At 32.7% G+C, this 125,926-nt stretch overlaps 7 protein-coding genes across 12 annotated transcripts; 5 read left to right on the forward strand and 2 right to left on the reverse strand.

Annotated features, from left to right (window-relative positions):
* The first annotated feature begins 4,545 nt into the window (after positions 1-4,545).
* On the forward strand, positions 4,546-27,334 carry LOC132728842 (ubiquitin carboxyl-terminal hydrolase 14-like). Its single transcript, XM_060714525.1, has 18 exons — positions 4,546-4,674; positions 6,335-6,480; positions 7,074-7,106; positions 9,508-9,612; positions 9,771-9,874; positions 10,834-10,892; positions 11,832-11,962; positions 12,475-12,555; positions 13,278-13,342; positions 16,727-16,809; positions 17,201-17,232; positions 17,578-17,643; positions 18,266-18,358; positions 18,962-19,087; positions 22,204-22,279; positions 23,803-23,910; positions 24,314-24,388; positions 26,454-27,334. Exons 1-18 carry the CDS (start codon positions 4,659-4,661, stop codon positions 26,531-26,533), a joined length of 1,479 nt encoding a protein of 492 aa, XP_060570508.1. The 5' UTR covers positions 4,546-4,658; the 3' UTR covers positions 26,534-27,334.
* A 3,373-nt stretch (positions 27,335-30,707) lies between these two features.
* LOC132728839 (uncharacterized) lies at positions 30,708-33,165 on the forward strand. Its single transcript, XM_060714521.1, has 4 exons — positions 30,708-30,915; positions 31,385-31,601; positions 32,131-32,208; positions 32,372-33,165. The coding sequence occupies exons 2-4, from the start codon at positions 31,405-31,407 to the stop codon at positions 33,078-33,080; spliced, it is 984 nt and encodes a 327-aa protein (XP_060570504.1). The 5' UTR covers positions 30,708-30,915; positions 31,385-31,404; the 3' UTR covers positions 33,081-33,165.
* Positions 33,166-39,582: 6,417 nt separating this feature from the next.
* LOC132728833 (uncharacterized) lies at positions 39,583-56,266 on the forward strand. Of its 3 annotated transcripts, none has more exons than XM_060714511.1 (13): positions 39,583-39,693; positions 44,863-45,002; positions 45,971-46,285; positions 46,931-47,051; positions 48,115-48,302; positions 48,552-48,694; positions 49,029-49,200; positions 50,008-50,108; positions 50,514-50,739; positions 51,137-51,264; positions 51,640-51,808; positions 52,457-52,612; positions 55,334-56,266. In XM_060714511.1, the coding sequence occupies exons 2-13, from the start codon at positions 44,927-44,929 to the stop codon at positions 55,597-55,599; spliced, it is 2,061 nt and encodes a 686-aa protein (XP_060570494.1). In that variant the 5' UTR covers positions 39,583-39,693; positions 44,863-44,926; the 3' UTR covers positions 55,600-56,266. The 3 variants fall into 3 exon arrangements, with proteins under 3 accessions (XP_060570494.1, XP_060570493.1, XP_060570492.1); XM_060714510.1 differs by having other exon boundaries at positions 39,634-39,693; positions 44,911-45,002; positions 51,140-51,264; XM_060714509.1 differs by having other exon boundaries at positions 39,635-39,693; positions 44,911-45,002.
* Positions 56,267-58,952: 2,686 nt separating this feature from the next.
* On the forward strand, positions 58,953-69,120 carry LOC132728835 (GPI mannosyltransferase 3-like). Of its 3 annotated transcripts, none has more exons than XM_060714516.1 (8): positions 58,953-59,003; positions 61,859-62,184; positions 62,384-62,501; positions 63,100-63,335; positions 64,372-64,521; positions 65,165-65,422; positions 65,858-66,466; positions 67,390-69,120. In XM_060714516.1, the coding sequence occupies exons 2-8, from the start codon at positions 61,862-61,864 to the stop codon at positions 67,682-67,684; spliced, it is 1,989 nt and encodes a 662-aa protein (XP_060570499.1). In that variant the 5' UTR covers positions 58,953-59,003; positions 61,859-61,861; the 3' UTR covers positions 67,685-69,120. The 3 variants fall into 3 exon arrangements, with proteins under 3 accessions (XP_060570499.1, XP_060570497.1, XP_060570498.1); XM_060714514.1 differs by having other exon boundaries at positions 58,972-59,261; XM_060714515.1 differs by having other exon boundaries at positions 58,972-59,210.
* Positions 69,121-71,700: 2,580 nt separating this feature from the next.
* Positions 71,701-102,519, reverse strand: LOC132728828 (tyrosine-protein kinase receptor Tie-2-like). Of its 2 annotated transcripts, none has more exons than XM_060714499.1 (17): positions 102,090-102,519; positions 86,671-86,790; positions 85,146-85,283; positions 83,973-84,110; positions 83,284-83,421; positions 81,750-81,884; positions 81,012-81,146; positions 80,690-80,839; positions 80,239-80,423; positions 78,816-79,005; positions 78,108-78,218; positions 77,566-77,750; positions 76,143-76,256; positions 74,914-74,984; positions 73,931-74,068; positions 73,247-73,346; positions 71,701-72,764 (listed from the first exon to the last, which is right to left on the reverse strand). In XM_060714499.1, exons 1-17 carry the CDS (start codon positions 102,184-102,186, stop codon positions 72,711-72,713), a joined length of 2,199 nt encoding a protein of 732 aa, XP_060570482.1. In that variant the 5' UTR covers positions 102,187-102,519; the 3' UTR covers positions 71,701-72,710. The 2 variants fall into 2 exon arrangements, with proteins under 2 accessions (XP_060570482.1, XP_060570483.1); XM_060714500.1 differs by lacking the exon at positions 102,090-102,519 and adding an exon at positions 87,389-87,407.
* On the forward strand, positions 92,988-94,184 carry LOC132728838 (uncharacterized). Its single transcript, XM_060714519.1, has 3 exons — positions 92,988-93,237; positions 93,439-93,893; positions 94,113-94,184. The coding sequence occupies exons 1-3, from the start codon at positions 93,165-93,167 to the stop codon at positions 94,182-94,184; spliced, it is 600 nt and encodes a 199-aa protein (XP_060570502.1). The 5' UTR covers positions 92,988-93,164.
* Positions 102,520-107,489: 4,970 nt separating the features above from the next.
* Positions 107,490-110,833, reverse strand: LOC132728821 (uncharacterized). The gene is made up of 2 exons (XM_060714491.1): positions 110,408-110,833; positions 107,490-110,261 (listed from the first exon to the last, which is right to left on the reverse strand). Exons 1-2 carry the CDS (start codon positions 110,831-110,833, stop codon positions 107,490-107,492), a joined length of 3,198 nt encoding a protein of 1,065 aa, XP_060570474.1.
* Between the last annotated feature and the right edge of the window lie 15,093 nt (positions 110,834-125,926).

The following is a 125,926-nucleotide window of genomic DNA, read 5'->3' on the forward strand; positions in this document are numbered from 1 at the left end:
AAATGTAAACTGACATCCTTGTATCTGGCGCTTAAAAATTCTGGAGAAATCAATAACTATTTATATCTATTGTATAAAGATTAAAATTATTATAAGATAAAAAGTAGGAAAAAAATGGCATGAAAATTATTCTTAAGGTATATTATATTACTGATATAATATAAGACACCTTCACATTTTGTATCTATGGAACACACAATTACAAATAAATCTAAGCAATCTCTTTGAAATCTTTTTTTATTTATTTTATATATTTCATGTCTCTCTCCATACTACAGCTTTACCACAGTGGTTGTTGGCGTCCGCGCCGAAGCGCGGCGCCCTATATGGAATGAAATCAGATTTTGTGAAAGGGCGACAGCAACTTCTCGAGCCTTTTATTATCTCACTAGAATGGGTTATGTCTAGACAACAGTGGGAGAGTTAAAACCAATTGAACATCTTCGCAGAAAAGCTTAAAGGGCATTTACCAAGGGTTTGATGATGTCCTATAAATATGATGTTGCTTTCAGATATTTTTACATCTTCAAGCGAGCTTGACCATCATATACTATAACAAGCCCATAACATCTGATATTTTGGATAAATTGGGCTGTGGTTACACTTGACTATTGCAAAAATCAATTAGTTTCAGGAATAAGTTAATTATCTAATAAGTTCTCTAGCCAATTATTTACCTAGCCTAATTAATTAGGCTGGAACAGTTTAACTCAATTAACAGACTTTTTTCCTATTGCAAAACCAATTGGAAATGGAAAGGGACATTATACCTGTCCTAAATTATCTCATGATGTCTCATAAACAAGTCTAATTTGTTGGTCTTATTTATGATTATATTATATATTATGTATTAAAGTGATATTATGCTCTTTTTTCACTGTCTAGTAGAGATTTATTAACTACAAATTTCAAAGAATTTACTTTTATAATGATGGTGATCTATATATGTAGTTGGTATGACATATGATAAATTTCATAAACTGTAAATTAACAAAAACACTGCCTTTTCCTTTTTATACGGGGAAGTCAAAGACCGGGCCCGCGAAGCGGGTCCGGGCTTTGGCTTGCCCGGCTATAGACTAAACGTGTATATTTAAAAGAAAATCAAATAAAAAAACAATTAAAAAATATATAGAATTCTATACCTATCAATGAAATTTTCAGTGTCAGTTCTAGAAAGACGCCGCCATTTACAATGTAACTCAATGATAAAAGGAGGTGTATTCCGATAACGTAACATATCTCAACTTTTCGGAATAATCGTCGAGTGTTCCGAGTGAAAACGGAAGTGGGTTCATATAATACCGAATGACACCTTTAAAACGGAAAAATGAAAGGATTTTTTTACCGACTTCCCCGTTCATAGGCTTTGCCTAATTTCATATTAAAATATGTACTTTTATCTATAAATTCTGAGAGATTATAATTTACAGATATTTCCTGTGTAATTTACAGATATTTCCTTGCGTCACATGGGTTATTTTTCCCCCTGTAAACTTGTAAAGTCAATTATAAAATCGAAAGCAATTATTGCAAAATGTTAAGTTATTTTGACTTTTACCTGTGCATGCACTCTGTCTCACCACTTTCTTAGTCCAATATATCAGATTTTAACAGGCTTGTTTATGATGGTACTTTGCTTAGAAGTACACAAATCTCAGAGCAATGCCATTTATAAGACTAAGACTAATTCAGTAATTGCATATAGTACAATTACATTTAGTTGGACTACACTTACACTTGGAGGGGTATAATGCCAATAGTGATAACAGAGCTCCAGATAGCGTGCGTATAAGCGTAAAATACGCATAGAAAATCTAAAATACGCATCACTTTCAAAATTCGTGCGTCACAGTTACGCACAGCAAAATGAAAATACGCTCGTATGTCAAAATTTATGCGTGAAAGAATAGAAGTGTAAACATTTGATATGTAGAAAGAAAATGTTTTGAGCATAAAAATACAATATATTTCCATTTTATTGCATTGAAAACTAAACATAATGTTGTCAACAACGCATGTTAAAAACGAAAGTAGCAGGAAATACAGAAGGGAGGTAACTCCCGCAGATCAACCTGTGAAATTATTGATGAACTTTGTGCCAGATAATCATCGTAGGAGTTAAGACAGTATTAAGTTTGTTTAGTCATCTATTGACATGCTTATGCTTCAATATAAACAAAAATATATTTTAATATCTTTTACTTTTGTTGTTGGAACAAAATAACATGTTTTTCACCTGCAGTTTTGTACTCAATATTTTCGTACCCAGTCTACAGTTACGGACAATTTTCTCTCAGACCAATACTTTTTTTTAAGGAAAGATATAAAAAATCTTGTTTATGTTTCTTTAATTCTAATTTCAACTATAATTGTTCAAACTGGAGTACATGATAAGGTACACGCCAACAGAAATAAAGAAAGAAAAATATTGACTCCTAGAAAATAAAATAATTTCTGGGCTTCCACCAGTGGAAGTTTGGGAGTATGTTTTGTATTGTTTCACATTAAATCACAATTTAATTTGTAAAGGTTTTTCTAAAAAAGGAAAATAAACAAACAAACAAAACAATAAGTTTAATTTGTTTATAAAAAATGCAAAATACTTTTTTGACAGATTTTACCCCTTAAGTTTTTCAGAATTTGCATTTTACCCCTCACTCTAAATTTTGAGGGGTAAAAACCCCTTGGCCAAAATAATTATCTGGAGCTCTGTGATAATGAAATGTCAAGCATCGTTCAAAAAGGTCACCGATACATAATACCTTGTTGTGAATCTATATAATACTAGGCACTTAAAATTCTCCTTTGGACTTTTGAATGTTGTACAAAAACACACGTAATCAGGTAATGAAAAGTAGAAATAAAAATCAACAGTACAATAATCGTTTACCTCCAAGCTATCCTAATGAAATTTTTCAGTTTTCTTTTCACACAGTTACTAAAAACTATCGATGACACTGTGGAATATATCAATCACGTATCAAAGAGTTTTTCATCTCATTTTGTCACACCTGATTGTGTACATTCGCGACACTGCTCACCTGGGCGCGTTTGATTGGTACAGTTGGAGAACGAGTTCAGAATTGGGAATCAAAATACATTAACTCTAGTTCGGAATTTACCATGCTCCCCAAAATGATTTGACTACAAGAATATTTGTGTTTTTTTCAAGCACTGTATACTATTGACATTTATACGCATTACAAAGAACAAAGAAACTTTGGTTTACTCAATATATGGGGCCCTACTAGTTTAAAACAGTAAATCGAACAAACCGGCCTTAACTGCTGAACTTTAGTAAAATTAAAAGGACCAAAAATAGTGAACTATTGAAAACATAGTCGTTAATTAATAAACAAACAAATAAAAGAATAAATTTCGAGAAAAATATGCATACAGTTTTCACTTTAAATTAAATATTTTATTTTTGTTGTTGTGACTTTGTTAAACTCTGTCAATCACGGTAAAACGGAAAATTGTCAAAGCCCCGCTTTGCACTTTGAAAATTGGTATGACTAACTTTTTCTTGTAAGTTGAATGTTAGTTCTACACATACCAAAAAGCTTCATGCTATACACACTTATTACATACTATTACAGGGACCTTAAGTTATCTAGCTGAGTTACTTAATGACACCATTTAGAAATTTTCAATGCTAATACTGAATTAATTGTGTTAAAGATTGAATACTGCTTAATTGATTTGATTTGAAAATCACCAAGGAAATTGTAACATTTAGGGGTATATATGTATGTTCAGATATTATTTAGAGATCTTGAGATCAGTTGTGAATTCAGAAGATATTAAAACAATGAAATCAAAGTTAATATCTATATCCATATAGCACAATATCCAACATCCGATTTCCGTTCTTTGGGAATCCGTATCCCAGATTTTATATTTTAAAAAATCAACCTTATGTGATCTATTTTTTTTCTTATAATTTCTCATAAATACATTAAGACAATTAAATTGCAAAGCACCTATCCATCTCTTAATTTAAGCAAGATGAAAATACTTAAATATACTACATGTAGTATAAAACGTAAAATTAATTGAAAACATTCCGTTAAAACTATTGAAATAGAAATTTAATAGATACCTTAAAAAAGACCCAACCAGCAGAAGGATAAAAAAAAATATTTCAGGATCGTTAGGTTGAATTTTGTTTTGGACGAACGTAGTAAATACAAGCTAGGGACTTACACGCCCCTATAATTGAACATATTCATTTAAAATGAAAACAGTGAAATATAAAAATGATTTACATTTAAAAGTGGGATCACTTTGTTTCCAGATTTTGAAAGCTAGCTATTTTATCTCCTTTTCCAGGCACTTTTATTGCTTACTACGAACAGATGCATAATCGGCTTATTTCGACCCTTTCTCCTTTTTTTTCATCGCTATTTATGGATCTCCATTTTCGAGAATTTTATACATAACCATCCCCATTAAATAGATGTAACGAAAACCTAAAAGAGCGACCTTCTAGAAACGGCAAAATTGAAAATGTTGCAGCCTAAGTTTCAATTAAGGTACGGCATGGGACGGATATTATAGAAAGTTGTTGTCACAACGCATGCGCATGTAAACTTCCGTCTAAATTTTAGCCGGCGAATTGAATTTTGTGAATTTTCTTTAAAAATCGTACAGAAATGCCAACTTTTAAAGGTATATTATGAAATAATTATATCCAAGTTACTATTTTATTGAACTGTCAATAGTTACGTTTGAATGATTAATTTCATCCTTTGTTTTACATATCCTTGGATATTTCTGCATGTGATTCACGAACATGACGATGACAAAACATTTTTTGATTGAAACAAGTAAATTTTGTGTTTGTGTAGAGTTCTTAAAGTTAAGATTTTCATTTTATAGATAATTGTCAGCTGATAATTTTGACCAGTTTTTGTAAATGAAGTTGTATACTATCATGACTATATCATATCAGTAAAAGTTAATCTGGGCTCAAGTGAATCTGGCCCCAAAGTTAGTCAATATTAGTGTTGACTGTAATGCTATCATAATCTTTGACTATCAATATCCTCAGATTATCAGTTCTTGATATAATGGAATTCCTGATAGAATAAAGAATCGCAATTTTTTTCACGAGTTTGACATCATTTGACAAGGAAACCTCCCAAGTCATCACTGTGTATTCAACCGCTTCAAAAAAACCCCCCAGTTTTTACATTAATAATGTTCAGTTTGTTTTCTAAATGATTATTAAGCATGTTTAAAAGATTACTCGAGGTTATGTTCCATATGGAGAAAAGGTACCAGGAGGTTACTCACCATTTTTGGAGGTTTAGTACCACTTACATAATTTGAAGTATACGTACCATTGATACATATTTTCATCTAATTTCTATGAAATACATACAAAGTAATATATATGGCTTAAATGATTATTATAAAAAGTAAATAAACAAATTATCACATTAATATTACTAATTACTTTCATTTACTGGCCTGCTAATCATAATCAAAATTGATTGTTAAGCAGTATCATGTAGATGTACTTTAAAAGCAAAATCTACGTCAACATAATACTGCTTCAATAATCATTCAGGATTACACTAAGCAGGTATACATTGTATACATGGAATTTAAGAGACAGCTATGATATACAAGGAAACCCAGGACCAGTCCCTAGCTCTTATTGAACAGACCCCATGGTTCATTTACATGCCCAGTTTATAGCACTGATACATGCAAGGATTATCTAGATTTCTCTAGGTAGGGAACAGACCCCTTGGTTCTTTTACATGCCCAGTGTATATCACTGATACATGCGAGAATTATCTAGATTTCTCTAGGTAGGTGGGAAACACTGAAAGTGTCTCTGAAAAATCCCAAGGATGTTACCCAGGATCAAACCCAGGACCTCAGGGACAGTCAGTGGTCTAACTAACTGAGCTATCACGCCACAACAAAATCATATCAAAGCAATTGTAAATGGCAATAGTTTTACCTGTATCTATGTATGGTTATCACTCAGTCAGAAATGAGAAATCAATCAAATAACAAACATATTACAAACTATGAAATAATGTTATTATTATAATAATTGTAATCTCATTATAAAAATACAATAGATCAATTAATCATTTAATGCACAAATTTAAAGAATAAACAATTTTTCCTGTATCCCTTGTTTTCCCTTTATTAACTATTTCTGTATATTATGTGGTACATGACCTCCAAAAATGGTACATTTATGTAGTCGTACGTTTCCTCCATGGTACATAACCTCCAAATTCTGTTCCAAAGGCCCCTGCTAAAGAACGAGAAAAAAAACAACTAATATATTGATATTCTTTTGCAGTGAATGTAAAGTGGGGTAAGGAGAAGTTCACAGATGTTGAGTTAAACACTGATGAGCCACCAGAGGTGTTCAAGGCGCAGTTGTTTGCTCTGTCAGGTGTTCAACCAGACAGGCAGAAGGTCATGATGAAAGGAGCTGTCTTGAAAGTAGGTCACATTTATGTTCATTGGTCCTTTAAAGCTACTCTTTCACGCTAAACGGGTATAAAAACATCAAGAAATTTGTTTATAGTTATTAAATATGCACTATGCATAGATATAAAATTTGCTCTTTTTATAGACATATAATATGATATATTGATATATTTTGCAGCAATCAATTGCAGGATTGAAAACTTTTCAAGTGCACATAAATTATTGTTCTACCCACAACGAACTGATCAACTTGCAACTTGTTTATAAAAAGCTTGATTTTTTACGTTATCACTATAGCACCTTGATAGTAAATTTAAATATCAGGAAATAAAATACATTGAAACAGAAACTGCTTAAATGGGAGACAACTCTAACATGTTTCATTTTTGTAAAAAAAAAATGGTAATTTTATTTTGTGTAAATTATCTTTCTGAAATTTATAAGACAATTGCCAATAATGATATGTAATATTTTATATAAAATATAATTCATATTTTTTACAGAGATAGATGGATATTTTTGGATATTGTTGTAATGAATTCACAATGAACATATCTTTCTTGTGTTACAATGTGTAATTTTAACTGTAAATGTTTTCCTTACAGGATGATGGGTGGGGAAATATGAAGCTTAAAGATGTAAGTAATAAGGCCACTCTTAAAAAATTATCTGTTTGCTATTGCCGGCCGACCCAGCGAAAATGCCCCGACTCAAAAGTTTTTTTCAGCTTAAAAAAATCAGATTTTTTTTTTATTTCCGCCAAATCAGCCAGGGCATTCGACCTAAAAAAATTCCCTGGAAAACAAAAATAAAATCGGAGGAAAATCACACATTTAATAAGTAAAGTAACGAGTGATCATTCATGGGGGCATTCTGTGCATTCCTATTTAAAGTATTTACATAAATAGCGACCAACCAGGGAAGGATATTTTCCTTACGTCACGCAGTACTGCATGCGCGCGGCAATTAAGTTGAATTAACTAATAATAGAACGTACCCAATTAAAGTGTGGAAACGGGATTAAAAATGTTTGTTCAATTAATGAATATTTGTAAAGCATTTATATGGTCACTAGTTTACCATGTGGTAATTAGTACATGTTCGTTTGTTTATGACTGTCGACACAGATTAAATACTTAGCCCATGCAATAAAACATTTCTTGTAGCAGCGGGGATTCTGTCATGAAATTGACCGAAAAAATATTTTTTTGGAAGCTGTGGTCCTTTCATATGCAGCAGACAAAAGTATTGCACAATATCTTCAAGATCATAAAAATGAAAATAAAATATCAAAATCAAAATCACAGATATACATACGTCTAATTAAACTCCATGTCAAAATGCACTTACGATAAATAATATGTCAATAATTGACACAATAAATATCCAACATTTTTTTTTACTTGAGCAATAATTAAACATGTGTAATCATTCATTGACAAAAAGAAATGACAGTTTTTTTCTGATATATAAAAAAGAGGTGGAAGTCAATTGAGTGTCGGCATTTCTTTGATGATTCGGCAACAACTACAGGTGTGTAAACATCAAAGATTCACAGATTCTTTAGAAGAGCCGACCAGTCATTTGTCAGAGGTCATTTGGTGTGTAAATTTTGTATTTATTATTTAAAAATGGAAAAATTTTATTCCTTTTATTTACGGATGCTACTTTTTGCGCGAGTGTTTTTGTGTCTTTTAACGCTATGGAATTTCAACAATCGGCGATAATTTTCGGTAACTAACTATGAAATATTTTAACATTTTTAAAACAGGGGTGCAAATATCCGCCATTCAGAAATTATAGGAGACAAATCTTGCGTGTGTTATTTTTTACAGACGTGTAATAAATTGAGTAGTGATCACCCGAGAGAATGAAATAATGTCCTGGAGATCCACTATTATTTTTCCAGTTCGTACGGGAATATTTACGCAGGATTAGTTTATCACATCGGTAATTTCACCATGCTTGAATTTATGTCCACATAGTCATTTTTTTAATCATGTTATGATTACTAGTGAACATGTTTTTTTATTGTTTTTGATTGTCTTTTACATGTCAGTTTTGCCGTCGCCGATGATGATAGTGTAGTCCAAACTTCCACAATCTGCTACAACGTACTAAGCGTATTAACTTACGTTCAGTAAAAATCATATATCAAAAAAAAAAAGAAAAAAAAAAGCCTACCTACCGACCCACTCCTTGTAACTCTGGGTCGGCAATAGCAAACATATATATTATTAAGGATGGCCTAATTAGAAGTATATTTGTACATATTTTATATAAATATTAACTACTAAATACATGTATACTTTCAAAATTACACACATAATTGTTTGTAAAACTCTGGAAAATTTGACTTGTGCTTTTTATCATTCTGAATTATGCTATATATATCTTATTTTGATGTGTAATATTTACACAAATGAAAGATAAAAAGTTAATCAGTTTGTTCATAAAGCAGCTCATTAAGTTCAGACAATAAAACAGCAAGAAAACCTTATATCTTAATGTAAACTGATTTTCGTGAATGGGTCCAATTTTGCTTTGATCTTGAATTATTCTCATGCCGAACAGCTTATCCTGTTAGCACCAATATTTGATTTCACAAACTTGCTGTAGAAATAACAACATTTCATTTTAACAGTTATAAAAATTGTGATGGAATAATAATATTATATAGTTTACTTTTATTCTTCATTTACACATTAGCAGATGATCTTTTTTCTCTTGTCTAATATGTTTTCATTAGTAGACACAGTGATCTATATTGCATAATTTACTACTCTGGGAAAAAGTATGGTACAATATATGGAAGAGAAAAATATGAACTATAGTTCCTCATTTTGTGCCAATGTAGTAACTTGTGCAATATAGACCACAGTGTCTACAGACAAATGACAACACAATATTGGATGAGAGGAAAAGATCATATGATAGAAAGTCTGACCAATAAATAATTAAATCACCCCACCTTCACCCCCTGGACTTAGTCATGGAGTTAAATACATGTACTAACATATACCTATTTGATTTATACAGGGTGCAATGTTGTTGATGATGGGAACAGCTGATGAATTACCTCAGGAACCAGTACAGAAAACAGTGTTCATGGAAGATATGACAGACCAACAACTTGCCTCCGCTGTATGTAACTTTATGTTTTTAATGACTTAATAATAATAGTTAACATTTTTTATATATAAATTATAATGATAATGTTGTTATATACTCCTACATGTGATCTCAAACATGGAGTAGGCCTGATGATTCATTTACATGTTATTTCTATGTTCAACTTTCAGTTAGAAGTACCTGCAGGATTAACTAATCTAGGGAACACATGTTATATGAATGCTACTATACAGTGTCTTCGATCAGTACCAGAGCTTAAAGAGTCTTTGAAGAAGTAAGTACTGCTGGTTATTAAACACCACCAATGTATTTCACTTGTATCAGTTTTCTCATGTGATATGTTTCAGTTAGACTGTAGGCAATACCTTGCTACTCTGTGTTGATCATAATGTATTGATACATGGTTCATGAGGTTATAGATTAAAAGCAAGGGATCACAGCAGTTCCCTGCTGAGACTGAATGAGTAATGCTTCCACATACACTATTTACTTTATTTTTCCTTTCCCAGCATCTGTACATAATTCGAGGATTGACCGCCAAACTGTTGTAAGTCCTTCTTTACCTCATATAAGTTACTGCAGTTTTGTGGTCAACCCTCGATATACGAATCAAACCTAACATTGACCGAGTCTTTATTTCTAGTATTCTGTCTGCCTAATGCTTACCTTCGCTCGGGATTTTAAATTTTCTTATCACTATTACTATTAATCTAGTGCATATCCCTGTCGTATAACACTCACAGTCAAAAGATTTACAGTACACAGAGATAGATGGATATTATCATTTGAATATGACTTAAGTTTATGTTTAAAACACATTTTGTTTAGCACGGAGGAAGGTAGTCTAGTACTGGTGTAACTCTCCAGGAAAGATGTTTAGGAAACTACCCGCCTATATGACTGAAATACTGTTGGGAAAAGGCGTAAAATAAAAAAAACAAATAAAACACATTTTAATGACTATTAAATTAATATAGAAAATTTAGAATTTCTTTGTAAGGATGGTTTGTACCAATATTACATCCACGAAAATTATTTTGTAAATTACTAAAAATTACAAACTTTTACAAGAAAATTGATTTGTGGATTACTTTGAAACAAGTTATATATCATCACCTTAGTGCAGTAACAGGTTAACTCCTATTAATTCTTACAGGAGTTAAGCCATTACTGCACTAAGGTGACAATATTGTTGATACTGATAAGTAGAGGATTTATCACTATATATTTCAGGTATACTGGTACATTAACTACAGGTGGAGCAATTGTGCCATCTGATTCTATTACAGCTGGTAAATTTATTATTCATGTTTTTTTTTAATTTTCGGAACAATCTGTGACTTTCTGATGGGGAAAATATAGCGCAATTAATCAGAAAAGGAGAACATCAAATACCAACAATTAAGAATGATATTTACCCACACACATTATAAAATATTCAATTTCAATTCAGTTTAACATGCTTGGCACATAGCAGAGGCTATCTATAGGGACAGCTTTCTGTCTTCTAGCTGATATAAGTCGGCTGCTGTTAAGTAATGGTTCTGGTGAAGAATGTGCACAGGGCAATTTAGCATTTTAAGGGGAAGATATACCTATTTTGGGCTTTGGGAAACAGCCTTTTTTCAACTGTAAATGGAAAAAAATCACTGTAAATATAGCTTTTGTTAAAAGCAACATGGAAACATTATAGCTTAATATTTTCAAATTTGTGGTAAATGACTAAGTTACAAAAATTGCTACAGTTTCACTTGTGTAAATGTCATTTATAAAGATATGAGAGATCTGTCATGTGACCTTAATTGACCTCTATATGTTTAAATGATCATTTGTCAAATTTTCTGAATTGATTTAAATTCAGGTACATGAGATCTTATTTTAATTTAACTGTGAGAAATTTTAGATCATCTATGATTTGATCTGTTCAGGTACAAGAGATACTTAGGAATATAGTCTGAATTGCTCTATACTAAAAATAGATTTTGTTACATATGTTACATAAGTTTTGTATGAATGGTGGAATGGTCAGTTCACATATAAGAGATCTAATGTAACATTTAAGGAATTTATCTTGTTAGGCATGATATGGCATTATATGAAGAAGAAAAAACAGAATGAAACGAGCTTATACATAGTACATCTTTTTACAGACATATGAAATCATATATTTGTCAACATTAGAAACAATAAGAAAACCAAACATGTAATATTGTATGAATTACTGTACACAGGTATGAGAGATCTTGTGTCATCTATGGACAAGTCTGGTCAAGCAATTCCTCCAATTGTGTTCCTACAAGTTCTTCACATGGCTTATCCACAGTTTGCAGAGAAAAGTGAACATGGTGGCTTCCAACAACAGGTAATGAAATGGTCAGACATTTGTACCCCCCCCCCCCCCTTCGATCTACAGGCCAGTGTGGGAGGATAAAGAGCGAAATGAGCTAAATATTTATTTTTAGGCTATCCCTGTACTGCTAGGTTTGGTACGGTGGTTTTGCTTAGGCACCAAATTAGTTAGGGATAAGTCCTGACAGTGCAGGTGCATTTGTAGAAAATTGATCATCTGACTTAAGGAGCTGGGATGAGTCTCTACCGTGGGCTTGGTTATCAACTAAACAAAGTCCCTGCTATTCACTGGGAGCAAGGAGGCTGAGATTACAATTACTGGTGCATAGCTGATAACTAATGTATTTCTGATGAACACATAGAAGTTTTTAATTCTCTGCAACAAGTAAACATGATTTTTTAACTTTTTGAGTTAAACAGATGCAGAAATTTTTTGCACTTGTACTTGAACAGGAAATTGGTATTGATCAAGGCTTTTTATACAACAGAGGATGATGTTCAGATTATCTCATATTTATATTTCAGGATGCTAATGAATGTTGGACAGAGATTGTACGATGTTTACAACAGAAATTACCTGGTGTAGCTACAGATTCCACCAACCAGGTGAGTTATACACATTATAGTTTTACATATTATATACCCTCATGCCTCTCCAAATACCAGCTGTATGTTCATACAAGAGACATCAAATATATCCATATAAGGAAACTATCTCAGCTACCTGATGAAAGGTCAGTGGTTTAAACTGAAGATCTGCTTGTGTGAAACATATGTATGAATAATCAGATTTCTCTTTTTGTTGCTGAAGGGTTGCTTTTATGGGTTGAGGCATCAGAATTGCAGCCACTGTTTATCCCTGTGTGATCTTAAAAAGTGACTAAATGGGTTTGAATTACTGGAGTCTATATGCATCTTTAAGCTCCAGCAGGTGAGAGGTTTTGACCTAAGTTTGTAACACCCGAGGTCGGCCAAATCATCATTCCTGTTTTAACCTCAATTGTGTTGGGGCACTGTAAAACCAAATAAAACAAAACTAATAATCAGATTTACTCCATCTTTGTAATTGGCCTGTGATTTTCTTTACACAATAGGGAATAAAACAAGAAAAAATGTACAATAATAATCACATAACTATTTCATTCCCACTAATTTCTATAAAAAGAAATATATATAGTTATTAATGTAAATCTATAAAATTTGTCAGTAAATATCTATCCTATGATTCTGTTTTATATCTTTTTTTTCGTCATACAAAACTTCTGTGTTGTTTAAATTTCCTGTTTAGAAATATGTTGCTGAAGTGAAATGTTTTATTTTATTATCAGAATGGTTCAGCATCTTCTGCTAGAGGATTTATGGACCAGTATTTTGGTGGTGAATTTGATGTAGTGTATCCTTTAAACAAGATTTATTGTAAAATTGCCGTTCATAATTTCTAAAGTGTATAAAACTATTTGGTTGTCTATAGACCCTTTCATTTAAGCGATAAGTGTCGAGGAAGAGTTACCTCCCCTTACCCATTGTGACATAAATGGTGGATTGTACTATACAAAACTTATTATGCCCCTACTTCAAAGAATATTGCTTTGCATTTGTCGGTCCGTTGGTCCGTCGGTCCGTAGACTAAATGGTTTCCGAGTGATAACTAAAGAACGCTTAGGCCTAGGAACTTCAAACTTGGTATGGTGATTGGTCATGACCAGCAGATGACCCCTATTGATTTTGGGGTCAAGGGGTCAAAGGTCAAGGTCACATTGACCTTGTAGGTAAAAATGGTTTCTGATCAATAACTAAAGAACGCTTAGGCCTAGGAACTTCAAACTTGGTATGGTGATTGGTCATGACCAGCAGATGACCCCTATTGATTTTAAGGTCAAGGGGTCAAAGGTCAAGGTCACATTGACCTTGTAGGTAAAAACTGTTTCCGATCAATAACTAAAGAACGCTTAGGCCTAGGAACTTCAAACTTGGTATGGTGATTGGTCATGACCAGCAGATGACCCCTATTGATTTTGGGGTCAAGGGGTCAAAGGTCAATGGCACATTGACCTTGTAGGTAAAAACGGTTTCCGATCAATAACTAAAGAACGCTTAGGCCTAGGAACTTCAAACTTGGTATGATGATTGTTCATGACCAGTAGATGACTAAACTAAAAATGCTTTTCGTATACACATTTGAAGGTCTTATGTAATATAACAACTTGGCTGTCATTAATGAGGCCTACATGATTCATAAAATTTATGCATATATTATTATGCCCCCATTTCGAAGAAAAGGGGGTATATTGCTTTGCACTTGTCGGTGTCGGTCCGTCGGTCCGTAGACCAAATGGTTTCCGAGTGATAACTAAAGAACCCTTAGGCCTAGGAACTTCAAACTTGGTATGGTGATTGGTCATGACAAGTAGATGACCCCTATTGATTTTGGGGTCAAGGGGTCAAAGGTCAAGGTCACATTGACCTTGTAAGCAAAAACGGTTTCCGATCAATAACTAAAGAACCTTAAGGCCTAGGAACTTCAAACTTGGTATGGTGATTGGTCATGATCAGTAGATGACCCCTATTGATTTTGGGGTCAAGGGGTCAAAGGTCAAGGTCACATTGACCTCTTAGGTAAAAACGGTTTCCGATCAATAACTAAAGAACCCTTAGGCCTAGGAACTTCAAACTTGGTATGGTGATTGGTCATGACCAGCAGATGACCCCTATTGATTTTGGGGTTAAGGGGTCAAAGGGCAAGGTCACATTGACCTTGTAGGTAAAAATGCTTTCCGATCAATAACTTAAGAACCCTTAGGCCTAGGAACTTCAAACTTGGTATGGTGATTGGTCATGACCAGCAGATGACCTATTGATTTTGGGGTCAAGGGGTCAAAGGTCAAGGTCACATTGACCTTGTAGGTAAAAACGGTTTCCGATCAATTAACTAAAAACGCTTAGGCCTAGGAACTTCAAACTTTGTATGATGATTGGTGGTGACCAGCAGATGACCCCTATTGAGTTTTGGGTCAAGGGGTCAAAGGTCAAGGTCACATTGACCTTGTAAGTAAAATGGTTTCTGATCAATAACTTAAGAATGCTTAGGCCTAGGAACTTCAAACTTGGTATGGTGATTTTTCATGACCAGCAGATTACCCCTATTGATTTTGGGATCAAGGGGTCAAAGGTCAAGGTCACATTGACCTTGTGAGTAAAAACGGTTTCTGATCAATAACTAAAGAACGCTTCGGCCTAGGAACTTCAAACTTGGCATGGTGATTGGTCATGACCACCAGATGACCCCTATTGATTTTGGGGTCAAAGGTCAAGGTCACATTGACCTTGTATGTTAAAACGGTTTCGGATCAATAATAAAAGAACCCTTAGGCCTAGGAACCTCAAACTTGGCATGGTGATTAGTCATGACCAGCAAATGACCCCTATTGATTTTGGGGTCAAAGGTCAAGGTCACATTGACCTTGTAGGTAAAAACGGTTTCTGATCAATTAACTAAAAACGCTTAGGCCTAGGAACTTCAAACTTTGTATGATGATTGGTCTTGACCAGCAGATGACCCCTATTGAGTTTTGGGTCAAGGGGTCAAAGGTCAAGGTCATGACCAGTAGATACTTGATAACCCTTATTAATTGTTTGATCACTGGGTCAGAAGTCATGCATAATAACCTTATCACATTAATAATTGGCTGCTGATAGGGGGCATACATGTTTTACAAACATATCTTGTTTGTTAAGATTTGTAATAACTTAAATTGCTGCACACAACCTATGGGGTCACAATAATTATTACCTTGTGACTAGTCATGACCAGTAAATACTAGATAACCCTTATTAATTGTTTGTTCACTGGGTCAGAAGTCATGCATAATAACCTAATTACATGACTAACTGGCTGCCGATAGGGGGAATACATGTTTTACAAACATATCTTGTTCATTATTAAGAATCAAACAAAAAAGGAAACCATGATCAGCTACCCAGCCATATGATCTAGTATTGAAACAAATTGTTAACCATATCCTGGTAAACATTTTTATTGATCTTTTTTATGTAATATTTTATTCAATTTCACAAAATTTTGGCAATTTAAATCTGCCCATCTTACAAAAGTAAGGATAAAGATTGTTAAATCCCTCTGTTAATGTACTTAATCGTATCGGCAAATGTCCGCCGTATCCCCCAATGACGTCATCCAAGGGCAACAACTTGAATCCAGTCTTAAATGAAACGGTCTATAATGGGTAAATTGTTTTTGTGAATTCGAGGTATCAAATCATATCATAGTACTACAGCAAAAGAATAATGCTTTTAAATTTTGTTTTTGCTAATAAAGATTAGAAGAATCGTAACACTAAATCTGCTAAACTATAAGTTGAATAATTTTTTAGAGAGCACTTTAAATTGTTTTCTTGTACAATAAATGTGGACACTTTTTGTTAAAATTTTCTACCGATAATGATCAGAAGAATATGAAAACAAGATTGAACGTTTTTTTTAAATATTAATGGTATGTCACACCAGTGGAAGTGTTAAACATGTAAGCAGCCCTTTAATCGATGGTTAGTTGTATTGAACTCCTCGGGCTTTAGTTATTGTAACATTTGCCACTCTTAATATCTTACATGGATAGACCCTTTCAGTCTGGATAAAACCATTCATTTTTATCCTTTTTGGGGGGGGGGGGGCGATATTACAATATGTACTGACTGAGTAGTGAACAGTGTAGACTACGATGAGAGGGCACCTGTTAGTAGAAATTGACCTTAACATTGTTCAGTATGAAATGTGAAGAAAGTGAAGAGGAGGCTGAAAGTAAAAATACAGAAAAATTCTACCAACTTAGTTGTTTTATAGAAAAAGGTAAGTGATTTATTCAAGGATTTACTGGATGCAGAATCCTGCATCAGTATATTTCTACAAAAAGCCCGATGCACAATTCTCAAACTCTTGCATCCCAGTGGATGCATAAAATATATAATGCTGGCTTCATAAATCTTGCTTACAACATCATAAAAAGTTACAAAAAGCCTTGCAGTTTACAATGGTTTGTTATACATATATAAGGTATATAATATATTATGTTCAATGTACAATAAAATTCTTATAAGTTTCCGGAATAGAATTAGCATATTTATAATAAATATGACCTCTCTGGGACAAATATGGACAGAAATTTGATGTAAAATAAATTCAGATATGAAGTTTGAAAATTGTAAGACAATGTTGACTAAAATTTGTGTTTGTTTTTCAGAGGTGAAATACATGCACACAGGTTTACGATCTGTAAGTTTTAGATTATTGAACTATTTACTTTTACCATAAAGATTCTTCTAAATATTAAAATAAGAAATAAAAAAAAAAGTCTTGATATATAATATAACATGTAACTATGTCTTTTGAATTTGGCTCAAAAGCCACACTTAAAGGACAATGAGTATATAGTAATACACCTATTGTAACCTTGGCCCCCTACCCTTTGGGGGATACAGCTAGGAAAACATCCGAATTCCAGCCCCACCTCCCAAATAAAGAAAAATAATGTAAAATTGGGGCTATATTGTATTTGCCTGTTGTCACTTTTGAGGTAAAGAATTGTTAAATTATTTTTGTTTTGTTATTTTATTACAGAGGCTAGAGGAACATATAACAAAGAATTCTCCATCTTTAGGTAGAGATGCTGTTTACAAGAAAGCTGTAAGTACATTTATCTATTTTAATGATATGTAGCAGTAGTGCCAGTGAAGTTTTTTTATATTCTGCTTATGTTAAAAATTCTACATAGTTGATGTTGTTGTTAATGTTTACATTTAAAAAACACACACAAGATATAAACAGATGTGTCCCAACATTTGTGCTCATCTGAGGTAAACATTGACTCTTATTTTGATAGTAAATATTAAAGTAGCCCTCAGCTTTTCTAAAGGTTAAATATATCATTTTTCAATAAGTTGTTTCATATAATTGTCAAATCAAAAGAATTAAGGTGTTAAATGAAATTTGTCGTCGATAAAATTCATAAACTATAAGGAAACCCCTGACACCTCTAGGTTACTGGTTTGCTCTCTATATGTAAATTAGTAAAGTGGACGATTTGTTTCCCAGTTAAGAAACCAACGTCACTGTCATAAATACCTCTTTGGGCGCTGTTTTGCAGAAGGCTTAACAGTGATGCACTTTTTCTTGGTAATATTACTGAAATACTCAGTTTGAATCAGCACAGAATTGTTTTTCCAACAACAAAAAATAGTTGAAGGCTACTTCAATAAATGATGTGAGTAAATATGACATAATAATGTTAAATTACTTCTTGTTTCAGAATAAAATCCGAAGATTACCTGCGTATTTAACTATACAGTTTGTTCGTTTTTATTTCAAAGAAAAGGAGTCTATAAATGCTAAAATTCTTAAGGTAAGATTTCCTCTTTGACTTTGTAAACCTGGTTTTCCTACTAGATTAGTATATGTTGGCTGGGCTCATGGTGTTAACAGTTTCTTCAATGTGTAGCTCTCTACTTTTGTCAAGATAGTGTATATTAACTTGAATAGAATGATTGTCAATTTATGCCCTGTCATAAAGTGTCCTGTCAACCCACTTAGCTAGGACAGAGAATTTGTTATCTAGGGCTCACTTCCCTGGTTTGATCCTCTAGGCAAGACAAATTTCTCTGTGACAGCTGATGTCAGCGCGATTTAGAGATCATATGGAGTTAAAGTCAAGCTGGTAACTACGGGTTAGTCTTGGAAAGCTAGGGTTTGTTTTTGTTGTTGTTGTAGTTTTCAACATCAAAACCTGGTTTTGTGACAATTTCTTGCAATCTTGAGTTAAACTTATCTAGTTTTATGTAATTCTATTCCTTAGTTTGTGTCACCTAGTCACAAAAATTTTTTTATTTCCATTGTATGAACAGGTTGGACTATGTGACAAGACTAAATTTAGAAATTTATGTGTAATTTTTAGATACATATAATGCAATATATTAACACAATACAACAGTGTTATATCATTTTTTAGGATGTAAAGTTTCCACTAAGTTTGGACGTGTTTGAATTGTGTTCTGAAGAATTACAACAAAAATTGTTACCTGCGAGAGAAAAGTTTAAAGAACAAGAAGATAAAGCTGCTGAGGAGGCCACTAAGGTAACTATGGTGATCTTAAGGCCACACTGGTTTAATTAATTAATTAATTAATTAATCAATCAATTAATTAATCAATCAATCAATCAATTATACAATTAAGTTTGCATGTCAGAAAAGACTTTCTATGGTTTCTCATATTGGATTACTTTTATCTGAATTTGGATGCCTGAGACACAATCCATCTTATATTGAAATATAATATTTATTTTTGAACATGGAAGTGTGACAAACAATCCAGCTAGCTACGTTGAAGGTTGGTGGTTCTACTTAAGTTCCAGCATGTACATAGGTCTTTTTTATGCCACCGCAGCATCTGCGATGCGGTGGCATATAGCGATTCACCTGTGTGTGTGTGCGTGTGTTTGTGTGTGTGTTTGTGTGTGTGTTTGTGTGTGTGTTATATAGATTATATAGTGAACTTAAAAAATCTTCTTGTGAAAAACCACGAGTCCAATTTCAACCAAACTTGGCAGGATTGTTCCTTGGGTGAAGGGCTTCCAAAGTTGTTCAAAGAATTTAATTCCATGCAGAAATCTGGTTGCCATGGCAACCAAAAGGAATTATAAGAATAAATTTAAAAAATCTTTTTGTAAAGACCCAAAAGGCATAGAGCTTAGATATTTTGCATAAGGCATTGTCTGGTAGACCTCTAACAAGATTGTTCAAATTATAGCCCTGGGGTCAAAATTGGCCCCGCCCCGGGGGTCATTGATTTTCACTATTTACATATAGTAAAAACTTAAAATACCTTCTTGTAAAAACCCAAAAGGCCTAGAGCTTAGATATTTTGCATAAGGCATCGTCTGGTAGACCCTTACCAAGATTGTTCAAATTATAGCCCTGGGGTCAAAATCTGCCCGCCCCGGGGGTCATTGGTTTTCCTTTTATGTATATAGTAAAAACTTATAGTAAAAACTTCAAAAAAAATTCTTCTAGCAATTGACAAATGCTAGAGGTTAGATATTTTGCATGAAACATTGTGTAGTAAACCTCTAGCAAGATTGTTCAAATTATAGTCCTAGGGTCAAAATTGCCCCAGCCCTTAGGGTCATTGATTTCAATATATACATATAGTAAAAAATAAATAATTCTTATTGTCTGAAGGTACAAGGCTTAGAGCTTTAATATTTGTTAAATAATATCATCTAAAGGTACTCTACAAAAGTTATTCAAATTTTGCCTCTTGTGTCAAAATTAGCCCCGCCCCCGGTGGCCATAGGTTTTCCTTATATATATATAGTAAAAACTTAAAAAATCATCTTCAGTCTCTAAATTTACAAAGGCTAGAGTTAAGATATTTTGCATGAAACATTGTGTAGTGAACCTCTTGCAAGATTGTTCAAATTATAGCCCTGGGGTCAAAATTGGTTCTGCCCCGGGGGTCATTGATTTTCATTTTGTACATATAGTGAAAAAATAAAAAGTATTTTTGTCTGAAGGTACAAGGCATAGAGCTTTGATGTTTGATATATAATATCATTTATAGGTTCTCTACCAAAGTTGTTCAAAATTTTCCCCTGGTGTCAAAATTGGCCCTGCCCGGGGGCAGTGATTCTCATTATGTACACATAGTAAAAACAGAAAATAAAACAAATGTTTTCTGAATGGGAGAAAGCTATAGCTTAGATTTTTGACTTGAAATGTTGTTTGGTGGACCTGTATCAAAATTGTTTTGAATTAAACCCTTGGGTCAAAATTATGCCTTGCCCAAGGGGACAGTGACCTACTTTCTTGTCCTTTGATGTACAGCAATGACATTTTGACCATGTGCACAGTTTTAGTTGTCAAATTGAACTTTGATATCAGGTGACCTAGATTTTGATGATGTGACCTACTTTCTTGTCCTTTGATGTACAGCTATGAAATTTGAACCATGCGGTGGCATAGCATTTTTCTCAAATGCAATCTTGTTGATATCTTTATCTTTCTGAGGTATTTCTCAACCAAGGACACAGTTATGCGGTTATGGTAATTTTCCTGTAATATATACAACAGTCAATGAAATTCATCTTGGTCAGAATTTTGAAATAAATATAATTGAAAATAATTACAGGTAACTAAGTACAAACATTTTCAAATAATTTTGAATTGCTAAAAAACAGCCCTAAAGGGAAGAGGATTTATGTTTCTATATTTGTATATGGATAAGATATTTCAGATCATTGTATAAACTCTGATGAGCAATACAAAGACAAAATAGCCCCCTTATTAAATTCAACCATCTGACATTAAATGGTCATATATTTGACTAGGATTCAAACATGATTATATATATAGAATTTGTGAAATTAGAATACACTTTAATCCTGGGGGTGGGGGGGGGGGGGTTAATTATTGATTGACATTATTAAAATGTAATATAATGTAATAACTGATGTCAAAATTTTGTCTGAAAAATTTAAATATTAAAGGCCCATTATGCCTCAGAAATGCTATCTTTTTTATTTCTCTTTTTTTTTTTAAAGTTTCAAATTGAATACTAGTACCCATTTACCATATAGATGAACTATCTTTTGCTTTCTTTGCTCTGTTGGCTATTGGTATAATTATAGTAAATTAGTATTTTGTATGGAGGTCAAAATACTATTTTGTTTACATTTTGCAAACTTTATCATTCACCGCTACTTTCTTCAGTTGTAAAACATCTTAATTGCTTTAAATCCCTTATTAAAACATTATTAAACACATGTTTGACATTTTTAAATACACACTCAAAGAAAAAAATTGGATTTCTGAGGCATAATGGGCCTTTAAGTAAAACAGTACTCGGATGCTGAGAATAGAAGTTTTTTATGATTATTAATTTTTCGTTTTTTTTTACCATAAACTGTTCACAGTTAACTTGAATGTAATTCAAAAGAATACTAAAAACATAATGTCATCATTAGTTCAATATATATATATAATTATGATGATTAATAATAAGTCTAGTTAGCAAACCTATGTCATTTACTTTGTTTGTTTTTCTTTAAATTCATTGTTGTTACCATAATACAGGTCAAGTTTTAATTTCTTTAACGTCTTTATTTGATCTTTGATCTCATTATTATTATTGTGATTTACATGTTATTTTACATGACCCTTGATTGGAATAAAAGTTATTCTATTCTATTCAGTTAAAGTCAGCTGGACTTACAAAGGATAAAGATGATAGCAGGAAAACAGTAAAACATCCTTATTCCTTCCCTGATGGTAAGTTTAACCCTTTACCTGCTGAATTTCTTAAATGAACTTTTCCAATTTCCATTTTGGTACAGTCAATTATCAATTTTAGGTATATCAAGGTGAGAATTTGAAGTTGGTCAGCCAACAGTATAGAGTCTGGCAGCATGGTTGTTTAAGGCTTGTCTAGTTTTATTTTATACAATTTATTATGCCCCCGCCATGTAATGGCCGGGGCATATAGTGTTACCCTGTTCCGTCATTCCTCCTTCCGTCATTCCGTCATTCTGTCATTCCGTCATCATCAGTTTCCGTTCATTATCTCAGTAACGGTTGCACACATTCAACTCAAACTTGACATATGGATATGTCATGAGAAAATACAGGTCAAGTTCGAATTTGGTCATGGTTCGATGATTTTTGGCAGAGTAATGCCCCTTTTACTTTGAAAATAATATGAAATTTTCAGTTTCCGTTCATTATCTCCCCAACGGTACAACACATTCAACTCAAATTTGACATATGGATATGTCATGAGAAAATACAGGTCAAGTTCGAATTTGGTCATGGTTCGATGATTTTTGGCAGAGTTATGCCCCTTTTACTTTGAAAATAATATGAAATTTTCAGTTTCTGTTCATTATCTCCCCAACGGTACAACACATTCAACTCAAACTTAACATATGGATACGTCATGATAAAATACAGGTCAAGTTCAAATTTGGTCATGGTTCAATGATTTTTGGCAGAGTTATGTCCCTTTCACTTTGGAAATAATATAGATACATCTGAGGAATAAGCAGTTTAAGTTTGAATTTGGTCGTGGTTCAATGATTTTGGACAAACTTATCTTTCTTGAATGTTGGAAAAATTTTGAACTTTCAGTTTCAGCACTCATACTTTTGTGGAAATGTATGTAGCCATTATTTTGGCTACAAATATGAAATATGATATTTTCAAAAGGTTAAGACTGAATAATTTCAGTGCCTTGAACATTGTATGGAAATGGTTTGTGTTAACATTGAAAAGTTTTAAGGGCTTTGAACTTAAAATGAAAAAAATAATTTGTGCAAACAAATTTGGAACTAAATATTATAACATCTGAAATTTTGGCTGCATGCGGGGGCATCCGTGGCATGATGACACATTTCTAGTGTATTTTTATTTTGTTAAATATATATAATTTTAGTTGAATTGTTTTGGAAGCTATAAGCTTATAAACACACTTTTGAAACCGTTCCTGAAACCAACCAGTATTGAGCAATGAGTGTAATGTTTCTTGCTTAAAGAACCTGACAGGGTTTGAACCAATGGGACTATCCAGTAGCCATCATTAGATTACTAGTTAATTAAAGTATTTATTTTTAACAATCAATATATCCAAATTCAACAAAATCAAAATAGGAGAAGTCATTTTTCACCAGTTAAGCATGGTACCGTATGGACTTAAAAGAATTTTTTTTTCAGTGGAACTAATGTTATGGTTCTAAAATTTGGTTAATTAGTCTGGTGTTAAAATTTATTATTATACTACATTAATGTTATATTTATAGATACTGGCTCAAACAACAGCGGGTACTATGAATTACAAGCTGTATTAACACATAAAGGAAGATCCAGTTCTAGTGGACATTATGTAGCCTGGGTTAGAAGGAAAGGAGGTATGTTAAACTTGTCAAATTATTGGGTTTTTTAACCAGGTTTTCTAAAGGAAAAAACTAGTTATTAGGTTAAGGTGGGTAGGCGGATGGGTGGGCATAAACAATTTCTTCTGTGTCCAACTCCTACATTTCTCAAGAGATTTTGATGACACTTTCACAGATGCTTTGTCATCAAGTGCCCTTGTGCATATTGTCAGGGTTTTGAGATTTGATAACCTTGGTCATGAGTCAAAAATGTTTTTGATAATTCACATATTTCTCAGTTAATTGGATTTTATCATTGTACAGAGATTTGAAGTTCTATATATGGTACATATTTTATATATGATACATGTTTTATATATTATACAAGTTTTCTTTAGTATGCATGTTTTCTATATAATACATGTTTTATATATTACAGATGAATGGCTCATGTTTGATGATGACAATGTTACACCTATAACATCAGAAGATGTCCTTAAACTATCTGGAGGAGGTGAGATCCACTCTCTGATGTTCAATTTTTATGCTCTCCAGAATTTTGCTTAGAGCTTTATAGTCACCAGTAATACTTCAGTCTGTTGTTCATTCAATCATTCTTTTGTTACATATATTTAGTCTATAGTAACACCATCATTTATATACACATACATATCTGGTGTGTTGGTATGTTCAATTTCAGTTTGATTGTGTAGGAAGCTATAAGCTTATAGATGTACCTGGAAATTTAGTGTAACACTTACACTGCCAGCTTGACTACAAAATCAACTTGGGCAAAAAATCCCATTAGCATAGTCTATTCATAAAATATTATGTTTGTAAGATATTGCTTATGAAATAATATCATGAATATTCAAAACAAAAAAAATAAAAAGAAATAGGGTTGAGAGTAAATCAGGGACTCCACTTAGGTTTTTAGCTCGACTATACGAAGTATATGGAGAGCTGTCCTACTCGCCCCGGCGTCGGCGTCCGCGTCCAGATTTTAGATTAAAATAAAGTTTTGGTGCAGTAAAATATTTTTCACTATAACTTTGTCATTTCTTAAGGTATCAACTTCAAACTTCAAATATATGTTCCTTATCATCAACCACATCTTATGTGACAAGGTTCATAACTCTAGCACCAATATTATCAGATTTATCTCCCCTTGAACTTAGAATTTTCCTTAAAAAATACTATTTTTTAATGTTACTTCTTTATTTCTTAAGGGATCAACCTCATACTTCAAATACATTTATGTTATCATCATCCCCATCTTATGTGACAAGGTTCATAACTCTACCACCAATATTTTCAGATTTATCTCCCTTTGAACTTTTCCATAAAAAATATTATTTTTTACTGTTACTTATTTATTTCTAAAGGGATCAACTTTATACTTCAAATATATTTACGTTATCATCATCCACATCTTATGTGACAAGGTTCATAACTCTAGCACCAATATTGCAAGAATTATCTCCCCATAAACTTAGATTTTTTTTACTAGAAAAATGTTATTTTTTATTATAACTTTTTTATTTTTAAAGGTATCTACCTCAAACTTCAAATACTTATTCCTTATCAACAATTACATTTTATATGACAATGTTCATAACTCTTAAAGCAATTTTTACACATTTATCTCTCTTTGAACTTAGGATTTTCTTTAAGAAATATTATAACTTCTTTACTTTTTAAGGTATCTACTTCAAACTTCAAATATATATTTCTTACCATTACACAAATGTTGTGTGACAAGGTCCATAACTCTAGCATGACTATTTCTAGAATTATTCCCCTTGATCTTGGAATTTATTTTAACAAATATTATTTTTTTACTATAACTTAATACATAATTATACATAATTGATTTGTCTTTCATAGTTTTGTCCTCCTTACTGCGTCCAGTATTTTATTAGTCGAGCTTGGCTGTCTCCTGTGACAGCTCTTGTTTGACATGAAATTAATGTTTCATTTTATGTAGTTCTAGACCAATTACTTGTGTGCCAAATTTTAAAATTATTCGCTCTCTCCATTTTCCAGAAAAATTATTTTAATTGTGAAAAATGACCCAAAATTAAATAATGTTGCAAGGCTTTTCACTCAAATACGAAGAAAAGCATAAAAATATGATTTTCAATTTACATGTATTTCCGAGTATATTTCTCAATTATTTTTTTTGCATATTTTTCTGTTTTAATGCCTCAGCAGATCTATGTAAGAAATATCAAATTTGGCTTTTGGATCTCAATGTTGTTCCTTTAATAAAATCATATTCCATTCCTGGTTAAATGTTAATATGAAAACAGGTTTTAAAAGTTTTAACCCTTAACATGCTGAATATTTTAAATGGACTTGTCCCACTTCCATTTTGGGACTGTCCATTATCAATTTTAGGGATACCAATTTGAATATTTAAAGTTTGTCAGCCAACAGTATAGAGCCTGGTCAGACTGCACGGAAATGTAGGCTGGCCTGGCTCTATACTGGTGGCAAAGGCTTAACACTTTCGGTTCCAGCACTTTAAGGGTAAAGAAAGATAACTGATGGTAGTGCTTGATTATTCTACATTACAGGAGACTGGCATTGTGCATATGTTCTACTTTATGGACCAAGAATCTACGAAACGGAAGTTGAAGGAATGGAAACTGCTTAAGAGTACAGTTAACTTTGTGAAATGAACAGATATAAAACAAATTTATAAACCTCACAAAATAGATATAAGTGTTACCATAGAAACTTGGTGATAAAATTTTGGTAAAAATGCTGATCTGCAGTTTCTGTAACAGATATTTTAAAAATCCTTTGATCGTTTTTTTCTTCTTCTTTACAGTTTGGTAAATTATTTATTAAATTATTCATAGTTAATGCAGAAATATAAAAGTTGAGAAAATTTTGTAGTATAACTGCAAACCAACATTTTGCTTATTATGATGATTTCATTGGTGCCAATTATTTGCTGATTTTTGCAAAATGACATGATATCTGGCAGTTATTACCAGTTTACAATGTTAGTGATCTAGTGTAAATGATAAGTGATGCATACAGAATGACTCTATACTGCTTCTAAATGCTTAGATGAAATGTAAGAAAAATATGTTGTGGAAATTCTGTGATTCTTGTGCATTATCTGGTATTAATTTCTTTTACTTTATAGTCTCAAAATGTTAAAATTTTCATTTTACTTGTTAACTCTGGTTTAACTTTAGGAAGGCTGAGACCATTTTAAGCAACTGTTAATTAGACTTTAACGATTGATTGATTGACTGATTGATTGAATGATTTATATAAGTTATGGGCTATGGAAACTTAATTTTTGTGATTGTTTAGTTATGCACCATTTGAAACATTGCAGTATATTTATAAAGTGAGAAATAAACTGATGTATTGTTCTTTTTATACAACACAAGTGTGACAAGATTTTCAAATATAATAAAAAAAACTGTTATGAATTGATGATTGTGTTTTGTTTTAATATGATGGTGTTGTGTTGTGACTTGGGTGCATTTATGAATATTTCCATTGAGTTACATACAGTGTCCCTTGTGGTTGAGGGGTTGCCATTATCGGTTAAAGCATCCGAATTGCAGCCACTGTTTAACCCTGCGTGATTGTGAAGAGGGGACTAAATGGGTTCGAATTATGATATAGAGTCTATGCATCTCTTAACTCCAGCAGCTGATGTGGTTTTGACCCCTGGTATTGCTTTAACATTGTAACACCCAGGTTAGCGAAAATAATCTGTCCTGTCTCTGCGCCATTTGACCTGTGCCTATGAGAGTGTTGAAGCGCTGTAAACCAAACAAACAAGTATGATTGAAAATTAGTACTACATTAGCACCCAATGCTCCGGTGAGGTATTGTGTTTGGCCTTTTCATTTAAATAGCATCTTTGAAACCACTGTGCCTAGTTAGATGAGAGATCACAATATGTAAATTGTCTATTTTCCTTGCAGGACTCTAAAATTGTTCACATGGTTTTAGTCCTTTTGATATTTTGGTCATAACCGCTATAATTAACTGCAAGAGTAAAAACTTTAAAAAATTTCTTATATTTCAGACAGGCATAGAGCTAAGATATTTGTTTTGTTGCATTTTTTAAATAAAAATTTTCAAATTATGACACTATTTATTAAAGGAGTCACTTATTTTAAATAAAGTTAGTTCATGAAATCATCGGGAAGTGTGTGGGTTGTAGGGAGGGGTTTAATTGTGTTTGAAACAAACACTCGAATCCGTTCCAGAAACCTATTAGTACGTAAAGTTCCTTGCTCAAGGAAACAACGGCTTGTTCACAAAGAAAAGATCAGGATCAGGATCAACTGATCCTGATTTTATTTTCATTGTTTTATAAAACTAAAATTGATCGTATTATGCTATAATTAAATGGTACTTATTCGAAATAAAAAAAAATGCTTATTTGCAAAGAAAACAACCTATTTTGGGATAAAATCTACAATTAACAAAACAAATACAAAAAAATCGGATCAAAATGAGGATCAATTTTAGGATCAAGATCAATATTTGGATCAACTGTAAAATGCCCTTATCTGGTAAAAATAACAATAAATCTATTCTAAAATTTCATGAACATGCTATTTCAAGTCCAGTTTTATCAAGTTAATATGGAATATTAAATCTATGATGATAAATGATGGAGCATGTTAGAGTTTTTGAATTTGATCCTGATCTTGATCCTGATCCTTAAATCTTAGTGAACACGGGGCCTGAAGACAGTAGTGCTGAATGATGAATTGTTTGTCATAAAAAGTGCTATGTAATAAACAAAGTAGTATTTTGACGTCCATACCAAATAATAAATCACTATGACTGACCTCATTGTCAAACAAGCATATTTAAGGAGGGATTCAGGGAAATTGGCCAATGAGTAGCTTTTTTTAAAGTGTAATAGGTCTAAGAATTAAGTCTCTGATATCTTACATGCTCTAAAACCATTATTTAAATGGAATAAAACTAACGTTTGCTCTTTCTAAAAAGAAAAAATAATCTGGTATTAAACTGCCATTTTTTTATCAAACTAGGTCATTGCTTTTGTTGTCCGTAAGAATAATACCTATAATAATTGTTACTATATACCAAGTTACAAAAGTTGCTGAAACAAAAAATGGTATTTTGACTGGCATTGCAATGGCTGTAGAAGTGTTAATGTTATAAACCGTTATAAACGTAAGAGATAATGGAACGTTTGAGATTTGCCGGCGGGATGGTGCTAAACAAGCATTCATTAAACTTCATTGAAATAAATTACTGCGGGGTGTCCAAAACATAAACAGTAAATTGCGTATTTTCGATAAAATGTTCAAATGATTATGAATTGATCCGATATGTCTCTTTGTTCCCTACCACCATGTCCGTCGCTTATATACAAGTAAAAATATTAATTCAAGTAAAAATATGGGGTGTTAAGTAATTAGCTTTAGCTAATGGATACTATGATAATACGAGATGTAATTAGAATTATGAAAATGCACCAATAAATAGCAATACAAGTGACTTATAGGACACCCGTGGGGTTGCAATATCTATAATTACTTCGCGCCTCTCCCTTCCCCTTTTCTGTTTTGGTAATGCTAATTCGATGAGCGTTTCCGTTGCAATGATTACAAATAAAGCATTCATGATGTCGCAATAACTCCCACGTGGTCCATTTAGATAGCACTCAATCATCTTTCGAAATAGACCCCCGTCTATTATTCTGAATGATTCTCCCATTTCGTCATATTATTAAAGGGACACCTTCAAATATTCTAGCCAGTCCAGGAAACTGTATCCCTAACAGAGAAAATTAAAATTTCAAATTTACAAATCAAAGGAATATAAATATCTGAAAAAAGTAACCCCCTCGGAAGCATTAAAAACAGCAAATTTACATGAAAATTGCAGATTCGAGTTGACCGAGTCTGTACATGAGGGATAATGAAAAAGTGCGATTTCCCTCACGTCTCGATCCTAGCACCGGCTTGAGCGGTATTCAATTTTCAACAGGCAAAAAATCAATGATCCTGAAGAACCAGAAAAAAGCAAGCTACAGTTCTGTTATTGTAGAATATTTGTTTTTTAGTTTGTAAAAAATCATACCAAAGTCCCTCAACTGGCAAAATTACCTTTTTGATTAATTTCATATCAAAGCGGATCCACATGCGTGTAATCATGTCTAAACTTATTAAAATAGCAGGCAAAAACTTTGCTCGGGAAGTTCCGTAAGGCAGCTGTTAAAGATAACCCGGACTTCACTTCATCGTTGTTGTATTTTTCTGGGAAACTGGAAACTATGATACATTATCTAAAAAATGAATTATACGAGTATATTAATGTCTTGTAAATAATTTCCTACCATCAAAAATAAACATGTTTTTAACTTGAAATTTTTTGTCATCACTTCTTTGTAAATTATTTCAAGTGGTTGTAGTAAACTTGTAAATGTATATACAATAACAAGATCAACTTTATCATATACAATGCTTTTGGCTTATAAAGAATTCGTCATACACAATGACTTTGGCTTATAAAGAATTCGTCATATACAATCACTTTGGCTTATAAAGAATTCGTCATATACAAGGGCTTATTAAGAATTCGTGATATACAAGCTTTGTCCTTTAAAGAATTCGAAAAAGATACAGAGGCTGACCATTGATTTTTTTCACGTCATGGTATTTTAAAAATGACATGAATTTAGCTTTCAATAATGTGTGTTTAAAGAAATTCTGTATATGTAATTCAACATAACACAGTGTACCTTTATCCCATACTGACCTTCATGAAAAAAGTAAATGTCACAAATTAATTAGAAACATTAACTCATTGGTTAGCCCATATGCCGCGGTTAATCACCCAATTCTAATTGACCGAGCCTCAAAACTGACTCTATTGCTGCGTTGGAAATGACACATTTGCATCCAATGTTGGCTATGAAAACTTTACGGAATAAACACATTTACAAATAAAAAGAGATGCATGATGTTTGGAAGATATAAAACTTCACGCAAAATTAAACAGAACTACCTAAAAGCTGAGGTAAGGGTAACTTTTTTATAACTAACAAATATAGATATTGACATAACGATAAAAAAAACTTAACTAGTATTTTGTTGTTGTTGTTGTTTGTTTGTGTTTTTGTGCTGTTAAAAAACTGCATTTTTGTTTAAAAAAACAACAAAAAAAACACTGATTCATTCCTAAATTAATTAAGTAACTAAAAGAATCAATCAAGTTAAAGTATTTGGAATTGTGGAAATTACGCTAAAGTAAAAGAATAATAAAGATATGAAATATGCGGGTTTTTTTTTTATAAATAAATATCATATAAGTAGCCCCTTGTACTTTTGCCCCTAATGAAACAAATACGTTTATATTTTTTTACTATTAAGAAGGGAAGCAGGATTGGAACATTATTATCTGATGTTTATGCTTTTTAGTTAAATGAAATAAAACCATTAAATAAAATAGTAAAAATGTTAAAATGTATTGTTTATATTTATTATAGAGTGTTTTTGTGACGTCACTATGAAGTTTAGTGAGCAAGTTACTATGTTGCTGCTCTGTCTTGTTTCCGGTATTAACACCACGTGGCAGGAAAGAGTGTGTGAAGGGAAATATAAAGGTATCTCGTGCCTTGGGTCTTACCCGTGCATGGAGGCGTTTCTAAGGTGTGACTGTATACCACTTCAATTCGCTGGTCAAAAATTCGAAGAACTTTGCTGGTTAGTAAAACAAAAATCTACTGAGAAATTATTAATAATAATAATAATGATGATGATGATGACCACATGATGATGATATTGATTATGATGATAAACCAATATTTTTAAAGATCCATTTTTACTACACTGTTAACAAGGTTATTTATTTGCATTCAAATATTATTTTCAAATTAATTAAATAAAACTGTTCAGTGTGTGAAAAAATATTACAAGCTGATGAATAAATAGAACTTCCTAATGGTTTGAATCCCTCCATACAAAAACAAACAATAAAAAACAAATAAAAAACAAACAAATAAAAACAAATAAAATAAGATATAGATAAATTGAAGTAAAAAATGAAGAAAAAGAAGAACAAAAATATTTTTTAAGAAAGACAGAAAGACGACTGTCAAATTAACTTTTTATTGTTGATTATCATAAGTTTTTTTATGATTATAACTTTAAACATTATTTAACTACTTATTGTGTACCCTTACAATCATATCTTTAACCATTTTGATATTTTTTATGTTTCCTTTTCTCATAGGACATCTCTGGCATATGAAGTTGGTGCACCAACATGTTGTTTAAATGTGAAGAAAAGACAACATCCTCTGTCTAAAAGGTAATTATTGATTAATAGTATTAAAAAACTACGAGTATTTTACCATTTCGCTTTAAGGATTGTACTTCTTTGTAAAAATATATTAGCTAAATTAATTTACATAAATCCGTTCAATTTGATAAAAACAGATGAAAAATTATGAAATTTTAAATTTCTTTTTCAGAGTGCTGCAAAATTCTAAACACAATTTTGGAGATTTCTTGACGTCCATTAATAGAAATAAGCGAAACTATAGTAACAGATTAAATACAATACATAATAACGACAATACAAAGAAAACAACGCAACATAAGAAAGAAACTATTAAAATAAATGATGATACAACTAAAGAGACTAATTTAGTATCAATGCTTGGTGAGAGGAACACAAGACGCGCGTTCCTGAGATCCATTCATGATATTGTCAATGGGGATTTAAATGATGACATAGTACGGAATGTCCCGCATCAGAAACTTGTTACGGACATTATCGCTGCGTTTGTTCACTCTTGGACAATGCCAAATGAGTTCAAAACTGGAAATAAATACATAAATTCTGGTCATGTATCTGGATTTAATAATTTAGATATGGAGGACACAGTTCTGAAATCAAATGGTGTTGAAAATGACGTTGAAAGTCCAAATTCTATGTTAACAACCGAAAACCCCAAGTATTTCAACGCGGTACCAAAACCATTTACTGGTGACTATCACCTGTATAATCACCGCGAAGAAGATTCTGAAAATAAAATTCCAAGGGTATTACAGCTGCCGTGTTATAAGAATAAAGGTGATACAAAACTGAATTCTTGGTCAAAGCCTAGAATAAAAAGAACACGAGAACATGCAAATTTCATGCAAAGTAAAATATTGGAAGCATTGAATGGTTTCTAAAAGAAATAAATAATGTTGAATTTCATGTAATTTTTCGTGAGTTCTTTCTCCAAAATTTTAACTTTTTAAGAAAAAGTGAGGAAATATAAAGCATTAGCTAGGGCGTGTAAAAAACTAAGCGATACTTGCCCTGCTTGCAAAAAATGTTGCTTACAACAAGTGCAAGGTGTTTGTGTACCAGCTATCAAACAGTACAGCAATACCACGTGACCTTGACGTCTTTTTTGGCATCATTTCCAAGACAAACATTGCTCTATGAGCCTTAAGTATTTTATTTCTGTACCAATTTCTTTGGGGAAAAATATAAGCTTGTCACAGAATATTGGATCTCAATCAGTATATGAGCCGTTGTATCAAACACTTAATTGTATAACCTTAGACGTTGTTTGTATTAGATCGGGCTTTAGTTTCAAGCTACACATGTTTCGTTTTCTTGCATAAGAAGTCAGGTTAATATTAAATATTATTTCCGTAGTTCGGAAGGCAAACTACCAAAAACCAAAACAATAGCCGCCAATCACAGTCAAATCAATTTAAAAAGCCGTATCGATAATTATTTAAGACGATATTCATTAATATCGGTAATAGCAACACCGATAAGAACTAGGATTATGGTCCTTTTTGCACTGATGCGCCCATTTTCCACATTTGCTTGAACAATTGATAGCAAACATATCATTATGTAAAATTTCGCTTACATTTGAAGATTATATACAATTTTTATCAAACATTTGTCAAATGACTGTCTGGATACTTGACTTGTTTGGTATTATGTTTATCATGTTTTAATTTTAATATGTGTTCCTTTTTTAAATCTTAAAATGCAACAAAAACATTCCTGTCAAGGACCTCTCCAGGTCATGGCGCAAAAATACATGCACTTACAGCCATGCAATGGCCACATCGATAAAAAATAATCCCGATCGTTTTTATACAATTGATAGTGTGACAGAAAATATTTGCAAACCATAAAATACGAGGTAAAATTATTTTGTTATCTGCCTCTCATTGGTGACTGATGAAGCTAAATTTGTCAGATATGCAGTTTAATTATCAACAGAAATAAATGAAATAACAAAATAAAGAGTGTTTAGTGTTCTGAAGGGAACGAAGTCCTATCCAGTTCACGAAAGAGGGTTACCTCGGGTATGAAAAATGGATGTAAACAATAATCTTCGTCAATGAGTGTCACTGTGTTCGAGGGGTTAGAGTCGATGACTTCTAATCCATTTACCTCATTGGCGAATAGTTCGATCCACGGAATAATGCTTGTAGTTGCGCGAGAAGGAGTCTATCTGGTAATCTCGATGGTTACAGAGTACCCGCCTATATGACTAATACTGTGAAAGGCTAAAATGAAAACAACAAAACAGTCACTGTTTAAAGCTGAATTATCATACTCACACATTCTACGTTTAGCTGTATGTTGCATACGTTTTGACTCTTACAAGATAGCAATATAACTTTGCTTTTAACTCGTGAGGCTACCTTCATAGCATACAAATGAGCGTCTATGTGCTCATCAACGAGTCTGAACATTTCATTGCTTTACATTATAGGATTTTTTTCTCTCTTTCAAATCCACCTGTATGCTTTGAACTTATAGTATTTTTCACAATCATTACAGGAAACATACTAAAAATAATTTTCTTTACAAATACAGACAGCAAATGTACGACTTTCATAATCATTTATAGCGCAGCGAGTAAAATCATTTGTACTTGCGGTTTTTAATATACATGTACATCGTATAATAAATACAAATGTTTTTTCATAGTTAATATAATTATAGAAAGAGAACGGAAGTTATGTTGCTTTGCATTTGTAACCAATTCTGAAATCTGCTTTAAACTGTAGTCCGAATTATTCGGCTTGGAATTGGTGCCAGAATTGACAATTGAAGAAAAAGTTAAGATTTACGCCATTAATAATAATATTATAAACATATTCAAGTAGGATTTGTCTTCCGTACTCCAGGTTGATATAAACTTGACTTTTTAATCATGGTGACAATGGATAAAAAATCCAAATAGCTTGCAACCGAAATCCGCTCTAATGCAAACAACTACCAAGGTTATATATAAAAGCGGCTCATATACTAAAGGAGATCCAATTTTCTCTGGTAAGCTTATATTTTTCCCCATTCACTGGTGCATATTAAAAAAATGGTACAGAAATGAAATACTTACGGTTATTTTCTTTTTTCTAATCAAGCAATATTAGTCTTGGAAATGATGCCGGAAATGACGTTAAGGTCAAGTGGTATTGCAACCCCTTATGGTCTAATGTACGACAGGTGCAGTGGCTGAACTGTGCTCTGGTAAATTCAAGGTGGATTACTGCCGTGATCCGGAGTGAAAACTACCAATACCACCACCATGACGACAGGGTTGTTTTATTACTTTTTTCAATCGTATTATTGATTGCAATACTTAATTTTTTTAATTGAAGGCTGCTTTTACTTGCGTTTTTATGGTCTTTTCTGTACTGACAAATTCTAATCCAGTCCTCTCTATATTCAGTTTACAGTATTCATAATTTTTGAACATTTTTTCTATATCCATTTGTGTCCGCCTTTAAGTCTCAACGGAAACAAATGAAAATATGTTTCTCTTTATAGTACAATTAAACTTTCACTGAACTATCAATAAATGCTTAAGGAAATTATGCATGTTTTTTCAATAGAAGAAGTTCTTATCAGGTCAACAAGCGCGCAAAAGCGGCTACGTGACTAAAACTACACTCAAGATTTGTTGGTACAAAATCTTGAATCGAACTATCAAATGCAAGGTCGAATATTACTTGCAAAAGAAATAGTGTGGAATTGTGGATATTTCTTACAGGCCTTTTGTCTCCCTTCCTAAAAAAATGTTGTAGAAAAAATAAATGGTTGTAAATGGGATGTATGTTTAAAAAAATCAAATTTTATCCAAAATGCAAGGAATTTGACTTCCTGCAGGTCCTAGGTGGCTGTGTATTGCTGTAGACATATTGTATTATTTCTGTCCTTTAAGGACTATGATTGCTGAAAGTTGAATGTTGCTTTTACTAGCGCTTGGGGCCTGAGGGATGTACGTTGTGTGTGTGTTTTTTTCTTTCATTTATTTTCCTGTTGTGACAAAAACCGTAGTCATTTCTGCTCTACTTTCAAGCTGATGTGCGTTGGAATATCTGGAGAATGTATGATCCCTCGGAAGCATTAAGTCGCATTTTCATAGTCTCTGTGTCATGATTAGTTTCAAATGAAAGTTTGTATATCTAAAGTACATTTAAGTTTTTCTTTTTAATGGTATTGTTTATCATTGAAATAACACAAGGAGGTCAAGTTGGTACGTGTCAACAAGTCAGTACGCGAATATTTTCACAATCACGTATTATTATAAATTAATAGTTCAAAATATAGGATGACAACTTATTCATTTTAATTTTACCACATAACAAAATGGAAAATACAAATGTACTTACTTGTAGATCATATGTTTTTTCTACGGTTGGTTGTAATATTCCTTCATGAACATTGTATCATCAACCTTAGGATACACTGTCCACTCTTTTTTTAATTTTGTCATAAGGCAGCTTTCTGTGATGTGATACGCAGGTTTTTTAACTTCTCTTTCCCTCTCCAACTTTCATTTTATTTAGTCTTCAACCATTTCTTGTTTTGCTTCCAGTATTTTTCTTATTTAATGGTCCACATGTCGTTTGTCATGAATGCCACGAAAGTGCTACATCGGAAGTAACTTGATCATCGCCATTCATGAGGTTAAAATCAACTGAAGTGCAAGAGGTGTTAGCGTTTACCATTGCAGTTTAACTTGGCTAAATATTTTAGCTTTCAGCTGTCTTATGATTTCATACACGAAATTTTCTTACATAAGCCAAGGTAAATCCTACTAGACAAGTAAATGTTGTCTCTGCTTTCATTCTATCATACATGGCCTAATCGTAAATGAGGGTCCAAAAAAAAGGTCGTATGCTAAAAATCTAAGCGTTAGAGCATTCTGTTCGTCAAAAGAGGATTTTAAGTAGTTTCCTTTTTTGTTGAAATAGTACAAAAATACGACAGGGAACGGAAAGATTTTAACAATTTTGATAGGGTATCATGCAAGAAATATCCCTGTAAAGTTTCATGAACTTTGATCTAACGGTATAAGAAGATATGCTGTTGGAAGGAAAATAGACGAACGGAATCATCAGTACATTTGACGTCGGACGATAGCGTTCCTTATAGCTCACACTTAAGCTTCGATCATTACTGAATCTACAGATACATGAGGAATTGCAAAATATGTTTAATTCGTCTTATTCAAAATTAATTGTGTGGTTGATATGCTATGCATATTAAAGAATAGCTGTTAAAAGGTGTTCCTTCTAAAGATTAAAGGTATTGGTTCAAAATTGTAGTGTATTTTGGCAAACAGCCAATGAAGAAATGATAGGAATATGAAAAGAATGGACTCACAGGACAGTAATTATGTGGCTAGAGGGACAATAGGTAACTGTTCTTTCTCTTTGATGTCATTTTATTCCGTAATGCTTTTGTGTGGCTATTTTCTTTTGTGTGGCTAAAAAGAACAATAGAGAGAACAATAGAGTAGCCACATTATTACTCTCCTGTTAGAACGTCCGTTAAGTTAAAGATAACTTGAAGTTTCCATAGAAATACAATCATAAGAAGACCACAAAGAGCAAGGATTACTGGCAAGGACACAGAAAATATCTGCTGTTTTAATTCTTTTCAAAAGTGATACAATTAAAGATATTGAATATTGTAGAAAAACCGAAAAATACATTCTTTTGAGAAACTTTGTCTGTCATATAAAAAACAAGGCACCATACTTTGAAACAACAAGAAATATAGTTTTAGTGAAAATATTGACAATATAAAACTAGGCGGAGCATTATATGCCCGAAAGTACTTTTTCTTTTAGTAAGGATGAAGCATTTGTAAGACATGGGAATTAAATACAGTATTACCTCCTTCAAAAAGCAATCCTCCTTTATAGCTGAAGAACATTCATGTATATATTCAGTTGCTGTTTTCAAAGCACCACCATCAAGTTGTTATCTTGTTAGTAAAAATGCTACAACGGATGGACGAAAAGACGGCAGGGGTATAAAGCTGTTAATCCTATAAAATTTTACAGCTGTAGGTTAATTAATACTTGAGTTATTGAGCGAAAACTGTTTCCAGTTTAAAGGTGATAGTAACCTTGATCTTTGACCTTGTGACCCCAAAATCAATAGGGGTCTTCTACCCAATATGGACAATCATCCTATGAAGTTTGAATACTATGGGCCAAATGGAACTTAAGTTATGCTCCGGAAACCATTTTCAGTATTAAGCTAATAGTGACCTTGACCTTTGACCTTGTGACCCCAAAATCAATAGGGGTCTTCTACCCAATATGGACAATCATCCTATTAAGTTTGAATACTGTGGGTCAAATGAAACTTAAGTTATGCTCCGGAAACCATTTTCAGTATTAAGCTAATAGTGACCTTGACCTTTGACCTTGTGACCCCAAAATCAATAAGGGTCTTCTACCCAATATGGACAATCATCCTATGAAGTTTGAATACTGTGGGTCAAATGGAACTTTAGTTATGCTCCGGAAACCATTTTCAGTATTTAGCTAATAGTGACCTTGACCTTTGACTTTGTGACCCCAAAATCAATAAGGGTTTTCTACCCAATTTGGGCAATCATCCTATGAAGTTTGAATACTGTGGGCCATGCTCCGGAAACCAAATTGCTAACGGACGGACGGACGGACGGACAGACGGACGCCAGGGGGTATAACATAATATGCCCGAAATTCTTTCGGGCATATAAAAAATATGGAGCTCTTAATTCCCCGGAACATATGGTCAAAATTTTTGCGACAATATCTTGCTTTTTTTCAGAATATTTATTTCAAACTTCCAACTTTCTGGTTGCAGTTCATGCACCAGAATATTTATTTCAAACCTCCAACTTTCTGCACCAATACATAGAATATTGGTATATAAAGTCCCATGCAGAAACCCATCAGGTATTGTAAGTGGTTTAGTGGTGGATCGAACCTGCAACTTCTAGAATTCTAGTCCACGTATACGATCTGCTTTGAATACATGATTTCCTATCAATATAATAAAGTACTTTAATATACGTGAAACCATGTACAAAGCATGTACGAGTTACTAGTATGTAATACATATACAAAGTTTTCAAATGTTTTTTTCAAATGTTAGAAAAGATTCACATCAACGGAACCAATTTATACTTGTAACAATAATAAAACAACAACAACAACAAAAAACACAAAAAAGGAAAAGAAAACCAAACAAACAAAATAGCTATGCAATTGTACAATGATAGTGTTAATAAATATTTTTGTAGTGTTAATAAATATTTTGTAACATTTACGTAAAAAATTCACTTAAATGACTAAATGAATAAACAGATTCGAATACTTTTCATTTATGTACGAAATTATTAAGGAATTTAATAAGTTAAAAATGTACTTAATTTTTAAAGTGGTTGATAAACGCAAGCTTAGAATACACTTAACCAGAACAGAGTGTTCGCCGTCCGAATGAGCATCAAGACTTTCAGAGTGACATTTCAAAGGTAATCATTTTTTTTAATTATTGAACGGCAACTATTAAGGTTAGTTAAGGAAGACGGTCTTTAATTGGAAAATTAAGATGTTTTTCTTTATTTTTGTTATCTTTTTAGAAAAGCAAAGAATTAAAATGTAAACTAGGACAGAAATATTTTTGCGTCGTCATCGTCGTTATCATTGTTCAAAATCTTAATTCAACCCATTTCTCAAACAATTCGAAAGGTATCAGCATGAAACTTGGCGTAATTAATAATCATCATAAAATGTAGTTGTAAGATAAGGGGCATAATTTTGAAAGCAATATTATAGTAGTCATATCCCTTTTTAACTTTGAAATTGTGTCAACATTGACTATTAAGTAGACTGATTTCTATGAATTGTATCAACATGAAGTTTTGGAACACTTGTTTATAATTACAAGGTGCAGTAGTAACACAGGGGATATTATTCGGAAATAATTATTTTTGGAGTTATACCCCCTTGTAATATTGTTTTGGTCAAATTTTGCCTATTAAGACGAGCTTTAACACCACAAGCGGTACTCTTGTATTATCTTTGTCATTCATTGATATATTTTTCGTTTATTTTTCCGACTTTTTTCCAATTTTGAAGTTTTTTCTACTTAAATGAATGCTAATAAGTAACGATTAGTATACATTAAGTAAGGAAATCCTGAAAACAAGGGTTTAATGAGAAACAATATCAAACAGGACATTTTCATTTTTATAAACTTCAAGGAAAAAAAAACAAGGATTAAAAGAAAAAAAATCAACAATAGATTTAAACAGCCGATTTTATTTCTATCAAATATCATGAGTTAGTTAATTGTTGATCTATATTTACGAACATTGTGTTAATGTTCCCATCCATTAAACCTTGTTTAGACGGTATTCTTGTATTGTAAACTACGATATATGTTGGTGTGGGGCGTCCGTGGTGGCAGAATGGTTAAGGTCGTCACATAAAACCACTTGACTCTCGCCGCTCCGGGTTCGAATCCCAGCAGGAACTTTAGATTTTCAATTGTTGAAGCTATCCAGCTAGCTTATGGAATGTACGTGGTTTTACTCAGGTACCCGTTCGTGCCGGAAACAATGCATGGACAGGAACCTGATGTCTCTCTCCGCCATATGACCTTAAAACCCAATTGATTCTGCTGACATTCAATAGATAGACATGATCTTTTCGGAATGTCCATAATTTTTATGATGAGAAATATGTTAAGATTCGACGGTATTTTATGTGCGCTGATATTTTAATCTCATTTTGGAATTTTATTGTAAACTATTTTTGTTCTGAACAAGAAGCAATGATGTTTTAGTAACTACGATCTAAATTGTCCATTTTTCCTTTTTACCTCCTCAATTCTTCCAAGACATTTTCTTTTCTAATCACATAATGATATATTGACTTATTATTTTCTATTTTCTGGTTTTCTCTCCAATTTCCAAACGGTTCTCTTATACTTATAGTTAACGCTTAATATGCAGAAGTAAGGAAATTTTACAAACAATGCTAATGCTAACAAATTGATGAAAGGATTTGTTTTATGAAATAAGCAATTCCAAAAAAGAAAAAAAGCGGTTAAAACAGCTGATTTAGTAATATGTGTCTCGTAATACAATACAATACAATACAATATAATATTTCTTTATTTAGTCAAGGTTACATATTAGGTAACAACAGATAATTGACATATAATATAATTATTGAGCATATGTGGGTGTATTAAACAAAATGTGTATTGACAGATTTTAAAGAGTTCAAGTAAAAAAGAAAAGGAATTTTATTGAAGATGCACATAACTTTTGAGCATAAACATTACACAATGGCTATACATTTTCAGGCAAATTTAAATTTTTCCTGACAAAATATACATTTTTAAACTTGTTTCTCTTTAGTCTCATACAAATTGCACAATGGCCTTCATTTAGATGATATTTGGTTTATATAACTGTTCTACAGGCTCATTATTACTCCCAGGGTCATTATTTATATACTTTATTATCAAAATAGAGAAAAACAGAATCCCTAAAGAAAGCCCAACGAGGCAAAATTGAAACGTTGCAGGCTGTTTGATTGAGCCTGATCATGGTAGTTTGCAAGCTTCCGTCCACGCCCCCTAGCACCGGCTTAGTCAGAATTCAACATTATCATGAACTGGTAACTTTTTGAACTTTGGAACATCGTGAGACTTTTAATTTGATAGCTGGCTGCTGTATGATGGACGATGATGATCATATTCTTTAAATGAAAAAAATGTGAATGTTTTTTTTAACTTACTACCATGTACAAATGTATGTACATAGTAGTAAGGCAACAGAAGAAATAAAACAAAAATATTTTCAAAGTTTTAGTATAAGCCACTTTTAACACTGATAGTTGTTGCAATACGTATATTTCGGTCCAGACCTCAACTGCTTTCAATGTCTCCAAAAGGATAAGGAAAAAAATTAAACTCATGACCCTGACACAAATATCTGGATGTGCGATAAGGAAATCTTATCTTAAAACGAAAGCTAATTTGATTATGATATTATGAGTCAAGAACACAGGACACTCTTCTAGTTGCTTTCTATGGGCTGCCTGTTTCAGTTGATTCATAACTGATAAACAAAAATCAAGGATTGTAGATGAACTGAAACAGGCATCTTGGTGGAAAACATCTTGAAAAGTTCTTATCGTTCTGAACTTTAAGCGGAAATAATATTCCATAACCAAAACAGTTTTCAGTGTACATCCAGATAATTGTGTCAAGTGTTTGTTTTTCTTTGTTGTTTTTCTTTTGTTTATTTTGTTTATTTTTTGCTTTCTTTTTCTTTTTGCAATTTTTTGTAAGCGTAAAAGTTTGACATATTTGAGTAGTTAGATAAAAAAAATGATTTGAAAATTGATCAAAGCTTGACGTAAGGCATTTTAGTATGCAGTTACCACATTGATTAACCGGTCATTGTCTAACGAATTATTTATTTATTGTGTGGCGTTTTTTAACCGCCTTCTTTCATTTAGACAATGTGGTGCTTCTATTTATCATTCTTTTTACAATCTTACAATAATGCCACAATATCCTTCAAGATAAACTTTATGTTCCTCATGATTTTGTTTTCTCGTTACCTCCGCAAAAGTTGAACCCTGCCTCTTAGGTCACTACTTTTACGAGGTCTAAAATGAGAACACATTAAAATTTCCTGTCATAACCTTCAACTGTCATAACCTTCAAGGTCAAGAGCTTTGGCACTTATCATTTGTACATAAGAAGGTGGTCTTCAAAGTTAAATATAAATAAATCATGATCCTGGGAACACAAAGTCATGTAGTGAAACAGTGATGGGCATACCTGTAAAACTACAGAGCTAAAGCTTAACAAGTGAGATTACGTTTTTTTTGTCATAATAAACACTAGTTATTTTGTATATAAGTAGTATTAGTTTGAAATACATTCCGGTAAATGTTTAAAACTTCATAAAAAATGAGTGAACATTGCGTTATGCTTAAAAGCTCATTAAACTTCATTTTCTTATTTTCTTTGAATTAATAATTTAATAATCATCTTAAACATTGAGTTAAAAAGGTCATACAATTTAAATCAAATTTGTCATTAAGAGAATAGAAAAAAGTTCAAACATATATATATATTTATCATCGGATCTTTGCATGTTTATATTTGGAAAATACTACTCAAACAAATAAGTGTTTGAACTACACTTGAAATGAGCTGCATTTAAAGTTATTTTTCCCTGTAATTAATAATTACAATTAAAAAATTCCTTTAATTAAAATTGTTTCTCACACAACTTTTGTTTGTATTTGTATATCAAGTGTTTCATTAAGTATTCTTATGAATAAAAAGTCTTGGAATTTGGAGATAAAACCGACAATGGGATGTTTTTCAATGTAAAATATGAATGAAACAGAGCAATAATTAGAAAACAAAATGTCTTGGAAAGAAGTTAAGATGAAATAAAGAAATATGAACAAACTTGATAAAAATTTCCAGACATCTGGTAAAGAAACTAAAAATGCATGAACAAATTGTAAAATCTTTTCTTCTTAAATTTTACGTTGAAAATCAACAGTATCAACTTTTACAATACCGGATTCTTCAACTCTGATTCAACAAATTCAACAATAGGACACTTTACAATACCGGGTTCTTCAACATCTCATTCAACAATAGGACATTTTAAAATCGCAGTTTATACAACATCTTATTCATTAACAGGACATTTTACAATACCAGGTTCTTTAACACTAAGTTTAACAATTTCAATGATGAGATATTGAGCGTTATAGTATAGGGTTAACGCACGTTTTTCCCGTATTATAACGTCTGCAGAGTCCCGAGGAACGGTTGGTGCCCGAGCATTTTCATTCTAAACTCATTTCGGGGTTTTATATGATACGCAAGCATTTAAATATAATATATCGTTCTTTATCAGGTCCTATTATAAATTATATGTTATAAAATAAAGATAAAACTATCCAGTTTTAAATAATTAATATCATTATCATTTGTATAATAGTTTTGAATAGTTAGATTGTTTCCCAACAATATCAGTTTTAAGTGTTAACCATAACATCATGTCAGATTTTGGAAATGTCAGATTTTATCATGTCAGGTTGTTTTTATGTACATGTATTTTATTTCAAATTCGGTTTTTTGCTGTTTTAAATTTGACAAGAACTTGTCCTGTAACTGTAGATATTACATTATTATATTTGGCATTAACCTGTTTCGTAACATCAGGTTGTTCTATGTTTAAACTATCAGCTTTACAATATCACACAATATTATGTTTTTGCGACTTCTTGTTTTATATATAATTATTGACAAAACAAAATTTTCCTATATACCAGTATGAAAATATCATATTTTTGAATTGCAGGATTTGCAATATTATCTTTACAATATAAGAAAGTATAACAATATCTGCTTATACAATATCATGTTTGCAGCACTTACAGGAAATAAACTTTGTGAAAGCCATATTTTAAGATATCTTGTTTTGCAACGTAAGCTGTAACTTTAACATGCTTCATTGTTTTAATATTTTGGATTTTGTGATATCTTGCAGTATAACAATATCATGCTATGTTCTGTTTACAAAATATATTTAGATCGTTCGATATGGAGACCTGTATCTCATTTTAATGTTAAATCTTCTTCTTTTCAGTATATTTTAGAGAAAAGTTCATTTTGATTGTTAAATTCCTTTCTGAAGGTATTCTGTGAGAAAAATGAACAGATTTCTTTTAAATACATTGGTCCAGTTGACAAGTTTTGTTGTTTCCTGTGAGGGTTTCTTCATGGTTCGTAAGTATGCCGTTCTTAATGTTTTTGCCCTCCAATGATCTTCATCTTGAATAAGAACATACTTCCTAGCATAATGTAATTAGGACAATTATATGTACCAAATATTCACATCATACGTTACGATGCATGAAGATATATTCATTTTAAGCTTTGAAATCAAATATAGATTTTGAATGAAGTAAGACGAATAAGTAGTTCCACTACTAAAACTTTTGAAAGGCAAATCCTAAATGATTTATGTTTTTATGAGAGAATTGATATATAGACCTAACCATCATTTTGAATCCATAGACCCTTATTTATAAAAAAAAACATCTAATAAGACTAAAATTGAAAACATCGTTAAAGAAATATAACTGTAAACAAGTTGAAAGTTGAAGTTAGAAAAATACCTTCTAAACTGATTTCTACAATAGTTTGAATTTGGTATTTGGCTTGACTTTCTAATTTACATAAAATATCAATCCTTTACTTTTTTCTATTTATTTAAACAAATGCATACTTTTGTCTTATTCATACCTGGCTTTTTACTTGAGAACAAACATGTTCATACCCGTAAAAATAAAACATGTATTTGGATTCGAAACATGTAGCTTTTTTATCATAAGCAAGCGTCTTATCACTTGTCTTGACCACGGTCTGTCTCAAAATTCTATGTAATAAAAAAAATCTTACAATTGTACTTATATTTAACTTCGAGTTTCTAAGTAGTCGATAATTAATACTTTTATCTTAGAAGAATGTTTGTGTATTTCTTATTTGCTATTTTTTTTATGTTTTATTAGAAATGACTTATTAAAAAATGAGCCAATCACGTTTAATACAAGGAGTGATTAACCAATGCACGATTTTTATACGATGCGATCATTCAAGTATCAAAAACAGGTCATGTCCACCCTACATGTCTCAAAAGTTAAGTAGATTTCAATAACGGCAGGGAACAAACTAAACTATTATATATTTTCTAGCTCGTTCATTCAATGGTGACCTCACTCCTGTAGACCCTGAAATATGTACCACACAGAGCGTCACATTCACATGCACGCTTTTCAACCAGCCGAATCCAAAACACAACATAGGGTTTGCTATAAAGAATAAGGAGACTAAACGCAAATTTATCCGTGTTGGGCAGGACGAGGTCAAGGTCATAGATGAATCAAGGTCAGAATTAACTCTAAACAATCTGACAACAAAAACATTTGTACAATGTATCAACGGGGAGTCACCGAATGATACGGATGAAGCAAGACAAATTGGTCATACATCCACTGTACAGATATACCGTAAGGAATATGTTGTTTTCTCTATTTATTTAATGAATTAATTGACTCTTGACTTATCATCATCATCGACAACGTCATCATCAGCAACAACATCTCCATCAGTTTCATCATCATCGTCGCCGCCATCATCATCATCATCATAATCATCATCATTATCATCAGCATCAGCATCATCATCAACATCATCATCATAATCATAACAATAACAGCAACAACATCTCCATCAGTTTCATCATCATCATCGTTGTCGCCATCATATCATCATCATCATTATCATCATCAACATCATCAACAACAGCAACAGTATATCCATCAGTCTCATCATCAACATCGCCTTCATTATGATTTTCATTCATGTTTTCATTAACATTTTACATTGTTAAAAAGTCACGGTTGACTTTGGTGCAGCAACCTCATTATTACTGTCATTAGTTTCATTCTAGAAATTATCTATTCTTAAGCATACATACTTAAAAATGTCATAATTTTCTTAAGCGAAATGTGAATACTTAGCACTTCAGAATTGCACTTTAAATTGTTATCATCAGTAGAAATATCATTTCAACCTAAACTTATAGAAATGAAAAAGCTACTTTACATTTATTTGTACAAATATTTATTAATAATAAGTTTAATATTTTGTAGCCATGCCAAGCAAAGTGGAACAACTTGATTGTATTGTAGATAATTATTATGATTCGATGAAATGTTCTTGGGACTATGGCACTGCTTATAAGCTCGGTACATTTAATGTTACATTTCAATGGTAAGTTCAGAATATAACATATAACCAACGAGACGAAGAATTCTTTGTACAAAAATATTATTTCATTGTCTATTTCTATATTACTTTTTTCTATTTATATTTTTTATTGAAAATATATTTATTCAAATGAAGAGCCGATCGGTAGTGATTACACTGTTTTGAAGTTTAAATGAGCCGCGTCACGACAAAACCAACATAATGGGTTTGCGACCAGCATGGATCCAGACCAGCCTGCGCATCCGCGCAGTCTGATTAGGATCCTACGCTATCGATTTCTTTACTTGTTATAGTTTGTAAGAGAACAGTATGGATCCTGATCAGACTGCGCGGATGCGCAGGCTGGTCTGGATCCATGCTGGTCGCAAACCCATAATGATGGTTTTGTCGTGGCACGGCTCAAATTGTACTAATTATATGTAACTGCTCGCGATTGAGAGTTTTTCACCTTTGTTTTACCTTTGTTTAAAACATATTTTATTCGTCACATAAAAACATATTTTTTTTACATACATGACATTTACAATCAATACATTAGATTAGATTAGACTGGGAAGCAACCTTATGCTGATTGAAGTCTTTTCTCTTTGATTCCCTTATGTCAACGATTTTCATTTGTTAACTCCTGTTTTGGGTCCTGGTGTTTCACCAGAAGCAAAAGGCAAATAAAAGTATAATTAAATAAAATTAAAAAAACCCCTAAAAATCTCAAAGGAAATCTATACCCCAGGAAAACAATAATTGTTCACCAATATCTGGGTATTTGATATTAAATACTAAATTCCTCTGTCACAGACTTTTCTTCAAACACCAGTTATAATAAACGACATGACAACCTTCCATTTGATAGCAACGAGTAATATTTGATACCTTTATTTGATTCAAATTATCCTTCTTACCCAAAACTAATATACAAATGTACATTTCACTTGAAGAGCATTCAAACGTACTTACACTATCCGAGACCGTGCACGCAAATAACAGATTTTAATTATATTAAGTTCACACAAGTGATATTTCCCTTAAACATCGGTTTTACCAATTTGTATTTTTGTATTATAATAAGGAGAATTCCTATGTTATCTGCCTCATGGATCAACTGTCCAGACCTGAATATTAAACACGGTTTTTGCCGCTGGAAGAGCACTCGTACTGGAGACTTTTCAATGAAAATAATAGATACAAAGATAACACTCAAACAATCATGTGGCATCAGTTATTCTTCAACTTTTACAATAGATACCACTAAAATAGGTTAGTATGCTTTAATTCGATATAGAGAGTCTATAAATAATGGTTTTATAGTATTGTTTTTCTAATTCCGAGAATATAGTTCATACGTAAAAACTCAAATTATGAATATATTGAAAGAAAATGTGATTAGGTATTGCAAAGGTTTAAGGTTAAAATCATCCATTTTCATTACCTGAATTATAATATAATGAATATTTTACAGAGGTTTCATATGACTTTTTATCACATACTTTTATTTTCTCCTAATAGTAAAACCCGACCCCGTGGCGAAGTTAACATCTACAACCATCAACAGTACTTGTGTTATTGTAAAATACCATACAAACAACTCTCAGATGCAATATCCAAAACAACACAAACTGATAATTTCGAACAAATGGGATGAACCAAATGTATTTATTTCTGTTTTGTTTTCTTTGTTGTTTCCTGACCTTAAATAAATTACATAAAACGACAAAATTGAAAATTCGTAGGCTTGGTTTTATCACATCCGTGCCTGCTATAAGTATAGTTAGTATTTTTTATGGAAGTCAAAATATCACTTTGTTTACAGTTTGTTATTTTCCTGGCAAATTTAAACAATTTAAATTAATGTTTCCTCTTTCAAAAGAAGTAAAATTTATTAATTTCTGAGGCATAATATGCCTACATATTTTGAATTTGCCATAAATTGATGAATGGTTCAATCCGATGACGATGTCAGTATCTTTACGTTTTATTGGACAGGAAATAACGTTTAACACAACATACTGGTCAGAAAAAGGGACACACAGACGGACAGTTTGTAATCTACATCCTTATACAACATATACCTTTTCTGTCAGCATACAACCGACTGGAGACGAAGCAGGTTATTTTAGTGACTCTAGAACCACGGAGGCAACAACGTATTCTGATAGTCAGTAAATTTATCATAATTAATTCGTTTTTAATGTTTATTATATGTACATACAATAAGAAATTTAAAGACCGGATTAACTTTGAAATATAAAACTAAAAGGAAAAAATAATCTATTTTTGCCTAATTTGCACATATTAAACATGTAATGCTCTAGAAATGTTTCAAAAAGTATACACAGTGACTTGTTGGTTAGGTTAGTTAATTTTAGCGCACAAACTTCACACTCCACCTTTGCAGTGAATATAGAGAGAAATTAAATTCCTATAGGAAGTCAAACACGACAAAATTGAAAATGCTGCAGACTCGGTTTGATTGAGTATGTTCATGGACGGTAATGGAAAGTTACCTGAAAGTTACCGTCCACGCCCCCTAACACCCACACCCCCTTACACCGGCTTAAATATTGATATAATTGAATCATTTTGACTAGTACACAGTGTAGTATCATAAAGAAAGTTTTTTTTTGAAAAGCCATCCTGTCCGTACAATTTATTTTTATGTTTATTTAGTATGTAAATGACAAGTTTGAAAATGAAATATTGTTTAAGCTAAAACAGTGTAGCATGATTTATAAACCAGTCGGTTGTTATGTCGCACTGTTATGGGGAAGGGTTGGTGCAGGGCGGGGGAAGGGTCTTAATATGCTCATACAAAAGAGGTAGGGGGTGGTTATAACTACAGAACATACATGTATATTTATAAAACGAGTCAAAAAGGTAATACATTATGTTTCATATTTTGCTATTTACTGCTTAACATTTTAATCTAAAATAATCAATGTAAAATATATATTCATAATTTAAGTACCTAGTGCCAGTCCAGCTGTTGCAGAAGGGGGTTACAGCTTCAATGCCATGGAGTGTAAACATTTGAAGTCTAAAAGACGTATATGTATACCACTGAAGGTATTAAACATATTAATGTTCTGTTGGTATAATGTTTTCTTTAAATTTATATTAATTAGTATGAAAGCTAAAATGAAGACACATATATAAAAATAAGTTAGTGTACCTTTTGTCCCTTAGCCAGTTGCAGGACATAAAACAGGTCAGGTTATTTCTCGGGTAAGCTGAAATGTAAAGGAAAATGAAATTTAATATCTTTATTGTAAAATTTATATAGATATTTCAGTAAGGATGTGTAATAAAAGAAGAAAATACCCAATATATTAATGTAATTGCTTACATTTGAAATAATAAAAATGCTACCAGACATAGCAAAATTGAATAAAAAAAGAGAATCTTATCTGACTCGTTAACAATTAGACAGTATTAAAAATTAGAGGAATAAATATATAATGACATTTTCAGCCAATTGAAGAAGAAAATGAGAATGGTCCGATGAATGGTATTGTTTTATTAGTCACGAATACTGACACCGGTGAGCAATTTGATGAGGAGTTCACAGAGAAGTTGACATACGTCTGTCTGTCTGACCTACAATGTAACACAAGCTATAACATCATGTTCAAGGCTAGAAATGTTAATGGGACATCTGAAAAGAATTCTTCATTGTTCATACCCCCAGTGGCACTTGGTATGTACGTTTCTGTTCTTGCGGATAAAACAACAGTTAATTTGTTAAAAAAAAGCTTTTATGAAAAAGTTTAAACTTATTTGGACAATAGTTCCGCTTATTTAACTAATTTGTGTGATAAAATGATAACACGTATGTTTACACAGTATGTTTAGCAATAGTCAGCACAATGGCCAGACCCCCCCCCCCCAACAAAAAAAAAAACAACAACAAAAAATCACCTTTCTTGGTATTGTTATATAATCGTTCATTTCTTTATTCGAAAAATGATGCCAGAATAAGGTTACATGTATAACAGACAATGAGACGAAAATTTGTGAATAATTTGAATGTTTTGGTTTTGCACATGGCAACCCGGGAAAATAATGATGATCACAATGATGTTTCTAATTTTAAGAAGTTCCTCCACTAGAGGTTAAAGTTGAAGCTGGACAAGACACAGATGTGTACATGAGTTGGACACAAACAGAAAATGCAACCGGTTATATGGTATTCTGGTGTAGAAACAGAAACGGGAATTGTGCGGTAATCAGGAAAAATATATCGCTGAACCTTATTTATTTTCTCTTAACACATATTTCTGGACATAAACTATCCAGTTAATGGTGTTGTACAATAATTAGTAAAATCACATTCCTTAGATATAAGTATAACCATCTTTCACCTTCCTTTGAAATATTCAGTTTGATATCTGCCATTTGCATTGACCCTTTCAATTCCTGCAAATAATATCTATTCCATTTAATTGTCCACTATCACAGGTACGTTGAGCTGTTGATGATGCTTGGCCCATTTGCAGATTATTTTTAAAATTTATTTTTGTGTGACAAAACATATTTTCCCAATGCTAGTAAATGATTATGTCGAATCAGTGTTTTTTTTTTAATTTCTTTATATCAGACAAGAAATGGAGTCGATTGGAAATATTTCCCTATGGACACAACAGAAGGCATTATACGGATAAAAGGTGAATACTTTCCACGGGACTTTTTGTATGGTGTAAGTGCTTTAACAGAGACAGGCGGCGGTGGTATAGAGTGGCAAGACTGTGTGTACCTACGGCACGCCGGTAAGATAAATTGAAATGAATTTTAAGTCAAGTCGAGAAAACAGAGATGTTCAAGAAATTTAAAAATAAGGAATTATTAACTTATAGAAATTTTCATTTTACAGAATAATAAAAAGAATGTATACAAAATAGAGAAAAACAGAGTCCCTAAAGAATGCCCAAAAGGGAAAAATTTAATACGTAAAGGCTCTGCTTGATTGAGCCTGTGATGGACGGTACTGGAAAATGTAAGGTTTTGCAATTAATTTCTACAAAGAGGTATTATCAAAAAATAGTGATGATGCCTCATTGAATCCATATTGTAATTTAAGAACTTTAACCTTTAAATATTTGCATTGTAGTTTTCTTATATAAATGCAGTCAGATATTAATGCATGTGACGAAAGAGTATAAAATGATTGAGACGATGATCACCTTTTTCACGGGGCTTACTAACATAGAGAGAAAAACGGAATCCCTAAAGAACGTCCAAAACGGTGCAGGTGCGGTTTGAATGTGATTGAGCCTGTTCGTGGATAGTACTTGGAAGTGCAAGCTACCCTCCGCGCCCTTTAGCACCGGCTTAAACCGAATGCAATATTTAAACATACCAATGACGCCATTATCAAATATCTATATATATTTACAGACATCTATATATATTTACAGACCCGAAGAGGGAACCGAAGAATGTAGTTGTGTCGTTAGGTTCTGAAGACAATACGCTTGTGGTCACGTGGGATAAACTAATGTGTAAATCGGACGAGCCGTACATAGATATGTACAACGTGCGATACACACAACTAAATAACGGCAATGAGAAATGTAAGTGTTTGTGATTTTGCAACCATTTGCTTAAAGTCTTTCTTCCAATAATCAATTAATGTTTTTATGTATGTTGACAGCGAGCTCGACGAGCTGGCCCGAAGGGCCTGCTCGCAAAGCGAGCTTTACGGTAACGCGAGTACCTGCTAAGTGATGGTTTTGAAAACTTTCGTCCAAAGTACCGAATTGGACACATCGCAACCTTTCAAATTTAAAGATAACGATAAAAACTGAGGAATTCTGACTGAAAACGGATGTGTAGACTGGTCACCCGCGCACGTTTATTGGACAGGGAACCAGAATAACGGAAGCTGTGTATAAAAAATGAAAATCGAAGGCGCCATTTTGTTTAAAATCTGATAAATAAAAACAATTTTTTTGTCGAATTTTGTTGTGAAAACTATCTAGAATGAAAGAAAATGGTCTAACTAAGAAAATGAATCCGAACACCAATATCTTTTATTCAGTCGTTAACGCTGTACAGACGTTTAAAGTATTGTTTACGTGACGTCACAATGTAGCGCCAAACAGCACGTGCAAAACAAACAAATCAAGTACGCTATTTTAATGTCGCAAACGTTTTAAGTTTAACATTTATTTCACTTTAAATAATCTTTATTTCGCTTGAAAAATTATAGAGTGAAATAAAATAAACAAAGTTTTATCAACAATTTCAAAGCTCGTTATTCTTTTCACGACAGGGGCGGAGCCATATTTAACACCAATCTCCTACGCAGTGATCTCCCCTTATCAGTACAATTCTGCCAAGGGAGGTAATCAGTGTGAGGAGTTTGATTTAACACAGGGCTGTGACTAAAATAAAGTTTCCTTTTAAAAGGAAAGGCTTGCACAGTTGTGCCTTCATCCCAACATATTTATTTGTTTTTATTTTTGTAAAAACGAATATTTTTGTCAAAACGATTTGAAATCTATTCTCTATTGTATAAAACTAATAAAGAAAATAATCAATTGTAAAAATACTAACGTGAAGATCTATCATACTGAAAGGAAACAAGTGTGCACATTTCATTTAATTAATAAGCATGTTCCCATAAATCATCACGTGGTAAGGTTAATGATATGCATGGGCTATTTTTAGATTACCTCACCAAGTTCAGTAGATCTAAATATAACTCGATCATGCACTGTGTGATTTGGACCACCCTTTGAAGACGGAATACTACTACAGTCAACATCCTCTATTGTGTAAAACTAATACAGACACAAAACAATTATAAAAGAAACTAACTTTTGCGTCTTGAAAAAGAATTGAAACGGAACAATTTCGTTTATAATTTATTACGGTTTAAATCAATAAATCAAGTAAAAATACGAATCCTATTTATATAAACAAACTGGGATTACCGAAGTAACTAAAAAAGCTTAGATTTCCGTAATATTACTTCGTCTGATTCCGCAGTATGACGGAATCGCCCGAATTGTCACGATTGCAATCGGAAGTACATCGGCTATTATCATTAATCCGAAGAGTGACGGAAAAGGCCGAAAAGTTGCGATTGGCACGATTTCAGCTGGTTTCCCGTTCAAACATGCACTTATAAATGTAAGCAGAAAACCACCTAACCGGAACAGGTTTTCCAAATGAAATGGCAAGCCAAAAAGGATTGGAGCACCACACTAAATACCGTATTCCGGTATATACCGGACAAGGCGCTTGAATGATAAAATGCTAAAATCTTGTCTTTTTACCCAACGGAATGAACTTTAACAGGTCTAATTCATCTTTTCACACCGAAATCAAGTACGATAATCCAGGAAAAATGTAAAATTCGGCGAAAAAAACGATATTTGTCTATTTTGTGATCATGATTTCTGCAAGCGTCTAGAGGTACTGCTCCAATCCTGTATTGAGCTAAATCCTTAACACAGTACGTGTGACGTCACACGCACTCGTTACTGCATTTGAAATAAAAATGAGCGATTATTGGGATTATTCATACTATTTCACGTAAAAAGTACATCGAGCTCGCTTTGAGGCTTTGCCTTTTTCATATTAATTTTTGGACACCCGTTACTCATAGACCATGCTTTCCTGTATTTTTGTTTCTTTCCTGTATTTTTGTTGTTTCTTTCCTGTATTTTTGTTTCTTTCCTGTATTTTTGTTTCGGGAAGCACTGGACTTTCTTTTACATTACCCTTAATCTATGAAGAGTTACGATCATTTGTGATGTAAATCGTTATTCCAAAATCAATGAGATTCAGGGATTTTCACACAAAAATACTAAACATATTGGGTTGACGACGTCGTGCGTTGACTAACATGTTCACAGATAGACGGCAGGTCACTTCTGTTGTCATCGTCATTTTTTTCAGGATCAGAAAGCGCACAATCTCTCCTATTTCTATTTTTTACATTATCATATTATTTAAGAAGTTATGGCAGACTTAGACCTATCATGAAGCCTTATATGTGATAGTTAAAATATGTTGAAAATATTTTTGAATAACCTTCGGCAAAAATTATTATTTTATTTGTTCGTTTGGACACATTTTCCTATAGATTTTTAAACTTGTGAATGACATCAATATATTTTTTATGATAATGTTTTTAAATTTCGACAAATATCAATTGTCTTGAAAGAAGACATGCTTATGATTATGGTTTCTGTCATAATGATTTTTAACTTATTTTGTTTTTAACACTGAAGAATAAATGTTTCACATATGATCCATGCAGTTTTATTCTCTGTTATCCACAGCTTTGAATGTCTCGTCTTCAGTAGAGGCAAGGGTGACAATCAGGAACCTACAGTATGATCAGACGTACGTTGTTACAGTGAGAGCGGTCACGGACAGAGGCCATTTTGGACCTGAAAGTCACCCAAAGAGAGGTGTTGTTAAACCGAATAGCAAATGTGCCGGTGTGACAATCAGTACCCTCGAAGATGTTCAACCGTATAGTGCTACAGTAAGTGGGGTCACAGAAAAGGAACACCTTGAGACTAGCAAAAACATTTCTTATTAAAAGAACACGGTGTAAATACTTATTCTATGAATATGTACATGCTTTGATTATTTGTAAAAAATAGTTTGACAGATGCTTAAAAACGCTTATACGTGTAGTTTAAAGTGAGTCAGTACACATGTACTTGTGACACTTTGCAGATGGGTCATTATATGCGTTACGCCTAGTAACATTTTTCAAACATTGTTTAGAGTGAATATGAGCATCCGTTGCTTTTTTCTTATTTTTAAACATTTTCACAACGAAGAAAGTGAATGTTTTATATTTATAATTTAAAATTCCTTTCTGTCTATTGTACTTAAAGTATATAAAAATTCAATAAATTCTTGTACTTGATTTTTTAAATTTGCTTCTTACTTGTGTTGCTTTTTTTGCGCCGTAGCCATTTGCCAACCTGTTTTTTATGTGAAGGTTAAAATTAAGAAGAAGATATCAAAATTATTAAGGACTTGAAAGCACAGCACATCAACTAAACGGGAAAAAATTATGTTTTTTTTTCATGAGTTTTATCTCCGAGATTTATTTTAGTTTCTAAATTATTTTAAGTTTAAAATGGAGGTTAAAATAACAAACACAGGCTTAATATTTCTTTGAGAGAATATATTGAGTGTTCAATAGTTTAATAGACAAGCAATTAGTTTCCAAAAATAAAAAAGTTCTGAAAACACATATGACTGTTAATTTTTTTTATTTATGACCTACATTAGGCTAATGCATTGCCTACACAGAAAATATTATATTACTCTTGAAATTGTGAAACATGAATTCAAAGCACGATGATTTTATATGTTATATTTTTGCAAACGGTAAAGGAATTTCTTAACAACAAACGCTATAAAAGGAACCATTGTCGCTCAAACCTCTCTCATCTTCCCCCTTCCAGCAACGGGTCTACGATTTTCAACTATTTGTTTTGTTTCCATTGTCTTCTTTCCCATTTTTACAATAATAATATGTTTGTCAAATTATTAAGACACGAAACATTTAAAGACCTGATTGAAACTTGCCAGTGACTAAAAGGTTACGATAAAGAAAATTCCTTTAAAAAAGAAAGGCTTTGTAGTTTATGAAATCACCAACCTTTGATGACCTTTATGCAACTTTTAGTAAAACAATATTCTTTTTGGACTATAAGAGTTTTTTTGCATATACATATACTCATATTATGTCGTTCAAATTGTTTTTTTAAGATGTGCGAGTGGGTATTATATTCATTTATATAATCGGAACCATGTATTTACTTATATTTAGTCCAAATATTTAAACGTAAACCGCGGATTTGAAGCTATTTTTTACAATGGTCAAATCCGCTTTTTCCGATAACGTAAAACTGTTAAAAAAAGAGAACGCGAAGACTTTCAATGAGAATGACTAAATGATATTATGATCTATATAAAAACACTATTCTTAAAACTGCGTTAATCAAATCTTTACGTTTAACATGCAGCAGCTATAACAAATAAATGAATGATTCGCCTGTTCAATGTATATTGACCATATTAAAACGTTTCATATTTAAACGGACGCGGTTCTTCAAAACAGACTAATTCTTGTTAGGATTATTATGGAAGGATTCTAATCTGGTACTTGTTATTGACTTGGGTAGATTTACTAGGGCTGGAGTCGGTCTAGTAATTTTCATCATCTAACGATTAAAAGTCAAAGTTACACACAATTAATGTATTTTACAAAACATCAATTAAAATTGTCGAAAAGTGTTTTTTTCCTGTTAAAGTGAACTGTAATGTTCGGACTCTTATTACAGTTGAAATTGAACTGTAATAGTGGTCAGGTTCAATTTGAATCAATGGTCTACTAGGAGACCAAACGATCACAAAATTGCAAGAGGAGTAAATTTGTATAAATGTTGCTATATAAAGATGTTGGACCAAACAACAACAAGTATATACCAGTACAATTTCAATCAATGATTTTCTTATTTAAGAAGTTCCTGACACATTCAAGAAGTATACCAATCAAATATTATTTCTTTTATCAATAACGACTTTATTATGTAATTTAGATTATTTAATTTAGATATTTTATATCCAGTTTGGTTAAGTTAACGATAATCGCTTGATTATGACTAAGTCCAGTTTAGTGTTTAGTGTGGGATACTGACCAAATTAGGTGCAGTACCTAACCTTACTAACAATGGTGTTGCTGGTAGCTTTACCAATCCTGTTATACAAAGTGACATGCATCGTCCGGAAATCGATCCTTGGTCTAACATGTTACTAACAATGCGTGGTGGTGGTTGCGTTGGTATTTTCACTCCGGATCACGGCAGTAAGCCATAATGAATTTACCACAGTTCAGCCACCGCATCGAGCCTGGACATGCTGTCAAACAGTTTACCAGTAATAATTTCCTTCATAGTTAACTGATTGCTTCTGTACTTACCAGAGCAGAGATATGTGACAGTGCGAATGACGGTAGAAAGGAATTCATGATCAATCACAACAAAAGTAACCTGCACCGTCTTGAATCGAACCTGGGCCACCCAATTCACAGTCCAACACCCTGCCTATTCAGGTAACCGTACGGCTTATAAACCGAGTCTTGCAATTTCCACGCTATTTTGCTGTTTATAATGCTTCCAATGGATCACCTTTTTCCAGATATTTATACATCACAACAGCAGGTGTCAAGTGTTGTATGGCATCCGTAAAAAGTTGCCCAGTACTTCACGTCAGTACGTGTTGTTATATTTTTTCTGGTCCTTCGGGATCATTGAGTCAAGCACTTCTAAGTGTTGAGAATTGAGTACCGCTCAAGCCGGTGCTAGGGGGCGTCAGGGATGTAGCACTTTTTCATTATCCCTTATGTACAGACTCAATCAAACAGAGTCAGCAATTGTCATGTAATTTTGCTGTTTTAAATCTTCCAAGGGATCACTTTTTTCCAGATATTTATAACTAACAATGCCAAATCCAGTTTATTTATATCATTCAATAATCACAGCAATAATTTGATTGGTTGACTTAATAATACTGTATATACCATGAAATAAGTGTAACATAAAATCACTTATAACTTTAGAATAATAGATTATCGTAAATACCCATCATATTACGTATAAGTAATAAATGAATAATGTTCATGATATTTCTTTGGTACCTACAGTAATGCCTTTAAATATATAAGTCTCGAACATTTTGCTTTGCGATAAGGATGCAAAAAAATGATATGTGACCACTCTCTAACAAACTGTCAATCTTAAAAAGGTTATACATTTGTGTATATTGAATATCAGTTAGTTACCACTCTCAAACCAAATGAAATGTGTGTGAATTTATTTCATTTTTGGTACTTTTTACTCTTTGTGGTATTAAGAACATCCGAGTAACGTCCCTTTCCTGCATACTCTCCGGTATAACGTTTTCGGATACAGATTGATTCGGGTATGTAGAGTTTACCATTATTGATTTCTGAAAAATAAATCGATTGCTACCTGGTATCAAGCTTCAGCATGAACTAGATTCAACAAGTATTGTTACAGACGGTGAAGCATACGTCATTTTATTGGAAGACTGTAGAAATGAAGAAAGGGAGAAACTGGACCATAGAATTTTACTCTTGACTTGAGTTGATTTGAGCTGTTGAGTGTTGTAAGTTAGCACGCAAGAGATTTTTTAAGACGTCGTCCAAACTATACGTGGGTAATGACATATTCATTTGAATAATACTTTAATTAGTTGGTAAATATCTTTAATAAAACTGTTGAAAATACTGATTATTTCTCATGTGCTTGGATCTTGATTGTTGAGAACTGATGTTGCAGAAATTTTGTTGAATTTTTTTTTTCACTTTAAGCATCTGCATTGTTGAATATATGCATGTGTCAGTGTATTTAAATTTGTATCTGTTATTCATCATTAAACTCTAAACATTTTATTTGAATCATTCACATGGGCTATTAGTCCAACTGACTAGTGTAGTTGATTTCGAGACGTTTCGGCCCCAAGACATATCGGCCCCAAATTGCCCAAGACGTTTCGGCCCCAGACGTTTCGGCCCTTTACCAAATCGGCCCCAGAATAAGTACTGTGTTTCAAACCCGTATATTAAAATTTCATGGTTATAATAATCATAAATGACAATTTTCATGAAGTGGAACGCCAATTTCCAAGTACCTTGAAAGATTTACGAAACGTCTTATATATTTTACGTAAAAGATTAAATCTAAAACCATCAACGATTAGATACATGTTGCAATTAATGTTAACTTCAATGTTTATGTTTAAATGTATCTCATAATAAATAGCTACTTGTAATTATTTCCTTGATATTGAAAAATCTAACACATTTAATTATATCTAATATGAAAAAGGCAAAGCCTCAAAGCGAGCTTGATGTACTTTTTACGTGAAATAGTATTATATGAAATAATCGCTCATTTTTATTTCAAATGCAGTGACGAGTGCGTGTGACGTCACACGTACTGTGTTAAATATGGCTCCGCCCCTGTCGTGAAAGGAATAACGAGTTTTGAAAACGTTTATAAAACTATGTTTATTTTATTTCACTCTATAATTTTTCAAGCGAAATAAAGATTATTTAAAGTGAAATAAATGTAAAACTTAAAACGTTTGCGACATTAAAATAGCGTACTTGATTTGTTTGTTTTGCACGCGCTGTTTGGCGCTACATTGTGACGTCACGTAAACAATACTTTAAACGTCTGTACAGCTTTAACGACTGAATAAAAGATATTGGTGTTCGGATTCATTTTCTTAGTTAGACCATTTTCTTTCATTCTAGATAGTTTTCACAACAAAATTCGACAAAAAAATGTTTTTATTTATCAGATTTCAAACAAAATGGCGCCCTCGATTTTCATTTTTTATACACAGCTTCCGTTATTCTGGTTCCCTGTCCAATTATGGTTCCCATAGACGTGCGCGGGTGACCAGTCTACACATCCGTTTTCAGTCAGAATTCCTCAGTTTTTATCGTTATCTTTAAATTTGAAAGGTTGCGATGTGTCCAATTCGGTACTTTGGACGAAAGTTTTCAAAACCATCACTTAGCAGGTACTCGCGTTACCGTAAAGCTCGCTTTGCGAGCAGGCCCTTCGGGCCAGCTCGGCGAGCTCGCTATAATTCTTTTGTCACTGTCAACATTGTTTGATTAAACTAATTAATAAATATATAGCAGGTACATTTATGACTTGGTTTCAGTCTTTCAATCACTTTTATAACATCTAGCATCTATCATTATCTAATAACAATAAAAATTAAAAATATTATCAGAAGATTATAGCAAACCTTTTTTTTAAATCTTTTGAAGTTTTTCTCTGATATTACTTATATAAAGCTATAAACAGTTAATTAGTTATACCTTGAAAAAAATACGTAGGCCTATAGTTTAATTAAGATAAAAAATAATGTTTTCTAAGGAATAATTGTAATTAACTTTCTTAATCAAGAAGTTTTAGTGGTATGTTTTATAAATTAAGGATTAACCTGCCTTTATTGTTTGTTACACCTTTAAAAACATTAACGTATCTCTAAATAGTTCAAGAAATCAAAAGATAATAAATAATTATTTAAAGAATTAAAGGGTTTCATAATTGTTTAATTAAATAAATTGTTGTTAATTAATTTAATTAATTGTCTGTACTATATAGTAGGGCCGAAACGTCTCGCGGAAAAGGGCCGAAACGTCCAGGGGCCGATTTTTCTACTGGGGCTGATTTGGTTTGGGGCCGAAATGTCCTGTTTCCGTGTAGTCTATAGCTGGGCAAGCCAAAGCCCCGGCTCGCTTCGTGGTCCCTGTATTTTGGTGCCCCCCCACCCCAAGGCTCAGTTCTAGGACCCTTCTTGTTTCTCATCTATGTAAGTTACTTCCCACAAAACATAAATTCCCAGGTACACTTGTTTGCAGACGATACTGCAGTATACATTGTTCTGACATCTGCAAACCAATCAGTCACCCTCGAGAAAATGACGTAAATTGGTTATAAAAGTTGGAGTTGGAGTGGGATATGGAATTCAACCCCTCTAAGTGTCAAGTTATCCATGTCACAAAAAGGAAACATCCTATCCCAACACAATAAGTACTATCTTCGTGGAGTCCAATTAGAATCAGTTACCTCAGCTAAATACCTAGGTGCGGAGGCATCAAAAAACCTTACATGGGATGCCCACATAAGCAGGACAAACCTGAAATAATAATTTGAATAAGTGAATAAAGAAATTTTTAACCATCATATGTTCAGAGAGCTGTGTAATAGTATGTGATTTTGATATTTCAGAGAATGACAAGGGATGCAAAAGGGACAGCCACAATTCGTAGAAGGAGGGCAAGAAACAAAAGTGACTTTGAGAAATTTAAAAACAGTAGACCGTCGTCACCGACTCCATTAGAGGAGATTAATGAGTTCATTGAAGAAGACGAGGGTTATTTGTTTGATGATGAAGTTCTTGGTCCATCTGTGATAAAAAAGATTATGTCGTCGGAGAAAACCCTGCTATTGTCATTGATATCACTACGCTTGGTTAATTCTCTTCTTATACAAACTAGTTTTGTTCCAGATGAATACTGGCAGTCTGTTGAAGTTAGTCATAATATGGTGTTCGGGTAAATGTTTGATCTTTTTCCTCAGCTTTGTTTTATCAGTATGTAAGATTTTTTTTTATGACATAAAATAACTGTAAATGATATTAGATATTGATGCATTATTATGATGTACATTATTATGCTATATTATGTCACTGTAGATAATTTTACTAATACTTAGTACTGTGTTTCTTTAAATATACATTTTTGTGATCTTCAGTTATGGATATTTAACATGGGAATGGAAGCATGGTTTACGAGGTTACCTGTATCCATCAGTATTTGCTGTATTTTATAAACTGCTGGCTTTATTTGGACTTGACAACAGACTTTTGTTGGTAAGTGGATAAATTACTGGAATTGATTTTACCTATATTCTACCTTTATCAGTCAGCTGTATAATGTACACACATTTTGTTTGGGTTTTACTTTAGTTAGATTGTATGTCAATCATGTGATGTTCGATAATAACCAAACCTTGATCCTTAATGTGAACCAGTGTGTGATTTCATGAATAACTGCAAACTTACTATGAACTATTTGAAACAATGCTGGAGGACAAATGGTGTTAGATCAATTGATATCATTATCCGAAACTATATTGGAAAATATCTGAACTGCTTAAATGGATTTTATTTTAGACAGCAAAATAAGTAAGATAAAATCATAGTGTTCTATATCAGTATATGTTACTTAGAAAAAAAGAAAACTGATAGGACCCATTAAACATTGAAATTGACATTGTTGCATACATCACATGTACTTTGCATGGATGATAGTGGTAAATGTAGGTTACTGTCCATGTCTGCTGTTACATATTGAAGCAAATGTCCCATTGCACTTTGCACAAGCTGGAGTAGAATTATTAAAACATTTCTGAACTGTCTTCAATGCAAATCTGTCTTTATTTATTAATGTACATGTATTTAATTACAGATCAAGTTACCAAGGCTGATTCAGGGTGTTATAGCTGCTATAGGCGACCTTTACCTTTATAAATTCTCCTGGTTGCTATGCGACAGAGCTACGGCACAATGGACGCTGCTGTGTCAAACTGTTAACTGGTTTATGCTGTATTGCTCAACTAGAACACTTACAAATAGTACAGAAACTGCACTTATTACTGCCGCACTTTTCTATTTTCCATGGCCTGGAAAACAAAATTACTCTAGGTAAAGCTTTAATCAAAAGTGTCATTTTAAACCAACTTAATCACAGAGCCTAATTGGCATAGTGGTTGAGTTTGGCTTCATTAATTGGCTAGCCTATCACAATGGTGATTTTGGAACCCAAAATGTCTAGTGGTTGATGTTACAGTGAATTACTTTTCCTTAGTCGATCTTAGATTATAAAATCAAACCTCTATAGCTAGATTAAAAGTAAGTAAATGGTGTCTTCATAGAGGGGCAGTTATACTTTTCCTTCACCAGTAGTTGATACCCAATTTCTTGTAAAAAAGTGAGCAGATAATCTGTTAGTTGTTGGTATTTATTACCTAAAAGAAAGCATTTTTGCTTAGGTAAGGTGTTTAACAATGGACAAGCCTTTGCTACCAGTATAGAGCCGGCCAGTCTGCGCGTCCATGCAGTCTGATCAGGCTTGAAATCGTTGGTAGCTGAATGTTTGTATTATAATCCTATTTGATATCCATTTAATTGTGAATGGACTGTTCCAATTTTAAACAAAAGCAAGTCCATTACACAGATTAAGCAGGTTAAGGGTTAATAGAGAGTTTACATGATATATACATGTATATAATTATTATTAGTTATGAGGATTTTTGACAGGTTATATGGCCTTTATAAATGGTTGTTAGTTTTATATTGAAAATAAACTTTTATATATATGGCCATACAACCTGTAAGGAATCTATAGCAAATGTATAATACAGCTAATTACCTTTTTTCAGAGAAAAAATGTGATTTCTTCATAAATTAACAGCAACTGTATATTAAAATATATAAAGTTAATGATTATCCAATGAAAAGCAATGTTACAAACAGTGTTATAATATTCATTATGCTGGAAATGTTATATGATAATTGATTATGATATTATCTTGATAATGTATCTTGAATTCCAACAGTAAGAGTTTGTATCCTATTGTAATAGTTATCTTGTTATTTCCATTTCATTCTGTATAAATAATGACATTTAAGACTATAAGATTTATAATACTTTATTGTTTTTTGTTGTTGCTAATTTCAGTCAGTCAGTGCGGAAATTTTTAAGCCTTGCTGCTTTGTCGATAATTGTACGACCCACGGCAGCTGTCATCTGGGTTTTACTTTGTTCCTGGCATTTACAGAATAACAAACACCAACTGTTTAAAACTGTAAAAAGTTATATATTAGTTGGGTATGTACACTTTCACATGTTTTTATCTTTCTGTCCCAGGTTTTTAAATAATATGACCCGCGTTACGACAAAACCAACATAGTGGGTTTGCGACCAGCATGGATCCAGACCAGCCTGCGCATCCGCGCAGTCTGATCAGGATCCATGCTGTTTGCTTACAAACCCTATTTCAAGTAGAGAAACCAACAGCAAACAGCATGGATCCTGATCAGACTGCGCAGATGTTCATCGTATCTAGTATTTGATTTTTCTTGTTTTGTAAAAATGGAATGTTGCATAAAACCCCAGAGAACATGATGATAAATGCACATAAAGTATATAAGATATTCTGTAAAGATCATGTTTGATAGTGATTTAAATATCAATGCACTTCATATGAAAGTCAAGACAGAAATCGTGATCTAGAAAATACAATTACCTCAATTTTCTTTTTATTTTCCTGTGTTGTATAGCTCTTAATTTTTGAACTTCCCTTTACCTTTCATGACAATCAAGATTTAATTGTCAGTGTTATAATTTATGACCTAACATAAGTGCCATTATGTTACGAACAGCCACTATTGTTTGATAGTAATTGTCCACTTCACTTCCATTAAAACCATACTGTATAAAGGGAGTTAATACAGTTTGATTTATTTTTCAGAGTTTGTTCCCTTGGATTGTCTGCTACTATAGATAGAATATTTTATGGTGAATGGACATGCGTGCAATACAACTTTCTAGTATTTAATGTGTTCAGTGGGGGCGGAGCTTTCTATGGGACACACCCCTGGCACTGGTACTTTACTCAGGGATATCCTGTAATCATGGCAACTCATATATTTCCGTTTGTGGTAGGGGCATGGCGGTCAAAGAATAAAGTCCCTTTATTTGTGATAATCTGGACAGTGATTATATACAGGTATAAAAAGATTTATTTTTATTAACTTTTAAACTTTACAAGAAATTTGATAATCCATTTTGCTTGTATTTTAATGTAAATTGATTATGTTGTCACAGATATGAGGGAGCGCAACCAAAGTAGAACCACCAACATTCCCCAACTTAGCTGGATAGCTGCCATACCTTCCTGAAAGAATCCAGAGTCTTAGGCTAAATACAAACACACTGGTTTGAGGGGCAAGAAGTTTGAAGTCAGCGAACTTAACCACCCGGCCATAGGAGCCTGGAATATGTTCCTGAATCAATAACCAAAATTTCATATTTTGTCAAATTCCAATCACCAAATTTTTTTCAAGCAATATCACCAAATGTTCTTGATGCAATGCTCACTGAGCTTATGTTTACAATGTATTAATAATTTTACAGTTTAATTATTTTTGTATAATATTTTCAGTCTTCTGTCGCACAAGGAGTTCCGATTTTTGATGCCAATTCTGCCGCTCTCATTTCACTACTGTGGTATTTATTTTAATTCTCTCTGTCGAAAACCTAAACTGAAAAAACGGCAGATAAAGCAAGCTCGTGCCTCTTTGAAGAACGAAAATACTCGCGGCTCCCAGGAGAGTTTGCTTAGTATTGGAGACGAGAGTGGGAGTACGGGAACCGAAATTTCGTCGGAACAGAGTTTAGCATCAACTGAGACTAGTGGAATTAGCAGTGAAGCTGATACTGTGAAAGACAAAGATAGTGAAAACAGTGCCAACGATAATAATGATAATGCCGATCCAAAAGTAACTGAAGATGTTAAAAAAAGAGATCTGTCGACCAATGAAATTGTCGCAGAAATGGAAAAAAGGCAACGAGAGACACATAAAAATAATTTATCAAAAGCAAAGATATTTGTTTTGATTTTACTTGTGACTAACATTCCAGCAGCAATGTATTTTAGTTTGATTCATCAGCGAGGGACGATACTTGTAATGAAGTATATACATGATGCTAGTCTAGAGAGAAATGTAGACGTGATGTTTCTGATGCCATGTCATTCCACCCCATATTACAGGTAATGTTACATTATAAATATTCCACCCCATATTACAGGTAATGTTACATTATAAATATCCCACCCCATATTACAGGTAATGTTACATTTTAAATATTCCACCCCATATTACAGGTAATGTTACATTATAAATATTCCACCCCATATTACAGGTAATGTTACATTATAAACATTCCACCCCATATTACAGGTAATGCTACATTATAAATATTCCACCCCATATTACAGGTAATGTTACATTATAAATATTCCACCCCATATTACAGGTAATGTTACATTATAAATATTCCACCCCATATTACAGGTAATGTTACATTATAAATATTCCACCCCATATTACAGGTAATGTTACATTATAAATATTCCACCCCATATTACAGGTAATGTTACATCATAAATATACTCCATGGCTGAGAGGTTATGGGTTGCAATCTTTGAATCAGTTACCCATGACCTGACCACCATTTGATAGAATGTTTATGTTTAAATGATGAACTTTCAGTGGGTTTTTTCTCCATTTTTCCAAGCAAAAGTCTGAGTTTCCCTAGTTAAATAATTTTTGAAATTACGTAAGATGTCAAAAGACAGAACTACAGCAAAATTGAGTATTGTTAATAGCAAAATTTGTGGGTAAAAGGGAATTTCTGGTGCTTGCCTGTTTATACCTTGAACGGAGAGTTTTAGTTAAGAATTATTGAAATTATGTCCCTGACCCAAAAATGACCGACCTTCAAGGTCAAGTAAACGATTGTACAAATTCAGGAAATTTCCCTTCAACAGATTTGTTGAAACAGCATTTGGGTTTCACAAACATATTTTGTGTCCGTCTGTAATAAATGTTTAAGTTTAAAGTGAAAATAAATAACAGATTACTTCTGGACATATCAATAAATCTAACTCTTCTTTATTTTACCTTTTTCCAGTTATATACATCGAAATATCAGCATGAACTTTATAACGTGTGAACCGAACTTGGAACGCAAAGAAAACTACACAGACTCAGGAGAAATCTTTTTCAACGATCCTGTAGGCTGGTTAAAGAAGGAGTACGGCATGACCTCGCGACCTTGGCCCTCTCATCTGGTATACTTCAGTCCCCTGCAGAAACAACTTGGACTATATTTAACGCAGAGTGGATATAAAGATTGTGCCAGTTTTTTCCACACTCATTTTCCCGAAGGTCGTGTAGGAACACATGTTATTGTCAGCTGTAGATAGCAATTAATTGTCAAGCTGGAAAACATTTATAGCATTTAGAAATTTATCTCAAAGGGTTTAAGATGTTGTAAAATCTGAGACAGGGAACCAGTGTTGAACTATAGCAAGTGATGTATTAATAATCAAACATACCTATGATAGACCACAGGTATAAAGCTCAATCTACAAGACTGTATTTCCAGTTCTCTCTTTATAACATTTTATTTTGATATAGTTCAAATTTAGATCTCTGAAAAAAGCTGTTTTTATTGTGGTTGTGTTTTTGTTATATTTTTGATATGTTTAATGAATTCCATCTCTGCTAATGATTTATTTTATTAGCTGTAATTTTTGTGATAAGATCATTATCATTTGATAGTTAAAAGTCAATTATTGCATTATTTTTAGCTCTACTTTTCGAAGAATAGCGAAAGCTATCGTACTCTTCAAGGCATCTGTGTAACACTTTGGTTAAGATTTTACATGCAAGTTGGTGTCACCAAAACTACCGTAGGATGTGAGTTGAAACTTCACATTCTAATCTAAGAGCATAATAAGAAGCCAATATATAAGGCCCATAACTCTAACCTGGATTTTGCCAGAATTATGACCCTTTTTGAACTTAGAAAATTCTACAATATCCAGGGTCTTGCTTTACAATCAAACATTGAGAATAGTTAAGACACTGTCCTACCCATAGCTCATGTTGTTGGAATAGAATCGTGCTTTCATTTTATTTATTAAATAAGGGGAAAAAGTCAATCTGCTGTTAATTCGTTCTTGAAATTTTGCACTTAAGAGGTGGCCAGCTTTAGTAAAAAAAAATGATGATATTTTAACACTTTGGGCATTTTTATTTAACAAATTAAAACCTCAAAATAAAGTTTAAATTTCTGTTTTGCATTTCAAAGAAAATATCCTTACATAAATGGACTCCTATGTTATGACTCTTTTAATTTCTGAATCACAATGCTAATGGGCATTGCCCATTGGGCATTTACATTGCCAGTAAAATGGTCTGTCATTGTATATCTTGATTTTTATTTACAGTCAACAATATTTGACTTAAGATAAAAATGTTTATTGAAACAGTCTTCAATTAGTCCTAAAGTTGGTTTTATGTCATCGGACTGAGGATGCACTGAGAACTTTGTATGAAACACAGCCCTGGAATGGCAGCCATTTCAGCATGAGTAACAGTTTTTGTGAAGGATGGACAAACCACTTTTAAATAGGTGATAACACAGTAACAAAGCTAAAATGTGGTCATCCATTATTTGATATTACCCAATGAATAATATATACTTTACACCCCTTGTATTTTTATAATGCACCGGCCATCACGAATATAACCTTCTGAGTAAAGTTCTAACACTGTCAAGTATTTGTTGTAAATTAAATTTATTTATGTACTGTGATAGTAAATGTTTTAATCATAAATTCATATTTTTATCAAAACTGATAGAAAATTTACGAATTATAAATTTGTTATGATCTATTACCTTCAAGATTGTTGTTAAAATTATGAAAATATAATATTGTGTCATAATTTACAAGCTATGAGGATTTACTATTATGTATTCTTTTAATCAAATTTTATGTTTTGTATTGTTAGTAACCTAGTCATGTTAATTGTTTTAATGCTGTCCAAATGATTGCTGTTGAAGCATATATATTGTCACCTTAGTGCAGTAACAGGTTAACTCCTGTTTAATGTAAAATGATCTAACCTGTTACTGCACTAAGGGGACAATATTATGGTTTCAACATCATTCATTCCATACATCATCTTTCTCATAGCACCTTAATTAATTTGACTTATATGTTAAGGTTAATTGGGTCAAAGCTGCAGGTTAATTTGGTCATACCTTCAGCTTAATTGGGTCAAATCTTAAGGTAAATTGGGTCAAGGTCACTGAAGCTGAAAATAGATTTTTCTACTTTTAATGGTACATGGGTAATTAGGTCATCATCTAGCTAAGTATCTTGGAGAATACATGGTACCAATATTCTTGTTTATTATATCGTATTTCATCATAATTTTCTAGAAACATAGATGAAGTACATTGTATACATGTATGAAGAAGTTCCTATGCACAATATAGTCAGCATTAGCTTTCATATATTTGGTGCATGTATTTTGATTTCTTAGGTTTTAGTTTAAACTTGATAATGTTATTCCTCATCATCTCTTATATATGACAAGGTCCAAGCTCTGGCACCTGTATCTCTGTAATTAACCTTATCACCACACCCCTTATCACCACACCACCACACCCCCACATTAAAATTTCATAATACACAGGTTTTTTTACATTTGTATTATTTTTCATTACTTCCTGGATTCATTCTGACTTAAAATAGTTGGCATTTTCATTACTTATCATAACCCACTTCATGTATAACCTTTGATCTATTCAGAAAAAAAACCTGTAGAATTTTGTATTCTATATACATTGTATTCTTATCATTGAATTTTTTAAATGGTTTCACTCTCAACTCAAAACTGTATATTATATTATTAGATTATTTTCGGATATGTCAAATATATTATTGATCCATTTATAGTTAGGTATCACAGTGTCAAATAAATATTACTTAAGTGGGTAGCAAAAAAACCCCTGGCCCTGTGTTCACAAAGAAAATTTCAAGATCAAGATCAAATGATCCTGATTTTATTTCTTATGTTTACTAAAACTAAAACTGATCGTATTATGCTAGAATTAAATGGTACATATAATTGCTTATTTGCAAAGAAACCAACCTATATTGGGATAAAGTCAACAAATAATGAAACAAATACAAAAATAATTGGATCAAAATGAGGATCAATTTTAGGATCAATCAACTTTAAAATGCCTGTTTCTTGTAAAAATAATGAATTTATTTTAAAATTTCATTAACAGTCTATTTCAGGTCCAGTTTTATCAAGTAAATATTGAATTTTTAATCTATGAGGATAAATAATGGAGAATATTTGAGTTTTTAAATTTGATCTTGATCCTTAAATCTTTGTGAACACGCAGCCTGCTATACAGTATTAAGTATTTTAAAGTTTTTATCTTAATTATTAACTTGAGGTCATTTATAATGGGCCAAAGCTGTAAAGTGGTAGCACAGACATGTTATATTCCTACATATAGCAAGTTATAATTATCAGTGTATAATTATAGGTCAGTTAAGAGTGTATATAGATCAGTATTAGACAAACAACAACAACGATTATACATCAACCATCCATATAACCTTGTTGTTATATAGAATATTGTGAATTTGGTGTTACCTTGTTATCTGTGAACATTTTTGTCAGTTTTCCAGCTTATATCTCAACATACCTTCTTTATTTTTATGAAACTTTATAGAAATTATCAATATCAGGGCCTGGCACATAAGTAACATACAATTCATCTGAGTAAGAGTTATTGCCCTTCACAAAACTTAGTCAATGCATTTATGCTCTTGGGCATTAGAAAAAATAAATAGAATTTTATTTTTCACAATTTTCAGTGTTTAATTGATATTAGTTACTATTAGTATCTATCAAATATTATATGAGCTGAATTTAGATTTGTTTTCAATTATTTAGTGAGTATTGTTAGAATTTTAAAATTGCGTAGAAAAAAAATTCACTAATTATTCCGTCCATATTTATGACTTATGTGTCTTAACGAGTCTTGCACTGTTTTGGTAGCAGAGTTAAATCACTTTCTGTTAATTAAATTTTATTTTTGTTGAGTAGTTTTAAAGCATGATGGCCTTCTTGCTAAATTCACCAATCATAATACAACCACTTTAAACATAAATATAGCTTATTATGTTTATTTTCATCAAAGATGTTTATTGTGTCGTTATTATAGCTTTGCTTATATTCTTATTATGTTTACACTCTCTGTGTAATGTCAACAGTGTAGGAAAAATAATATGCTAAAATTTCTGTGTAATGTTGACAGTGTAAGATATAATATTTTAACATTTATGTCAAACAAGATATTTATTTATTGCACATTTTGGTAATAAAACAATAATAAAACACAATGCTGTTTTCAGTGGTATTTATTTCAAAATAAACTCGCAAAATGAATACAATCTGTATATATAATAACGCTTGAAATTATTTACACTATATATAAATATACTATGCAAGATTTACATGGCAAGACTTTTCTTATGTACAAATAATAACCCTTAACAATCGCTGGAACCAAAAAATGACAACCCTGTACCACAAGTATAGAGCAACCCCAGTCCTCACATCCATGCAGTCTCACTATTTCCTATACTGTTGGTATAAAACTCAATTTACATAATTATCCTGATGGTGAAATCCCTTTATGTTTGAATGAACTGTTCCAAACTCAATCCGGGCATGTTCATTACAAAGGTTCAGCAAGTTTAAGGTTGAAACAAATATATACAGAACAACACAAGACCAGCTTGATATTTTACAAAAGAAACAACTTTAATTTGTCTCCAAATTTTTGTACCCATTCATTCTATAAAAGAATTGCTGTATCTTCACAAATATTGTATGGAAAATTAATTGTGAATAATCAAAATGATGGAAAGCTCTTTCACCATGGTTTTATCATGACAATATGGTTTATCATGACCATATGGTTTATCAAGACAACATGGTTTATCATGACAATTAACATGGTTTATCATGACAACTTGGTTTATCATGACAACATGGTTTTATCATGGCAACATGGTTTTATCATGACAACATGGTTTTATCATGACAACATGGTTTATCATGACAACATGGTTTTATCATGACAACATGGTTTATCATGACAACATGGTTTATCATGACAACATGGTCATTAAATAACTTCATTCATAACTGATGAAAAATCAAATCTTGCCAAAGAATGATGATTAAAATGCGCTGACATTATGTTCAGTTTCTTTTTCCGTTTTGGGAACTGCAGACGACATCACAACATAATCATGATCACGTGATATCAGGTTGTGTAGAAGGGTACACTATGCAGTCTCTATGTAGGATTTTGTTGATATATGTATGCATATGTGTTTACAATCATTATTCCCCTTCCATGTTTGTGTAGCCCATTTCATCGTCAATATTGATGTAAATCTAAAAATGCAAAAAATTAACAACTTATTTTTATGAGGAGCATATCACAAACATATATACAGTCACTAGGCGAAACTACCCAGAGGATAAAATATAACATATATAAAACCTTTTATTAGAAAATTTGCGAAAGAAACAGGAAAAAGTGTTAAAAAATTAAACAAATAAACTCTTCAAAAGGATTTAAAGAATAACAAACTACACAATATAGGATTTAAAGAGAAACAAACTACACAAAAGGATTACAAAAGTAACAAAACTACACAAAAGGATTAGAAAATTAACAAAGTACACAAAATGATTTAAAAAGGTAACAAACTACACAAAAGGATTAAAAAAGTGACAAAGTACACAAAAGGATTTGAAAAGAAACAAACTGCACAAGAAACAAACTACTCAAAAGGATTAAAAAAGTAACAAACTACACAAAAGGATTTAAAACATAACAATGCCAAAGTTAATTTAAGGTGAAATTAAGTTACCTGAGTATCATCTACCAAACATTGTAATCTTGATTGTAGATCACTAAATTCTGGTCGTGCATCTGGTTCTTCTTGCCAACATTGTAACATCATAGTGTATCTGTAATAAATATTGTAAAAGTCATAGTGTATCTGCAATAATAATTGTAACATCATATTGTATCTGTAATAAATATTGTAACATCACAGTGTATCTGTAATAAATGATGTAACATCATAGTGTATCTGTAATAAATAATGTAACATCATAGTGTATCTGTAATAATAATGTAACTTCATAGTGTATCTGTAATATATGATGTAACAAAAATGTGTAACTGTATGCTGTTAATGTGAAACTGTAAACTGTACTAATATAAAAAAAAACAACGTGTGACTGTAAAATATGAAAAAATGTTAATTAATGTACATGTAATTGAAAATTGTAGGATGTAAGTATTAACTGTAGAGAAAAGGCGTTTTGACGTGGCACTTTAAACAGTAGGAAAATGTAGTTTAATGTGAAAGTGTAATTTATTGTGGAAAAAGTGTCTTAACGCAGAATGTAAACTGTAGTAAAATATAACTTGATGTGCAAGTGTGAATTGTAAAAAAGAAAGTTTCAAGCTAATACTTCTAAAATATTTATTTCGCTTATTTAAGCTAGTTCTTTAATATTTGAGAAGTTTTAGGATTTAAACTTACAGTGCCATGTCTGAATGCCGTGGCCGACACAGTCTGTATCCTTGTTTTAGGAGAGCACAGAACTGTTGAGTGTCCATACCATGGTATGGCGTGCCTCCAAATGTTGTTATCTCCCACAATAATACACCAAATGACCAACTGAAGAGAAAACAAAGTTATGTGGAATAAAGAATGTGTCAGAAAGATCTAGAATAGTTAACTTGACAATAAAATTGCATAAAAATGTGTAGTTTCTAGCTGCATAAGAGATTATTTCAGGTTTTGATTTTTACCGGGACATAAATCATCCCCGTTACGCCACCGGGACATTAATGATCTCCGGGACGCCACCGGGACAGTCACCTATTGTGTGGGACAGTCCCGGACGTCCGGGACGTTATGGCATGTATGCGTCTATGCCTATTAGTTATAGGTGAAGTCAAAAGATGGAGAAATATCAAAAAGTGGTAACTATGCCAATAAGTAAAGTGGAAAATGATGTCCAAAATGTTATAAAGATGAAAAATATGCCGTAAAATAAAATATGTCACAAAGGTTTTAGCTACATATTTGTCATAAATTTGTAAACTATTGGTCAGAACATGTTAGATTTAACTAGGAATTCACATAAATTACCTCAAAGGCATGCAGTCATATACTATCAAATATCTCCGAATAAGACCAGAATAATTCCTAAGAGTCATAATAATATTTTATCATTATAGTGCAAGTAATGACCTTTTAAAATGGCACCACCTATTGACAAAGTACATCAAAGACTGGTGTCTTTGTAATACAGGTGTGACAGTACTGCATTAATGACAGTATAGTAATAAAAAAAAATTGATCAAGACACCAATTATGCATTTTATGACAATGGATGTGAATTCAGCAAGAAATACTACTCTGTTCTATTAGTTTATATAATTATGGTAAAAATGATAGGGTTTTAAAATATTCACTTTATTCATAAATGTAAATGATAAAGAATTATTTATACATACACGTCACTTTGAATGGTGTATCTGTTACTGTAAATAGATTCCAGAGCTAACCAACGAACCGGAACTTTTGACTGAAAAAAAGAAACAAGAACGATGATAAGATATTCATATACATGTACCACTTAGCTTCCTTAATTAATAATGATGTGAAGAAGTTAGTTGATAATTTTTTACAAACATCTAACACATTGTCTTCATCAGCATATATATAATAAGACCATTCTATTAGAGGCATATTATGCGACAGAAATGTATAAATATACTTGAAAAGGGATAAACATATGTTTAATAGTAATAATGCTTGAATAATGTTTACATATTTTATGCTAATAACTGGAAAATAAATAGCACTGAATGTGAAGTATATGCTAAATGTAAACAAAATGGCATTTTTACTACCATTCAAAACAGTAAGCCACTGTAACAGCATACAGTAATTGCCAAACAGCAGAGAAAGCAATAGATGGTTCAGTTATATGGCAATTGTGATTTTTCAGAAATTGTAACAGGACATCTTAATTCAAAAGCTTTTGTTAAATGAAAATAATAGCATTTTCTGGCACAATAGGCCTTCAACTTGAAATAATAGTCTTTTCCCGGCACAACGGGCCTTAAACTTGAAATAATAACCTTTTCCGGCACAATGTTCCTTTAACTTGAAATAATAGCCTTTTCCGTCACAATGGACCTTTAACTTAATGTTCATATTTTAAGAACCATTGAGCCATTGACTCATACTTGCAATATCTTTTCGCAAACTTGATATTATTTTCTTTAGTTCCTTTTCCAATTAAAACAGGGTCAATAAGTCATTTTTTCTTCTTCCTGTATTGGTAAACCTATATCTTTTTTATGTGCCTTTTATCATTGAATCAGCCTGTCTCCATATTCATTTCATTTCTATTTAAATTTAAGTGTTATACTTACAATTACACATTTAAAAACAAAATCTATTTTTAATCTTTTGAAGACGCGCAGCTTTGAAGAAAAATAATGTGTACCCATAGTTAGAACAAAGCAATAGACTAAATGAGGAGTTTATAAGTTTCATGACAGTGTATCATGTAAAGATAAGACTGCCTGTCTGATGTCAATGACCTCAACTGTTGTTATAATTAAAGCTATCCTTTATTTTACAATGGCTTATTTCCTTCAACTTATTCTTCAATTTACCACACAACTTATGCGTGATAGAGTTCCCGACCTTTGTGCTCAAGAACTTGACTTACCCTTGATGTTTTAACATAAGTATCATCATTTTTCGAAAGTCCAAAATCGGCTACTTTAGCCACGAAATTGTCATCCAATAAAACATTCCTGGCAGCGAGATCTCGATGAATTATCTAGAATAGTAAAAGATAGGGGGATCAAATGGGGTTAATTGCTGCTCACCCTGATTGTCTAGGTGTTATATGTATGTCAAGCTGTATCAAATTATAGCCATACATTGTTTAGCGATAGACCTTAGATAATTAATATTTCAAAATAGAAACGACAATTTTCACACTATAACTATGAATTAAAACGAACATTCGAATACTCAAAATGCTTTCGAATGCTCGTTTACATCCCTACTTGATAAGACATTTGTTCAGAAATACATTCTGCATTAGTTTAAAAAGAATGTTCAGCAGTCAAAGTTTTTCTAAGGAACTTAATCAAGTCAAGAAATAGCTAGGTAGTTATAATAGTAAGCAATCTTACATATTTCACTCACAGACACTTGGGGTTTGGAGCTCAAAACGCCTTTAAAATCCAAATAAAATGCATATTTGTCAATCCCAGGACATGTACTGATCATATATATCAAAAAAACTTAATATAAGCCGTTTTGAAAAAAAATCATATTTCAACAACTATATTATTATAGATGTTGAAATATGATTTTTTTTCAAAACGGCTTATATTAATTTTTTTTCATATATATGATCAGTACATGTGCTGGGATTGACAAATATGCATTTTATTTGGATTTAAAAGGCGTTTTGAGCTCCAAACCCCAAGTGTATTATTATAGATGTTGAAATATGAAATTTTTTCAAAACGGCTTATATTAAGTTTTTTTGATATATATGATCAGTACATGTGCTGGGATTGACAAATATGCATTTTATTTGGATTTTAAAAGCGTTTTGAGCTCCAAACCCCCAAGTGTCTGTGATTTCACTGTACCGAAACGCGGTTTTGTACGGTGTCCCTTTATTGCCATTGTAAGATGTCCCGATTGGGACACCGTAGTTTTAACATCAGTCACGTGGTGAACTTTGTAACGGCCGAAAACCCGAAAACTAGCACTGTGTTTCGGTGCTATTATATATAGTGAATATGATTTTGTTCAAAGTTTATTTTTGTTGTTTCTTTTAATATCTTAGACTGAATATATATGAGCCGCGTCACGACAAAACCAACATAATGGGTTTGCGACCAGCATGGATCCAGACCAGCCTGCGCATCCGCGCAGTCTGATCATGATCCATGCTGTTCGCTAACCACTCTATTACAAGTAGAGAAACTGATAGCGAACAGCATGGATCCTGATCAGAATGCGCGGATGCGCAGTCTGATCTGGATCCATGCTGGTCGCAAACCCATTATGTTGGTTTTGTCGTGACACGGCTCGTATTTTACTTTAAAATCCAAGAACACACGCACCTGTCGATCAGCTAAATGTGACATTCCGCTTGCGACATCTAAGGCAAACTTCAGCATAGCTGAGTAAGAAAGGGGATCTGAGTTCTGAACGTTCGAGTATAACTTGGGTTTCCTCTTCCGGTGGTTTCTAAGATGAGTTCTTAAATCGCCATGATAACAGTACTCCATAGCAACATACAAAGTTCCTATTACAGAAAAATATTATAATAAATATTTTACACTACTATATAATACATAACGAATTGACTTGTTTCAGTTTAAAAAGCTTCTTATTTTTTAATTACCAATCACACAATTATATTGGAATAGGAAGGCCTTGTTTGCTATGTGGACATAGCAAACAATGCATTCATTGCGTGTATGATTTTTGGTTAGTCTTTTCCCTTCCACGACGAAGAAAGAAACCGACTTATCAGTTTAGCTTGCGGGAATAAAAAACTGAAAATTTGAATTTTAGTCCATGGAAATATTTTGATTGTTCACCATATAGAAGGCTATGTCTTACCAAGCGACATATCTTTAATTAAAATTAAGTGATTTACCTCCAATATTGCACGAGCCCACCAGACAGACTACATTTGGATGAGATCCGACTTTCTTCAAAATGGAGAGTTCATTCATAAAATCTGTCTTGTCTTTTTCGGACGAATTGACTGGAAAATAAATCATGCATGTATAATTATGTTTTTTTTTAGTAAATTGCTATGTTGTTACAGTACGTATGAACTTTAAATATGGTCACGTGATCATCATTGAACTACTTGTATCAAACATGATGGAAGGAAATGATTCATATTTCTGTTTTTTTAAAAGGATGCGGTTTCAGATCATTTGGCAATGTCTTAAAAATATAATCAAATAAATAAAAATAGAAACATAATAATTAAAGTATAATCGCATTTTATTTGGAATATAGATAAAGACAAATGTGCTTTTTTGTTCTATATGGGCAATATACTATAATATACAGACACAGGCCGATTATGTAAAATATTTGATTATGTGATTAGCGCCTGTGGATATAGACAATCAGACTAAATAGTTCTTTTTAAATGTCTAAATAAATATTTAGAAATAACACTCTTGGTAGTACACGTGTGCATAAATTTGACAAAAGTGAACATTTTTAGGTATGTTTGTTGTGGACAATCGCTTAAGTTTCGCAATGTGTTTGCTCCTACGAAAGAACATTTTCTTAACTGTCACTTGTTGATTTATTAATAAATAAACATTTAGTGAAATAAACACACCTTTTAATGATTTAACAGCTACTGGTACATTATGACTCCGCATATTCTTTATGTAACCTTTTCGCACTTGTCCGAACTGACCTTGACCCAGTTTGTCAGAGGTCAAAACGAGGTTAGCTTTTGTGATTTCCCAGGGACCACACTGAACTTGTTCGTATAAATGAGGTTCCGCATCGTCGTTACTTCGCACCTGAATATGGAAAATTTAATTAACTCACTCTTTTCATAAGAAAAGTTCCCTTCTCCCAAAACTGTCAAGAGTGGATAAGTCTGTCGTGCATTTTTGCAAAATTATGACCCCTTGTCTACTCCGTACGTACAGCGCTGAGGAAAGTTGGGCGTGATTAAGTTGAATTTTTATCCATAATAGTACATAGTAAATACAAATTAACATAATTATATATCTTTAGCATACTGATTCTGTAATACTTGAACATGGTTTAGTCGAAAGTTATGCCAGCGTTTCTATTTCACGGAAAGTGTCGGAATATACCGCATTTTCGTGATTATTAGTATTAATTTATTCTTAGGAAAAACTTTAAGTACATATACAGTTAAGCATGCATGTCAGTGAGTGCAGAAATGGCATAAAAACAATCAAAACCAAGATATTTGCTGGTCGCCACAATTCACAAATATTCTGCTTCCGGTTTTGACTCAAAAGTACATGTGTGTGGTTTATTAACTTAATTGGGCAAGCTTGTATATGCAGAACTTTAGAGCGATTTTAGTAACGTAACCATAATTAAAGAAAACATAAGTCATTCTTAGTAATCCTATACATGAGTCATTTATAAAACCAAAATTTGGATGCAAGGGTGGGAAAATTGTTTGTAACTTAAAACAGTTCAAAACCTTTCCGATCAAGCACTTAAGCGAGGATAAAATTACAAGATTGGACGAAAGTTGTAGTTGAAATATGGTTGAAAATAAAGTACTCCATAAATTATCCACTATAATATCTACCAGAAAGTTAATGAATTACTCATTGTTTGTTCAGTAAATTAAAGGCCCATCTTGCCTCAGACATGCTATTTTATTATTTCTCCTTTCTGGCATCTTGTTACAATTTCCAAAAGATACTGATTAGCCATCTCCTGCTTCTTTTGCTCAGTCGGCAATTGGTATAATATTATAGTGTATCAGTATTTTGTATGAAAGTCAAAATATTACATTGTGCTTTGTTTACATGACGCATGTGCTTTACTGCACGTTCAGCGCTTCTTTCTTCAGTCATGTTCTTAAACCATTATTAAAACATTATTCAACACATATGTTTGGCACTTCTTATGGATTAAAAATATGAATTTGTTTGGCATTATGTGCCTTTTAATTAAAGCTTTTTGTAAAGAAATAAAATGACTCTTTTGAGACTATCGTAGTAAGTATGGGGTACAGAAAGAGCCAATACAAAGCAACGTACCGAGGAGAGACGCGTCAGTTGTGACGAAATGTCTCCATGACGCGGTCGTATACACAGGAAGTAGATAACCGTTGCTGACAGAGCTATAAATAGTAACACTATGACAACGGCCAATAGGGAAACTGTTGACGGTTTCTTGATCCCCAATGCATCAGTTTCTGCGACATCCGTGACCCCGACATCATCTAAATGATAACAAATGATTAAAAATAATCATCATATACAGAGCTACTTGAGATACATTCTGGCGTCAACATGCTGAAAAAGTAACATATATTTTTAATAAAACAGTATCTATATTTATACATATTTATTTTATATGAAAGACATGTTGTTCTCATTGCCAACGTTTATCCCCCTGCGACATATTCAAACTTAAACAATAAATATGGAAATGTCGAAAAACACTCTTTATTAAATGAAAGTGCACGTGCTACTTTAGCAAACATACCAATTGGTTTCTTTTGTGTGCAGTATTTTCCGTCCCAGCCTGGCTTACAGCCATTCTCACATATCCCGGTACTGCTATTACACGGTAACTCATCTCTACATTTACCACATGTCATGCCACAACTCGCTCCATGCCGACCGCTCTCACAAGCTGAAATAAGTATGTTTTTAATTTTTAAGTCGGATAATACAATATCTGAGGTAAGTAAATAAGAATTACAATCTAATCTTAATGCATAGCAATTCGCCTTTATACACATTTCTGTTTCTAAAAAGCATTAAAATTCCTGCATTAAGACAATAATTTAACGCGCGAAACTTACGTTGATGGCACGTGATTCCCTTCCATCCTGCTGTACATCCTTTTGTACAGATACCCGTTGCTCTGTCGCACATATTGTGGATACATTTACCGCAGTCAGCGATACAGTCTTCGCCGTATTTACCCGGGCCGCATGCTGGATAAAATAAACCATACATAATGATACACGTATCCATAATAATCGAAGATTGTTGGAAAGGGCCGAAAACACATCATAATCACACCAGGGTAAAATTGTTTGATCATCAGTGCCATTGCCATAGTCGTTACCATTATCACCATAATCAATAATATAAACATCAGCATCTTCATTATCATCATCGAGATCATCATCCTTATCACCATCATCATCATCATCATCATCATCTCATCATCATTATCATTATCATCATCATTGACATCAACATCTTCATCATCGACATCAACATCGAAATCATTCTCACTTTTATTATTATTATCATCATCATCGTCATCATCATTACAGCAAAAATCATGATCACAAAGTATAGATTGAACAGTCGTCATCGTGATCAATTCTGTTCGATCTTTATCTCTTATAGTCTTTATCACCGTTGTTATTTTATTTTTCAAATCTCATCCGAATCAGCATAAATTTCCGGTCTTTCTTTCTCATTGCGCATTGAAGCCCTTTAGAAGGAAAAAGATTTAAAAAAGAAAAAAGAAAAAATACATAAACAATCACGTCAATTTAGAATTCAAAATTACTATCATCGCCTACCGGTTCTACATAGTCGTCCCATCCATCCGGCTTTACATCCAGATTCACATACTCCGGTGACCTGGTCGCAGGTCTCGGACTTACAGTGGCCACAGTGAAAGTCACATTCCTCACCGTACCAACCTTGACTACAAGCTGAAATAGTAGTTGATCGAATGAAAAAGCGAGTAAGTAAGTTAATAAGAATACGAGTGAGTGAGCGTGTGAGTGAGTGAGTAAGCGAGTGAGTGAGTGAGTGAGTGAGTGAGTGAGTTAATAAGAATACGAGTGAGTGAGCGTGTGAGTGAGTGAGTGAGTGAGTGAGCGTGTGAGTGAGTGAGTGAGTGAGTTGGTGAGCGAGCGTGTGAGTGAGTGAAATGTACCAGTGAGTGAGTGAGTGAATGAGTGTGCCAGTCAGTGAGAGAGTATGCCAGTGAGTGAGTGATTGAGCGAGTGAACGCGTAAGTGACTGTGTAAATTGATAAGATAAGTTTGTTGACAAACTGAATAAAGAAATTCATCAAAATCTTGGAGAAAATGCTTTATTTCGTTCCAACGCTATTGTGTTTATAAGCGGTAGAGATTTGAAATATGTTTGCTCTATTTATATTATATTATACATATTTACTCATAATTCATGGGAAACGTTTAACTGGTTTTATTTCACACACACAGATTGATTCATTAGCAAAAACAGTTTCATCGCGAGAATAAAACAAAATCACACCAAAATTAAAAGCTGCAAATAAAGTAACGAAGTTCAACCCGTATCTTAGAGAACTTTCCAAGAATACGTTTTGATTGTAGACAAAAAACATATTTATGGGCGGTTATTCTAATGAAGTTTTAATGTTATACCGTGTTTTCTCCTTAACTTTAAAGTTAACCTAAAAATAAAACATAATCTTTATATCTGCTATGATTTAATGTTATAACATTCACTGTTTGAAATATTTTAATTCATCTGAAACAATGTACGGTATTTTACATAACCATTTACTAAATCATTTTCTACGTTATTGGTAAATTTTCCCAGGTTTTGTAAATGTTTTGATTTCAATACAAATTCTAACCTTAAAGTAAAATTTAATAAATAAATAAAATAAAAAAAAATAATATTTTTTTGCATTCGAAAAACTTTGATTTATTAATTTAAGCATAATAGTATCTTAATAATTTTTGTAATAGAGATGTTTTATAGCACACACACTTTTATAGCTGTCTGTATTCTTCGTATAGAATCAAGATAAAAGAAAAAGTGGGCAATCAGATTTATTATGAAAGCCGTATTCGGGTAACAGAGACAGAAAGTTACATACGGGCAATCAAGAAAGACAATAAAAACATGTTCAATGAAGGGACAGAGTCAAGCCATCCTTATAGAATTTCCTCCAAATTAAGATCTTAAAATATTGCAGTAAATGCAATTTTAAAAAGTTTGAAATTCTGCCCATTTTAATTCTTCATACATTTCAACAATGATAACTCCACGCTTCCAAACTGATATGGTAAATTCCTACATTTTTATAATGCGCAACATCCGGTTAATACTCACCGATATTACATTTATCTCCTGTCCAGCCAGGTGCGCAGCCTCGCGTGCATTCTCCAGTCACGTGATTGCACGGCATATTATTCGCACAATTCCCACATTTCCCTGTACAGTCTAGACCGAATGTCATATTGGTGCAAACTGGTTTTATAAAGGTAAAATGATAACGGTTGTTACAACATTAATTCAAAAATCTGATAAAATTATATCAAATACTTATTCATTCTGAAAATGAGAAGAAAAATGAATTCAAAGGTTATTTCCCAGGATCCATGTAATATAAACATCAAAGCAATTGACTTTGAAATAAATAAATACATAAATCAAAATTTTAAAAAACGTAATATTTGCTTAGAGATGCTAATAATTACTAAATTTATTCATTAATTCTTCAGAATGTTACAGAAACTATTAAACCGTGTTGTTTTTCTGACTTAAACATTTCTCAAACGTATTAAATTGTAATGCATGCTTTCTTTTCATTAAATGTCAGTCGATTTTATTTTCCTTTCAGAATTATAATTTAAGAAACAAATCTACAAAAATAATCAAGATCACTTCCATATTTGTTAAGAAAATGTTTGGTTAAGTTTTTTTTTCATCAATAATTTCAGCACTATAATAAATAAGCATTTTTTCGTCTTTTACAATCGATTTTTTTTCTTTAAATTTTATTTTTAAGAGTTGTCTACCTTGATCACATTTCTCTCCCTTCCAGCCGAGAGCACAGCCATTAATACAAAACCCTGTGACTATATTACACGGCTTATTGTTACGACAATGTTGGCAGCTACTCTCGCACGCGTTTCCATAGAAATAGGGGTCACAACCTGTAAATAGTATCAACATTTCAATAAATCTGATAGAGGCAAAACTAATACCTCACCAACGTTGTGGGTTAGAATCCCGTTGAGGGACTTTTGAAAGTTCAAGAAAGCTATCCGGCTTGCATACGGAACGTTTCAATTAAAATTGTATAGCACATTTTTTCATGCAAAAAAAGCCGATGTGCAGTTAACATTTGTCTTACTAGTTAAACATTGAAAATCAAAACATGATTGTAATATTCAACATGTATGTATGAGAATCTGTAATCAATTACACAATAAAGTTATCAGGAAAAATATAAATAATAAAAGGTTTCTGTTTTTTGGGAAATTATTCGGCACAGAAAAAAAACTCGGTAAAAAGTAACACCTGTAATTATATTGTCAATCTTTCTATTTGTGTTAGATATATTACAGCTTGGTTATATCTTAGCTGAACGGTAACACACATTATGTAGTCTCTGCCAAGATTGTACTTGGTTACGAAACCAATTAACCCGCACTGTACAACACCAATGGAATCAAAGCAAATCATGTTGTCTCAGAATAAATATTTAACTCCAGTCTTTCTGTACAATATAGGGACAAAAATATGTCCGTGTAAGGACAATCTTCGATTAAGAAAATTATAACTTGAAGCTCAAAGTTTAATAAAAGTGCAAAATTCGTGATGATCTTTTGCGTTGCAATTTTTTTTTCGTGCGTAATATTACTCTTTGACGATGTCATCATGAAACAAGCCTCTTTAGGGATGAATTCGATCGAAATAATACATTGGGTAAAAAAAGGATCAAATTTAGGATCAGGATCAATATTTGGATCAACTGTAACATGCCTATGCATGTTATATGCATGTCTTGTTAAATAACAATAAATCTATTTTAAAATTTCAAAATCATGTCTTTTACGTCCAGCTCTCTGAAGTTAATATGAGATATTAATTCAATAAGGATAAACAATGGAGAACATGTTTCTAAATTTGATCCTGATCTTGATCCTTATCCTTAAATCTTAGTGAACACGGGGGCCTGAACTTACCTTGGTCACAAGAAGGTCCTAAAAACCCGGGTACACAGTTACCGGGACACTCGCCAGTGACCGGATCACACACTTCATCATTCTCACAGTGACCGCATGATTTCTGACAGTTCATACCATATTGATAATCCGGGCAACCTGGTTTTTCAAGGGAAAACAATTAAAATTTATCAAAACTTGTTCAAGCAGTTCTCCATAACTTGTAAGACATTTATATAAAACGACACATTAAATGAAAGTGATGGAAAAGAAATATGACAACATATTTATGCATATCTTGTCATTTTTCTCTTCACTTTTCATCTCAGGAAACTTCTGTGTTATAAAAATATATTTTATATTTAATACATCAAAGCTGCAGAGTAATCGGTTGTTTCCCTCCGTTGTCCGGAGAAAAAGTTCTAGTGCCAAAATAAATGCAAATAACCATGTTGTATAAAAGGTTTTAATTAATTTTATCAACAAAACAAGTTCTTATTTCCCTTTACGATAAACTCCCTTTAGATCTAGATTTCAGAAGGGATTCATTTTAATTGAACAACACTTCCATCAAAGAAAATAAGATGGTGGCCTATTCTGGTAGGCATTTCGCTTGTCGTGTTGTAAAAAAGATTGATTTACTCTTACGAGTACATTTGCTTTCCCATTTCCCCCTTTTTAAATGATTGGCGATTACGCGTTTATAAATTACTTAATTACAATTAAGTCACAATGTAAGGCAAAGATAAAATTCAAATCTTAAATGGTATATGTCTTAAATCTGGGTTAAATGTTATTATTCTAAAGTTTGGGCGGACAGAGCTCATCAAGGTTCATGTATCTATGAAATCCGGGCCTGTAGGTTGGACGGGTTTTCTTATGGTCCCCAAACTATAGATCCGAGAAAAAGGTACAAAAACAACAACTTTCAGTGGTTTTCTCAAAATGTGTATCACGTGACTTCTGCGATAATTAAGCTATTCTCTCAACCTCCCACGTTGCTATGTAAACAAAGTATAAGTATACAGATAAGATTGTAATAATTTTGTAATCTCAACTATCGAAAATATTTACTTATATAAAAGTTAAGAAATTTTCCAAACAAATGGTCAGCGCCGTTCAGGTTACACCCAGTATGTGGGAATGTAAACAATGTTTAACTCTGGAAATATTTTTATGAAATAATTACAAATTCTGGATCATTAACGATGTTTCTTAGAAAAGCTATATACCCTTGAAAATGAACCCATTTGTCCATTTCATAACTCTCATCGTTTTATTGACCCATCGAATAAGACTGGATTAGTCTGAGAATATTTCCAGACAAAGTTGACCGAATTTACACGAGGTTTTAACGGATGGGCTGTTCTAGAGCAAACTTCTTAAATATTGTCGGTGGTTTATATAGACGGTTTATTCCTAACGTTGTTCGGCCATCATGAGGACCATGGTTGGGTGTTTTATACGCTAAGATATGTATGTTGCTTGCACATTGCAGATCTTTTTATCTATAACCGTGACCATTAAAATGTATTACGTAACTTACGTTCATCACATTTGGAACCGGTCCATCCAGCAATGCATCCACTTAAGCACGTGCCGTCGTTGACGTCACATTCTGCTCGACAATGAGGACTGCATTTGTGGCAATTGTTCCCACATTCGGCTGTAATACAAAAAATTATAATGATATCCTGTCGATTTTCAAATTATTTGGAAGAAAAGAAATGCGTATATTATATAAAAATATTTATCCATAAAATGATTAAGAAATCAGGGATGGGGAATATCTGTTACATATTGACTGACGTTTGTTTATATTTTTCTTTGATTCCGAAATATTAGTCATAAAATGTAATAACTTATAGGAAATGCCGCCACATCAAAAGGTTGACCATTCCCAAATATTATCGAATAAAACAAACGGCAGGTTTGAAACATTAAAAGAAATAAATGAGAGATTTCTTTGAAGCTGACATTCAATCAGACAAGTAAAAAGACAATTAAGATTCTTATCCAGTCCTCCGCTTGTGAAATAGAAAATAAAAAAGTACGAATGAAGAGGAGTTTTCGCGATGACAGACGCAGACGACACTGTCTAACAGGTGCGCGTGTAATTCTCACGCCCAGTTATTCCACCAGACAAGTAAATTGGAATTTTTCTCCAAAAGTAATATAAAGCGAACGATGTTGATTATCAACAAAGTTCTAGACATATAATTAGCTTATCTAAAAGTTTCGCAAAACAATACAATCCATGTTACCTTATTTCACTGGGAAAAACCTCCGCGTAAAACAACTAAAATGATGAAGTGATACCATGATAGGCCGCGGCAATCAGAGGGAAAACTCACTAACACTGTTATCTATGACGACAGAATATTTTGCACAAAGATAACAATGTTTTCGAAGAAAAAATTCTCTGGTATTTTTCAATACTAAACAGGTATTTTAGCACGATTCCATCTCTTTTGTAGTTTACTTTTTTTCTCTCATTAAAAATTCTATACAGAAAGTTGTTGAAAACATATATCATTACAGAATAGGTAAAAGTTGAAAGATCTGTAAGAGGTTGGTTTAGTAAGAATTATTTTAAAAAAAAACTTTAGCCAGTAATTTCTTTGCTATTTTGCAATTTTCTTTGAATTTTAAAAAGAAAAAAAAATAACGCGGTAAACGTTTTAAAAACAGAAAATTTTACAAACCTATTAAAAAATTCACTTTATTAATTCATTCTAATAAAAAGTCATAAATACCAAAAGGTTTGGAGATAAAACTCGGAGTTTTTACAGTTTTATTAATTTATTAATAAATTAATTATTTAGGAAAAACGTTCATTTTCCGACTCTATTTTATGCAAATATCAAACTAACAACCTTTTTCAAAGAAAAACGAAACAAATTGATTGTACATTTTAAATGGTCGTATTTCAAATATTTTGTATTTAATTTATTTACTTTCTCAAAAATATAATTCTGAAAGCAAATGCACATAAGTAATGTGCAAATCTCTCTGAAATTCAATTTTTGTTCATCATATAAAACGCGGGGAAAAAACAACCACTTAATGTGTTGATAAATTGACTGAGTTTAAATAGGCACCCATTGAATTTAATGGCTGTTTCGAGTTAAACTTACATTATTACACATTGCACAAATAAAACAGTTTTATTATAGATGTAATTAACAGTCTGTAGCGTTCCAGGCAGTAAAGTGCGTATGTTTTCTCAAGAATAATTATTAATTAGAAATTCATTTAAATTTAGAGCAAATATTGTCAAAGTAATTTAACTTGCGCAAAACCTAACGTGTGTATAAAGAGCTACAAGTGCATAATATTCTAAAGTTTCATTTCCCGCCAAAACTATGCGACATCATGGACATTAAAGTTGTTTAACTGCAAAGTTAATATATACAGTCGACTACTACTCAATGGAATGACAAAAAATTGGTATCTTATTTAAATTTTAAACTGGGCATTTTTAAAGCTCTATTATTTGTGTGGTATGTACGTTCATATTTTATCACGTTTTTCACGTCATTGGTATAACAAAACTGTTTATAGTCATTTTAAATTTTTTGTTTTGCGATACGTGTGCATCATGACATATAATATTATATATGTGTGTGCTTACAGATATACAATATGTGTAAGTTTAGACATAAATCAGCATTAACAATAAATCTTTTTTGATGTAAAACAACTGTTAAAGTATGTTCTTCTGCACTAAACCGGTAACTGCGTCCACTGTGTGTAACATTACGCGTCGGAATTTTAATAACACTTGGCACGTACTTAAAACGCTCTTCCCTCAATGTTGACGTGCAGAATTTAACGCTTTGTTTGTCTATTTTGTGCCAATGTCATACTGTCATACATGAGGTCATTACTACATGATTGTTATTCATGAGCATTTAGAACTGAATAAAAAACTGGAAAGTCAAAGAGTGCAAATGCATTAAACCATCAAGCGGTCACCCTGATTTTCTATAGCGATCGTACGTTGCAGAAAGGTACACGTGCACGCACACGCACAAGCTTTTAGCTGCACACACGTTTCCCAGATAAAGACAGATAGAAAACACGCGTCATAGGATGGACTGTTTTATGTTTTTGTCTTCTTGCCTCATTTCATTAAAGAGCAGCATCATATCACTCCGCCATAGGAATATTTATACCGGTAGCAGACCACAGTCTCAGACAATATCAGGTAGAACACCACTAATAAAATACCTTTAACCTTGTTTTAATAATAAAAAAATAATATTTAGAGTTCTTAAATCCGAAATTATTAGCACTTCTATTGCCGCATATTCTATTTTAATAGCTATTGAACAGAACAGTATGTTAAATATTGCCCAAGGAGCCGAGTACCATGTTTTTATTTAGGTAACACCTTGATATTTGACAGATATGAAAAGATATTCAGAAACCCTACCTTGATTCCATACATTATTTACAAGTTTATTTAGGCGTTTTTGAAATATTAATTTGTAATATCTTGGCATTTCGATGTCAAAATATGATGAATTAATTGTTTAGAAAGATAACGCTGATAGGAAAAGAAACTCCGCAATATTTTACTTTTTATCACAATGAACTTGATATGTTAAAGAACATTTAAAACATTTGTAAACTTATATACTAACTATGATATCCATGCTATCTGATTGGTTTAATTAATGGATGATGCTAATGATTAATGCTTTGATTTGTATCTAGTTTATTTCTAGAAAATAAGAAATCAATAACAATTTTGTTTGTATTTGTATGTACTGTAATTATTCATATATCGCTGCAATCGCATCTTCTCGGCCTTTTCAATAAAACTTCGGTTATTACACTTAATTGCCGAGGTGTTCCGATTGGTATCGCTATGATAAATAAATTTATTAAGTTATAACATCTATCACATCATATTTGTGTTTGTCTTTTTCTTCTTACAAAATTGACAAAAATCTCTGCTGGATTCAAGACATATTTATTTTCGTGGTTCAAGTGGAAATAATATAACTTATAACTTTCCATGGATCCAGTTTAATTTTACTTTTATGGACCCAGTCAGACAATTTTTAAATTTATGGATTCAGATTGGTTTAACATTCATGGATCATGTCTGATTTTTTTTGTAGACTGCTACAGGATATCGTCCGTCCGTCCGTTAGAAAACTTTTTTAGTTATGCATATCGTCAGCATTTTCCAATTCAATGATTTTTGGTAGAGTTATGACCCTTTAGTTATTATAATTATTTTTTTAAGTTTTGCCCAGGCTTCTTCTCTTTAACTACTTATGCAATTTGAGTGAAACTTTACAGGACTAATCGGAACTTCAAGTACTTGCGCATATATAACGGGTTTTCCGATTGAATGATTTTTGGCCCTTGAATAAAAAAGGGCGTTTTGGCCCGTTCATGATTTTTGGGTCGCCTGCTATACAGTGGCTGCAACATGCTACAAAGGAGCCGAACTGTCCAATCACCCTCAAAACAACTGCTTGATTGGCTTTCGTCTGGCTACAATATGGTAACTGATCGCTGTTGTACTTGTTTAGATCCAGTCGGTTCTTCTGTTATGGACCAGTCTGATTCAGTCTAATTTCACCTTCATGGATCCAGTCATGGATCCAGTCTAATACATTCATGGATTCAGTGTCATCTTATTTCCAAGGATCCAGTCTATTTAACTAGTTTGATTTTAATTTTCAAAGAAAATATGATAGATCTGAATTTTAGTACAGCCAAAATAACTTCATCGAATACTAGTATATACATGTACATCCGTATGCAATATGTACAATGTTATATGTAATTTGAAAACACTAGTAATCGGCGTTGCGTTTGCATGTCATTTAAATGCAACAATGCATTTGTTGTGACCTTCAGTGACCTGACTTTGACCCTCTCAGCTGACACTCAAGTTTAAGACAAGCGGCGACTTCCCAAACGTTTCATTAACACCATTCATATTTAACATGCCTAATACAATAACAATTGACAAAGTGCTTAAGGTCTTATTACATGAAAAAATATCTGGCGTTCATATTACAACAAAAAGTGCCGATTCACATATTGTTACTCGAGTGTCAACTGAAGTGATAAAGAAAGTCCTGTATAATGTATTCCAGTTTTGATATGGAGGTCAATAACCTAAGTACTAGAACTATCTTACAAAAATTCCTCACCACCCACAAACCAAAATTGCTATGAAAGCAATACTAATTAATATAGCCAGGGACACATAACTTTAGTAGTTGAAGGTCATCGGCAGCAATGGGGAATCCTCGTTTTGGAGAGTCGGTCGTATATGGAAAAGACTTAGATCGAACTCCGGACAGGTCATCCCCGAAGACCATTCCGACAAAAACTGTAACACCGCGCACATGGCTATTATCTGTTCTTGACAGTAAGAAAAGGGCCATAACTCTGTAAAAAGATAAAACAGTGATATAGGACCTGGGTCCATCTTGTTATACATGTTTAACCACAGGGAAGAAGTGTGTGAAGTTTTCATTCCCTTCATTAATTTTGGAGGTACAAACTTGCCCGCAAATCTCAACCAAAGAGTGACGGCGACGCCGACTCCGACGCCGGATGAGTGCAATAGCTATCCCTATTCTTCGATTAGTGATACAAATTAAAGAGAACAGTTCTTAGACTGATTGGACCGGCGACCGTGTGTGGTATCATGATGTGATAGACTTAAATTACTAAAAGCCTATGATCACAGTAAAAAACTATGTGTGGTTTGTATGAACTCGCCAAAATCCGTCAATTTCCGTACATAACGCCTGTTGGCAAGGACGATTTGTAGCTCATTGTTACATAGACGCTTATATAATATAGCGCAGAACAGAATTAACGGAATATGCCGAAAATTTACGGACCAATGATTGATGAATTTAAATTGTTTTACGATCTTGTAGAGGATCGTATTTCACTTGTGGGAACTTAGATAAGTTAAAAATATTATATATATTCTCAACTTTCAATAGATCATGGGGAACTAGTTTGTCTTTGAAGACGTTGTGTACGTGCAGATTTTGATATTAGGGTGTGCATGCACAAGACTCTTGTTGCACCACTTCCAGGTTTAAAGTGGATTGATCTTGTTACTATTTTTAGATTCAATAGCAAAACACAAGGGGGAAGGTAAAATATGAAGTTTGAAACCAAAGTTTATTAAAGATATGAACATAAGACTTTGTATTCTATACCTCTTTTGTTAAGTTTTTAAACACTTATGTAAAAGGGCGATCTTGTATTTATTAAAGAGCTCATTTGACTGTAATATGATTGTTCGTTGAGATAAAAGTATGATTTTAAGATGGCGTCATATTTCCTGTAAGAAACTTTAAAGTTTCAGTTCTTTGTTATTATGCTAAAAGGTAATTTTGAAAATATTCAAATTTTGTCAATTTTGTTTAAACATCTTTAGAAGCATGATTAGAAGGTAAGAAGCAATAAATAAACTTAATACCATTACATTAAGCAAAAAAGTCGTAATATAGCCAATAATAAGTTCAAGATCGGCTTGAATAGATTTTGCAAGACGTTCATTACGAACTTGAACATATTCTCTAGAATATATTATTTCCAACATATCTAGACGAGACAGCTAGAGAGGTGACTTTTGACTTTGCTTTCAACCAACTTTTGACATGTTTTAACCATCTTTTGATATGTTTAAATAGACTTTTGACATTTTTAAACCAAATTTTTCAACAAACTTTTTTTTACAAACTTATGAATTCTTTTCAACTATTTTTTTACTTTTTTCAGCCGACGTTTGACATCTTTTCAACCGAATTTTTACAATTTTTCGTATCACAATTATCACAGAGATCACACCGATCATATGTTACTTGAAAAATAAAACAACAACAACTTAAGACAAACAAGAACAATGAACAATTCCTCTGATTGGTTATTTTTGACGTCACGTGACGTTAATTTTGACGTCGTCGCGACGCATCTATTGCATCATAGCAACTAGTATTGTTGACATATTAATGTTACGCACAACATATTATTAAAATAAAAATGGATGAATTCGTAGAAGAAAATCAGGCAGCTGAAGGCGTAAAACAAAACAACAAGAGTCCACAAGCTAAAGGTTAGAATGTTTTTTTGTATTAGTGATTGAAATTTATTTGATATTCAGCAAATAAACTCCATTTGAAGGATAAAATCCTATGCAAAGCGAAATGAACGCTTGAATGTGATGGATAAAATTTATAGTATATGCAATATCATGTCTTTAAAACGTTTTATTGACCTTTTGAACATATTGTTATTTTCATTTTATTTATTATAGTTATGGAATGCGGAGAAAATGGTGGTATCAAAAGAAGAAAAAGAAAACAATCTAAGAAACAATACGAGAGATGGGTTAAATATCGGGAACAGAAAAAATCCGAGAAGAAGATGAAAGCCTCATTAAATCAAGCAGCTTTAGTTGCGGCTTTTTCCAATTTAAGAGCAGAAGCGGCTGAGTTTGTGCCACGATCTGTGGCTTCAAACCTCGATCAGATACCTCCATCTGTTAACACAAATGCCGGGCAGGAATGTGAGACAACACAGCTAGTTGAAGATGTTGTTGAAGTGCATGAAGAAAATACAAATAGCGGTGATGATATATCTGATATCATTGTAGAATCAGAAAGTGAAATCGCAGATAACATTCACACTGACGAAGATGACTTGGACGCCGGCGTATTTGGAATATTATCAATCTACACTTCTAGTGAAATCCACGCCATTGTTCACCAGGTAAACAATACATTATAATTTTATTATCTTATTGTTCTTTGATAGTTTCATTTCATAATTGTTATTGGAAATAGACATTTTATATAAGACTAAATATAAAAATGAAAGTAATTTAAGATAAACACCTAATCGTTATAAGCATGAGACAGACGTCTTAATTTTAGTAGAAAAATAAAAATATCTTTCAATAAATTTTAAATCTGATGTTTTATTTTACAGGAGACGATTTACAAGAATTTTGATATTGCAGACACAACTGGATACTTCTATTTTTCACTCACAAATTTGTAAATTGATTTAGAATAATAGAGAAATATAGATAATTCAGATTTTTAATATCTTGTGTCATATAACCCTCGCAGACATTAATACGAAGCCATATAACCTATCAAAATCTTTTTTATACATATATTCATATAACCAATGGTATATATTACCCAAACTATAATAAAATAAGCCCATTAAAGATAAGTAATCAAAAATCTACCAGAAACCAGATATTGAAATAAAATAAATACGATATTATTTTTTTTATATTTCAATTTCAAATTTTGAAAGCGGCATTGTTTTTTGATATTCTATGAGTCATAAACAGCTACAAGGTGCTTTTAACAATTTGTTGTTTCTGTAAAATAGTGATAAAAATCTTCTTTTATCAAAACATACGAATTGCAGAATTTATGTAATCTGTTTCAAACAGCAAATTTTAATTCTTGTTTTGTTTGCTTGTAAAACTGCCGTTTTTTTACTCTTATCGTCTATTTGAAATTTAAATATATTTTTTGTAATACGCACTTTTTGACAGTGGTTTCAGTCGGACAGAACTGACTGCAGTTTAATTCACCGATATTTTAGAATTCTTAATTCTCTATAAAAAAAAACCCCACTAAACCTGGAAACTTTTTATCCTGATTTTCTTGACACAATGTTTGTATAGTGGAATTGTGTATAATTTTTGTACTTAATATATGTACAGATAACTTACTTTTATTACTGCATGTTCACCCTGTATTACCGACTACCCAAGAACCAAGAGGAAGTAAAGCGCTTGTTTTACATAACTGGAATATTTTTAAAGGAACATTATCCAGTCCTTGTGAAGACAGTTTAAGACAAAAAGATAGTTAAAAGTTATTTAAAAAAAAACCTTAAATATTTTCCCCTTGGCGTTCCATTTCCGGCGGTGCACCGTATCCCCCGGTTTTCCTGTCAGCCGATTAACCACCATGAAACAATAGGGAAAGAAAAAAAATCTGTTAAAATCAATGACTACCACATGTAAGACATGGCTCATTAGCGTAAAATTGCGTGTAAAACTTCTGAAATGTAAACTAATGATTGTATACTGTTATAGTTAACTGACGCCACTTTTTCTTCTTTTCTTTGGAATTGAAAGAAAAAATCTTCTTTTCTCCGAATGTGTTAGATCGACTGACATTTTAATGTTGGAATAAATATAAATATAACTTAACATTTCTGCAGATAGTGATAAAATAGAAATTACAATTAACACTGAGAACCCAGACACATTCCTAAGCAAAGAGTCAAATTCCCCCCCCCCCCTACCACCCCTAATATTTTGGGTATCTGAAATGTATACATATATGCTTATATCTTGTATTACAACTATGTTTCTAAATTGTAGATAAAATATTATAAAATGAAATATAAAACAAAATAAATAAATAAATAAATAAATAAATAATTGAATGAAGGAATGAAGGAATGAAGGAAGCAAGGAAGCAAGAAACGAACGAAGGAACGAACGAACCGACCGACCGACCGACCGACCGATCGATCGATCGATCAATCAAAAATTAAAAAAATATATCAACAGTTAATTTTATATAATAAATTAAATGCAGTTTTGTGATGGTTATTAAAATTGCAAGTTCTATTGATTAATTTTCTTGTTGTATATTTCTGCATTCAATATAATATAATGTTTTCACTTTCTTGCCCGTCAAAGATCTGTGTTCATAAAAAATCAGTTTTAAATCTATATTTATTTATAACACCAGATTGATTAAGGTCTAACTCTTGTTATAGACGAGGCTTATCATACACCTGTAGCAACCACTGGGTAATAAAAGTCATAACTCGGTTTTACAATAAATATACAACGATTAAAGCATGGGGAAAAATTATCATTTTTTTATACATGACAAATTGTTTGGACTGACATATTTTTGGCACCAATCCATAATTCTCATAGAAAATATGATTTTATAAAAAAAATATCGAGTTTTTGTTTAATATTAGACGTAAATATTTTCCCTCGAAACAATGGCGCTTTTACAGCTCTGAGAAAACTTGATATTTTTCAAAGTATGCATCGTCTGCACTTAAACAATGACGTTACACAGACGGAAAGGGTGTAAGTTACAATAATATACTTTAAAACAAATACAGGGGCTTTTATCTATTATTTATTCGCCGTGCATGGTTCTTAAGTCTTACAGAAATGAGGAGGGAAACAAAGTAGTTTATGAGATGGCTTTTACGAGTTATTGTCAGCAAGTTAATGATAATAATTACATCTGTTTACCCAAACCTTTATGTTCTTATCGCTAATTCCTTTTTTACAGAAAGGTGTGTTAAGTTAACGTATAGATTTATACCTTACTGCTTATTGTAAAATGACAAATTAGGGGGGAAAGTATCTTTGAAGAATATTTTTGTTAGTTTATTGGATATGATTTGTAAAGTAATCGATATTTTCGTGCGTTTTGTTTAACAGAGAAATGATTTAGTAACACACGATATGGATAGTAATCTTGTCATCGTTAATGTATTAGAATGGTTGTTTTTGTATCTTGTTTTGTTTGTCTTTATGTTTAACTGTACACTGACATTGTAAATATAATATTACGATTTTCACAAACTTATTGATGGAAGAAGGCTTCATATGACAAGAGCAATGCTTTTTCCGTCGTGGACGGGCACCTGAGTAATACAACCAACCTTCTATAGCAACCTCACATTCAAAGTATCTAAAGTTCCTGGGGTGATTATCACGAAATAAGATGCTAAAAAGATTTTTTTTTTAATTTCAAAACCATCTGACTTTACCCGTTCGGAAGGCCCCAACTGATTTCTTCCGAGGAAAAGTTTAGACAATAGCATTAACATTGTTTATTGCCTGGCATATTAATATTCGTCGTCAATATGGTAATAAGTAGACCTGATGTCTTTAATGTCTTTTCGAATTTCATCCGATCGCTAGAAATTGTAACAAATCAATACTGTAATATATAGCATAAAGATTATGTATTGTTGCTGTATATGTTAAAATGTGCAGACTTTTTTCCAAGAATAATGACGAGAAAATGAAATCGAGGAAACTTATTTCTTATCTATTATGCTGCAACTTTTAGTGAATGATTTCACAGTCTAAAGAGTCTTGTAATATTCTCATAATTGCAACAAACGAAGAGTGACAGAAAGTGTCTCATATTTCTACCAATTTAAAAAAATAGCAAGAACATTTTTTTTTTTAAATTTACAATGCTTTTAGGTACGAGAGGTGAACGCATTATATGTTGCTGTCTGAACAGGCTCTATACTGTTGGTATAGCTACATTTTTGTAGTTTGATATTTGATATTTAAACCCCTTAAAATTTAAATAAACTGTTCAAAACTCAAAGCAGGGCAAATCCACTGGACAAATTCAGTATGTTTAGGATGGCAAAAAGCAATTATTCATTTTGTAAGTTCACCCTGACCTTGATACAGTGGTAACAAATGTAGATAAAACATATATAAATTATCATGAAATAAGTAATATAATTATTTTGTCGGTCAGTTTATCTGACTTGTTTATTTCTCGACTTTCTAAACACTTTACATCTGGTTGAAATAAATCACCAACTTTATCTTCCTAATCTAACCATTGTTAAAACACGTGTCATATTCCTCGTGATTGTGTGTACGTGGACAGTGTTTGAGTAAATCCGCGTGTTTTATCATTTGTACATGTACTTTATCATAGTCACTGAAATGTAAATATCACTCGTATTGTGTCGATCTTGCTAGTAATATTTCACTCTGATATCTCATAATTCACGTGCTACTCTTCTCTGACATAAAATTTTCTCGTGCTGCTCTACTCTATAGTCTCATCTTGGTGTAGTTTGCAACACCAGCTGATACCTCAACAACATTCCCTAATATCTCAACATCTTCCGCTGATACCCGCTGTTACCTCAACATATACCGCTGATATTTCAACATCGACCGCTGTTACTTCAACATCTGCCGCTGATACCTCAACATCTCTCGCTGATACCTCAACATCTCTCGCTGATATCTCAACATCTCTGGCTGATACCTCAACATCTCTGGCTGATACCTCAACATCTCTGGCTGATACCTCAACAAATCTGGCTGATACCTCAACATCTCTGGCTGATACCTCAACATCTCTGGCTGTTACCTCAACATCTTTCACTGATATCTCAACATCTCTGGCTGATACCTCAACTTCTCTGACTGATACCTCAACATCTCTCGCTGATACCTCAACATCTCTCGCTGATACCTCAACATCTCTGGCTGATACCTCAACATCTTTCATTGATACCTCAATCCAATCTCTCCTGCTGATGCTGTTTTACGTTTCATTCCTTTCGTTTAAGCTCAGTAACACATCAAAGTCACTCATATTCATGTATAATTTTCATTTTAATGACCGTATCGCAAGAACAAGTACAATAGCTGAACAACGTTCGATAGATTTATGGTTTGAACCTTATCATGTCACTTATTTTGGCGACATTAAAAACGCGAAAATTTACGATGGTCAACGTTAACAATAACATGGAATTTCGTTATCACGTCGGTCATTTCCGTTATTTTCCGTACGTAATCGTTTCTTTGAACGGCTAGGTTCCATATAATATCAAAGCTTATATGATTACTAGCATTACAGCAAACGGAAAGTGGCGAGATTTGCCGAGGTTTAACGAAGTAATGATGGATACTGTACCTTAAGATTTAAACAGATATAAATTAATATTATCATAGTTTATGGACGCATCTAATCCCTTCTATCCTTTTCCCAGCCACACCGGTCTTCCATAAATTATATAGAATTCATAAATTACCGGGCTTACGTGTTTAGGCAAATATTTCCCCTATAATTAGGTAAGAAAACATACAAAAAATGCCAAGTTAAAAGTTAATGTAGGAAAGTTTTAAAGGATGTTGTGGGTTGAATATTTACGAATGAGTTTGTATTTGCTTCAACAGTTGTTATTTTGTTTTAAGTTGGTCCCAACATATTTATTTATACTCCAATGTGAATCAAGTTCTTTCCACTTATACTAATTATAGCAGAATCTTCTTTGAACTCGCTATAGCACTTGTGTCATAGTTTGTCACCCAAATGGGGGCATAAGTCTGCGAACTTTTGGTAGAATTTATAAAAAATAAAACCACCCCCTCATTTTCTCAAAATTTCACCTTAAGGTATTTTAATGAAATTTGATAAAAATATAGAAGTAATTGTGTGTTACACTGCACAGACTGAATATGAACAGAAACAATGTCTTTTTATACATAATAGGAACAAAAACGTTTTGCCTTTTATACTGAATATGAACAAAAAACATTTTGCCTTTTTATACTGATTAAGAACAAAAACGATGCATTTTATAATTTATGTATTTATGTCTGAATTGTATCTTTTAAAAAAAACATTTTGACATTTATAACTTATTAAATTTGACGTAACTTCAAAATCTTTTAATCGCCTCGAAATCTAGCATGAAAATACATAAGATTTTATGCTTAAAATTGATTTTTTACAAAATTTTATAACGTTTATCACGAAATATTTCAACAATTTACCCCCACTCCTTTCATCGTTGTTTTAACCTCAGTTTACTCGAATATCAACATTATTTTATGAATTCCTTACCAACTGGGCAGTAGATTGTATTATAAAAGGAATGCGATCTTCCGGAAAACGTCCATTAACAGGTTATCTTGTAAACTAAAGCTACAGTCTCACTTACATCCCGGCAGAGCCCCGGCAGAGCCCCGGTAGACGTCCGGGGTGATCCGGGAACGACCGGGGTACGACCGGGAACAACCGGGGTACATCCGTAACTCTGTCGGCAACGTCCTGGATGATCCGGGATGATCCGGGAACATCCGGCATTCGACCCCGGATGGAATAAAATATTTAATATCACCGGGGTGGTCCGGGATGATCCGGGAAGGTATAGCTTTGCCGGCTTCATCCTTAGCTCTGCCGGGAAAGACCGGGGTTATACCGGGAAAGCACCGTAGCTCTGTCGGCACAAACCGGGGATGATCCGGGGTATGATATAGCCGGTAGAGCTACGGTAGAGTTACGGTAGAGCCCCGGTATATGCCGGCAGAGCCCTGATAACTACAGGCAGAGCCCCGGAGGTTAAAGGTAGAGCTACGGTTGATCCCGGTAGAGCCCCGGCAAAGCCCGGATCATTTCAAAAGAATAACGACAATTTGCGATGCTTGCACTTGTTTGTATTAAAAGCCCTCCCATTTCCCTTCTATCCAGTATGGCATAAGGATTTTTCAGAAAATCATCATGAATTAATATTCTGGAACAATAGATATTATATTAAATAAAAATTTTGTATCAATTTTATCATTTTCGGGCGTTTTAAATCCACCGGGGTTCTACCGGGGCTCTGCCTGGATCGTCCTGGGCTCTGCCGGGGGTCTGCCTGGATCGTCCGGGGCTCTGCCTGGGTCAACCGGGGCTCTTCCGGCGTCATCCGGGAACGACCGGGGAAGCACCGGCATGAACCGTAGCTTCACCTGGGCTCTGCCTGGATGATCCGGAGCGCATCCTGGGTGGTAAGTAGGGAACTACCGTAGTGCTGCCGGGGTAAGTGTGACCGCAACAATAATTTCATCCCGGATCGTCCCGGATCATCCCGGTAACTTACCGGGATGGTCCTGGGCTCTGCCGGGAGTAAGTGAGACCGAGGCTTAAGGTTAATTACTGAAACGTTTTGAAACTATAAATACTCCGTTTATTGTGAAATATTTTATTGTCGTTATTTAAGAAGTGTTTTATAATTTTAAGCTGAATTGCATTTGTCCGATATGTGTATTAGGAACACTTTAAATAACATTTTTTATAATTAACGTATACATACTTTTTCCAAAGCAATGATAAATTTACAGTACAATTTTCCGCCAAAAAAAGAAAAGAAACAAATGACGAACTGAAAGTAAAACTAACACAATATTAAGAGTGAAATATGTTATTCGTCATTAGTATTTTATAATTATGTTTATCATGTTTATTTAGCTTTTATTTATTACATGATAATGTTATGAACTTGAATTTATTTTTTAAGATTTCACCTATAAGCGATGATGATGCCATTGCTGAATAGAATTTAAACTGACAGCTCGTTTAAAATTTAGGAATTTTAATGCTAAAATATTTGAATTTTTGATTTTACTAATTGTAATTCTAAATTCAAAGCTCGTTAATTTAGGGCTTTGATTCTAAAATATATGAAATTTGAATTCTACAATTGTAACACTGAATGTCCGTTTCACCAACTTACCGATGTAAAGATTAGCTCTAAATGACCACAACTTGTAGATGATTGGAAGGAAAATTTGTACGTTTAGTACGGGGCAAAACAACATATTTTAAATTTTTTAAGTTTGTTTTTGTTTCGAGATATTTGAACAATTTGACTTACAAATAAAAGTTACTATATTCGTGAGTTGTATGAAAAAAGCAGTTAGAATATTTATAACAAAATAGAAAACAGTGACCGCATTTCAAACACATAAAAAATAAGGTAAAAAATCATCCAAGTTTATTATTTTAATAACTGGGAGATTTTACATGCGTTTAATCATTTCAGACGCTGTTTATCTTGTTATTTAAGTCACCATTTAGAATCCTGATATAAAACGGACTGTGTTGTTTTAATACTGCATGAGTATTATGCAGAAATCGTGATACAGTCTAACTATTTTTATGTTATGCGAGGAGTAAGGGATCTTAAAATAAACTTAGATAGGAAATAGATAATCACATTTAAAATTTCAACGAATGATTTTCTTTGTAAAAAAACTGAAAATAAATTAAATGTGAGCAATTTGAATAGGTATTAATAATTTACATTTTTAAAAAAAGAAATATTGTCAATATATAATCCTTATATAATACTTACGTGTTAAATCTATCCCTTCAGAATACACCAGGTTAAATTCCTTCAATAAAAGCCACAAAATGAAAGCTAAAACGTTGAGGATATATGCTCTATCCATTGTTTTTTTCTTACGAATTTTTTTTTAAATCAGTCAAAAATGTTTACAATATTTAACACGGCATAAATTGTTAACAAATCTGTGATCACCACATATTCAAAAATGTTTATCTCACTTCATAAATCACAATATATTGCAAATGTCTTTTTTCTCAAATATGAAAAAGCTCAGAAAATTTCTTCTTAAAATAACACAGTAAATAAAACACGTTTGAAGACAAAAATATTTTTCAAAATACTGTCAATTTGACATCTGGCGACCGAAGTCAAACTAGAGTACTTTGAACCAATTAGGAACTTCCTTCTTGTTATATAAAATCTCTGTTGCCAACACTTGAGAAGAACATGCAAATCTCTACAGGAACTTATCAGCGGTGAACAGGGGCGACATGAAACAACAGTTGTTCATAGAAGAACAGAAACTTTCATTGGCGCGAAAAGATCTTTGTATTTTAAATGCGCCGCGTCGTGTAAATATGGACTGATGAGTGCTAAGGTAGGTAGGTGCGCGCGTATGTGTGCGTATATGTGCTTGTGATTTGGGGTATATAAGTGTGGGGGGAGTGGGTCGCGTGGGGCGGGTTATGAAAATAAAACTAATAATACTAACAAACGATTCAAACATCAAAATATTCAGCGTCATTATAAATTGTATCAACCGGATTTGTGATGGAGTAGGGTCAATTTATGGCTTATAGTCCTTTTTTATTTGAGAACCCGCTCAATGTATAAATACTGCATAATGAGATTGAGAAGTTTCACGAATAATGTTGATTATAGAACTACACTTGATTCTTTAGTTAAAAAAAAGTTTATATTTTTTACTTTTAATACTTAGTAAGATTCTAGTATATATAAAGTTTGTTTATTCGAAAATATAAGGTTGTTTTATAGTTAAACTTTAATCTCTTTTATAAACCTGCTATAACTTTGAAGCCGAATTCATATTTTCAGATTAACAAAAGCGATGATTCGTAATGTTGTTTTTTTCAATTAAAAACCAGGATATTTCTTTTTACCTTTATATATTTATCTTTTTTTCCCCAACAGTTGTACGTCATTCTCGAACAATTAGGTGTTGATGAGTCATCATATGAATAAGAAATTTGAGACACATGATTTACCTGGAAGAGAAAAAACATCAACACCAACACCAACAAGGAAACAACAGAAGCTTTATTATCAAAGGAAAATATTCATTGTTTTATAAAAAACAACAACAACAACAACGTTATCATGAACAATCAGGCTGCATTAACAAACTAACGTGTCTAGAAACTAAGTAAGATAACTAACGGCCAGAAAATATTCATCTGATACCAAATTGTGGCTTTGGAATGAGGAACTTATGATTAAGCCTTAGTGGATTCAGTCATGTCTGAAATTCGTGTTGAAGTGTTAATCCTATAATGACTAATTTCACTGAAGAAAATATTAGATAAGAATAAGAATTTTCTGTTGCGTTTTGCCTGGACACTTGTTCTAGCATTAAGCTCGGGCATCATATATGGTGGCATATTTCAGCTACCAGATAACCATATAACCCACTAGTTAATTAAGAGGTTAACTAGTTACGTAACTAGTTAACCTCTAAATATTAAGCTGGTAAAATAATAAAAGAATGGCAGTTGTAGGCACTAACATGCATTTATTTCCCGTTATGATCTTTTATTTTTTGAAAAAATAACTAGTTACGTAACTAGGTCACCACATAACTAACTAGTTAATTAAAAGGTTAACTATAGTTTGTCCCATTAAAAATAGAAATGAATTTTTGCTTGTATTAATTAACAAAACGACGTTGAAAAAAAATTCAAACTTTTTTGTAAACTAAAAAAGTCACCCTCGAGATTTTTCAGGATTTTTCTCTAAAATGTCTACTTTTCTTGTGAAAGCAAAATTTGATTTCTCTTTGGTAAATCTCTGTTGTTTATTTATTTCGTAGCCATTGCCGAAGTACTCTTCATTTGAAGATGAACGGGTGAAAGCACGTGTCATTTTTCTAAAATATACATGAGGTTCTCGGGGTCGTTTCATAATAATTTTACAAAGCTGGATATACAAGATGTAACAGTTTAATTACAATGCATGATAGAAAACTTTTAAAAATGAAAAATAAGCAACAAGAACACCGAGTCACATGGAGTAGATCTAGAAATTGCACTTACTTTTAAGATGAATAGAATTCCTACTGTATGAACTTTATAAACGTCACTACAAATTCGCATTTTGAAGATTCCTTCATTGCCAGTTTCTATCCAGTTCCGTAGCTTAAAAAATCCTGAATGATATGACTCCTACACTTTTGATGATCCAGATTTTTTAAACAGATTATCCGTTTCATTATTAAAACATTGTTCAATTGTGGATTTATCTGGGTTAGCAAATGAAATATGTAAATGAAACACATCATAATTCAGCATGTTCCAAATCCATAATTCAAGAACGGCCCATCAATTTTAGTTGTCAACATCACAATGCTTATGGATTCCTGACGAAAAAAAAAAACAACTTTATTACGTCAACAACAATTTACGAAATATATGACGTAACAAAAATGTCTCGCGCTTTTAATGGATGATTCCAGTTGCGGCATTGACAGAGGGTGGTTAGGCATATGTAACCTCAAAAAGATAATTTTAAGCGTTGAGATAAATTTATCTTGATGGCATTTAAAATAATTCTTGTATAGATCTACCCAGATTTTGAAACTTAACTGTAAAACGTATACCTTCAATTCATATATTAATAATATAAAACTTTTGATAACATTTAGATCTAAAAATGATTTTAAACACACTAGTCTTAATGACATGAATCTACAACAGTACAATACTTCTTCCATAATTACATATAACATTCGTTTTGATTTTATGTTTTTAAACTATTTTATATATTTCTCAGGAATAATTTCCCTACATATTATCTCGTTATTCAAGACTTCTGTAAATCTACAAAATATACAATACGCGGTATTTTTTCTCCCGCGAAAAATATGCTAGATCTATTGTTTTTTCACTGAATATTTTCAAATTTTAGGAAGGCTAAAATTATTGAGAACGTCACTCGGTGTTTCTCTTTGACTGGATCTACCCTTCATATTAACAAAATAATTATATGTAACACTTTGAGTCTACAAAAAACACTTATTGTCACTAGTCTTATTGAACTTTACTCTTAATAATATCAAATCACTGCCGGTATTTCTTGACATTTTGTTGAATTGTGAGACGGAAAGTTTATTCTGTATTTACGAGCTTAAAGTGTATAGGCCTACGTTTGATTGCTTAAACTAGAAAGCATGATAATAATTATTGCTTAAACTAGAAAGCATGATATATATATTCTTATAATTTACATTTTCCTTGAACGCGAGTCTGTGTTCTCTCGTTAGCGAGGGAGTTAGTTAAAGTAGACACTGTGGTAACAAGCAAACCAATGCTGAACGTATAGTGAATCAGTTTTCCTTTCTTTATATTTTTTGAAAGATTTGCATGATAATGTAGTATTTGTTGGCGATTTCTTGTGAAAGTTGAAACCTACGGAAAGTTTTAGCGCATTCGTGACATCGCTCTCGAAATATGAAGGGTAACATATTTATGTATCCCATCGAACCTGGTCAATTTATTTATTTTTGAATAGACGTGATACACACTTATGGACAGAATTCAGACAACTACAGAATTATGTAAATTAAACATTAATTAGCGAAGAACCATTTTTATAGTCTTCTATAGCTAGTGTTTTCGCTCCCCTACGACGCGTTGTGGTATTCAAGATATGCGCTTGATTAAAAAGCTATCTAATCAAATCACTTCATTGCTCTTTTTCTCTTAAAAAATATAAAATACGACAGTATATCATGGTAATTAATTAAATCTTTGTGTGTTTGAATTTATAAAGCTTCCTGATAATTTCTCTTCAAATGATTTTGATTATTTTATATAATGGTTTGCTAGTAAAATTGCCTTTTTGACACCAACTTTGTTGTCATTTTTCATTTTAATGATAACATTTAGCTATTGATCAGTAAGTAAATAAGAATAATATTTTTTTTTTTATAATTACCGAGTACATTTCACGCTAATTGTGAGACGAACCCTAAATGACGTCTATATGGGCGCCGCCATTTTGAAATGGACGTCACGTCAGGTTACAACGTAAGTCAACGGGAAAAAATATAATTTTAACATTTTGACCATATTACTGACTTTATGAAAAAAATGAAAAACATGCCTAGAGATATTGATGTCAGGGTTAACATGACATTAATTTAAATGATTTTACTATTATATTAAATAAAAAATGGAATGTTCAAATTTGATGGGACAGACTATAGTTACGTAACTAGTTAAATTCTTAATTAACTAGATAGTTATATGGTTATCTGGTGGCAGAAATATGCCACCATAAACATATATTGTGGTCACCTGTGTGTTTTTAAATTTGAATTACAAATATAGTGATCACCAATCTCCAAGTAAATTTCAAACCCAATAGTTGTTTAAAGGGACTGAGTATTTTTTGACATGACGGAACTGGAAATATCTTTATGATATTTGTGTACAATTTGATGTAGGTCTTGACCAATAACTTTTTTTGAATAAATTTTCAGATCAATCTCTCATCCCGTTTTTCCAGAATATCCATTTTCATTGTGCAAAAATGACACAGAAATGACCTGTTGCAAGCATTTCCAAAATAAATTGGGTTAAGAATCGCACACAAAATCGATATTCAATTTAATTCTGCGTAAATTTCTTTATTTCCCTTTGAAGATTTTTGCATTAAAGCGCTTCACTTGATCTATGTAATAATTTCAAATTTTATGTTTTAGTGCTTTTAAACCTTTTTTAAGCTTTATGATGAGAATAGATTTCAAACCCTGTGGTCATCTGTTACTGAGGGTAGCTTTCAAACTCAGTGGTCATCTGTTACTGAGGGTATATTTCAAACCCTGTGGTCATCTGTTACTGAGGGTAGCTTTCAAACCTTGTGGTCATCTGTTACTGAAGGTATATTTCAAACCCTGTGGTCATCTGTTACTGAGGGTAGCTTTCAAACCTTGTGGTCATCTGTAACTAAGGGTAGATTTCAAACCTGTAAAAGTGGTCAGTGAAATGAGAAGCAACTACTTTGCGTTGTGTCTAAAATGATAATGTTTATTAACGGTAAAATAACAATACAACGGAAATGACGTCGTATAAACTCTTCTTCCCGCCAACGTAACGTTGTCTGCCTGCCGTTCCCGCTAACGTAACGTCGTCTTTACGACATCCTCCCAGGCGCAAAATATGGTAACTGTTACATAGTCTCAAGGGGGTACAGCTTTACAATTGGTCTTGATGTAGTGTGCCCGTTACTGGTGCGAACCATGGCCGCTCGTGTCAATCCATCTTTACCAGTGATCAATTGTTCAATAGTTCCTAATTTCCACTGTGATTTCGGGGTTTCATCATGAATAATTACTACATCGCCGACCTTTATCGTTTGGCTATTGTTTCCCGTAGTTTTGTGATACTGGCGTAATGACGTCAAGTACTCGTGGCGCCACCTATCCCGGAAATGGCTAATGATCTGTGACTGTATTCTCGCTTGTTTGGTAATCCCATCTCTTGAAACTGGTTTTGGTTCGGATATATCTTCATTGTAAGGCAGGGTTGTCAAACGCCGTCCGTATAGCAAATGAGCTGGTGTAATTGGTTCTGGGTCGGTTGACTCTGACGTAACGTAAGTCAATGGACGGTCGTTCATGACGCTTTCTACCTCTGTTACGATTGTTTGGAGAGTATCATAAGTGACGTATGCACTACCAAGAACCTTTTTGATAGCTGTTTTGGTAAGACCGATTAATCTTTCCCACCAACCACCAAACCAGGGAGCGCGCATGGGAATAAATCGCCACTCTGTACCATGGTTGTGCAACGTGTCTTTTACGGAAGTAGAATTCATTAATTGGCGTATTGTATTTGCTGCTGCTTGAAAAGTTGTTCCGTTATCAGATATCATAACCTTGGGTAGAGATTTTCTGCTACTGAATCGCCTAAACGCTTGTAAAAATGAAGATTCAGTCATATCTGAGACTACTTCTAGATGAACAGCTCTGGTCGAAGCACAAGTAAAAAGACAAATGTATGCCTTCTCATTTTCTGTGCAGACGGCATATCTGTGCTTTCTAAAGTTCACTAAAATACTTGTCAATTCGTTGATCTCAGGAGGGGTTGATTCAAGGCAATCATTAAGACTCGGTGAATTTTTGTTTTGACGACAACTACAGTCAAACACAATACGGATAGGGGTGGTGGCCGAATGTTTCTTTACTCCGTGATGTGGGATATAGTGCACGGGACGCTCACTTGGTAAAACATTCACTTTCTCTATAAATCCTCCCTTTTCCTGGTCTTTAATTATGCCGTCGTACTTTTGTAGTAAAGGGGGGTCTTCACGTAATCGTCGTATGGTGTTCTGAGTTCTTCTTAATGTGATGTTATAGTTGTCGGGTAAATTAGGGTGATCAGGTTTCCATGGCAACGAAGCAGTATACTTGTCATTTTCAAAGGTAATGCAGTTCTTCTGATAATTATGCAAGTAGTCAGAAGCCTTTTCTTCTGCTGCGGGTAAAATGCCGATGGATTCCAATTTCCAGAATCGCTCAAGATCATCATAATCTGGTGCAGATGTAATAATATTCATAATGTAGTTCGTAGCTTTACTTGATGACGTCACCGGAAGTGGTCCGGACAGAAGAAAACCAATCTTTGACTGTACAGCTGTTGGTCCGTCGCCCCGTATAATACGGTCTCCAATGATCTCCCAATATCTATCCGCTCCAATTAGTAATGATATGTTGAATGTGTCAACTTCCGGTACTGGGTGGGCTAGTTTCAAACCTCGTAAATATGGCAAATGTGTGGCAGCTTGTATTTGGTTACGTAAAGGCACAGCAATAGACGGCACAATTAGGACATCAATGGCAATTTTCTCTGAGTTCTCAGTTATCAGGTAAACTGTGGCGGTTTCAAAATGGCCGACTTTCTTGGACTCCGCCCCGAATGCAGCCAGATGGACAACTTCGGACCCGCGTCTCTGTAATTGTAATGTTTCGGCGAGTTCATGAGTAATAAATGAACGCTGCGCTCCTTCGTCAAATAAAATGTTTGCTTTAGCACAGGCGTGACCGGAAGTAACCTCAGCAACAGCAGTCTTCAGTAATACATTGTTTCTACTTTGTGTTGCAGAATGTAGAATGGCCGATTGTGCACTGGAACCGGAAGTAAGATGCGTTGTTGCTTCACTACCGGAAGTAGGGACGAAACTTGGAGCCGATGTGTTCAGTGAGCTTCCGATACTCTGATCGCAAATGCTGGTATGGTGTTTCCGGTTGCATTTTCTACAGCGGTGTTTTGAGCGACAGGAAGCAACAATGTGTTTGCCTAAACAGTTGAAACACAGTTTCTTGCGATGAATAATGGCTTTTCTCTCCCTAGGATTTATGATGTTTTTACAGTCATTAGCAAAATGTTTTTCACTGCAGAATGGACATTGGGGGCGTTGGGGTATTTGTACTTCTTGTATATGTTGAAAACATTTCTTCTTTTGTGTTGGTCTTGTGCTGGTAAGGAAAGATGCAGTTGCCAAATGTTCATATGTAGTCTGTGTTGGCTGGCCTGAATCTATTATATTTATCTCCTTCTTTAACGCTCTCCTAAGTTCCGGAAGTCGCCATTCACTCCCGCCATGGTCGCGTGTCATATTCCGCTTGATCTCCGCCGGAAGTTTTTCAAGTATGACCGGTATAAGTAAATTTCCAAAGGACTCATGACCTTGACCTAGGGACTGTAGACCACGGATATATGCCTCCATCTTTTCTTGAAACGGTCTTAGACTGGACAGTTGGGAAGTTGGTCTAGGTAAATCCAGCAAACCTTGCATGTACGCATTTACAACTTTATGTGTCTGACCAAAACGTTCCTTGAGTAAATGTATAGCTTCTGAATAGTTTCCATGTGTAACATTCAAACCATCAATCACACTGGCAGCATCGTCGGACAATAGAGTTTTCAGATAGCAAAATTTCTGCACCTCAGATAGTGACATGTTGTTATGTATACTTGACTCGTAACAGTCCCAAAATGTTTGCCACTCCAAAATGTCTCCAGTAAAATTGTGAGCTTCGGAAGTTTATGAAACTGTGATGCAGACTGAATTGAAATGTCACTTACGTTATTCGCCGATGTACTATTATTTCGGTTCCCGGAAGTTCCTTCGGCAATTCTGTGCACGGGTTGTGCGGTCTCATGGTTGTTACTATTTAGGGGCTCCTCAAGTGTGGTATTCTCAAGGGTAATCTGTGGGGAACGGGTGATCTCCACGGCAGCGCGGTGTTGAGCCTCCAAATCTCCAATGCGTAGCCGAACTTCCAGCATATAGTCCTCAGTCTCGAGCATCTCGGTCTCCATGTCTACCTCATCTACCTGCGACATTATCTCCTCGTTGATCTCTTCCAGCGCCATAAGTTTGTTACGTAGAGTTTCAATAACGGTAGTAAAGTGCGTATTATCGCCCGCATATTCTTCTAATTTGCCAAGTTGACGTGTTATCACAGCCTTATGTGCACTTCTTCTCTTCTTAATTCTCAAAATATCCATAATTTCTGTTTTGTCACGGCACCAAAATGTAAAAGTGGTCAGTGAAATAAGAAGCAACTACTTTGCGTTGTGTCTAAAATGATAATGTTTATTAACGGTAAAATAACAATACAACGGAAATGACGTCGTATAAACTCTTCTTCCCGCCAACGTAACGTTGTCTGCCTGCCGTTCCCGCTAACGTAACGTCGTCTTTACGACAAAACCCATTGGTAATCTGTTACTGATGATAGATTTCAAACCCTGTGGTCATCTGTTACTGAGGGTAGATTTCAAACCCTGTGGTCATCTGTTACTAAGGGTAGATTTCAAACCCTGTGGTCATCTGTTACTGAGGGTATATTTCAAACCCATTGGCCATCAGTTACTAAGGGTAGATTTTAAACCCATTGGTCATCTGTTACTGAGGGTAGATTTCAAACCCATTGGTCATCTGTTACTGGGGGTAGCTTTCAAACCTTGTGGTCATCTGTTACTAAGGGTAGATTTCAAACCCTGTGGTCATCTGTTACTGAGGGTATATTTCAAACCCTGTTGTCATCATTTACTGAGGTTATATTTCAAACCCAGTGGTCATCTGTTACTGAGGGTATATTTCAAACCAAACGGGCATATGTTCTTTGGGATATATTCAAAACAAGTGATACTCTTTAGCTGAGGTTAGTTTTCAAATATCAATGGCCATCTGTTTATGCTGATAAAAACTGACTTGCGTAACTCACTTTTCGCACATGAAGGTCACTTTTTCTATAAAAACAATCTCTTGAGTCATTGAGTTGTCATTGAGGTCATGTTGGTCAAATGTTTATTAGGCCAGTTTCTGATCTGATATATATGATTCACATTAAAGGTTTATTATTAAAAAAAAAATACATTTGTATAAGATCATAGAACCAAATTTCCTTCAGGAAAATATAAATGCATACATCATATAAATTTATATAATATATCAAAAGACTTTAAACTAATTAACGATTTAAACGATTAAGCATTTTCTCTTTTCTCAGAGAGTTCTGTTTATAAGCTGGTTTATTAACTCTTAATTTCGTTTACACCCCTGTGCCACATTAAACATTTTTATATCCCGTTATCAAATGAAAAATTGGTGGTTTTATTATTTTGTTCATTTTAATTAACGTTTGATTTACAAGGCATATTCTTTGACTGTTACGCAGAGACACATGCCTGATGTATATCTTTTAGTTTATAGAACCAACTTCCCACCGCAGGTGATGATAGTCATAAATCATTCACTTATCATCACGTGATGATCGGAGTTAATCATTCACTTTATCAATCATAAACTTGTAATAGTTGCAAAACAACACTTTTTTATCTTTACCTTTCGAGCAATTTTCTTATCTCTTTTTTTCTCGTTGTTAATGCACCGAAATTAAATGCAAAAATATCAGTAATTGTTTGAAATAAAAGCGTCAAACATAGCTTTAACGCCTACCTGCTGGGTGGGAGGGAAAAAGAACTAGGTATATAATTGTAGCAGAAATAATATCGTTTTTTTATTTTACACGACTTTCACAAACCATAATATAATATTTTAAATGATTTCTTTTTCATGAATTATCGCAATCATAGTTATAATTGTATATTTATTTAAATCAATAATGATCAAAAATTATTTTAAATAGTTCAATTAACTATTCATTTATACATCCATTATTTTTATATTGTTTGCGTTTTTTTCAAATCAGTCAGTTAAAAGTTGGTCCACAGTGATGTGATATTTTTCTGGTCCTTCGGGATCATTGATTCCACCACTAAGTGTTGAAAATTGAATACCGCGAAAGCCGATGCTTGGGGATGGGGGTGAGGTATATTGCACTTTTTCACTATCTCTCATGAACAGATTCAATCAAAGCGAGTCTGCATTTCTCTTATTGCATTGTTATTTTCAAAACTTCACAGGGTTCATCCCTTTTCCTGTGTTTCATGTTGATCTCGTCTTACAGGCCCATAAGACCCGTTTTCTTCTTGGATTTATTTCATGAATTAAAAATCATTGTTTTATAAGTTCATGTCGTACATATGACACATTAGATATATTTATTTACTAACTTATGTAGCAATTTAACTTTTCTTACATATTATGTATGTTTCAGAGATTGTGTTAAGTCATGTCTTTATTCGTGTCATTAATTTCGAAGAATGTGGCGCTGAATGATTTATTTTAAGAAATAAAAGCTCAATATTTGTTTATTTGTTTTATTAGTGCTCGTCTTAAAATGAGGTCATATATCAATGATCCTTGTTATATTGTTTAGAAAATGCGTGTTTCTATACAAGATGAGGGCAAGTCTTGATCTGCAACAAAACTGACAGAATGAAGAATATGTTCAAATGTGAAATTATCGGTAAAGACTAGAGTTCTTGTGAACGCGTACGAGTATGTACAATGAACAGCCGTTAGGCCCGCAATCGTGTCTAAGTTTTTATTTAGTATTCATTTCAACTGAAAAAAATCACCAATATTGTTTATCTTGTATATTGTATTTTCATTGCATTTTCTCGTTATTATCATCGCCCAGTCGTTGTTATGCTGTTACAAGATAGGTGGCTAGAACGCGTTCTTTGATAACATAACCTTTATTATCATTATGATTGAGATAAAATGATTCCAGTTTATATTTTTGTCATCTTAATTACAATTTGTATAATGTTCCAACATTACACGTATCTAAATAAAACAAAAAATGTTGTTTTATCAGCAACAAAAAATCATTTATTTGGGGTTTTTACCCTGTTTTTTTCTTTTCCTTTAAATTTTAAAAACCCAGCTTTCTTGATGGTAATTAAAAAAGTTTTAAAATTAAGAAAAAAAACAAACATAAGAAAAAAAAGAAACGCCTAAACTTTTTTTTTTTTATTTCGCACTTTAACTAAAACTTTCTTAAAATGATTAAAATTAGAAAAACTTTTCTCTTTTTCTTTTCAAATTTTTGCAATTGTTAATTCAAAAACAAAATTTTTTTAAATACTTTAAAACCTAATTGGAAAGAAAAAAAAGAAGAAAAAAACACCCCCTTCAGTAGCTTGCAGTAATTGTCTTTTTAACAATTCTAATTTGGATTTTACGTCTTGTTTGATTACAAGTCAAAAATAAGTAAAAAATTGTCCAAATATCATTGAAAAATTTTGCTAGAAGTATGCCGAAAATAAATTTAAAGCTTTTGCACTCTCTAAAAGGGACCTGTTCATTAATGAGGACATTTTTAACTGTTAACAACATGCTTTAAACTTTCTTGTATTACACCAATCTAATCTTAGTGTATTTGTAATTACAGTAACAAATCCTTAGTTCAATGTATATAAATGAATGTTTTATGTCCATTTTGTGAAGGTCAGTTCGTCCGTTATCGTACGGATGTCCGACTATAAACTTGAAATGGAATAAACCGTGTTGAAATTTAGGGGCATTTTCTATGGCCGGTTGATGATCCCTAGCGATTTTGAGATTGGTATATCAAAGATCAAGGGCATAATGGCTTTGATCACCAAAAGCTTGTTCGACCAATAACAAGAGAACGCTTTTGTCTTTAGTGTGGAGGTCGATGTGATGATTTAGAATTGTTCACTATTTAGGGGAGAAGATGGCTCTGTTGGTATAGCCGTGGAACGGTGTACCTAGGGAGCCCCGGTTCGAGTCCCTGTCAGACTGCACATTTTTCTCATTCTGTGATATTTATCTTGACCAGTTAATGACTCCTATTGGATTTAAGGTCAGTAGGTCATAAATCCATGTCACTGTGACCCTGGTCACTAATATATTTTCCAACAAAGAACTAGAGAACGCTTTGGCCTACAGTCTTAAGATTTGATGTAGAGAGTCAGAGGTTGGTCAGAACTAGACTTTCTGTTGATTTTAAGGTAGTTGTGTCAAAGGTCAAGGTTGCAAAGGCACTATCTGTATAATCAGTGTCTTATCAATCACTGAAGAAGGAATAAAGCAAGACCTTTTTTAACTAAGTAGGGACAATAACCCCTATCTATTGATATTGAGGTCACTGGATCAAAGGTCAAAGTCACAATGACTCTGAGTAAATTCTTTGTTTCATCAATTATTGGAGAAGTAATAAGCTAAAGTTTTTGAAACGTTTAAGGCCATTGCAACGGACTTTAAAAGATCCTTATTTAAGGTGAGGTTCATAGTGGCGCATAAAATTCTCTAATCAAGTAAATAATTTCTTCAGTCATGCGGTTTGTGAAACTAATTAGTTTTTATTATATAAATTCTTTATTAATATTACTCTTGACTTTTATGAGATATACATAAGTATATTAATATGCCACTGTCTATGTCACAGCACATACTTCTATTTTTAATAAAAAGCAAGAGTTCACTAAAATGTGGATTAAATGCTTGCCTTATTTTGTCGTTTGCAGAGACACGGCTGAATCAGACCCACGAAAGCCACGTGCAAGTTTTTGATGAATTCCTTTTACTTTTAATCTCGGTCTATGTCCTTTTTTGAAACTATTTTTACCAACACTGTAACTTGAACCTTCAATATTTTAAATTTGAAAATTGTTTTAACTTGGTCCTTGTTCTAGAATTTCATACGTTTTGATCAACCCCTATATCATAATATTAAAATAACCATTCTTTTTATCTGAAGTGTGTTTGTTGAACCTAATGACGAATTCGTGCACATTTACATTATAAAATGTGCAATTTTACATAAAAAAGTACGTGCAAATAATGTTTTGAAGGGTATCATTTAAGATTAAACGTTAAAACATTGCTGATAATAGGTAGCTTTATCAAACAATCTTGGATCAACAACTGATAAAGAACACAGTACAGGGTGGTTTTGTGTGATATATATTTTAATGTGAGATTTTCCTTTGAATTGCATACATTTAGATAATTTAGAAATGGTCAGTCGATAATATCAACAGATATTAAAAAAAACTGCAATTTTGAAAAATACGTTATTGTTTTCAGTGATAAAGAGATGGTCTCGTGTAAATAGAAATATATATAAATAAATAAATAAATAAACAAAAATAACGCACTAATATATCTCTCATGTTCCGTTGTGCACTTTGTGTTATGTTAATCGCTTTTGCTAAATGTATTTTACAAATAAATGAGAATAACAAACCACCTAAGAACATGAACTTTTTTCTTCTTATTTTTTCAATCATTTATATGGGTAAAAAAGGAATCTGTTCATCTTAACAGAACGATGGTGGCAAGAACGTTGCACGTGTATTTGTGGTTTTGTCGACAATCTCCTAACCGTCGACGTCACTGACATATACGCTGTCACATTATTGTTCTTTTAAAACAAGGGCGTAAAAATATATTATATAAGTGTATATCTACAAATACATTGGTTCAAATAAAAAGCTTCACTTTGTAAATTGATTTCTTACAGATCAAAAGTGAATGGTTTAACCACAGGATAGTATGAAACAATCTTATCCAAACGTGTCGGGGGTGATTTGTTCAAAACATTGAAAATGAATTACTTCTTATAAAGATCATTCAATTTATTCTGCTTAAATAAAATGTGATATTATATCTTTGTATTCTGTATTTCTTATTTAATAATATGCTATGCTATATTTGCAAACGATAAATTAACACATTTTAACAGCATGATTTTAAGCATATATTCAAGGGGGTTGGACATACAAATGGGTTGGACCAAAAGTTATACAAACATTATCTAGGGTCCCCCCTAAAGGTCTACCTTGTTGGCTTAATAGTACATAATTATAAGTGAGGATTTTGAAATTCTAAGATATTAATGAATATCAAACCGAGTATGTAATTTTCACGTAATTTTGTTGTAATTAATGCTTCCGAACGATCACACTTTATCAAGATTTTTATACGTCACAACAGCAGGTGACATGTGCTGTGTGGCGGTTGTAAAAAGTTGCCCAGTACTTCATTTCAGTGTTTTTATATTTTTCTGGTCTTTCGGGATCATTGATTCCAACACTTCCAAGTGTTGAAAATTGAGTGCCGCTCAAGCCGGTGCTAGGGGATTTGAGTGATGTTGCACTTTTCATTATCCCTTATGACAAATCAAACCGAGTCTGCAATTTTCATGTAATTTTGTTGTAATTAATGCTCTTTACATTTATACAAACTTCATAATTGCAATTATCGAGATATAGGCCAATTTTTAAACTCGGCTAGTTTGCCTTTATTATTTGTGTAATGTAGTTTGATCCGATATTGCCATTAAATATTGTGTAATATATTCGATGTATATCAGAAGCACCTGCATTTGTACTACTTGTGTCAGAGAGACCTGTTTCTTCTTGTTCGATGTATTCCTATTGCACCAAATACAGATATTAACAGAAGTTCATGCTAAACTTTCTTTCGAAAAAATTAAAATTGTCTGACAGCAAGAGCAATGATTTGTTGAATTTTCTTTAGTATTGAATATAGTTCACACAGGCAAATGGCTTATATTCTATGTGTGCAAAGTTAGACAATTATTGTTTTCTGTATTTCAAGGATTTTTTTTTTCTGTTTCTTTCTATTTCTTCATTTAAAAGTCATAGAAGTATTGCTTTTCAATGGGGATGATATACTTTTTGCGTAATTTGTTCAATATTATACTTAAAGTGATTAAAGTATTTCAATAGTCAACATAGAACTCATTTCATTGATATAATGTTTATACTGTTATAACCTGGAAAGTTTACAACATTTTGATGTGGCCAATTTGATATTGTATTTGTTTCATTTCCATTAAACTCCGCATTCCAAATGCTACATTTTAAGGGAGGTAAATATAATAGCCATTTGCTCTTACGTCCAAAATATAATTATAATACTAGTAGATAAATTGCGACTTATGTTCAACATGTAAACATTGGACAATTGTTCCAATGCGTAAACAATATAATTACGTGGGAAGCGAAACTTCCTAAGTAGTAAATAACACATTGTTTATCTTCTCGGCCATAATTTAAAGCTAATGTTTCACATCTTCATTCTTATATTTTCTTCTACGACTTTATCTTTTAGTTTCTGATAACAATGATAAAAATGCTCATATTCATCTTTTTTACTACAAGTGATTTACAGACTTCCATTGTACGATAATATATCCAATTTGATGGATATAAACTGATCATTTGAGCCGCGTCACGACAAAACCAACATAATGGATTTGCGACCAGCATGGATCCAGACCAGCCTGCGCTTGATGTTCGCTATCAGTTTCTCTACTTGTAAAAGGGTTGGTAAGCGAACAGCATGGATCCTGATCAGACTGCGCGGATGCGCAGGCTGGTCTGGATCCATGCTGGTCGCAAACCCATCATGTTGGTTTTGTCGTGACGCGGCTCATTTCACATATCGATAACTACATTGCAGGATTTAAAGTTTTCATCCCTAAAATGCACGTTACTCTCAAACAATAACGTGTAATGATAGTGAATTAGTACCTTGTAAAAACAACAGCACAGCAGCTATCAATAAATCTTTATTATCAAAGGAAAGTTTTCATTGTTTATAAAAACCTTATCATGTATCATCAGAATGAATTAAGAAAAGACTATTTCACAAAAAACTTTCTAAGAAAAAATGCCTGGAAATATTCATTTATGATACCACATAGATACTGAGAAATGTATAATGTAGGAGTAAGGAAGATCCTTATATTTTATCATGTGACACATTCTTAAACCACGTTGATGTATTGTTACTACAATAATTACTAATTTCATTGATTTTTTTAATGTTTTAATACATACAACAGAACAAAGAACAACTGTTCTGTTCGAATCATTGTGGTAACCTGTATGAGGCCATTTTGGGACATGGTTGGCACTTGCATATAAACTTAAAGTGTATTTTCATTTAGGTTAGTTTTAGAACAGAGCACTCAAATATGTCAGGTATCTGATTCGATTGTTATCTTGCTGACAAAAAGGTCATCTTTTTTCCAAACTATGATGTCCAGTATAACAATGCAGCTGTTTATTTGCGTATTCTCTCTCTGTCTCTGGATGTTCTGTAGGAAATTGAACAAATGTTTTAGTAACAAGGCATACTAGTATTCTTTGACTATGTCACAGAGAAAAATGCCGTCTTAACCTTATTTAGCACAAAACACAAACACAGTTTTGCAATGGGCAAGGCTTACGATTGTTTATTATTTGAGCAGTGTGTACAAGTACATTTTATCGTAAAACTTCGTTTTCATACATACAAATATACATTATCATAACCATATACATATAAAAATATCAATCATAAAATGGTCATAGTTGTTAAACAATTGTTTTAAACAATTTACATAAAATTTTCCATGTTGTTACTGCATGGAAATTAGATGGAAAAACATCAGTAATATTGTTTCGAAAGTATAGTTTTAAAGCCTACCTGCTGGGATTGATGGATAACAGCAAGGTAAATAAATGTTGAAAAAAGTGTGTCATTTAGCACGTTATGGAGATGTTTCCACATAACAAATCGTGTTTTATACCGATGACTAGACATGATATATAAAATTTATATAAAATGTACGTGCATCTAAAATCTTACAAAAAGAACATTTAGTGATTTTGCAATAATATATTTTCTTCGCAGTTATACAAACATTTGTTCTTATCATACAGAAATGTACTTGTTGCATTGCATACATGTACATGTAAATTATTTAAGTTTTATATTTCTTATATTTAGTCAATAGTTGTCCCATTACATTCACAGGTGGCAGTATCAGTGTTTGGACACCCCATCCCTATTTGCCCCTGGACCCATTCTACAACCATGAAAAAAAAATTCAACACTCTAAGCCTTACTATAAGGTACCAAATACAAAACCACCGATAACATTATAAAATTGTTTTTTTTCCACTATCAAAATTATAGTTATAGAAAGGTAAAAAGCCTATATGTTCATTTGACACGGGAAATCGTCGTTTCGGCGATTGATGCGCATTCCGGCTGCATTTCGGTAGGAAACGCACCATCATATTTAATAGAGCTTTTGTCTCATCAAGTGTCAAAACGAACCTTAAGATCATCTGAATCCTCAGTTGGTTGTTATGTTGTTCCTTTTAATAAGAAGAGGACTTTTTCTGACAGAGCTTTTAGCACGATAGGACCAAAATTGTGGAATGAACTACCTATTAATATGAGAAAATGTGAATCTGTTGAAATTTTCAAAAGACAACTGAAATCATTTTACTTCAAGGACTTTTTTGCACTTTTTTAAGTGACGCTGAAGGCATTGTCTGTTCCTAATTGTTTTGTGCATGTTTGTATATTTCTAGTGTTTTATTATTTTCAATGTATAATAATATAATAAAGTCTAGCCCATGTGTTATCATGTGCAGGGGTGCAGGGGTGTAGATTGTTACATGTTGGTGGGGATTGACCCAATCACTGTGACCGTCGCACTGCTGGGAGTATTGTGTATGGTAGCACTGGGAGTAGCACATATAAGGTATATAGCTGTACAACGCCATTGAATATGTATTCTATATGTAGAAATAGGCGTTAAATCAAGTTTTCAAGTTTCAAGTTTCAAGTTTTCATTCATTAACATCATTAAAAAGAACTATAATTCCACAGCTTCCAACGAATATCAATATTCTATCGATTTTTTCTGTTTCACGGTATTTTTTTTACTTGTCGCTGCCATTTTGGATTCTGATACATGTGTGTTATACGCGATCTGATAGGACGTCCAATTTGGCTCGACTAATCAGAGGTGATAGGGGTGGGATGTCCAAACACTGATACTGCCACCTGTGATTACATTTGAAGAACATGGCACTATTTGGTTCTGTTTAAATGAGGTCTCTCTTTTAAACTTCAGTAAAAAAATTAAAGTCGTTCGATAATCGTATGTTAAATTTGTACATGTATGTACGCGGATTATGGATTATATGTACTAAACACCGGTCGGGAACGGCCACACTGGCGAGCTAGTACCAGGAATATAAAGGCCATTTCAAAACTGGGGAAAAACAGTATCCATATACAACTCTTTTCGTTTATCTTGTATGATATATTTTCATTGCATTTTGTCGCTGTTATCATCGCCCAATTGTTGTAATGCTTTTACAAGATAGGTGGCTAGAACGCGTTCTCTGATAACATAACCTTTATTATCATTATGATTGAGATAAAATGATTCCAGTTTATATTTTTGTCATCTTAATTACAATGTGTATAATGTTCCAACATTACACGTATCTTAACAAAAAATGTTGTTTTATCGGCACGAGAAGATATTGCATCTTTTTCATTTAACCTTTAACCTGTTTCTTTCTATTTTTGTCTTGAACTCGGGTTTCCTGCAAATGGTAAGTTATTAAAGTGCATAATAAACCTGCATTAACAACAGGTGAGATAAAAATATATATTTTACCCAGTTAAAGGAGGATATTTGAATGGTACTGGTGTTCAACCACAGACAAGAATGCTCGGATAAGAATTCAAACCGTTAACGAATATTTGAAACCTGGTTTAAAACAACCGATATGGTTGTAAAATGAACAACATTTATTTGGTTCCTTAAATGAATTGAACTCTTCCCTTTCTGTGTTTCTTTTGCCTTTTTTTTAGAAATTGATTTTTCATTTATTTTAGCCACACATCGAAACCATTTGGCGACTTAGATAATTTTGTTCTTGGAAGAAGATTCGTCGTGCCACACAGTCTATCATTCCTTTAAATTCAAATTTTACCTCTGTTATAAAACAAATGGGAGGACCAGAAATTGGAATTAGACTTTCAGAAGAGATTTTAGCTTAATATTACTATACGTTCGCTTGATTTTTATTATGATTTTAAAGATTGCTACAAGTTCGCTTATTCTTAATATGATTTTAAAGATTGCTTAGCTATTTTAGTAGTTTAACTATTCTGTTAATCATCAAGATTTTATCAACAAAAACATAAAACTTAGAAATAAATTATTGAAACATATTTGAATTTTTCGTGTGTGAAATACATTAATTAAGGTAAAAACATTTATTTACAGTTCGACTCTTATACCAGATCTTTCTGTTTGAGTTTGTATTTTGATATTGAAAAAGGTACATTTACATACCATTTCAGTTTTATTTCTGAAAACAACAACAGCAGCAGCAACAACAACAACAACAGTATTTTTGCAATCATATTCTGTAAACTTGAAGAAAAGAAAGAAAGTGAGATAGAAAAAAAAACATCCCCAAACACCCACGCTGTCAGTAATTGTCTGTTTACACTATTCTAATCTTAAGATTTCTACAGTCTCCGTTAATGATGTACAATGCCAAAATGTAAGATAAAAACTTGCTCACAATTATCATATGACCACGTGACTCTTAGACCACAATTATGCTGGAATGGCAAATTAATGAGTATTTTAAACGCAGTTGTCTTTGAACGAGAAACACGTGAAATTAGAGCCACGTGCATCTTCTTTAATGAAATTGAAAATTCAAAAATGTGAGTGATAAAAATTTACAAAATGTTTATAATCGCTCGTGTTGACACTAAAATATAATAATTCTTTGATTGAATGAACAAGTTAAACTTTAGCTCTGTTACACATTAATCTATGGTAAGATTAAACATAAATATGGGGACTTATTTTGTAAATTCACTGATATAAATTAAAGTACAGTAGAATAGCATATGCGTTATTACGTTTGTGTTTGTGATGTGCGCGTGTCCGCACGCGCGCGCGTGTGTGTGTGAATTTGTGTGACAATTTCGCCTATGGGGCATGACACACACGAAAATCACGTGCACGTTCTTCGATGAATTTTCTTGATCGTATTCTTTCTTTTGGAAGTACAAGTTAATTTTGTTGGTTTTTTACCAACTATTAATCATTGAACATGACCATAGCTAAGAAATAACCCAAACGATTTTTTGTTTTATCTGAAGTGTGTTTGTGGAGCCAAATGGCAAAGTGGTGTACATTTTCATTACAAAATGCGCAATTTTACACCAAAATTGTGCGCAGATAAATCTAGAAATCTTTTGATATTGAACGGGATAATTTTGATGTTAATAGAACACTATACATTGTACAAGAGAGATTTTTTACAGATACAAAATTCTATGACAAAAATAAACCGGTTCTATTTATAAATTTCGACAAAGGATACTAATATAAAAAAAAATATGACAAAATAAAAGAGAACACGTGACGATGCCAGTACTACATTTCAGTAATAGCAAGTCAGCTGCACGTGTAATTGCGGTTTTGCCGAAATCTCCGAGCACGTCACTGGTCTATACGATGTCACATTATTGTTCTTTTAAAACAAGGGTGTGAAATTAGAACGTAAGTGTTAGCTTTGTACGAACGTCATGAACATCTCTACTTTCTAAACTGGTTACTTGATTAAAGACAATGTTTTAACCACAGGATATCATGAACTGTGATACAGTCTTGCCTAGCACGTGCCCGGATGATATGGCGTTAACACTGAATTTAACATTATTCTCATTCCGATCAGTGGTATTTTAGTTGATACAAAATGTGGATGCGTCTGTGTAAAACAAAAACGCTGAGAGCACCATTCTATCTTTACAATAAAAGATCATGTGTGTTGTAAATAAAGTTGTTACCACACTTAAGTGAAATTTTATATATGTATATAATTATGCTTCTCAAACAATTTTCTAACATCGAAGAATATGTAAAATATGTACTGCAAATATTTGTCCACATTATATGTTATCATTAAAATATATTTCTTATTGAAAAAATTGACTTAGACTTTATAGAAAAAAATAAAGTTCTAATTATCTCCCTTTACTAACATGAAATGTGAATTCGGTAATATCTTTACAAATAATGCTTTTTGGAACTTACAAAATTGATAAATCTTCATTGAGCATCAAATTATCAGATTTATGATACAAAACCATAAAAAATTGAGTTACAGTATCCTTAACCCAATGATGGACGATAAAACAGACACTTTACAACATGTTTTTTTGCGCAGTATACTGGAACTCTACTTAGGTACAACGCCTAAAACTTGAAAAAAATACATTTATTATATAAAACATCTGGGGCACTTAATTAAATTAAATTATTTCAATAGTCCAAAATTCCCCAATGTGTTCTAGTTTTTACTTGTCTGCCCTTTAATTGATACCCTATATTTTAGGGCATTGTCTATGGCCGGTTGATGATCCCTAGCGATTTTAAGATCGTTGTATATCAGAAGGTGGATGTGATGATAATTTAGAATTGTTCACTATTTAGGGAGAAGATGGCTCTGTTGTATAAGCCGTGGAACGGTGTACCTAGGGAGCCCCGTTCGAGTCCCTGTCAGACTGCACATTTTTCTCATTCTGTGATATTTATCTTGACCAGTTAATGACTCCTATTGGATTTAAGGTCAGTAGGTCATAAATACATGTCTCTGTGACCCTGGTCACTAATATCTTGTCCAACAAAGAACTAGAGAACGTTTTGGACCTACAGTCTTAAAATTTGATGTGGAGGTTGGTCCACCAGTTTCACCAGCACTGTAACTTGAACCTTCAATATTTCAAATTTAAAAAACTTTTTAACCGGCCCTTGGTCTAGAATTTCATTCATTTTGAACAACCCCTATATCATAATATTGAAATAACCAATCTTTTTTTTTATCTGAAGTGTGTTTGTTGAACCTAATGACGAATTCGTGCACATTTACATTATAAAATGTGCAATTTTACATAAAAAAGTAATGCAAATAATGTTTTGAAGGGTATCATTTAAGATAATATTCAGTTTAAGCGCTTGAGTTTAAACTCTTTATTTTTACACTATACGTCACAGTATTTTTGCAATGACCTGTATATTTGGCTCCTCCTCCTAACAAGTCATTCAATCTCGTTCGCGCATGCTTAGTAGACTGGGTATATAAACCGAGCACGCTTCTGCAAATTCCTTTTCGATCCAGTCTCCGAGCTCCAGAAGCTGCCGTGAACTAACACGAGAAAAATATTGGAGAAAAAAATTGTTGTAGCGGTTCTGAACAAACATGGCAAAAAGACTTTCATTTTTTGTGTTTTTAAAGTAGCCGAAGGTAGAGTTGCTTTTCTTTATTATCTTTAAATATTGTGTTAAATTTATCTAACAAACCAATTTTTTTCAAATTTTATTACGACCACGAGGTTTAGACAATCTAGATCTATTTCCGATACTGTAGGCTTTCGGGCCCGGGCAGAGAAAGGTCTGAGAAAAAGTGATCCTACTAAAGACATTGTTGATACTATTTTGCAATACTGCAGTAGGTTTTTTATTTAGCCTAATAAAAACAAATATTATTTGATCACGTCATCACTAGACTTTATGACGTAACGAATACCTTGTGACTAGTGGAGTATACAGTGTAAATAAAAACCCTGACAGTATGTTATTGTGTTAATGTTTATAATATAAAGTATTGATAAAGAAACTTTATCTACCCATAAATTATGTTGAATGCTTGTCCAGGTAGATTTATCCTTTAATATATTAAACTTTTCACGTAGGGATGCTTCATAATGGTTAGTAATGTCATTCGTAGACATTATTAAGTTGTGATAACGTAATACGTTAACCTTTATATTTGTTGTAAACTCAGCATTTTAATTCTGATTTTTATTCTACTTTCTTTTACAAATTGCTGGGGCCATGCCAAACGACAACCTAACCTGTCACAAGTTTTTCTGGCTGTCAAGGTTTCTTTGAAGAGACTGGTCAACATTATGTTCTAGACAATGGCACCAGAACAGAACACAGAAGTCGGAAGAACCAGCAAAAGTTGTGATGCCTAAAATCAAGCTAATTGTTGATACAGATTAACCGATAGACAGGTGACGTCACTGTTTTTAAAATACAAATTATAGTTAAAATTTAATCTATAGATGCTGTTTGTTGGCAAAAATGACATTATCAATTAAATACACATATATTCCTTATTACAGAAGAGTTCTTCAAAAATGCAGAATATTAACAAAATGTCGGTATTTAACATAAAATATTCTTAAAAGCAACTGTCGCAACTGTAAGAAAATGTTTTAAACTTGGGCGGATACCTTTTACATTATTTTACACGTCGGTTTAGGGGTACTCGGCTGAGGTCCTAAGTCCACGCACGCACACA

This window comes from Ruditapes philippinarum, unplaced genomic scaffold (assembly GCF_026571515.1).
Source record: "Ruditapes philippinarum isolate M1 unplaced genomic scaffold, ASM2657151v2 ctg898_1_1_1_1, whole genome shotgun sequence".
Classification (NCBI taxonomy): Eukaryota; Metazoa; Mollusca; class Bivalvia; order Venerida; family Veneridae; genus Ruditapes; species Ruditapes philippinarum.

Coding starts and splice junctions, on each gene's coding strand:
- LOC132728842 (XM_060714525.1), top strand. Junction 9,875..10,833: donor CTTAAAGAGTCTTTGAAGAA/GTAAGTACTGCT, acceptor TATATATTTCAG/GTATACTGGTACATTAACTA. Junction 16,810..17,200: donor TAGTTGTTTTATAGAAAAAG/GTAAGTGATTTA, acceptor TTTGTTTTTCAG/AGGTGAAATACATGCACACA.
- LOC132728839 (XM_060714521.1), top strand. CDS start 31,405: ATGAAGTTTAGTGAGCAAGTTACTATGTTGCTGCTCTGTCTTGTTTCC. Junction 31,602..32,130: donor AAATTCGAAGAACTTTGCTG/GTTAGTAAAACA, acceptor CTTTTCTCATAG/GACATCTCTGGCATATGAAG. Junction 32,209..32,371: donor CAACATCCTCTGTCTAAAAG/GTAATTATTGAT, acceptor TTTCTTTTTCAG/AGTGCTGCAAAATTCTAAAC.
- LOC132728833 (XM_060714509.1), top strand. CDS start 39,659: ATGAGCATCAAGACTTTCAGAGTGACATTTCAAAG. Junction 39,694..44,910: donor TTCAGAGTGACATTTCAAAG/GTAATCATTTTT, acceptor TCCTTTCTGAAG/GTATTCTGTGAGAAAAATGA. Junction 51,809..52,456: donor TGTGTACCTACGGCACGCCG/GTAAGATAAATT, acceptor ATATATTTACAG/ACCCGAAGAGGGAACCGAAG.
- LOC132728835 (XM_060714516.1), top strand. CDS start 61,862: ATGACAAGGGATGCAAAAGGGACAGCCACAATTCGTAGAAGGAGGGCA. Junction 62,502..63,099: donor TTGACAACAGACTTTTGTTG/GTAAGTGGATAA, acceptor ATTTAATTACAG/ATCAAGTTACCAAGGCTGAT. Junction 63,336..64,371: donor GGAAAACAAAATTACTCTAG/GTAAAGCTTTAA, acceptor TGCTAATTTCAG/TCAGTCAGTGCGGAAATTTT.
- LOC132728838 (XM_060714519.1), top strand. CDS start 93,165: ATGGATGAATTCGTAGAAGAAAATCAGGCAGCTGAAGGCGTAAAACAA. Junction 93,238..93,438: donor CAAGAGTCCACAAGCTAAAG/GTTAGAATGTTT, acceptor TATTTATTATAG/TTATGGAATGCGGAGAAAAT. Junction 93,894..94,112: donor TCCACGCCATTGTTCACCAG/GTAAACAATACA, acceptor TTTATTTTACAG/GAGACGATTTACAAGAATTT.
- LOC132728828 (XM_060714499.1), bottom strand. CDS start 102,186: ATGGATAGAGCATATATCCTCAACGTTTTAGCTTTCATTTTGTGGCTT. Junction 84,111..85,145: donor AGGACCTTCTTGTGACCAAG/GTAAGTTCAGGC, acceptor TACTATTTACAG/GTTGTGACCCCTATTTCTAT. Junction 72,765..73,246: donor GTTTGGTAGATGATACTCAG/GTAACTTAATTT, acceptor TTGCATTTTTAG/ATTTACATCAATATTGACGA.
- LOC132728821 (XM_060714491.1), bottom strand. CDS start 110,833: ATGGATATTTTGAGAATTAAGAAGAGAAGAAGTGCACATAAGGCTGTG. Junction 110,262..110,407: donor ATAGTACATCGGCGAATAAC/GTAAGTGACATT, acceptor TCTGAGGTGCAG/AAATTTTGCTATCTGAAAAC.